The following is a 144,179-nucleotide window of genomic DNA, read 5'->3' on the forward strand; positions in this document are numbered from 1 at the left end:
TGCGAAAATCCTACTGAAGGAATACTTCCCTCGGTATGGAATGCCTAGAGTCGTGTGGTCAGATAATGGAAGTGAGTTTGTTGGAAGTGTGATGAAGAGTGTGTGTAAGGGCCTTGGAATTAATCAGAAATTCCATAGCGCCAATCATCCTCAGTCAGCAGGATTGGTTGAAGGGTACAATGGTACCCTTAAACTAAAATTAGCGAAGATTCAGGCTACGACTGGACTGTCTTGGCCCGACGCTTTGCCTCTGGCATTACTGTCAACTAGGGCGACTGTACACTCCCGAATAGGGCTTAGTCCCTATGAAATAGTGTTCGGCCGTCCTGCGAATGTGTGGGGGGTTCCTAGGCCAGGTATATTCGTTGATCTTGAGTATCCGATGTTGATTGACTACTTACATGACTTGACTGCTAAACTGAGGTTAATTCATCAACAGGTTTACGACGCCTTGCCGACGCAGACGGAGGGTCCAGGCCACCAGCTCCAGCCCGGTGATTGGGTAGTTACCCGTAACTTCTCACGCAAGAAGAATCTGGACCCCCGTTTTGTTGGACCTTACCAGGTACTCCTGGCCACGAGGACTGCCGTTCGTCTTGAGGGGCGGAAGAATTGGGTACATGCTACCAATTGTAAACGAGTCCCTATTCCTTTACCGGCAGACCCGTGGGTGAGGAAAGGCATTGCGTCAACAGAAACAGAAACATTGCCGGCGTTTGTACCTTTTAGCGACGCACAGCTTGTTGGTGAACACTCAGCGCAGCAGAAAGCCACTGTTGAAACATTGTCAGTAAAAGACTCAAGACCAAATCAACAAACTGATCAACAGGACGCTGCCTCTTCAACGGATCCTTTGTTTGACGAGCAGACACGCCCCGGGAAACATCGATATTCTTTGCGTTCTCGCATTAAGGACTAATAAAATTTCTTGCTTTGCTGAAATTGATACCTGCAATATCTTCGTTTCCCCTGATCAACCTTGAACATTTCGTATCATTGAAACTTGTTTGTATATATATTAAGCTTCTTCCTTGAATCTTTTTCCTCCCACAGCTGAATTATTGTGCTAAATAAATACATATTGTGTATTGAGGGCCGTAGGGCCGCGCGCGTACTTCCTTCTGGACAGTAGGTCTTGACGCTAGGTTAAAGGCCGTCGGTTCCTAGGAACTCCTGGGGATTGACCATTGCTGCACAGAACGAAGTGCGTCAAGAAACGTTGCGGACGGTCGTAGGGAAATGGCATTTTCGAAGCTGAACGATTTGGAAGGAGCTCAGGCATATAGAGTCAAACTGCAGAAACTCAGTCGTACTAAATGTTTTGTATTCCAATTGTTTGTATTGTTTTTAACTGCTTCTGCATTCTTGGCGGGTGGGGTGTATTACGCTACGTCTTACTTTTTACTTCCTACCCCTACTCCTACTCCTTACCCTAATCTTACTCTTACTGCTACTACTGCTTCTCCCCATTCCTTTCACATTTTACCGGAACACGAACAGGCTAGACGTGTGGAATTCCGCAACAATTCCTTTATCCAGCTCCTCCACCAGCATCAGTTAGTGGTTAACACTACTAATTGTTGGGTGTGTGGGTTGATGCCACATACTACCGGTAAGGGAATTCCATATCTGGTGCTACCGTATAGTTCCCAAGGGTCAGCTCGAGCATTCCAAACAATGCTTCGAAGCGCACTAGGTTTCCACCCCACTCCAGAACAACGTTCCCCCAAACCTGGTCCTACCTCGTACCAGTGGGTGCTATCGATAGCAATACAGGATTTGGAGGATGAGATCCATGATGCTTTTCTCATCCCTAAGGAAGAGGTACAAGCCTATAGGGTCCTGAGCAGAGGGGAATATAGTATGTTCGCTAATGAAAGGCAGCTTAAAAGCTCGTCTCCAATATGGGTCGTACCCCACACTGGTAATCTTTGTCTTGTGGGTCGTGGTTCGCAAGCCTCACTTGGAGTAAGTGCTTGCATTGAAAGTTACGTTCTGCCAATGTCCCCAACCCCTGTGTTTCTGGCTACCAAGGGTACGTACTTCATCTGTCATGATCGTGCATATACATGGTTGCCCTCAGACTTCATGGGCTCATGTTTTGTTGCAAATCTGTTGCCTCCGACGTTCACTGTAGATGCCGATTATCATAAGACTAGAGTTGTACGAGGCGTAATTAGCGAAGAGGATACTGCCGGTCAAGAGGCAGGAGACTTTTTCAAGGGTTTCCTCCCGTTTTGGGGACCTATGGTTAATAGTAGGAACCTGAGACATTTGACTCGAGTGGTAGAATCGACAGCTAATGTTACTGCCAGTGCCCTTGGTAATATCACCACAGAACTTCAGGCGGAGAGACTTATGACGTTACAAAACCGTATGGTTTTAGATGTCGTCTTGGCAGATCGCGGTGGGGTATGTAGAGTGATCCATTCGAGCTGTTGCATTTTCATACCCGATAATGCTCCTACTGTCTATGAAGCCATCTCGAAGTTGCATAAGATCTCCGAATCCATACACGTGGATGTAGGGGATTGGACGCTACTCGGTTGGTTTTGGGGCCTGATGTCGACTTGGGGTTGGAAGATTCTGATGATCATCGGGGTTGTGGTAGTGTTCCTGTTCACGTGTTGCCTTTGTGTGCAGTGTGGTCCTGCCTTATGTGGCCTCTGTGCTACAGCGTGTATGAGACAACCACCTGTTACCAAGGGGACTCGGTCGGACAAGGCTATGCTACAGCGACATCTTGATGGTCTGATGAATATCGAATATGATTCCGACTAGTGCTTGCCTACATGAGGGCAAAAGGAGCGTCTGAGGTTCCGTGACAATTGTAAGTGGTGTTTCCGACTTGCACGAATATGGTCGAGTCTAGTATCTATGAACCGCAAAAGACGAGTTTGGTAAGTGTGCGTAGTTTCGCTGTGCTAACTTAAACCGTTCGTTTGTTACGTGGGCTTTTTATCTGTACCCACGGGTTCCATCTTAGATACGGCATCCATTTTGTCTCTTGCCCTCAAGTAGTCAGCGAACGGACGCTGTCCGCTTCGCGACCCTGGGACTCCCAAGATATTTGCGGAAGACACATGTCCTTTGAAAGTGTCTTTATGACGAGGGGGTCGCTACTGTAAGGCAGGTGGCGCCGCTCGAGGCTCATCTTGCCGCACGGACTTATTGTCTCAGCCGTGCATCTCATTAGGCACGTTCCTTTGATGCCTGTATCTCGTGCTTCCCGACACCTCCCCTTTTACACCCTTTCCGATCTCCCCACTGTCTCCGTCTTCCTCTGCACCTGTCTTCGTTCCTGTTTTGATCTACTTGATTGCTGATTGGAATTTGCTAATGGTGGGAAGATGGGTTTTTACAGTTGGGAACCGCCAAATGTTTCCGCACTTATGTTCCGGACCTTGCATGTTTGAAAGCGACCAAAACGACCCCTCTGGGAGCTCGATGTGGGAACTGAGTTGTAAACCTTTGTGTTCAATGTTAGCCTATGGGTAAAAACTGTATAAAAGGAGCGATCCACATAACCAATTTGAAGCAGTCTCCCCGAACTACACTCGATGTACTTCCTGTGACTTCTGTGTTCCCTGCAGTAAATAAACCTTGACTCTTTGACGCCGAAGGAAGTGTCCCGTGTCTCTGTGACTTGTACGCCGGAACAGGTTACCCACGAAGGTTTCAGGTGTTGTGCCCTGGCACCGCTGGGTCCAAAAGAACCCAGTCCTTCAAGTTGCTGAGGCACTCCAGCCCCAGCTCTGGCATGACACCGGACAAAGGAAGGGGGTGTTACCACCCCCCTTCCTGGTCCCACCCATAGGAAGGACCTAGTGATAGTACAGCCCCCTTTAGCAGGATAAAGGTAGGAGCTGGTCCCATTCCAAATCAGATTAATCCTGAACTGAAATTCTGCAAGAAGAAACTCTGGACTTCGACATTCTGCCAAGAAGACTGAAGAATTCTCCCTTGTGGGCAAGGAGTGTCCACCCTGCACAAGCAGGCACCATCAGCATTCAGTGGCTTCACTTTGTCGTCTTCCCTCGAGGATCCAGACTTCAGAGCCCTACAAGACCCGGACTCCCAGACCTCTCCGACCTCTACCTACATCTGCAGCTCAGCTGAGATCCATGGGTGCGACGAGACACGTGGGACCGGCCATCTTGGAGATACTGCACTTCGCTTCCAGCACGACTTCTGAGGTATCCTCGACCAAGTGCTTTGGGGACTGAGAAGCCCCAGCCCCGAGCAGCTCCTGCACCGAAGACCAGCCCTCCAGCATCCACAAGATCTGCGTGGGGCCCTTCTGCCTGTTTGCTGCTTGACGCGTTGTCTGGTCACTTGCCGGCTGGCTAGTGGCCCCCTAGACGATGATCCACGACATCAACACTGCTGGTCTGGTTGCTCCAGACTGGCCCTTGCTTCCTTTCAAAAGAGAGGCATCCCGGATTCTCCTGGTCCGCACCAGACGTCTTTTCCACTCACCGCGTGGGTTGCCTTTTCCAAGGCCTGTTGACTCCAAATCCAGATCCGACACCGCCGACAGTGAGAGCCTGCGTGGTAAAGCTCGTGCCTCCATCCTGGTCGTCGAAGACACCACCTGGTCCACGTGGCTGCAGAGTCAAGCGTCCACTCTTCACCTGATCGCGACGACAGCCTCTGGTTCCATTCCTGGTTCCACTCCAGTCACTGGCTAGTGACTGTGAACATTGTCCCCTCTGCTTTCAGGTCCTCTTCTTCCTCGATCCACCCTTGGGTCGCACCGGACATCTTCCTCCTGGTCGCCTGCAGCATCTTTTCTTTCAGGCTCCGTAGACTTCAACGCCGGAACCTGACACGACTTCGCACCTATGCACCCACAGCCCGTGGGTGAGGTAACAGGAGCATTTTGGTGCTCAAGGGTAGATTGACTCTCCTAGTGTCCAGTTCCACAGTCGTTTTAGTCCTAACTAGTCAGGATTGTCCGTACTCACCTTTTTCTTGAACTGTACTGTCCATAGACGTTGTTACGCATCTCCCGTGTGAGTTCACACTCTGCACACGCATTCCGTGGGCCTCCTATTACTTACCTAAAGTTAGGATAGTGTAGTCCCAGCGATCCTACAGCCTCTGGACAGCTCCATTCCTTCAATCAACTTCCTTATACCATTTACTTAGTATATGGTCTGTTGCGCCCCTAGGGCAACATTGCAACTTGTGCAACTTAACGTATTTTTCTTAAGAGTCTTGTCATGTGCTTAGCCCTCTGATCTCATAAAGAGTTCAGAGGTGTTTGTTAGTTAATAAATATCTTGTTTATTTTCATTACTACCTGTGTGGTGTCCTTTCATTTGGTATTCAAGGGGTTATGTGTGGTAAAACAGCTGGCTTCACATGCCAAAAGAGTTTAGCCTAAGACTGCTTTGTCCATACTACCATTAGGATAGCTGGTCTATAAGGTTGACTTACAACCAATCACCATAAGGGTTGTTTGGACTGATACAAGGTGATCACTAGAACTAGTGAACATCATATATCAGGCCAACTTCTCACATTGGTGTGCAGCGGTTGGGATTTGAGCTTGTTGTTATTTTTGCCAAATATAATCTTGAGATATCATTGGAAAGATTACATAAGGTACCATAGGTACATATAACAAAGCGTAGAAATACTCTGAGTTCTACTGAACCAGCTGTTGTAGTAGAAAGGGAGTAGCACACCCTGACTACAACTCTTAGCAAGGGACCAGTAGGAAAACCCATAGTGTAGGTAAGTGCAACACTTACACCTCACTAGAAAGCATGTCTACCACAGGAGAGAACACAGTGACCCCCCTTGTGGTTAGTGACCCTCCACAGGTCGTTTCCAGATATGCAGCACTCAGCTTCCAGGGGATGAGACAATTGTGTACCTCCAGGCAACTGAAACAGGGTTCTAACCCTACCCTTCCTTTTCTGTTAGGTCTCTTAGAGACATATGATGCCAGAAGGGCTTCTAATGCATGCCCCTCTAATCCAGCAGATGGAAGCATAGCCCCAGTAGAAGATGACTCTAACCTCCCTGAGACTGAAGAAGTGGAAGAGGAGAATGGAGACTCATCTGATGGAGAGGTAGACAATGGTAAGGAGAGAGTCAGCCGACTTACCAGGGCCAACTTAAGCCTACATGAGAATGGAACTGGGGAGCCCGAGGCCCATCCTCAAGCAGGCCTAACCTTGGGAATAGACCAGTCATGTCTCAGTCCAGAGGCTCTAACAGATCTATTCACACCCATGTCTCTCAGGCATCTTTTCAGAGAGGGATGACATCCCCTCAGAGAAGAGAGCATGAAGCTAAGATGAGGGAAGTGCATCTGAGGATTGAGAGGGAAGAACTTTCCCTTGCCAAGGAGAAACTTGCCTTTGCCAGAGAGCAGAAATTGTGTGGGTTAGAACCCACTGGTGGCAGCATTATCCCTAGAGATAAAGACAGGAGTTTTGATAACAGAAACCTGAGTAAAATAGCGCCCCCCTTTAAGGTAGGGGATGACATCCACAAATGGATGACTGATTTGGAGAGAGCCTGCAAAGTACAGCAGGTACCCCAGAGTCAGTTGGCAGCTATATTGTGGCTCTCATTTGAAGGTAAAGAAAGAGACAAGCTCCTCGCTGTTAGAGATGAGGATGCTAATGATTACCAAGTCCGGAAAAATGCCTCGATTGATGGGTTTGGCTTAACAACTGAACAGTACAGGTTGATGTTCAGAGACACCCAGAAAACTCAAGCTCAGGATTAGACTGACTTTGTTGATTCTGCCACTAAGGCTTTGGAAGGCTGGCTACTGGGAAGTAAGGTTACTGACTTCACAGGATTGTATAATCTTATTATGAGAGAGCAAGTCTTAAATAATTGTCAGAACCAGTTATTACACCAGCACCTGGTAGAATCTGATCTGACCTCTCCACAAGAATTGGGTAAGAGGGCAGACAAAAGGGTCAGAACCAGGATTAGACCTAAGAACCAGGGTGGTGACCAAAAGAAAGAATCAACCAAGCCTCAAGAGAAGGGTGGGAATAAATCTTCAGATCAAACCACATCAGGGCCCCAAAAATACTCTGAAAAGGGTTGGTCCCAGAATCCTTCCAATACCCAAAAGAAACCTTATTGCCATACCTGCGAACAGGTAGGCCATTGGAAGACTGACAGCAGTTGCCCAAAGGCCAACAATAAGGAAAATATTCTTCCAGGTAATACTCCAGCACCTCCTGTTATTACTAGTAGTAATCCCCCAGGTGGTGGGAGTGCCCCCAAGAATTTGGTTGGGTATACTTTTAGAACTCAGGTGGACTCTGGCCTAACCAGGTCCCCTACTACAGATACTCTTGTCTGTGAGACTGGCATGGGGTTTGCCAACTTCACTGCTTATCCCAACACTTTGGACAAGTACAGACAGGAGCCCCTCACCAATGGTCTAAAAGTTGAGGCCTATAGAGACACAGGGGCTAGCATCACCATGGTGACTGAGAGCCTAGTCCCCTCAAGGCAACTTAGACCTGGAGCCACATACCAGGTGACCAACATTGATGGAGTACAGAGAGATCATCCCATGGCAGTGGTCAATCTCAGCTGGGGAGGTGTCACTGGTCCCAAGAGAGTGGCAGTGTCATCAAACTTGCCTGTAGATTGCCCACTGGGGAACAATTTAGAGATCTCAGCCTGGGCTGAGGTAGAGCAAGAAATCCATTTTAAAATGGTAAACCTCCATGGTAAGGTTAGTGGGGCAGTGATGGCCACAGCCCCAGTCCAAGATGTCCTCCCTGAACAGGTCAGGAGGGCTGTGCCAGTCACAGCCCAATCTCAGACAGATTCCCTCCCTGAACAGGTTAACAGGGCTGTGATGGTAACAGCCCATACCCAAACTGAGTCCTTTCCTGAAAAGGTTGGTGGGGTTGTGATGGCCACAGACCAAACTCAGACTGATAATAGTGTTGTGAAGCCTGAAACTATGGATCACTCCACTCAAACAGAGAGCATTGAGGAGGAAGAGAAATCTCCCTCCCACCAGATTTTAGGAAAGGATCAGCCTCCTCAGGGAACTGATCTTACCCCTTGTGAAGAAACTGTCACAGAGGTAGTCAGGCCTAGCCTGGCAGAACCCCTGATGTCAGTGGACCCTTCCAAGGTGAGACCCAGTCTGGAGCAGGTAACCTGCCCCTCTCTACCCTGCCTCAGTCAGCCCAGGGCTGTAGAGGTCAGGGAGGCCAGTGGTGGACCCCAAATGGCCCCCTGTCCAAAAGAACTCCCCAATCAGTAGATTAAGGGCACTGAAGCTAGCAGACCTAGCCAAGTGAAAATAAAACAGACTCCTGAGGGATCCCCCTTAAACTTAGTTAGGGACCTCCCACAGATGGGCACTGTTGGGCACAGCCAAACCTGGGACCTAAGGGCCCCAAACCTGACCGGTCCCTCCAGTAAGCCAAACAGAGGGACCCAGCCTCCAGCTTTAGGTAGCCAGAGGTTGACCCTGAGAGCACACTGAGTCCTGGAGAGAAAGGCATATATGGTGGATAGTGATTGGAGGAAGCTGAGCCCAACATTAGTGGAGTCTCACTTCAGTACTCCATCCCAACACCAGCCTTTTACTTTGCCAAAACACACCAGAGGTAGAGATTCCCTATGGTGGAGACCCTCAGATACCCTTAGGGTGAGGGATTGCTTAGTGGACCATGAGATAGGGGGTACCCATGCCAGTGCATGCACCTCCTCATATGGCCACTCAGGTAATATAGGCTTACCTGGTCAAGGATAGACTTATCTCCTTTCGTTTGGGGGGGTTGTGTAGGAAGGTGGATATCTGATTATAGTTACCCCCAACTTTTTTTGCCTAGTGTTTAGCTCGTTTTTGACTTAGTTGGCCTGAGATCCTGCTATCCAGGACCCCAGGCTTCCTGTTCTCTCTGTAAAATGGACTCCATGTACCTTAGGTACATATCTAATTGGATACTGGGTCACTTTATCAGTCCCTGTACAGTGTACCTTAGGTACCCAGGGCATAGGTGTGTAGTGTAGTTCCTATATTCCCAATAGGCTCTGCACATTGGAATAATATATTCAGCAGTGTAGACGTAGGACTGAGGTCAACAAGGTCTCTACTGACTATATTAGACTTAAGGTTTGCCAGCTAGCTCAGAGGTCACTAGAAACTTTCTCGAATAAACGAGGAGGAGTTTAACCTCCCTGGATAGACAAGAAGGGATTAGCTTCCGACAACAATATAACATGACAACTTTGCTCCCTCAGAATAAGAGTAAATCTCTAGAGTCATGTGAAAACAATAGACAGCTATTTCACTCAGTCAATTGTGCGTTCTTAGTTTCACCAGAGTGCAGAGAAGAGAGAGACAGGTGTTTTCAATAAAATGTATTATTTATTGAGCAGTCTTCCTTCTAATGCAAGAGAAATGAATTGCCACAATTGCAATACTTAATGTAAAGTAAAGTGCGTACAGTAAAAGGAGTATTATGAAATAATACTGTAAAAGCATTGATATGGTTTCTTAGCCGTAAGATACTTTAAAATGGATAAAATATATACATACATATATACATTGACTAACGTGCTCAACTGGTGCTTCTAAAATACGCCTACCCCGGTGTACCTGACCTAAGCCTAATACGTGGGAAGGAGTAAGTAAGTAGCAGTTTCAGTTAAGCTGGTTTTGCCAAGAATCTGATTCAAGAATTCTCTTTAAGGGTTTAGTCAGCACTGTACCTTGAAAATAGATTGTAGGAGGTCTGGTATCTCTTTCCTCAGGACTTGATATCTCAGCAACCCGCAAGGGTAGGCTGGAAACGCCGGAGCTGGATTTTCTCGGCAGGAGAAAAGACAGCGTCTTTCTCAGCTCGTCAAAGAGGAGGGGCAGTGTCCGTGGGCTCTCGCATCAGCTGGGCTCTCGGGCAGGTAGATAGCTGCTCTGCTCCAAAACCACCACCGTGTGTTTGCTTAAGGCAACGTTGGTATATTTATTATTTATACCTGAAAGGTGCTGAGTTTCACGTAAGGTTTGGACATAAGACGTCAATAAAGATGTCACTAAGAACTGGCCGTTCTTACAGTGCTCGCAGGAGTTCCATTACAAATCAAAACAAAGCAAATGGGGATTTCCCAGGTTGCTGGAGGTTTGGTGTGTCGAAAGAACTCGTGCTTTCTAGGAATCCAAGGAAGTAGCTTTTACCGTGCCTTGGACTGCAAGGGCTATTTACTTAAATATGGATCTGATTCTTATGCCATTATAGGGATATTATTGATTATAGCCGTACAAGGGCATAAAATAGCAATATTGATTCAGGTTCCTGGATAAAAACACAATACCTACTCCACGATCTACTGTCCATCATTACTAAAACTAAGCAATAGTAAACATTTAAAGGTGCATGTGTATTCCAATCCACCCCAAAATACATTTTTGCATTTGAAATGGTGTATGCGAAATACACGAAAGATTATTGGTACTGTACGTTTATCAAGCAGTGTAATCATTCAGTAAAAAAGGATGCATATATATTTAGCTGAACGATTTGAGAAAATTACACATGAAATGTCTCTTAATACAGAAAAGAAGGTCGAGACTATTTCATCACATATAAATACAATTGCTTGTAAGTGTGCTAGAGGCTGAGGTAATATTTTGTCTCTAGAATTTACTAAAAATAGAAGCTCTGTTCTTTAAGAATAGTTCTACTTTAAGCAGAGTACATGTGCCAGAAAAAAGGGTAAATATTTTGGAATTTTGAAAAAAAAAAATTTCGTTTTCAGGGGAGAAAATAGTTCCAAATGTTTTCAGTAGCTTTTGTTTATCAAAGCTGAAGGCCATATTCAGAGTTCAGGGGAACGCTGTGTGCCGGTTTGCTTAAAAAGTTATTCTTTCTGTTCAGGGGAGACATCATTTCAGACAGATGTGCAAAAAAGCAGTCTACAGCTTCAGGTGGTGGCCAGATGAAATGGGAACTCTCCCCTCCCCGGTGGAAAAAGTAAAAAATCTGGGCATACTGGTGGACGACTCTCTGTCCTTCAAACCCCAGATTAATGCACTATCCTCCTCCATGCACTACACCCTCAAAACTATCAGGAAAATTCTTCCGCATTTGGAGAAGGAGCACAGGAAAACTGTTGTTACTGGTCTAGTCCTTTCACGCTTGGACTATTGTAACAGCCTGATGTTAAACGCCCAGCAGAGCGTTCTTAATAAACTCCAGTTACTGCAAAATGCAGCTGCCCGCCTGATCACCGACACTCCCAAATTTGCATCGGTAGCTCAGGACTTGGTGAACCTTCATTGGTTACCAATTCGCAAGAGAATTGCTTTTACAGCGCTATGCATGGTCTTTAAGGCCCTACATGACATGGGTCCTAGATACATGAAACTGCTCTTCCGTTGGCATAAACCAGCAAGAACCCTGAGATCTGGGGAACTGGCACTGGTTACGGTCCCCAGAGTTAAAGGAGCACGCTGGGGAGGCAGGAGCTTCTCCCTCGGGGCGGCAGAGGCTTGGAACAAACTGCCACTCTTCCTTAGACAATCCTCGGACCTGATGGCCTTTAGGAAAGAGCTCAAGACCTGGCTCTTTACTCATTAATCCCTTAGCTACCCACTTACACTGGTTCAATTATGTTAGCGCCAGGACACCGCCGGGTAACAGAGCGCTCTACAAATGTAAAAAATAAATAAATAAATTAGTGATCGTTTACAATTGTTACCACTAAGAAATACATTCTGGTTCTTGTCACTATAACATGTGTGTGTGTAAGGTAATTTCCATGATGACTTAATGTAGCCTTTACACAACCTTTCATACTGGCCTGCTGGTATATACTCTTGGCAATTTTTAAATTGGAAAGTTGTTATCAGAATTGTGATTATTCCGTGTATTATCCATTCAATGACAGGTCTTTCTGACATTGTCAATGTAATCTCTCAAGTTTTTCAATGCTCAGAATCGTATAGTCTGCCCCTTTTTGTGCCAAACTGATTTGTTTATCAGTAAGGTTAAAGATAGAGAATAATGACGTTATGTTTATCAGACGCCATTGCACGTAGCTTGAACGCAGATTTTGCAACGTCCAGCCTAGCTGTACAATAGAACGTAATTGGGACTGACCGTGTTGTAACATTAGCAAGTCTTGATCTATTATATCGATAGCAGATGATACACTACTGTCCAGTGAATATATTCTGGAGGACAGAGTCATTAACCCATTGTCCACAACAGAAAGCGATTTTTCCAAATTAATACGATCAATTTCTTGTATTTTCTCTGCTGTCTCAATTTGAGTTACTTTCCAAGCTTTGTTGTACGCAGCGTATATACTGGCCGCTATGAAACGTTTTTGACGCTGTTTGTGTGGTCCCATTATGAAATCGTGCAAGTCAGCACCGTCTTTAAGTAAAGTCAAGTGTTGCTTAATTTCTGCAAGTGTGGAGCCATTCGAGGCAGAGTTTCCCTACACTGTATGTTGTTACTATCCCTGGATGTTGTCTCTGGGAGTATCTAGGGTCTGGTCTGGTAATTTTGAACCCCTGTATTTTGTTCAGGAATCTATCTTGACAGTTATTTGTGTCAGTTGGCCAGATTAACCACTTTTTCCAATCAGGATGTGTTCTGTTTTGGTGTAAAATATGGGATACGTCTATCTCAATATCTGTGGTCGTATTATCAGGTATTGGTTTTGGAATAGATGGTTTGTTTAGGTCTTTAATCTTAGCTAGGCCAAGACAAGTAGTCTGTTGAATGGTGTCATTCAAGAACATTATTTGTTCTGGGATCATGCAGGCTCGAAATAATGCTTCTAAACCTTGGACCTGCCATTCTTTTGTACCCCAGATGGTTTTTGTTTCAATGTTGTTTTTCCAGAAATCAAAACCAAATGTAATCATTTTTTCATAGAATGTTTCCGAATATATCAATTGAGTATTTGTCAACATAGTTTTTATCCCTGTTTTATCTAACAGTTTATAATAAAATGTTTCTGCATCATTTGTGTTAAACCCTGAGAAGTATGGGAATTTCTCATAAAATGTTTTCGAACTGCTTTTAGGTGGAGTTGCACAATGTTCCCATTGATTATACTTAAAAACATTTTTAGGTTGAGCAGATTTATGCAAATAGTGATATGCAAAGTGGTTATAGCAGTACATTTGTTCATAGTTCGATGAACCCTATAAATAATCATGTTCTGTAAATTTTGCTGACATTACTAAATCTAACATCATATTATTTATGCTTTCAAAGTCCCAATCATCAGAGAATGTACTTGGTTTTACAAAGTCACTTAATGAAACTTTGAATTGATGTGGATATTTTCAAGAGTTCAACCGGGCCATAGATTTTGTAATCCGTTTTGTCCCGAACTACCCCATCGGGTATTGGAATGGCTGTGACATTCACTGATGATAGTTCTCTTTTCTCGATGTGAGATGACTTGTGTGGCTTTAGGACCAAGTTGATATTCTGACTTGCTGTGTCCATTGTACTGTATTTTCCTTCAATTAATTTTCCCAAACAAAGTACCATGATGAGCCAAAGCAGGAGGAAAAGTACACCTAACACAATCCAAAATTCAATCCATGAAGAAATCAGATAGGTTTCTTTGAGTTGATGACAGAGTTCTGTTGCTTTGTCTTTAAAAGGTTTTGTTGCTGGTGTTTCTTCAGGTTCGCTTGGATCTTCAGAAAAGTTATCGAAATTGATGAAGTAGCCAGATGCAGTTCTGTCAATTGTTGGAATTGTTTTTTCAATTTTTCTTTCATTAGCATAGTCTGAGGCTACATCGTTGTAGACTGGTGTTTCTTGACGAACTGTTTCAATTTGGGTTTCAAGAGGCACAAGTTCCATGGCATTGTTGCATAGTCCTTTTTTATTCACTGCAGGTTTATCAAATGTGATTAGTCTCTCAGTTTGAACCTCTTGGATTGTAGCAAGTTTTGGAATTCTGCTAACTCTTGGGAGTCCACTGGGCCTACTACTTATTATTGGCCACATGATTGTGGTTTTACCAGGTCGATAGATACAACTCGGTTCTCCTTTTTACCAGCAAGGGGCGGGAGTACAACTGATCTTGTTCCGCTGACAGCTAAGACAGGTACTGCTTTTCTGTAAGAAGGCCCAAATTCCTTCTTCACCGCGATCTTCTCTCTGACCAGATCCCCAATCTTTGGAATCCAGACAGGCCTTGCTGGGACAGGTGGTTTATCTTCAGTGGCTGTTGGCTGCTGTTTTAACTTTATGTTGCTCAGGGCTTTTCTTGTTTCATTTAAGTCCTGTAAAACAGCCAAACGATCTTTGATGTCAAAGCATTTTTTCTTATCTTCTACCACTGAAGTCTGACTATCTAAATCCTGAATATACATTCTAGTTCCGAACAATAGTTTGTAAGGGCTGAAACCTTTTAGAGAATTTCTTGGCAGATTGTTGAGACTACGTTGGACACTTGTTAAATGTTGGACCCACCCATCCCCCGAACCTAATACCTTTGCCGTTATAGATTGCTTTATGTCTCGTTTTTTTTTTCTCCACAATCCCATTTCCCTCAGGATGGAAGGGACAAGAGTACCGCAATGCAATGCCCATGCTGGTCATGGCCTCCTTATAAGCTCAAGAGCTAAAAGCAGGACCCTATGTGCCGATAAAGACTCGCAAATCTTTTATAACAGTTCTGGCGTCAGCCAAGCGCTGGGGCCACATCCAAATGAATCTCGTGCAGGAATCCACTGCGACCATGATATATTTATAGTTACCATCCCTTTGTAAGGGACCACAGTGATCCAGGTAAACACATGCTAATGGTTTATCTGAGATTAGAAGGGGTGTCTGCGCAGGTCGTTTCACTGTTGATACTTTCATTCTTTGGCATATTTCGCATTCTAGAACATATTTCTTAGTTTGTATTCTCATGCGCGGCCACCAATATCTCTGTTTTAATGATATTGTGGCTGAAACACCAGCATGTGCAGAAGCGAGCCCTTCATGTGCAGCTATAATTAGTCCTAACCTGTGTTCCATGTTTGGAATTGCCCTATCCCCCACTCCAGGGATTCGAGCAAAGGGTACATTATTCGCATCAGTTATGTATGAGTACTTTACTGGAAAGCCTTTCGGGAGTGTTTTTCCGTCATCTTTTACTGACGCACTGACAGCTTGTAGTATGTCGCTGTCTATCTTTGTTTTTGACCGGGTGATACCAGCTACGGAAGCCATTTGCACAGCTGCCTTTGCGGCTTCTTCAGCCAATGAATTCCCTGCAACGTGAACGCCATCAGGTAGATGACTCAGTGTGTGCATCACGTGAGTCTTTTGTAGTTCTTTTTGTAAAATAACTACTTGTTCCCAAAGCATTTTATGCTTGATTGTGCCACTTTTTGCATCTTTGAACCCGTTTTCAACCCAATTCTGCAAGTATTCATTATAAGACTGAACGCAGTAATATGAATCGCACACTATAAGTGTGGGGAATTCGCGATCGGTATTTTCAAGCGCCATCTTAAATGCTAGTAGTTCAGCCCGCTGAGCTGTACAATCTCCTAGAGATTGCGTTTTAGTGACCAGTGGTCTAAATTTTCCTTTGTGCCAACGACCTTTAACAATCGCGCATGCAGCACTGTAAGCTTGTTTACGCCCAACTGCGGGTTGTGCTGATCCGTTTGTATATATTATACATCCGTAGGCCCTTATTTATGAACAGCTTGCGCCGAAGATGCGTCAAAAATAATGACGCATCTTCGGCGCACCGCATGCGCCATATTAATGAAGTGACGCATCTCCAGCGATGCGTCACTTTTACCTCACTGCGCTACAAAACCCACTGCGTCAGAATGCCCTGCGACGCGCAAATAATAATGTATGCAATGTGGGCGTAACCGCAGAAAAATTTGCGCAAAAGTGACGCATCCGCATTTACTAACTTTCCCGCTTTTGACGCATCCGCGACGGAAATGGCGCAGCGTTGCGGATGCGTCGGAATTGGTGCGCCTACAAAACGGACGCGCAGGAAATGACGCATCGGCACATAGCGAGAGGAGAGGAGAGAGGAGAGGAGGCCATTGAACTTTGCTGCAACCATACCCACACCATGGAGGTCGTTATGCTGAGAGTAGCTGCCAGACGGAGACAACTAGCTGCAGGAATACCACCACAACCCCCTGCACCACAAAATCCACCCCCACCCCCAAGGCAACGCCGCAGAAAGGAGCGGTTATTCCGTCCAAGGAGCGTCCTGAGAGGCATCAGGGATGAGGAGGTCATAACTCTATTCCGCCTGAAGAAGGAGATCATAGAACATCTACTGGGACTCATTGGACCAAGGCTAGAGGTAGGAAGCAACAGGCCTACAAACATACCGCCACAGGCAAAGCTCCTGGCTGTGTTGCACATGCTAGCGTCGGGCTCCTTTCAGACAACAGTCGCCAAACTGGCAGGAATATCCCAGCCAGCTTTTTCATCATTCCTGCCAACTGTCCTGGATGCCATCATCCATCTCACACCCCGCTACCTCCGTTTTCCCAACAATGCACAAGAGCAGATGGAGATAAGGCAAGGATTTTATGCCATAGCAGGCTTACCCCATGTGCTGGGTGCCATGGACTGTACGCATGTGCAATTAGTTCCTCCGGCAGCAACTGCACATTTGTACATCAATCGGAAACACACCTATTCAATTAATGTACAGGCCATCGTGGATCACCGTGGACTATTTACTAATGTGCTGGCAAAATACCCTGGCAGTGTCCATGATGCGTTCATCTTCAGGAACTGCATCATAAATGATCGTTTCAAGAATGGCCAGTATGGAAATGGACTACTTGTAGGTAAGCAAAAGAGTATGATACAATGCACCATCCATGCTACCATGCTGCTAATATTGCTGTAATGATGCATAAATGAGGTTCAGGATGTAATAATGTTGTACTAGCACACAGGTACCCATAGTACGGCCGGCGGGCCGTCAGCGGCCTGGCAAGCCTTCCACTGCGGTCCGGCAAGCCTTCCTGTGCGACCCGCGGACCTTGCAGACATGTACCTCTGTTAAATTTAAATTTATTCAAAAGTGTCTGCAAACACCACCGGTTGTTGATTTATGGGGGCCGGGTGATTTCAGGCATAGGGTGGAGATGCAGGGGCGCTAAGAAGAGATCAAAATCAACAAGGCCTCATTAACAATTAAATGGTCTTTCAAAGAGCCGTTAAATACTCCGCTGACTGGCGCCAAGGGGGCGTTGGCCTCACTGCTGGGGGTGCCATGATGTGACAAGTGTGGGACACAGACCCTACAAAGCAGCAAATTCTGAAAGAAAACTAGCTGGCTTGTACATTACAGGGGGGGAGGCTGTCTCTGGGCTGGTGACGGGGACGTGTAGACACAGTATGTGTGCACTACCCGAGAGACAGAAGGGGCAGAGACAGAAGGGGCAGAGACAGACAGGGGCAGAGACAGACAGGGGCAGGGGCAGACAGGGGCAGGGGCAGACAGGGGCAGGGGCAGACAGGGGCAGACAGGGGCAGAGTGTCAGAGACAGATAGAGGCAGAGGCAGATAGAGGGAGGGGCAGATAGGGGCAGAGTGTCAGAGACAGATAGTGTGAGAGACAGATAGGGGCAGGGCTAGAGAAAGGCAGAGACAGGGACAGACTGACAGAGGCAGAGACAGATAGGGGCAGAGACAGATAGGGGCAGAGACACATGGGGGCAGAGACACATGGGTGCAGAGAGATATTGGGGCAGAGACAGAAGGGGGCAGAGACAGATGGGGGCAGAGACAGATGGGGGCAGAGACAGATGGGGGCAGAGACAGATGGGGGCAGAGACATATGGGGCAGAGACAGAAGGGGGCAGAGACAGATGGGGGCAGAGACAGATGGGGGCAGAGACAGATGGGGGCAGAAACAGACATACATAGACAGATAGCGGCAGAGACAGACAGAGATAGACACAAGGACAGAGAGACAGAGGGAGGGGGAGGAGGGCCAGACAGAGACAGGCCCAGACACAGACAGGGACAGACAGAGAGAAGGAGACAGAGAGGAGGAGACAGAGCGAGACATAGAGGGAGGGAGACAGAAAGGGAAGGAGACAGAGAGAGACAGAGAGGGAGAGTGACAGAGAGGGAGGGAGACAGAGGGAGAGACACAGAGGGCGAGAGAGGGAGGGAGAGAGACAGACAGAGTGAGACAGATGGAGAGAGAGGAGGGAGGGAGACAGACAGACAGACAGACAGACAGGGTGGGAGAGAGGGAGAGAGAGGGAGGGAGACAGATAGACAGAGGGACACAGAGGGAGAGAGAGGGAGGGAGACATACAGAGGGAGAGAGAGGGAGGGAGACAGACAGACAGAGGGAGAGAGAGGAAGGGAAACAGACAGAGTGAGTGAGTGAGTGAGTGAGTGAGTGAGTGAGTGAGTGAGTGAGTGAGTGAGTGTGAGACAGTGAGTGTGAGAGATGTGTATGCCAGGTCTGGTCGCTCAGTAGACAAAGGCGTCTGTCGCTGCGGCCTGTGTCCAACCTCATGGTCAGTTTGTATTTGTGGCTCTAGCCCCGGCCACTCCCCCACTGACCCCGGCCCCACCACTGCGGCCCTCGGCCACAAGCCACACTGTAAATTTGGCCCCGATATAAAGTTTGTGAGTACCCATGTAATAGCATATACATAGACATTAATAGAAGGGCCATAATTAATGACGGTCATGCACTGCTGGTGCGTCAAAACTAAAATGGCAAAAGGTCACGCACCAGTGGTGCAAGTCCCTCATAAATGAGGCCCACGGTCATATAGAGGCATATAGGGAGTCAATGCATGTCCTTCCAAATTTGAGAAAATACAAAAGGATGTGGGTGGTGCACAACGGTAGTAAACGAAGTATGCAGAATCTTGTTCAGCTGAGGGTGCTCCCAAGGGTGGTGCTTCCGTCAAAGCAACAAAAGTGCAAGACAGGTAGTGTACACAAACCACTGCAAATACATTCCCTTGGCGAGGCACTCCGTACATGATCATGAAAATGATCCAAAGAAGTTGTAATCCAAGTTCTGTTTTTAATTCACAAGTATTCAAGTGAATGGGTTATCGATGATATCAACAGCATATCAATCCATAGCAAAAAAACATTTCTACAAGCCCCTTTGTCAAGGAGCGTTCATAGCAACGCGTAGCAAGGACTGCTACTTGGCTGTTCCAAGACCAGCATAACAGAACACCGGTCTTAGAACAGCCGAGTAACGGTCCTTGCAATGCGTGGATATGAACGCTCCATGACAAAGGGCCTCCTGGCCAAAATGCATAGGAGGACTTCATACTTATCTACTTTAAGAAATAAATTTATGTTATGGAATGATATGCTGTTAATATCAGTGGTTTGCCTACACTACCTGTCTCTTCCAAATATGTGTCCATTGCACAGCAGAACTATGTTGCAAAGGTGTCTTGCATGTGAGTCCCTGGGTGTGTTATCTGCAACATCCATGCCCAATGGACACTGACAAATGAAATATTACCCACAACATATGGCCTCTACTTTACCCCAACCATATCAAACTTTTCATTGTACCTTCTCATTTATTCTATTACAGCTGACCAGGGGTATGGCATTCAGCCGTGGGTGATGACACCGTATGGAAACCCACAGACACCACAGGAAGTTGCATACAATCAAGCACATAGCCGGACCAGGAACATTGTGGAAAGAACATTTGGCCTGCTCAAGGCCAGGTTTCGGCGCCTGGACAAGTCTGGTGGACGCATGCTCTATTCACCAGAGACAGTGTGCAAAATTATTTTGGCCTGTGCAATACTGCACAATATTTGTGTTCTCACACATGTTCCCTGGGACGATGATCCAGATTTGAATGCAGAAATGCCACAGGATGACCAGGAGGATGGCCATGGTCCTGTAAATCCAAGCACAGCAGCAGGCATCCGTAGACGTGCTCAGATAGTGCGCAATTTTTTTTAAGAATGTCACTAATAACATCCGCATCATGCATCTACATTTGTGTTTGCACAAATAAAAATACTTCACACAACCTTATGTACCTTGTGCATGATTATTTGACAATAATTCACACTGCAATTTGCATGACAATCTCATATGTGGAGTTCATACATTACACTTACTCTCATGTCTGGAGGCTGACATCAGACATACATCAGCCCACACATCCATTTACATTGTACTGCCTTGCAATTTCACCTGCAATGCGGACACTCACCAGTGTCTGGCCAACACAGCACCATAGTGCATGTGTCTCTGTGTGCAGGGTATGAATGCACATGTGTATGAAGGTGACCCTTCCTGTACAAAAGTATTCCTCCATGCAACACAGCAAACATACTGCAGGTAGGCAGGCCGCCCATTGCGCGTCAGCACACATGAAAAGCACATGAATCTCCCATATGTCATAGACACACCACCTTCACACCCTATTTGCTTGCTGTAGGGAAGTGCCGCAGGAATGCATGCAGTAATATTATACGCAAATACGTCATAAATTAGGTTGTAAATTCACAATTGTCAAAAACCAACATTTAGCATCCATATGTTGTGGTGCAGAAATTTAATAAAGCACTGGTGAAGAGGAGTCCACATAATGAAATCACACAGCAGGAAAAATAACAACAAAGTACTTGTATGTTGTAAAGTCATGATGAAAGTAAATAAGTAATATGTCAAAAATTACAATCATCATCATGTTACACAGTGGGTGTGCGTCAAAATCTGACCATCCATCAAAAAGTAGCCTTCAGTGCTCACACAAGTTTGCACAAATAAACAAATGTGGTAGGCACATAAATGAAGTTAGTGTATCATACTTCAGGACCTCATTCATGATTCAACACACAAAAGTGACGTTGGGTCTGCCTACCTCAGTATCTGACCCATGCATTCCTGACTCCACGCACATAAGTGACGATAGGTCTGACAACGTCAGAATCTGAGCCATGCATTCCTGACTCAAAGCAGAAAAGCAACGTTATCTGATGTAACCTTCTCATAGGTGAAATTTATAGAGTGCACAGAGAACATAGGCTTGCTGGCGTCATAAGACAGAGTGAGTGAGGAAGGAAGCGTGAGTGGCCGAGAGTTAGCACATGGAAGGGAAAAGGTGTGTTTGAAGCGATTACCACAAGTCCAGAAGGGAAGGGGAGGATTTGAAGGAGAGAGAAAGGAGATCCCAAAGCCCAGAAGGCAGATGACAAATTGTGCAACCACCAAAATTCTGGGTTTTAGTATTGGGAGTGACTACCAGATGACGGTGAGCTGATATGAGTGTTTGTGTTGTGCGGTGAGGGCAGATAAGATAATTGAGAAACGTGGAGCGGGACCAGTGGAGGGCTTAGAATGTGAGACAGGTCACCTTAAAAGATGCCCTCTGGTCTATTGTGAGCCAGTGAAGACTGTGGAGTAGAGGTTTGGCTGATTGCCATCTGGGTGTAATGTGAATTAGACGGGCTGCTTGAATCTGGACAACTTGGAGGCGGTGTGGCAGGGATCGTGGGAGACCGTACATGATGGACTCACAGAAGTCCAGGCGTGAGAGCACGAGTGAGAACACCACTTGGGTAAGTGCGGTGGGAGGGAGTAAGTGACTGACTGTAACGATCTTCCGGACCTGGTACATAGAGGAAGAAAGTAGCGCACCCACTTGTGGCCTGAGGGAGAGTTCAGCCTCAATGATGACTCCCAGACCCTTGACTGATTTTACCAGGGCTGGGGGGGAACCTAGCTCTGAGGGCAGAACTGAGGGCCACAGTGGCCATGACTGAGTCCACGGAGGAGGAGCTCTGTTTTAACGGGGTCAAGCTTCAATAGGTACTGGTACATCCATAATTGGATGTGGATCATGACAGCGTGGAACGTCTTAATGGCAGGAGGTGAATTGAGCGGGAGGATGATCTGTAAGTCGTCAGCGTAGTAATACACAATAAGGTCCCATTTCTGTACAGAATGGATCAGCGCCCAAAGGTATAGATTGAACAGGAGTGTTGAATGGGAGGAGCCCTGTGGGACTCCACAGGACGTGGGGGTATTTGTTTCACTATAGGGTCCCAGGCGGACCATTTCAGTCCTTCCAGTTAGGAAGGACTCGACACACTCAAGAGTGGTTCCCTGGATGCCTGCATGTTTTCCAAGGTGGAGAAGGATGTTATGGTCCACCGTGTTGAATGCGGACGACAGGTCCAGGAGTAAGAGGGCTTGGGGGGACCCTGCGTCCGCGTTGCCCCTGAGTGTGTACAAGAGTGGCAAGATAACTGCTTCTGTTGAGTGGGCAGGTCTGAAGCCGCCTTGATTGGGCTCCATGTGACAGGAGGATTCGATGTAGTGTGATAGACATCGGGTAACATGGTCCTACATTAATGTTGAGAAAGGAGGGAGATGGGAGACGTTAGGTCTGCATAAGTCTGAAACTGACCCATGCTTTGCTGACTCTAGGCACAAAAGTGACATAACACAAGGCCCAAAAGTGACTATGGTCAACATATGTCTTAGTCTGACTCAGCTGAATATTGAAACACACATTTTCTGCAGGCTAACATGGTTTGTCCCTGTTGAGACACTTCCATGCTAAGCGTAAACATGCATCTTTTGCCCACCATCAAAAAAACAGCAGCTAATATATGCAACAACATTGACAGATAAAAAAATGCAATGCCCCATTACTGAATATTGTGACACATGACAATAATGTTGCATGTAGTCAAAGTGGTCACACCTTGAGGAGAAAATATATCATCACTCAGCCATGCTTCAAATTTACAATGCCACGTAATAATGATTTGGTCACATGACAATAATGCGGCTTTGACGATAACTGCTCGCACCGTAAGGGGAAATAAGGAAGTAGCGTACCATGCAACAAATCAACGATGCAACATAATTACGTTTAATGCGCATGCCAATAGTGACGCTTCTACTACAACTGGTCGCACCTTCATGGTAAAATATGGCATCAGTCACCCATGCTTCAAATAACGATGCGACACAATAATGATTTGGTCGCATCACAATAATGACGCTCCCACGATAACAGGTCGCACCGTAATGGAAAATATGTCATCACTGTACCCTGCGTCTAATCAGCGATGCGACATAAATAGGTTTCAGTCGCCTGCCAATAGTGACGCTACTACTGCAACTGGTCGCACCTTCATGGTAAAATATGGCATCAGTCACCCATGCTTCAATTAACGATGCGACACAATAATGATTTGGTCGCATCACAATAATGACGATCCCACTATAACAGGTCGCACCGTAATGGAAAATATGTCATCACTGTACCCTGCGTCTTATCAGCGATGCAACATAAATAGGTTTCAGTCGCATGCCAATAGTGACGCTTCTACTGCAACTGGTCGCACCTTCATGGTAAAATATGGCATCAGTCACTCATGCTTCAAATAACGATGCGACACAATAATGCTTTGGCCGCATCACAATAATGACGCTCCCACGATAACAGGTCGCACCGTAATGGAAAATATGTCATCACTGTACCCTGCGTCTTATCAGCGATGCGACATAAATAGGTTTCAGTCGCATGCCAATAGTGACGCTTCTACTGCAACTGGTCGCACCTTCATGGTAAAATATGGCATCAGTCACCCATGCTTCAAATAACGATGCGACACAATAATGATTTGGTCGCATCACAATAATGACGCTCCCACGATAACAGGTCGCACCGTAATGGAAAATATGTCATCACTGTACCCTGCGTCTTATCAGCGATGCGACATAAATAGGTTTCAGTCGCATGCCAATAGTGACGCTTCTACTGCAACTGGTCGCACCTTCATGGTAAAATATGGCATCAGTCACCCATGCTTCAAATAACGATGCGACACAATAATGATTTGGTCGCATCACAATAATGACGCTCCCACGATAACAGGTCGCACCGTAATGGAAAATATGTCATCACTGTACCCTGCGTCTTATCAGCGATGCAACATAAATAGGTTTCAGTCGCATGCCAATAGTGACGCTTCTACTGCAACTGGTCGCACCTTCATGGTAAAATATGGCATCAGTCACTCATGCTTCAAATAACGATGCGACACAATAATGATTTGGTCGCATCACAATAATGACACTCCCACGATAACAGGTCGCACCGTAATGGAAAATATGTCATCACTGTACCCTGCGTCTTATCAGCGATGCGACATAAATAGGTTTCAGTCGCATGCCAATAGTGACGCTTCTACTGCAACTGGTCGCACCTTCATGGTAAAATATGGCATCAGTCACCCATGCTTCAAATAACGATGCGACACAATAATGATTTGGTCGCATCACAATAATGACGCTCCCACGATAACAGGTCGCACCGTAATGGAAAATATGTCATCACTGTACCCTGTATCTAATCAGCGATGCGACATAAATAGGTTTCAGTCGCATGCCAATAGTGACGGTTCTACTGCAATTGGTCGCACCTTCATGGTAAAATATGGCATCAGTCACCCATGCTTCAAATAACGATGCGACACAATAATGATTTGGTCGCATCACAATAATGACGCTCCCACGATAACAGGTCGCACCGTAAGGGAAAATGTATTATCAGTGTACCATGCTTAAAATAACGATGCAACATAAATCGGTTATATTCGCATGTCAAAAAATGACGCATTTGCGGAAACGAGTCGCATCGCAACAGGAAATGATGTACCCAGCCTCCCAGCCTGCCCTGCTCACAAACAGGAAGTTATATGATACTTTCACTTTCTATTTCACTCCTTTGTAGTCTCTGAGAGGTGTAGGAGTGTGTTTGGAAAGTGCTTGAGAGTTTTGTCCTGTCCTGCAGTTGTTTTACAGTGTGTGTCTTGGTAAGTGTGTCCAAATAGTGGCTGTAGTGTTGTGTATTGTCTAACTGTGTCTTGTGTGTCAAGGGGTGTCTGTCTGTTTAGGGGTTTTAATACTTTTTTCATAGGGGGATTACTGTTCTGTTTAGGGGTTGTTACATAGTTAGTAATAGGGGGAGTAGTGTACTGTTAAGTGGAGAAATTGTGTATTTTTTGGATTTCTGTGCCAGCAAAATTTTATTTGTGGCATTTACACAGCGTGGCTTGTGCTTTGTCACAATGCCACCCAGGTCTAGGAACCTAAGTGAGAAGGAGTATGGGGGGCTACTGTGGCTGATACTCCACTACCTCCCAAATATGATTGGGAGTGGAGGCAGGGTAGTGCAGGGTTACCCAACCCAAGAAAGGAAGCTCAGGTGGGAGAGGGTCCGGTACCAGATGTTGAGAATGTTTGGAGTGGACCGGACCCTCAGACAGTACAAACATTGGTGGGCAGATCTCATCAACCGTGAGCAGGATCTCCTGGACCACCTTGGCATTGAGGTTGATGGAACAATTGGTAAGTCAATATATATTTATTTCATGTATTAACAACGGTATCCTAAGGTAAAGCGAACCAAATGTCAAACCACAGGGGCCTCACTGATGATCCCCTTGTGCCCCTGTAAAGTCAGACATAGGGCCATATCTATCAACAAACCCTTTCTCAACAAATAAATGTAGGTTCTAATGTATTTGGTTTTTTTCTTCGCAAAATGGTATGTATAAAGAAAATTCACTACTTTGTAGGAATTCGATAATCTCCCATAGTTGCTACTTTGCATTGTCTAATTTGTAAGTAAGGGATCAATCAAAATTCATTCCCATGGCCCAGGAGGGACATAGGAATCACTTTTCAATAAATACTGTAATAGCAAATCAGCCATTGTGATTTCTCCAAAGGGTGCAGGTGTTTCTCAAAAAAACCCTGCTGGACCCATCAAAATGATGTGTGTGCATATGGTGCACATACATGCACTATGGCCATGTGTGTGCATCACCTGGCACCTTCAAAAATGTGCAATGGAGCATATTTCCGTAAAATAGCTACTTACCATCAAATACAGGTTGTTGTCAATTAGCTAAATCTGAAACATAATTTGATACACAAAAAAAATACATACATAGGGCTTCATTTATGAGGCCCCTTGCGCCATCGAAAATTCACTTTTCTTGAAGATCCGTGGCGCAGAAGCCTGCGTGGTATTTATCAGGCAGCAGTACGCCAGTTTAGGTGGCGTACTGCTGCCTGATAAATATCAGTCCCTTTAACGCAGTGTTCTGCGTTAAAGGGGCGTGCAATGGGTGTTGCTGGGGGCGTTCCCAGCAACAACCATGCCCTTTTGACACTGCCCCACATGTACCAGAAATCGTAACTCTGAAGCAGTGCCAAAAGCTTACGCCTCCCCAGGGGAGGCGTAAGGGAGGCGCAACAGGGAGAAATGTCATTATTTCTCCTCGTATTTCCTTTTTCCATGTGTGCTGCATTCTGCAGCACACATAGAAAGAGGAAAAGGCTCTTGTGCTTATTTTTGTACTGAAAAGTTTACCTTCCTGTACAAAAATGATCTTCCCCGCAACGCAGCCACCCTTGCACCATTGTGCAAGGGTGCCTGTGCTGGCGCAGGCAGCACATTGTGCACCGGCGCAGGGGAAAAGGACAGGAATGCGCCGTATCTAATAGATATGGCGCATTTCTGCCCTTTTCTTTTGCCATAGGGAAGCGCAGCAGGAAGGCCTGCTGCGCTTCCCTACGGCAAAAAGTCATAAATGAGGCCCATAGCACTTAACTAATAGCAAATTTGCAAGTACCAAAATGCTATGACAAATTGTGGTTTTCCAAAATTTTCAAATTCCGTAAATGCAAAATGTTTCATACATCCTAAGCCATGGAAGTAGTCAGTTTGAAATGCTCCAACGGCAAAATCCTGCAATTGTCAGACTTAGCAATTCACAAATGGCATGATACACATGGCCTCTACTGACGTAGTGGTAACGCACAAGCAAGATTGATCTTCACCATGCTGGACTATGCCGCTTATTGAGGCATAATCATGCATGATAAAGGTCAGCACTTTCAATGCATTGTTATGTGTCAAAAGGGCGTGCAATGGGTGTTCTTTGCCATCTTCACACCAACATCCATGGACCTTAGTCAATGCACCAGGGGCCTCTGTAATGAAGGCCTTCTGGCGCCGCAGCAACACTCATTAACATGTGTCAAAGTTACGCTCTGGCGGCGCAAGCCCTATGAAGATAAGGCCAGAGATGTACGAGTGTGAGGCAGCGCAAAAAGCACATGCCTGCCCTGGGGAGGTGTAAGTGAGGCGCCACAGGGAGTGAAGTTTAAATGTATCCATGTATGTCATATTTCCCTGTGTGCAGCTGCATTGTGCAGCACACAACAACACATGTGTATGCAGTTTGACCATTGACGTACAGGAAGGTATCCCATACGGTTTAAATACATTCTTCAAAGCACAATCACATACATCTACATGACAATAACATATTTTCTCAATGGACCAAGTGTGCAGATTTTTAGCAAATGCCATCTCAATGTGACACCACAAACAAGGGATCACATGTGTGTAATACATGCAGTGCAAGAGTGTGCTTCACATGTGAAGCAGTTAGCCATAGACTGTTGTCTGATTTACGTTGACTCATGGGACGCACGTAAGCCAATCTTGAGGATACAACTGACTCTCATGTAATGTCTGTACTGTGTGGAAATATGCTGCATACGCTGACATTCTGGTATATTGTCTTTCACTTGTAGGTGGGCCACCACCATACACAAGGGAAGAGGTGGAGTCCTTCAAGGATCCTAAGGCCACTGGTGAGTGTGAAATCATTACTATCTTTGTCTGTATGCTTACAATGTCTCCTCATGCATGACATGTATGCAGACAGTCGAAATGCATCATTCTTGCATGCATCCTGTTTACACATCACATGTGCATGGAAGTGTCAAGGACTCAATGGCACCATGTGGAAATGCATGAACACAAATATAAGGGTCACATGTATGAGGTGTTACAGTGTGCATGGAACACAGTAACACTTATTGTGCTGCTGTAAGTATACATCACACAAAAATAGACCACAATCAAACAATACATCTAGCCCTCCATAGAGCACCATACTCAGGTGTGAGGGTCTCAAGTCACCGAAGGGAGGGGGTGTGCTGCTACTCATGAAATAGTTAGGTCTTCAGTTATTAAATGAAGGTAAGATGGTCCTGGTCTGTCGTAGTTGTGCCCCAAGGGTGTTTCATGTCTTGGTGGCCAGGTAGGAGGGTGATCTACCTCCAGTGGTGGAGCAGTCAATCCTTGGTATGGTGGCTAGTGGGAGGCTGGTGGAGCAGAGGTGGCCGGTAGGATCAGAGAACAAGAGCCCCTTGAGGAGTCATTCTGGGCCCATGTCATGTATGTGTGTGTGTGTGTGTGTGTGTGAGGAGCCTCAACGTGATCCTTGTGTTGACGGTGATCCAGTGTTGGTCATTATGGCCTGTAGAAATGCTGCAGTGGTGACGGATGTCGTAGAAGAGTTGTGCCGATGCTTTCACTATGGGTAGTAGTTCTAAGTGAAGTCTGGCATTGATTCCTGTGTATGGGGCATTCCCCTTGTACAGTTGGGTGTTGATGAGGGCCTGGGTGACCGTCTCACACGTTCCCATGGTGATCCACCTGAATATCTATTGGAGCATGCGCAGGGTGAAAAATCAGAAGGATGACATGATGTCCACTTGTTTGTTAGTTGTGAGTGAGTAGACCTGGAAGAATCCCAAGTCGGGTGTATGGTCCGTGGGTGTTGTTGCAGTGACCATTGTTGTGGACCAATAGGCGGGGTCCCTGGCGCTAGTTGATTAGCCAAGGCTGATAACCTCTGTATTGTGTGCCTACAGTATCTGCTGACTGACCTTCTTCCATTCTGCAGTGGCTATCTTTCCTTCATGGTGGTTGTGTTTGGTTGTGGCTGGGTCTTGGGTGAGGCACAGTACCAGATAGGTGTCATTGGCATTGGATATTATGTTGTGGTGGTGTGTGCATGCAATGGTGGCAAGTGTGCTCATGGAGATGTCGAAGACTGTTGTGCTGAGCAAGGACCCTTGGGGTACGTGACAGTCAGTGTATTCATACCATGGCTACATGAGACATGCTCATTGTAGTACTACATAGATATTCCTCCTACAAGTTCGATTTCCTTGTGCCCCACGTGTGTCAGTACTTGCCATTGTTAGAGGGATGGAACAGTGCTTCAAGTCCATCATTAATTAGCACAACAATCATGCACTTACCTATGCTACTAAAAGGGTCACCGGCACAATTCCCTATTGACATCAGTAGTTGATATGGTATGATGTACATGTGCTTAAATGTCCATTGCATCAATGATCATGCATAGTCAATCCACATACCAGCCCTTAATGCTGTCTATATGTTGTCCCCTGTCAAGAAGCGTCTACCATGGAAGTGTTGTGCAGTGTGTGTTGCCTTGTGTGAAAACACACCACATATTTACTCCCAAGCAGCACCCCATGTACAAGAGTTACATGATAGGAGTCAGTCCCCAAATCTATTGCAGTGCACACCTGTGTTTCTCCTTCCAATACAATGCTAATGTGCCCGTGTTTTGTTTACATGGTGCTTTTCACATGTGTGTTGCCTTGTGCAGCATACAGGGCTGATGGTCCATATACCTTGCTTTGTATCTGCGTATGAAGTATCAAATTACAATGCCTAGAGAAAACTTGCCTGCACACAGATGCTCTTGCATCATGTTGAGAAGGAGCTTGCATATGTGAATGGGGGGCATTGGGTTCATGCCCAGGACAAATGCATTTGAATGTACCATCTCATATGTATTGATGCCTTACATGTCATCTACAGTGATTATCATCTTAGGTATTACGCAACATCACTTAGCATCCCTGTGTATGACAATCGATGATGATGACCCCATGCTTTGAAATAGATGCCCTGTTAACGATAGGCCCTTGCCAAAATGTTCTGAAGATCGCATAATGTGCATGTGTACAGGTATCAATGTGTAAGTGCAGACTGATGTGGATGTCATTGCTCCATTACAGACAACATGTCACAAGATGAGGAGAGGCATTATCGCATCCGTCTAGAAAGATACAGACACATACGCAATGTTGGTCGTGCATTCAGACAGATGGGACGCCGACATGATGCATTACGTGCTGAAGGAGCCTGGAGATCACCAACTCCCACTTCCCCATGCAACATGCGGAGCAGGAAGCAAAAGGGGAAAAGGTCACACATTGACTCAGGACCAGCAACTGGCTCACATGTAGATGTAGACCCCCAAATGGACAGTCAATCTGCAGGATCAGCAGGTTGTTCCACATCTGGACATGCCTCTAATCTGAGCCCAGTGACAAGCACTCATCCAAAATCAGGAACCAACATTGCACAGGCCCTTGGGACAATGACAGGTGGAGCTGCAGTAGCCCCACCTAAACAGGCTTGTGCGCAGGCAGATATAGACGGCGTGCTCCTGATGGCCAAGATTGACAAAATAGAGGCCAAAATGGAAAATTTTGAAAAGGGCCAAAAGGAGTTGACTTTAAAGGTTGCGGGCATGCAGCTGCAGCTGGCCACCCTGCTGTCCATGGTTGCCGACCTGAAGGCCACCATTGCTCAAATGGACGAGCAGGAATAAAGACATTGAAGAACTGTGGTTGTTGTTGATGACATGGTGTTGCACCTGTCAAGTTACGGACCTTGTTCTTGTTTAAATGTTTAAGTAGTCAGATAGTTTTTAGGATAGTTTTAGTACTTAGGAATAGTGTTAGGATAAGTGTTAAGTTATTAGGAGTGGGTGGGGGGTTGATGTATAGTGTATGTTAAATGTTTATAAAAATAAAAAAATATATATATATATATATATCCTTGTTTAGTTAGATAGGTTAATTAGTATGTGTTTAGATTAAGTGTATGTGTGCCTGATGTGTGATTGTTGAATAGGGGGTGGGGGGTCATCTGTGTGTTGTGTAGTATGTGTGAGGTAGGTATAGGATAAGTTAGACAAGATAAGTGTAGATGTTAGCGCCTTAGAATAGCTTAGTGTAGGATTTGATTTATAGTTTTGATAAGTGTAGTGTAGTTTAGCATAGATTTTATTTAGTGTGAACTTTTTTTGCAAATAAATCATATTTTTCTTTCACAATGACTCTGACTTGTAGGCATATGAAGTTGTGAAATAAGCTCTGGGTGAGCGTTATCCTTGCTGGACAAGGAATGTCAACAATGATCTCATATCTGAGATTACCATTACGTGTTGGCTATTCTAAGCCAGTTCTTCTTACACTATCACTAATTCATACAGGCCAATACTCACCCTTGAGGGACTTTAGCTAATGCGTCTCAGGTGAGCCCATGTGAACAACAATCATGTGTAAAGATTGTGGGACCTCTTTCATTAAGTTTCGCCATAGTGGAGCACAGCAGCCCTTCCAGTTGCGCTACCCTTTTGCAGGAGGGCGGGCAGGACCGTGCCATGTCTGCAAGATACAGCGCAGTCCTGTTGTTCTCACCATCACTGTTGTACAATGTCCTGTTCTTCGCTAACGCAGTCACCTTTGCACAATGGGGCAAGTGTGTCTGCCTTGCGGGGACCATCAGACTTGTACAGGAACGGACACCTCTCAGTTAATCAATCATCACAACGGGCTCTTCCTCTTACAATATGTACTGCATTGTGTGAAAAAGGTGAGACAAGTAGACTTCTTCATAATTCTCAACATTGAGCCTTCGTCAAGCCTGCCTTGGGTCAGTGTATTTCTGGACAGAGCTTACCATTTCATGTTCCTATTACATCTGGGCCAGTGTGAAAAGCAAATGGATGTTGTTGGCAAGGCACCCAGCAACACCCATTGCACGTGCCTGTAACGCAGAACAAGGCGTGTAAGGGTCAGATTTGATGCATGCTGCATTATCGCATGACCATGTGCCTTGGTGATGGATGATGACTATTAGGCAGGGTTAGGCGTCACACAACGTCACAACAAGTGAGGGTCAGATGGCACAATGGCCGTCATCAATTGGGCCACCTGGTATTGAGACTGTAGCTCAATGTTTGCAGTGTTTCACAATGCTCAGGGCCACTATGACCCACGTCTTTCCTGAAATTGGAAAAGAAAGCTGGTTCACAAGCTGGCTATGTAGATGCAGAGAAATGTGACCATGGCTAGGTCTGTATTCCAGACGTATGTCTTGTGGGACTCGAAGCAGATTCATTGGTGGAGGTTTGGTTGCCCAGGGTTGTGGCTGACTGTGTGTGTGTGTGAACTCCTTGAGTGTCAGTATATCTGTATGGGTGTGGATGCAGTTGTTATCCTGTATGTGCTGGCGGTAGTGGTATAATCATGGGAGCCACTGGGAACGTCTACCTACGGTTGTCTGGACATTAATCAATTTTGTCCGGAGGGTATTTTTGATACTGATATTGAGGGCATTAACATTGAACCGGATGATGATGATGGATGTGTGGCAGGTCTAATCAATGCATCAGTTGACAATAATTTTGATGCTCTTGCACAGTTTGCAGAGGGTGAAGTACTATGGTGAGGATACTACTATTATCCGTACTGACAGGGTGAGGGATGTGTTCTGTACAATGTATAGTTTGTGTTAGACATATGAGTGGTGAACTGTTTATCCAGCCCAGGGTACCCCCAGGTATAGTCCCATGTGGTAGTGGTTGTTGTGAGGGTGATGACCTCTTTTGACAACAAATGGAGATTTGTCCAGCTGAGGCACATACTTGTTGGCACATCTTGCATCCATTGTGGTTAGTTGTGTCCTGTGATGTTGTGTACCTTGGTGAGGGAGAGGCAGGGCTGGGTGTATTAGGCGTAGGGTACTATGCAGAGTCCATGTCCACTGATGTTCTCAGCAAGTGGGGCCATGTACACATAGTAGACAAAGGTACTGATGGACAGTCACTGAGGGACTCTGCATCAGTACTCTGTGTGTTGTACTATGAAATGTGTTATGCAGAATCATCTGCTCTGGTCTGCAAGGGAGGAGACAATCCAGTGTGGTGTATTACCTTGCCGCATGCCATAGTGGAGTGTGGCAGCTAGTGTGTTGTGGAACATTGTTTCTGGAAATGAAGCAATGTATATTGTCTATGGATTGGCAGTGTGACCGACTTTGAGGATTGTGTGGATTTTGCTGTGGCGTGTAGGAGGGACCTCTTGATGCTGTTTGTCATGGAGCAGGAGAGAGGACCAAGACAAGGAAACACAAGGAACAAGCACTCCCAAGGATGAACCTCCTACTCCACCTCCGGGTCAGGTACAAAAATAATCCTACGTCTTTCTCCGAAGGTTCCACCCTTATATACTCCACCCAGATCACAGGGTTTGTGGAACATGTAGTTTGTGATGACAACAATTGCTCGTGAAGGAAAATCCGACTCCTGACTGCAATGACTTGAAGTACAGTGGATTGTAGAAGAAAATGTAGTTTATTCAAAGTAACAACCCCAGGGAGATCCAAGGACCAACTCTCACAGTAACTGTTCATCTGTGTACTGCCCCCTGGATTCCACACTCTGGAATCCTGTGAGCACAGAGACCATAGAACATTACATCATTACAAAGATATAACACTGACAATATGTGCTTCTAACGCATTGTTCTGCGGAGGACTGGGAATTCTTCAGATTCATCTTCATCAGATGGGTTTGTCACAGCTGATGGTGTGACCAGTGGGGCAGTCGACACAGTAGGCATAGCCACTTCATGGACTGCAGATGTTGATGGTGTTGGACCTGCAACATGTTCGATGCCCATCAGGTACCGCATAAATGCATTCAGCATTATTTGCTGGCTCTCAAGCACAGCCGTCACATCTCGTTGATAGTCAGCCAATTTTGTGAGGTATGCATCCTGTTTGGCTGTCATTTGTTTGAGGGTGTCCTGTATTTCCTTCAGAGTGTTGGCCACTTCAGAGCTGGCACTTGTGGTGGGCATTTGTCTGTGCCTCTGCTGCATGACTTCGGAAATTTCAGTCATGGCGTCAAACAAAGTGCGTGGTGGTGCTTCAGTGGTGCTACCAGTTTCCGCACTGGCAGTATTTGAGGTTAGGCACCGGAGCACTCCCTCTAGGGTCCCTGCCATGCTCTCAATGCCCTTACGCACCTCCTGTGCCAACTGACTCTGCACATCCACTACACGCTGTTCAAATGTATTTAGTGTGTTTGGCGACTGGTGAGGCACAGATGTTGTGGGAGGTGGCATAGGAGTGCTTCCCTGTTGGCCAACCGGAGATCCCACTGGGCTGCTTTGCCTTCTTGTGGGTGGAGAGGGAGTTTGTAGTGATTGTATTATGTCCTGGATGATTTCTGGGCCCATACTTGTTACACTTTCACCACCCTCATTGTCCGTTTCAAACATGGCTTCCAGCTCCAGAGTAGGTGTACCATGGCCTGAAATCAAAAATAGATGTATGTTTATGATCATGTCTGACATGTGGTGTACAAATGCACAATTTAGAGTCATCTACCGTTTTTGACTTTGCTGTGTTTCAACATGTCAAAGTTCAAGCGACACATCATCACTCATGTGTACAAAAAGTGACATGGCATTAATCATTTGATGGATACGAACTTTACAAAAAAACATGGCACATGGGCAGACAGTGCTTGCACACTTGCAACATTCTACTTGAGTGCATGTCCTGATGCCTGTTTAGTTGGTGTGTATTGGGGACACATTCCAGCACAGTAGGAAGTGCATGTGGCATTTTGCACTCCATCACCAGGGACCCACACACACCATGAACAAACCTCCACGTGGAAATGAAGTCCCTCACCAACTGGATGAGGAGCAGCAGTGTGAAACTGTACTTGGAGATGACACAGGTCATCATGCTCGGACCCACACCCTGAGCCTGGGACAACTCCTGTCGGGCAACCACACTGGGAACAGCAACAACACTCACTGACCATACATGCAACTTACAATACTTCCAGTACTCCTCCCTCTCCATGTCTGAGCAGGTCAACGCCATCTTCCCCTCATGCTACAACTGCCTCCACATGCTATGCAGGATCCACAAGTGGATCCCCACCCCAGACAAAAATAACTGTGACACAGGCCCTGAGCACCAGCAGACTGGACTACTGCAACGCACTGTAGGCAGGATTCCCTGAAAAAGACCTACTACTACTGCAATACATCCAATGCACTTACGGCTCATTGATTGTCAACGTCCCCCACCGCAGCAACATCATCCCCCAAATGTGAGACCTACACTGGTTCCCCATCAGCAAGTGGATCAGCTTGAAGCTCCACAACCAGACACACTATGCACTCCATTAGGCCGGACCACCCTACATGTGCAGCAGACTCAGCTTCTACACCCCCACACGCCACGTCCACTCCACCAGCCTCCCCCTCACCGCTGTCCACCGCATCGTATGACCAACCTCCAGCAGCAGTTCCCTGTCCTACCTCACCGCCAAGACCTTGCACTCCCAGGCCATCTACGGCACACCCAGGACCTACTCCCATTCAGAGGACTCATCAAGACGTATCTCTTTGAGCGTTAGTGGCAGCCCCTTCCCATCAGAGTGGTAGATGCAACATGTGTTTTCACATGCTGAAGGAGTTGTTCCAAGGACACAGAATTCTGTATTCTCTGATTTTGATTACATGCAGCTGTGGTTGATGCAGACTGGGACGTACTGCATTCCTCACTGTTTTTCATGTGTTTAGTTGGTGTAGTCTTAGGTGTGAGAGAGTATGAGTAGTCTGTCATCAGCAATGGATACAATGTTGAGGCTGTATTTGGTTAGTAATGGTGCTGAGGCAGCCCTGTTGATGTTGACAGGGGTCAGACACATAGATGGTCCCTCTTGCATTCAGCATTGGAATAACGTGCATTTGAAGGCGAAGGTTGTCAGTCTGATCCTTGAACCTCTTGCTGGGGTGAGTGACCCAGTTAAGCAATGTTCCTTAGAATCCTGCATCATGTAGTGTGGCAAATCTGTGTGCTGTTAGTCTGTGTTGGAGCACACTCACAGCTCCTGGTCCCGGAGGGTGGAGATGTCACCTGTGACTGTGAATATGGTGATCTTGGTGCTGTTGTTGATATAATGAGGACAGGGCTGTAGTGATCCCACAGGTGGCTGTATCTCATGTTTGAGGGTGTGCATTGAGCTGTGACTGGTGTCCCGGTGGGTATGGTAGTATGGCTGTTGTGTTGTGAGAGGTGTGGGTGGTGCTGCCTGTGGCATCTCATGTGTACGGGAAAGTTATTGTATTGAAATTGTTGTTGTTTATGGTGAACTTTGTTGGACACTTATGACAGGTCTGTAGTGCCAGGGTGATGTCTGTGGCTTTGCAGCATAGGTTGTTGTATAAATGCAGGACCTTGACTAGTTGGCAGGACTTTCCATTATGTAGGATTGTTTATTTGTGGTTCTCCCTCATTGGGGCCATGTATGTGTTTTACATTTCAGGTGTCTTGGTGTTTATACAGTTCTTACCAAGGTATCTGCTGGTGCCTCTTGCTTCTTAGAGATCAGTGCTCTACCATGCCGTGTCCCTGTAGTGCTGTTTGTTAGGCTTGCAGAGGGTGGAGGTGTGGTATGCACATTTGTGTATCCAGGTGTGACTTTCACTTGCAGTAACGCTGGTGTAGGCTGTGTTTGAGACCAGGGTGGTGTTAGAGGTTTGTCAGCAGTGTAGGCATGTGCAATGTCTGTGGGTCATGTTTGGAAAGGCCTGTTGTCATTCTCAAATGTTTTCCATGTATGAGTGCATGGAGGCTGGCTGAGCTGCATCAGTGAATGACTGTATATCAGATGCTGCTGCAAATGATTGCATTTGAGACCCAGATGGGCACATTCAGACTTCCCATAGGCGTGGCTTCAGCACACCATGTACATCCGTCTGCTGTGGGCTTGCACAGCAGCTGACATTGAGTAGGCTAATTGTGACTTACAATATTCAGTGATGACCGAACACATGAACACAGGGGTGGTGGCCTTAGTGGTAGTTCATAGACCATATGTGGAGTGTGGGCTCAGATGAAAGAACTGAAATGACTTATTATGGAGACCCAAGGGATGAGTGACTGATGTGATAATGCTATGTGTCATCATGGCATGGGAGGGTGGGTAGGGGGCATCTTAGATGATGTGGCTCATGTGCATATTGCCAAGGTGACTCAGGTACCACCCATGATGACCAGAGCAGTAATACCCACTTCCATGTTTGGTATACAGGCTGCATTTCAGCCTCCATGGCAAACATGGCCAACATTCCAGCATGTATTGTCCCACTTACTATTACAAGTAACACCAGCACTTCACAGCATTGTGATTGACTCAGAGTAGTGAGCCTGGCTGGCTGATTCCTTTAACGTGACACAAAGGCAGGGTTACATAGGCTGCAGAGAACTGGGACACATCTTTGAGGCGTGACTTCCCTCAATGTGTTCCAGATTTACAAAACAAACTTGAAACTCAATACTTAACTTGATACATTTTTGGTGTTGATAGAATACACTTACTACTTTGGGCATTCACATAATGGACTTTGTACTTTTGGTATTCACAGGAGTTAGGATTTTGCCTTTACTCTATCTTAAGTCTGTCTTCAGAGACACTTTAGTCAAAATCGTTACTTCTGTGAATACCAAAAGTATTAAGTTCATTCTGTGAATGTGAAAAAGTAGTAACTGCATTCTGTGAATTACAATATAGTAGTAAGATTAGAATTGAGTCTTGAGTTCATTCTGTGAATGGGCCTCTATATGTTTTGCTGCACACACTCACACACACATCCCTGCAACCATGAGACATTGATTGTTCTGTCCTGCATTTGTTAACTCACAGCTCTCCCTCCACAATTGGCAATGTTTGACACTGTGCCCCCATGGACAACAGGTGTGACACTCTTGTACAAAAAGGCACATACATTATACCAAAACATGCCGTGTCATGACATTCCATTTCATTCATTGTTCATACTAGGCATGTTGCAACTGTAGAGTAGGTGTTTCACAGCGGAGACTTTAAATACACTGTTCAAAGTTCAGTGAGTACATGGATTGAGTTTCCTTGTCACCACACACCCAGACCTGAAGCATTAAATACCTTTATGAACAACCACAACACACACAATGGAGTCAGATTAGTGAGTGCTGCACACACCATTTTTCATAGCCAAAAATTATGTACACAGCATTGGTTCATAATCTGTGATGTTACCCCATATTTCTCATGATGTACACCTATCCAAATAATAGTTCAGACATATGTCCCCCATGACACAACCAATTGTTATTGTTTGACACATAAATGCACAACATTTTTATTACTCTTTAACATTTGTCAATATTTTTTTTTTAACATAGTGACACACATTACCACATGTAGTACTTATATCACAACATAATTGGGGTCACAAAGAAGTAGAATTTCGATATATTATTTTTGAACACATGCATTGCATAGTTGACATTGTGCAGCATACATTGAAATGGTCATCGCATGACACAACGGCTACCATACTGTACGCTGTTTGCATTTGACTGGCTCAGGTACACACTGTGAACAAAGGTTTATTCCTCTTGAACACTGCAAGAATACAATGTCAGGTACCTCCTCACCTTCAACCCTGTATGCCACCTCACCTGCCAGGACATAACTCTGCTACAAACATCACCATCACTGTCACTGACAACTTCTGTGTCACCTGCATGTGGCAGCACGACAATCATCAAAGAGGCATTGTTAACCCATACACTGGTACACTCAGAATGAGCAGGCACTCTAATGTGCCATGGTTGACCATGTACTACGACAACTACATTATCGTGACCAGGCCCATGGCCATACTCAGCAGCACACCTGTCCTTCACAACAACACAGGTACACAATGCTTGGCATGCGCCAACCCAGGCAGACTTGCACCATGTTGCAGGGGGTCCAGCTGTGCAGGGGATCAGTGTTTGTGTGCATGGAAGGGACACATTCGTGCATGATGCAGTCATGAAAAGATTTTTCACCTTTCTATGTGTCCACTTGAATGCAAAAGAGATATGTTGGTTTTATCATGGAGGGGAGATTAAGTTTTAATTCAGGTTGTGCATGCCTTACACAGACCCTGTGCATGCATATCTTTGTTGCGCAGCATGATAGTTACATTTTGACGTTCCTATTGTACATTGTCAATTGGACATAGATGTTTCTGGGTATACCCTTAGCAACAGCCCTGGAAGTGCGCTTTCTGACACTTTAATGTGGGAATGATGCAATGACATGATATGTTGTACTATGTTACATGGCTGTCTGTGGCCTATTATTGTGGGTGTGGCACATTGTGGCACCACTACATGAACAAAATAACATCCTGCCAGCACAGTGGTAGCAGTCCAAGTCATACAAGTGTGACACTCGGTCTGTTGCAGGATGTTGTGTGATTTTATTTTCAGGAGGGTAGTTATATCTTTGTACCTGCGTGTGGCACTTGTCAGGTGCAGCAGTGGGCTGGGACTTAACTTTGGACATATATGTTTACTTACACAGGGGTAGCTGTTTCCCAAATGTAACATGTGCATGTCCGTGGTACAATACTTTTTGTAGACCCTGCACAGTTCATGACATTGCATGATTTCTCTTTCCACAACACGTCAGTAATTGAACCAGCCACCTTACTTTATGCACAGCACAACATTACCTTATTTGCACATTTCCCCTTGTAGGGACTTACCCTGTGTGTCTTCCTGTGTCTCTTCCAGTTCCTCATGCAGTGCACTGTCCTGCCCTGGGATTCCAACAACCAACTCCTCTGGGATGACCGCTGCAACCCGCTCCTCAAGGTCATCCAGCTCTTCTTGTTGTGATGGGCTGCCTCCTCCTGTAAGCCCAGAGTCTTTCCGGTTTTTGGCCATTTTTTCTTTAGTGCGGCGCTTGATATCATTCCACCGTTTTTTTAGGTCAATGACTGTCCGCCTAGATTGGCCCACACTGTTCACCTTGGTCAATATGTCCTGCCAAATGGCCTCTTTTTTGGATAGTGGCAATTTGGAACTAGCAAACAGCTGGTGCTGGTGGTCTGTTACCTCACCTATCAGTGTATCGTTCTCCTCAGCACTGAAATTTGTTTTGCGCTTCCTCTTTCCAAGAGTTTCTCCCTGTGTTGCAGGTTGGGCATCCTGGCTGCCATGTGGAAGGTTTCCTTGGCTGCTGCTCTGTCCTTCAGGCTCCATGGTGGCAATTTTTTCCATTTGCGGGAGAATTAGGTGATAGATGCGCGTATTTTTGGCGTTTTCCGGATTCTGACGCAACGTAATAGTGACGCAGCGATGCGTACACTTGCGTCGTTCCGCAAATGCGACTTACGGCATTTTTCCCGCACTTGCGTGTCTTTTCGCTAGGTCAGGACGGCCGCGTCTGCGTCACTTTTCCCCGCCTTGCGCCTCCGCTTGCGGCATGGTGCGTCATTCCGTAGATATGACGCATCCGCGCCGCAAGTTTCTGACGCAGCGTGTCGTACGGAAAAGTGACGCATCCTTGCGTTTGCGCAAGGATGCGTCACTTTTCATAAATGAGGCCCGTAGTGTTCTAGAGGCAGGATTTCAGTTGGCAGAGGACATTCACATTCATATTGTAGAAATTCTTGTGTTTTTAGATTAGGATCAAATTCATATACTACGTCTGTTGCAGCAAGAGAATTAACCCATTGGATCCATCTCGGATGTAATGCTTTAGCATTTGGAATGCTTGCTTTTGTTACCGCTTCTAGTGCTGGTATCGGTGTAACGATTATTATTCGTTTACCTTGTGCTAGGGCCCTTTCTTTTGCTACAGCAGTCTGAACCGCAGTTAGAAATTTTTCAGTTGAACTGAACTTCATTTCAGCTTTTGTGTACAAATGTGATTTGTAAGCTATTGGTACCGTTTCTCCCTCATTAGAGGTCAGGTACATGAATCCGCATCTTCCTGGGATACCTCTGATTACAAGGTTGCGTGTATTGTCGCGAGTTTCTAATTTTGTTTTAGCTAACATGTCTGTTTGCAATGATCTCAAAATTTCTGTGTGTTTCTGAGTCCAATTGATTGGTTTAAAATCAGGTTTTATTAATTCATAGAGAGGTTTAACCCTCTCTGCATAATTTAGAATGTAAGTTCTTCCGAAATTCAGGAAACCTAGTATTGATTGTAAGTTCTTCAGCGTTTTTGGTGCTTGGAGTTCAGCGCACTTCTCTAAGAAGTTGTCTGCTAGGCTTTTGCCTTCACTTGATAATTCATATCCTAAAAACAGGACAGTTAGATGGGCAATTCGTGACTTTTTAAAGTTGAATTTGTAACCCTCTGCTGCGAACCCAAGTATTATGGTGTTCACTCTTTTCAAGTGAGTATCCAGGTCATCATCTGTGAGATAGATGTCATCGACATAAGATAATGCCTCATTATCATATATTTGTAGTAACTCTGTTACTCTTGCTGAGAATAATCCTGGGCTATTCTTGAATCCCTGTGGGAGTCAACAGAAATTTTCCTGTGACCCCATTATTGAGAAAGCAGTTAAATACCTGCTTTCTGGTGCACAATTTTGACAAAAGAATCCATTAGAAATGTCTAATGTTGTTTTGTACTTTTTGCGAATGATGTTATTCATTAGTGCCGCACTGTGCGAATTTTGTACCGCAAATGTCTTGCAACATGAGTTAAGGTGTCTGTAGTCCAAGACTAGACGATATGAATCGTCTGGTTTGGAGACAGGAAACAAAGGATTGTTCATTTGAGAGGTGCATGTTTCAATCACCCCTTGGTATTCAAGTTGATCTAAGATCTCCCTGACCTGTTTTTTAGCTTCTTGCTTAATTGGGTAATGTCTTTGTGCAGTTGGTTGATATTTTAACTGGATTTTGTGAGGAGGGGAGTCCTCATCCCATCCTACATGATTGTTATATAATGCAGGAGCTTGAGCTACTGCCCATTTTCTTGCATATGTGTATTTTCTATGAATTGGAATATGATTTGAGAAGGCAGGCATAATCATTTCTTCACCATGAGGGCACTCCTTGACAAACTCTGGTGGCCAGTCTTTCTCAGTTAATAGGATGTCATAGCCTTTTGAAAGGTTATCCCAAAACAGACCCCTTACCTTCCTAGTCTTATCTCCCTCTATAAGCAATGTTATTTCGTATATTTTATGAGGTTCGCTAACTCTGGTATCTGCAGTTTCCACCTGAATGTATTCATTCGTGTCCACTGTCTCCAGATGATTCATCAGGATCTTGCGAGCTATGGTCACTTCTGCTGCGCTGTCTAGCATTGTCTGTGCCCACTCTCCGTTTTTCAGCTGTGTCCTCAGTATCCTCGGCATGTTTGATTATTTTAATACTTGCTACCTTCTTTCTTGGAAATTGTAATTTTTTACTTTGAGCAGGTTCCTTGTCTTTGGACTTGACGTGCTCTTCCCTGTGTTCTGACCGTCCTCTTCTTTCCGATTTCTGCGAGGAAGTCTTAAAAGATCGAGAGGGACGTGTATCAATATCTTGATATCTATCAGGCTTTATCAAATTATCCCTATTTCTAAGGTTGTATCTTTTTTCGGAGGGCTCCCTTTGGGGAGACTTGTGTTATCGGTTCGGAGATCTTTCTCTCCGCTGAGGAGACCTTCCTCTGGACTGGAATCTTTTTTCTTTGGGAGTGGATTGTTTATTTCCATCCCAGCTCTTTTTTGGAGTGTTTAGATTATTTTTAATAAATATCTTTTCAGGATTTTCAAGTAGTTGGGGTTTTACCGGTTCCCCACCCAAACTATCTCTACCTAGTTCTTCATAGGATTTTTCTATGATTCTGGCGAGTTTAATTGGTTGGTCTGCTATATCTGTTTCTTTCAATTTTTGGAGGTAAGTTATATCCTCCATTGCTAATTGAACTAACTCTCTATATGCCTTTGTTAATTCTTTTATTTTAACTAAGAGTTTTTCGCTTGCATTTTATCAATGTCTGGATGTGGTGTGTAGCTGGCTAGAACCGGTCACGTTGCTCCTGGTCTACCTAGTGGACCGAGCCTGGTGATGTGATCATTATGCTTTAGGGCGCCTTTAAACCAGAGCAGATGCTCTTGGTAATTTAGTGGGATTTCAACATCCTCGAAAGGAGTGTATTCATCCGGAGGTTCCTCTATTTTGTAATAGTGGAATTCGTGTGTTACAGCATTTGCTGCTGGAAAGTTTATCCATGAATAGAACACCTCTGTCTGCCGATATTCGTGTGCCTCTATCACGAATATGACTATACCACCTCGTGGTGTCAGGCCATTTTCTATAACTTTTAGAGTTATAGTTCTTCTTAGATTGACCGGAATGAGTATTGCATTCGGTTCTGCATTTAGGAGACTCGCGTCCTCCTCTAGGAGTTGAGCTGCTAGTTTTACTCGCTCCTTTTTGTCATCACTTTCTGTCATTTTACTGACTGAAAGTTTTTCTGTTGCAGAATTACTTTCAAGGAGACAAAGATTAGGTGCACAATATTTTGGAACATTGTATCCTTCAACGTTGACTAAACCAAAACTCTACATAGGAATCTCTTCCTACTAAGTTCTGGCGGATTTTAACCTTTCACCCACTCCAGGCGTCTATTGGAGTATTTACAGGAAAAAGGGTCTGTGTGAAAAAGCACGACTGAGTTACTCTAACGTCTTGCGTTAGTTTTATCGCCTTACCAAACATTGGGCGCCATGTAGTGTAGTTCCTATATTCTCAATAGGCTCTGTGCATTGGAATAATATATTCAGCCGTGTAGACGTAGGACTGAGGTCGACTAGGTCTCTACTGACTATATTAGACTTAAGGTTTGCCAGCTAGCTCAGAGGTCACTAGAAACTTTCTCGAATAAACGAGGAGGAGTTTAACCTTCCTGGATAGACAAGAAGGGATTAGCTTCCGACAACCATATAACATGACAACTTTGCTCCCTCAGAATAAGAGTAAATCTCTAGAGTCGTGTGAAAACAATAGACAGCTATTTCACTCAGTCAATTGTGCGTTCTTAGTTTCACAAGAGTGCAGAGAAGAGAGAGACTGGCATTTTCAGTAAAAGGTATTATTTATTGAGCAGTCTTCCTTCTCATGCAAGAGAAATGAATTGCCACAATTGCAATACTTAATGTAAAGTAAAGTACGTACAGTAAAAGGAGTATTATGAAATAATACTGTAAAAGCATTGATATGGTTTCTCAGCCATAAGATACTTTAAAATGGATAAAATATATACATACATATATGCATTTACTAACGTGCTCAACTGGTGCTTCTAAAATAGGCCTGACCTAAGCCTAATACGTGGGAAGGAGTAAGTAAGTAGCAGTTTAAGTTAAGTTGGTTTTGCCAAGAATCTGATTCAAGAATTCTCTTTAGGGGTTTAGTCAGCACTGTACCTTGGAAATAGAATGTAGGAGGTCTGGTATCTCTTTCCTCAGGACTTGATATCCCAGCAACCCGCAAGGGTAGGCTGGAAACACCGGAGCTGGATTTTCTCGGCAGGAGAAAAGACAGCGTCTTTCTCAGCGCGTCAAAGAGGAGGGGCAGAGTCCGTGGGCTCTCGCATCAGCTGGGCTCTTGGGCAAGTAGATAGCTGCTCTGCTCCAAAACCACCACTGTGTGTTTGCTTAAGGCAACATTGGTATATTTATACCTGAAAGGTGCCGAGTTTGACGTAAGGTTTGGACATAAGACGCCAATAATGATGTCACTAAGAACTGGTCGTTCTTACAGTGCTCGCAGGAGTTCTATTACAAATCAAAACAAAGCAAATGGGGATTTCCCAGATTGCTGGAGGTTTGGTGTGTCGAAAGAACTCGTTGTGCTTTCTAGGAATCCAAGGAAGTAGATTTTGCCGTGCCTTGGACTGCAAGGGCTATTTACTTAAATATGGATCTGATTCTTATGCCATTATAGGGATATTATTGATTATAGCCGTACAAGGGCATAAAATAGCAATATTGATTCAGGTTCCTAGATAAAAACACAATTGGTGCACTCAGGGCCTACCAGGGGCTGCAGCATGTATTATGCCACCCCTGGCTGGCCATCCAAATCTGACACAACTGGCTGATCAATCAGCTGGGGCAAGGTGGTGTAATCACCCTTTGCTTTAGATATAGTATACCTATATCTAAACCTAAAGTGGACACATATACTCCTATAAGTCACTCCTATGGCAGGCCTTAACAATCCTGGAGGCAGAGTGCTTGGAATTAAGTGAGATAGTGCTCTGGCATGAGCTGAGCCTGTCTACAGCTTTCGGAACCAAGTTCTTTAGCTGTTTCCATGATAACGCTATACCATATACTCTTAAGTGCATTATAACCTCGCGGTTATTGCTAACTTTGGCATAGCATCATCAAAACATGTCGAGTAAGGTGTCATACGAATTGTAATACTACCCCCTCGCCAATTCTGGTGACGGGGGTAGCATTCCACCCTTCTAGAGGGACATGACATGTACCTAACTGTGAACCCTGGTTAAAGTTAACTCGAGCCTCAGCATCACAAAATGGATGCTGCCACCGCAGACACAAGTCTGACCTCCTGCTGCTGGGAGTCCTTCCAGCGACGGAGGCTTGGACAAAGGGTTTATTGCCTTGGGAGGTGCTAGCAACACCCCAGACAGGATTTTGTGTATTAGGTAGGACCGGGCTGAAAGGAATGAGACATGCCTGGGGCACACAAGGTGCCCTCTGCATACACCGGTTCAAACCAGTTGCTGGGGCACTCCAGCCCCAGCTCTGGCACGACACCGGACAAAGGATAGGGGGTGTAACCACCCCCCTTCCTGGTCCCACCCATAGGAGGGACCTAGTGATAGTACAGCCCCCCTTTAGCAGGATAAAGGTAGGAGCTGGTCCCATTCCAAATCAGATTAATCCTGAACTGAAATTCTGCAAGAAGAACTCTGGACTTCGACATTCTGCTAAGAAGACTGAAGAAATCTCCCTTGTGGGCAAGGAGTGTCCACCCTGCACAAGCAGGCACCATCAGCGTCCAGCGGCTTCACTTTGTTGTCTTCCCTTGAGGATCCAGGCTTCAGAGCCCAACGAGACCCAGATTCCCATACCTCTCCGACCTCTACCTACATCTGCAGCTCAGCTGAGATCCGTGGGTGCGACGAGACACGTGGGACCGGCCATCTTGGAGAAGCTGCACTTTGCTTCCAGCACGACTTCTGAGGTATCCTTGACCAAGTGCTTTGGGGACTGAGAAGCCCCAGCCCCGAGCAGCTCCTGCACCGAAGACCAGCCCTCCAGCATCCACGAGATCTGCATGGGGCCCTTCTGCCTGTTTGCTGCTCGATGCATTGTCTGGTCACTTGCCAGCTGGCTAGTGGCCTCCTAGACAACGATCCATGACATCAACACCACTGGTCTGGTTGCTCCAGACTGGCCCTTGCTTCCTTCCAAAAGAGAGGCATCCCGGACCCTCCTGGTTTGCACCAGATGTCTTTTCCACTCAATGCAAGGGTTGCCTTTGCCTAGGCCTGTTGACTCCAAATCCGGATCCGACACTGCCAACAGCGAGAGCCTGCATGGGACAGCTTGTGCCTCCACCCTGGTCATTAAAGACACCACCTGGTCCACGTGGCTGCAGAGTCAAGCGTCCACTCTTCACCTGATCGCGACGACAGCCTCTGGTTCCATTCCTGGTTCCACTCCAGTCACTGGATAGTGACTGTGAACATTGTCCCCTCTGCTTTCAGGTCCTCTTCTTCCGCGATCCACCCTTGGGTCACACCGGACATCTTCCTCCTGGTCGCCTGCAGCATCTTTGCTTTCAGGCTCCATAGACTTCAACGCCGGAACCTGACACGACTTTGCACCTATGCACCGCAGCCCGTGGGTGAGGTAACAATAGCATTTCGGTGCTCAAGGGTAGATTGACTCTCCTAGTGTCCAGTTCCACAGTCGTTTTAGTCCTAACTAGTCAGGATTGTCCATACTCACCTTTTTCTTGAACTGAACTGTCCATAGACGTTGTTACGCATCTCGTGTGTGAGTTCACACTCTGCACACGCGTTCTGTGGGCCTCCTATTACTTACCTAAAGTTAGGATAGTGTAGTCCCAGCCATCCTACAGCCTCTGGACAGCTCCATTCCTTCAATCGACTTCCTTATACCATTTACTTAGTATATGGTTTGTTGCGCCCCTAGGGCAACATTGTAACTTGTGCAACCTAACGTATTTTTCTTTAGAGTCTTGTCATGTGCTTAGCCCTCTGATCTCATTGGTAGTCAAGGGGTTATGTGTGGTAAAACAGCTGGCTTCACATGCCCTGGGTCCAGGAAGGAAGTCGAACTACCACGCGATACGGTTTCAGGGAGGAGGATGTTAGACCTTCTAGACTTTATCAAGAGTCTACCCGGATGAAATATCTGACCTTCACCTCATCCTCCTCCAATATTTCCAGAGTCACAACTGTAATAGTAAGGCTCTCTAATAAATTGCATCTATTCTAAAGACCATTTGGACATGCACCGTCATTGAGAAAATCCCTCTTCGTGTATGCACATCCTCTAAATAACCTTGCCCTGAAGAAGTCCTATGAGGACGAAACGCATTGGCTGCAAGCAATTGTGTTTAGATTGTACACCTGTTCTGTTTTTTGGAATAAAGAAAATCACAACCAAAAGAAACTTACGCCTGTGACTATTGTTATTAGATATCTAAATTTATGTGGTGCACCTTTGCTTTTTTATACTAATTAGCTAAGCTCCTAATTGAACCTACACTGTGACAGTGGGTGTGAATCAGCGTGCACACATCTTGCCCACAGAAACCATCTAGAGCTTGCGTCTTTTTTTTTTTTTCATAAAAATAACTTGGAGAAATTTGTGTTAGGTGCTGTAATTGGGAAGTTTCCACTGTCTTTCTAGTTGTTTAAAAATTGTCACATGCCAAAAGAGTTTAGCCTAAGGCTGCTTTGTCCATGCTACCATTAGGATAGCTGGTCTATAAGGTTGACTTACAACCAATCACCATAAGGGTTGTTTGGGCTGATACAAGGTGATCACTAGAACTAGTCAACATCATATATCAGGCCAACTTCTCACACCACCTGTTCAAAGGGGGTACTGACTATAGGGAAAGGTTGGAGAGAAGCCTTGTGCTTCCTTCCACTTTTCCCACTTGCCTGGCAAGTTTGACAAGTTCTACGATGAGTATCTGAACTCTTCCACATCTGGGGCCTATACAAGTGGCAGACAAACCTTTCAAAGGTCTTGTTCTGCCCCATATGTCCAGCTAAAGAAACGTCATGAGCCAAACCCAGTAGGAAGGCTCTAAAGCGCTGGGGTACCACCACAGATGGGCTGACCCAGGCCCAGCAACCTTAGGCTCGCTATACAGGAGACTGTTCTCCCAGTAGATCCAATGTGATCCAGACTCATCACCTGCTGCCTGGTTTGTGGCTTGTTGCCTCAAACCCACAAGAAAAGGGCACCACTTCTGCTCTTAACAAAATTCCTACCTGGAGGGACCCCCTTCTTGCTGCCAATGGGTCAGCTCAGGTAGGTTTCCCAGTTCAGAAACTTGGTCCCCTGTAGATTCCAAGGCATCCCCCTCAAGGTCTGCCTCCTCCTGGACCATGGGAACAATGAGGGCTGGTTTCCCATGCCCACTACCACTTCTCTTTAAGGCAGGTCCCTGGGCTATACTTTTAGGCTCAAGGGGCTATTGAACTCCCTTATCTGCCATAGACCGAGTGGTCACACATGCCCACTCAGGCAGACCGAACATCTCTAAATGAACCTTCTTCTCCACCTTAACCCAAGGGGAGCTTTCCAAATCACTGCCCAACAGACAATCAACGGGCATGGCTGGCCTCACAGCTACTTGAAGAGTACCAGAGATCTCCCCACTCAAAGGGAACTTGAGCCACTTTGTAATGACTCTCTGTGTTGTCAGTGGCAACAACTGGGAAGAATGCATTGGGGAACACCTGCTCTTCAGACACCAAGTGACACCTGACAGCTATCACACTGGCTCCGGTGTGTCTCAGAGCCTCCACTCTATAGCCATTGATGGTCACCCACTGCCTGTATTTTTTAGTGTTATCAGGCAGCTGAGTTTTTGGGACCATCTCAAAGTCTCCTAATGAGACAAGGGACATTTCTGCGGGACCCCACCCACCTTGGGCACCCATCTCCTCCCCACCCAGGGCTACACTGGCCATCTGATGGGATGGTGCATAGGGTGGCACATACTGACCCTTTTGGGGACACTGGGGATCATACCACCAGTGTCCCACCTGCTTATACTGAAAGCAGGTAACAGGCCCCCTATTAACAGGTTTACCTGTCAGGGATCCTGGCTTCTTCTCAGAGGGAGGCTGGGATCCCTTACCTTGGTTCCCTGGGGAATTACTTTGGGGCCCTTTCTGGAACTCCCTCTGTTTACCCTTGTCCCCCCCACTCTTCAGGTGGGGACCCTGCCTACCTTTGGCAGAGTCTCCCAAAAGACCCTTGTGGACCCTGGTACTGACCCAGTGGTTTGCCTCCTCAGGAAGCTTCCTAGGATTTGTCAACTTGCTATCAATAAGGTGCTGACGTAACTCTGGAAAACAATTAGCAGACAAGTGCTCCCTAGCAATCAAATCATAGAGCGCTTAAAAATTATCCACATTGCTACCCCTCACCCAACCATCCATAGCTCTGCAAAAGAAAGATACATATTCTACCGAAGTGATTCCCTCCAGCTTCTTATAATTCCTGAACCTCTGTCTAAATAGAGTTCCGAGGTCAAACCATATCTTGTCATCAGTGCTTCCTTCATGTGGGCATAAGACATCCTATTCTCACTGGGTAGGTCTAACAAAGTGTCCCTACCTTTAGTTAAAAAGCAGCCCCACAACCCCACTCCCTTATTCTTCTCAGGGACCCGGTGGGCGAACATCGCTATCTCATAGGCTGTAAACCACTGCCCAATATCTTCACTTTTGTGGAAATTTTTGATGACATCCTTGGAAATACGTACCCTGCCTTCAGAAGGCACATATGGTGTGCTGCCACTAGAGGGATTGATTTATAAGCCCTTGGCCTTGATTTCTAACTCCCCCAAAATCCTCTCATGTTTCATTCTCATTCTCTCTCTCTCCAAGGACAATCTGTTATTCTCTGTTTCCCTCTGACTCTCCATCTTAAGCTTAGTCAACTCCAGCTTGTGTGCCCTATTTCTCTCCCTGTCTTCCAGCTCTTTGGGGGACAGGTCTTTGGAAGCGATGTAAATGTAAATGTATAGGCATTTATATAGCGCACTACTTACCCGTAGGGTCCCAAGGCGCTTCGACCGCTGCGAAACCCTTCCTGGCTTCCCTGAGAGATGGTCCCTTAATGGGTATCTCCAGGGTGAGACCAGGCATCCCCGGCGGTCTGGTGGGGCCGTTAGTGAAGATGAGGCAAGCTAATGCCCAGAGTTGCCGAGTGTGATCGCTGATCAGAGTGGGCACCGAGGCGAGAGAATTATCGAGTCCGCTGACCCTGGTCCAGAAACCTGCCGCGCCAGGAATCGAACCCTGGTCCCGGGCCGTCCTCTGCTCTCGGGTCTGCCGCCTCTAACCGGTGAGCCACACTACTTCACTCGATACTGATGCCAGGTGGAGAAAGTGCCCCTCCCTAGCCGAAAACAAAGGCCTCTCTATGATTTGATTTGATAAAAATTTATAATGCGCAAAACAATAACCCGCAGGTATCAAGGCGCCTAACAATAACATCACAAAGAAGGACACATGCATCCTTACACATAGGCTTGCAGGAAGAGGCGAGTTTTAAGGGCACTTCGGAATTTGGGTAGGGACCTGAGATCCACAGGGAGATCATTCCACCATTTAGGGGCCAGGGTGGAGAAGGCCCTGCCACCCCACTTGGCTCTTCGTATGCGGGGGACTGTCAGGAGCAGTTTCCTGGAGGAGCGCAAGTCCCTTCCAGGAGTGTAATGAGAGATGATGGAACCAACTCCCGTGTCGCTGTTCTTTGCAATGGCTCTATAGGTCATGCATAGGACTTTAAACAGTACTCGGTGCTCTACCGGTAGCCAATGCAGCGCTTTCCTGGCCAACGTGGCCGAGGAGCGTCTGGGAACATCCAGAACAAATCTGGCTGCGGCATTCTGGACTACCTGCAAGCGCTGCAGCAGGCTCCTGTTTAGCCCCGCATACAGCGCATTACAGTAGTCCAGTCGTGAGCCAATAAGTGCGACAGCTATTTGCTTTCTGGATTGCTGAGAGAGATATTTCCTGATTCTTCGCAGGGCGTGGATTAAGCCCCAACAGGTGGAGATGGTTCTACTAACCTGTCTGCCCATATCCAGGGCAGGGTCTATCATCACCCCAAGATTCTTAGCAGATGTCGTGGGGGAGGGGCACACTCCTAGCGAGTCAGGCCACCAGCTGGCTGACCAGATGTTCTCTTTCCCTCCAAACACCATCACCTCAGTCTTCTCCCCATTCAGTTTGAGTGAATTCTGGATCATCCACTGACCAACCGCCTCCATGCAAGATCTAAAGTTGGAGGCAGTTGGTACATCTGAATGGGAAAGAGAGACGAGGATTTGAGTGTCATCTGCATAAGAAACTACCTCCATCCCGAAAGTTCTAATTAATCTGGCTAGTGGGGTCACGTAGATGTTAAATAGGGTCGGACTAAGAGCCGACCCTTGCGGGACCCCACACAGCACTGGTCTGGATGGAGATAGGAACTCCCCCAGCTTGACTCTTTGTTCCCTTCCGTCAAGGAAGGAGGTCAGTAGATCTAGAGCTGCGTCCTTCACCCCCACTTCCCTCAAACGAGATGTAAGTACTGAGGGGGAGAGGGTATCAAAGGCCGCAGTTAGGTCTAACAGGACCAGGAGGGTGGTCTGGCCCCCATCCACTTTCGTGCGGATCTTATCAAGCACGATAGTGAGGGCCGACTCAGTGCTGTGTTCCCTCCTGAATCCGTGCTGGGAAAAGTCCAGACAGCCCGAGCCTTCCACAAAGGCAGCGAGATGCATGTTTAGATGTGCCTCAAGCATCTTCGCAGGGGCTGGGAACAGTGAGATCGGACGGAAGTTTTTTAGGACCTCCGGATCAAGGGAGGCCTTCTTTAGCAGGGGTTTCACTACTGCACTCTTCCACTCCGAGGGGAAGACACCGTCTCTCATAGCTAGATTCATGATTTCTAGCAGAGGCGGTAGAAAGGTTTCCCTACACTGCTTAATGATTTTCAGTGGGCAGATATCTAGGGGGGAGCCAGATTTGGTCTTATTAAGCAAGATCTCCAGATCTTGTAAGACCAGCGGGGGAAAGGAGTCCAGGGTGCTCAATGGGGAGATATCTGTGGTGGTCATGTTCATCTCAACCCGAGCAGGGGGCCCACTGATATATGCTCTTTGTTTCTCAAGAGCCAGGTAGAAGTCCTGTATTTTGGTGTGAAAGAAGGAAGCAATTTTATCACATAGATCTTGCGAGGGTACAATAGGGTCAACGATCCTGAAGAGCTCCTTCGGCGAGGAGAGCGAGGTTGTCATGGCCACAAAATGATCTTGTTTGGCCTGCGCAATCTCAGCCTTGTATTTCCTGACCAGGAGTTTGTGAGCTTCCTTGTTCTTGAGGTCCCAGCCTGAGTGCCAGAGCCTCTCCATCCTCCTCACTTCTTGCCTGAGGAGTCTGAGGGATTCAGAAAACCATGGGGCAGATGGTCTTTTTCTGGCTCGGCGGCGGGTCTGTACTGGGGCCAGTTCATTCAAGGCCTCAGTAGTAACCTGTTCAAAATGACCAACCGCGGTCTGAACACTGTCCAAGCCAGTGGTAGAAAGGCTGACAGCCCATTTGCATCCCTAACTGGCTCCACCACAAGATATGGGGCATTTCTTGCTTCTACGCAGGCCCTCAGCTCCTTTTGGTAGTCATCCTTTTTAGAAATGCCTGGTGTAGCAACTTTCAATTTCCTGCAGAGATACTTGAGCTTTTTCAAAGTGTAGGGTTCCAACCTCTCTTCCTCAAAATCAAGATCCATAGATGCAACAGATGCTGGTTTACTCATGGTGGTAAGAATTGGGAGTTTTCAGGAAAAAATAACAGTCCAAGGAAAAAGATTCTATCAAAAAAATATGTGGTCGTGTTTGGTCTGCACTCACTAGTAGTGTACACCAATCACTGTATATGAAACACAAATGCAAAGTCCAAATCCTCACCGCTGACCACCAATGTTAGATCTGCGTGTTTCTGGTTGGCAATGGTATTCACCTTTGTCCAAATAGGGACCCTTACTTCTAAGTCAGGATAAGGGATTACACTCCTAAATAATCCCTGCTCACTCCCTTGGTAGTGTTAAAATCTAGTTTGCGACATCAACATTATCAGCGCCATCTTGTCCCTTTTTAGGCTCATTCGTGCTCGTAAGTGGCAGCCATTTTGAATGCCATGCCCTCTCTGCCCACTGCCGATAGCCAGCGCGTCTCTCTCTCTCTCCTAACCCCGCAAGCATCCCCCGCACGCTGACAGCCCCAGCTGTCACATGCTTGGGCCATAAAACTCTCTTCAGCACAACCCTGCCTCGGAACCACATCCTGTTCCCAACTCAACATCTCCCTCAATCCCTTTCATGATCCTGTATCTTTTGATAAACCCCCTTTTCCTCTGTGCCCGATTGTCCTGCTCGTTCCCAGGCCACCACCTGGCCCTGCGGATGCTGTTTATTGCCCCCATACAGTAGGAAGCTTCCCCCATCAAAGGATCCACAACTGATCAAAGCCCCCACCCCATGAAATCCGATCAACCACATGCATTCCGGGAATCGGCGGAATGCCCAGCTGCGCGACAATCATCACCTGTTGTGACCGGGGTGGGGACTTCTACTGTAAATGTGTGTGGGAACGGGCTTGAAGCGGGGATTCCGAGGGTGTCTTTCCATACATCAAAGTGTTGACGATGATGTGTTTCATGTAATAAAGCCATAAACCTGTGTATAAGAGGCCAGGCCTCAGAGATGCTGTTAGAGCACCTCGAGAAGATACCCTGTTGTCTGATTTGATGTGTTCTGCTCCGTCGGAATAAACTCCTGTTTCCTGCCTTCCAGTCTCCAGCGCCTGCCTCTTTGTTTGATAGATTCGAGTGGTATGAGAGGCGGTTAGCGCCGGGCAATACTTAAAAGGTTCTTGGTCGGCATCGGCCCATACCCTTTTTCTACAATTGGCGTCCCAAACGTGGGGCCCATCAGTGACACGTGGATCCAGTGGGAGAGGTCCTGACGACAGAGTGAACGACTGCAACGATCGGGAGAGCTCCTGTCCGATAGACCCTCGTCTGACAGCCGATCATCCGAACTTCACCTGTTCCGAGCAGACCTCTCTCGAGTGATCTACGGTCCTGACTGGGAACCATCAGGAGTGCCGCGACAGTCACTGAGAATAGAGGATGATCGGGCGCTGGATGCGGAAGACAAGAAACTGTCCATGCGGTCCGTGTAAGGTCGTGTAACACAACAAATTGCGAAATGATTGTTTGATTGTTTGGAAAATACTAGTATTACTCTTCGATTGTTGGTTCTTTTTGGAGATATTCTCTGTCTGCAAACGGGGAAGAAGAGAAAGATTCTCTCTTCCTTTGCAGATAGTGAAGGGTAGGTAACGCGGACTTTTGTCCCCCGTTGTAACCCGTCGTGCCTATTTCTCTCCCCCACTGATTAATTGATTGCCCGAACAATTGATTGTTCGAGGTTTTGTCCTTTTGAGATATTCTCTGTCTACAAACGAGGAAGAATAGAAATATTCTCTCTTCCTTTGCAGATAGTGAGGGGTAGGTAACGCGGACTTTTGTCCCCCGTTGTAACCCGTCGTGCCTATTCTTTCTCCCCACTGATTGATTGATTGTCCGAACATTGACTGTTCGAAGTTTGGTTCTTTGAGATATTCTCTGTTTGCAAATAACGTAGAATAGAAATATTCTGTCTAGTCTTTGCAAGTAGTGAAGGATAGGAAGTGCGTACCTTTGTCCCCCGTTGTAATCTGTCATGCCTATCTTCTCTCCACTGATTGGTAGTTGGTTCAGCCCGGACCGCTTATTAGAGATGAACCATCCAGCTCCACTGGAAGGCACCCCTAATAAGGACATGTTCATGAAGCATGGATTATTCGCCATAGCCTATAGCAAATTATGGCATAAATATATACGAGAAAGGATCAGGAGAGTCAGTGGCCACTGATAGGATCCTTCGATGAGGATAAAATAAGTGCGCTGGAAACAGCCCTTCGTAACAATAAGACAACGCTCACTATGCTTGATAGTCTCGGCATGTGGCGCAAAGAAACAGAACAACGTAAAAAGAGAAACGAAATCAGATTAGAGAAAGAGCTTTGAAAAGCAGCTCACCTAGCTGCCAGAAAATTAGAGGAAGAGATAAAGGAGAGAGAGGAAGCCAAACGGAAGCAAGAGTCCGAAACATCGAGTCAGTGTCCTGTTAGAACACCCTCTACGCTCTACCCTGAGTTATCCTCGAAACAGTGAGCCAACGATGATCTTTTATTAGGCCCTCCAATCATCTACATGCCCCCTCTATATGCCCCTTCCCAGCCCTCAGTACAGCACCTGCCACCCCCAAGCACAGACGAGAGTAGTACCAGGGCCTCGGTCCTCATGGCCTCCGCGCAGCCGAACCCCTTGTACTCGATACAGCATGAGCAGCAGGATTAGACGACCCTGAGGCCCGAAAGACAGATTCCACGAGAATGAACAGGTTGAGCAAAGATGAGCGAGCAAGGATCGACAAGGTAGTAAAGACACTAGTAGGACGGAAGGAGAGTGAGGAGTACATCATGGATATGTTCAACTCATATGCTGGGATCCACAGACGGCTCTTTGTTGTACGATTATGTTACCATGCCCTAAATGCTTATGAGGACCGATACCGAGACAAAGGTCCTGAGAGCCTAACAACTTTGTATAGAAAGGTCGATATCGGGGATAAGGGCGAGTGTGACGTGACGGACCTCCTTGCGCGTACGCTTTAGGTTTCCCGCCACCTCACTGAACAAGGGTTGGAAGGTAAACCTACGACCCCTGTAGCGACCGAGCCACGAATAGAACAAGCTAGCACCATGATGCCTATAAGGGAGGCTGCTCCCTACTGGGTTCCCCCACGAGGTCAGGGAACACACGATGATGTTAACCATCAAGATACAAAGGGGAGAGTAGTGTATAACTGGGTCTACCAACCATGGGATCGGCAAGATATTCTGACGTTCCGAAAATCCCTGCCCGATTTACGGAAGAACCCCACTGCCTTCTATACTGAACTAGGTACAGCCTTAGGTTTGACGATTATGACCCTAGCTGACATCGACTTGTTTTTCGGGTTATGTCTGCCAGCTGATGTGTGGAAGCAAATCCGGAAAGTCGACCACCTTGAGCTGTTCGGACATACCTGGTCACAACTCGATGGCACAGATAGACAACGAGAGCCTGGACAGAAACCGTTGAAATCCATTTTAGAACTCCCAGACAAAATTGTGCAGAAACTGAAAACCCTGATCCCAGAAAAGAAAGTGGACTGGTCGATAGTAACGGCCTGTCGCCAGAAACCCCAGAAAGACGTATCAGAAAACGTCTCCTGGTTTGAAACGGTGCTCTCCGATTACAGCGGCCAGGACATGACCACTGCAACCGGACACCATCTGTTTGTCCAGAACTATGTCAAAGGTCTGTCACAGGAAGTCTCTCAGAAACTGCAGGCTAGCGAAAGTAGTTGGGCAGCCTCCAAACCTGCGGCTATCCTCCAGATGGCCCAGTATTATGAGCATCAGAAAAATGAAAACGATAGAGCAACTGAGAAAAAGAAAAAGGACTTAAAAGAGAGGGTGATGATCACACAGTTGCACGGGGTGACTATAGGATGAGAGTAGTACAAGGGAAATTACCAGTCAAATGCTCCTAGAAATCCACCCCCTAAAGACCGTACACCTGCACCCTATGTTGGACGTAAAGATATTGGTGAGGACCAGTGTGCATTTTGCAAGGGATTGGGCCATTGGAAGTCCCAGTGTCCAGTCCTGTTGGAGATGAATAAGAATAGGGACCCCAGAGACGTAGCGGGTGGACCAAGAAATAGAGGACAGGGACGAGGGTCCACAAATGACACAAATAATGACAGATCAGGCAGACCGAACATATTTGACCGTCCCCAACATAATCAGTATCAACAGTCTGACTGCGACGACGCCCACGACTTCGCATAGGACTGCCAAGGGCAAGGGAGGGATCCAATCGAGCTCTATGTTGACCAGCAAGGTCCTTATGTCACCGCTAAGGTCCTGGGTACGAAGTCTCCATTCCTGGTAGACACTGGTGCAACACGTAGTGCGTTATCTAAACGACTGATTCCAAGGGAACCCTTGTCTGGCTCACTTGTAACATCGATAGGTTTCGATGGAACGCCCTCCACTAACCCCTTGTCCACACCGATCTCCTTTGACTTAGAAAATAACATCACTGACACGACGTTTTTGCTTTCCTCCAATACCCCTGACGCCATTATGGGACTTGACTTGCTGAAACATTTCCGAGCTACGATTAGGTGTTCGCAAGATGGAGTTCGGGTCTTTCTGTACGATAACCTGGCTCTGCTCAGACTTTGTCCTTCCCGACGCATGTTTTCCGTCTCTGACTCGTCTCTACTTGACACTCTGCCTCCATATCTGTGGGCCAAAACTGACTCGGACGTAGTACGCATGATGATCGACCCAGTGCACATAACTGTTCGATAGGACGCAATACTCCCAAAACCTCCACAATATCGGATATCGCCCGAGGGCGAGAAGGCATTGGTAAAGATTATTTTGTCCCTGATAGATGCAGGAGTGGTAGAGGAAGTAGTTAGCAATGTTTGCAACAGCCCTATCCTACCCATCATAAAGAAGCAAGGAGAGGGAGATGAGAAAGCGTACCGCTTCATCATCGACCTACGAGAGGTCAACAAAGTAGTTGTACCTCAGTACCCCGTAGTCTCAGACATCACCACTATTTTGACTCTGATTCCTTCCACTGCTACCACCTTCACTGTCATTGATCTCAAGAACGCCTTCTTCTCTATCCCCATCCACCCAGATAGCTGATACCTCTTTGGCTTCACCCTAAAAGCCAGCTCGTATAGATTCTGTCGAGCACCCCAAGGCTACACTGAAAGTCCCAGCATCTACAGCCAAGCCCTCAAAAGACAACTGGACGCAGTCCTGTTACCCGATGGAGTGGTGTTGATACAATACGTTGATGATATCCTTTTGGCGGCCGACACCACTCCACTTGCAGTCACAGCCACAATCCAACTCCTGCACTTCCTTGCGGAAAATGGCCACAAGGTCTCCAAAAAGAAGTTGCAATTCTGCCAACCCCAGGTCACTTACCTAGGCCACCTCTTGTCCAAAGACGGAAGGAAACTTACCCTCGACCGAATTCAGACCATTCTAGAGACCCCTGTCCCTAAGACCCAGAAACAAGTCCGCTCCCTGCTAGGCCTCACTTCCTTCTGCCGACAGTGGTTGCCAAATTTCAGCCTCATTGTGAAACCACTGCCTTCTCTGCTAGCTAAAGATGTCCCCTTCCCACTCCTTTGGACCCCTAAATGCCAATCCTCCTTCATAGAACTAAGAGATGCCCTCTGCTCGACCCCTGTCCTAGGAACCCCCGATTACACAAATCCCTTCTCCCTCTACACTCACGAAAGGGAGGGATGCGCTTTGTCTGTCTTGACCCAGTCCATTGGCCCAAAGCAACGTCCATGCGCTTACTTCTCTGCCACTCTTAACCCCGTAGCCAGAGCTTTGCCTGCCTGCCTTTGAGCTGTAGCTGCCGCTGCTATCTCTATCCGGCAAAGTGAGGGGATCGTGCTCTTGAACTCCCTGAACCAGACTAAGACGCAACACCTGACTAGTGCACGACTGACTGGGTACGAACTGACTCTGCTTGTACCCCACATCACCCTGAAAAGATGCACCACACTGAACCCGGCGACTTTGTTACCCCTACCAGAGAACGATCCCAATGTGTCCCCTGTACATGACTGTGTGACCCTCACGGACGAACAGACTAGGAGTAGGGTCGACCTCAGAGACACAGCCTTCCCAGACCCTGACGGAGAACTGTGGGTGGACGGCTCTTGCATCAAACTCCCCGATGGCACCACCTCAGCTGCTTATGCAGTTACCACAGCCCAGACCGTAGTAGAGACAGCCCGCATCACACAACGATCTGCACAGGCAGCAGAACTGATTGCCCTCACACGAGCATGTATCCTAGCAGCAGGAACCACAGCAAACATTTACACCGACAGCCAGTTTTGGGCTCCTATGGAAGGAGAGGGAATTCCTGACCTCCCACGGCACCCCCATCTTACACAGAGATCTAGTCTCCACCCTAACTGAAGCAGTTCTTCTTCCCAAACAACTTGCAGTAATAAAATGCCAAGCACACAAAAAGGTGACAGACATCATTGGGCAGGGGAATGCACTGGCTGACATCACTGCCCGAACCACAGCCGAGAATAGGACAACGACACACATGTATGTGACCAGGTCACAAGCAGAAAAATGGACGGACGCTAGGGAAACTATTAGGGACATCCAAATGGCCAGCTCACAACACAAACTGACTGAATGGGCACGGTGGGATTGAAAGACGATGAAGGCTGCTGGCGGACAAAAGACATGAACAAATGGTTGCTACCCAATCCATACCTGATCCCCATACTGACCATGACACACTCCCCTGCACACATAGGATCTTCCCCTATGACCGAGCTTGTCTCCAAAGTTTGGCACAATGACAAGATCGCAGACTCCGCTACACGTCTGGTCCAACAATGTCTGATATGCCTGCAACACAACCCTGGGAAAGGAACTGTAGTACCCCGGGGACGGTTTGGGGTTCTAAATCATCCGTTTGAAGTCCTGCAGATGGACTACATCCAGCTGGAAAGATGCCAAGGTCTGAAGTGTGTACTTGTTGTCGTGTGCGCATTTAGCAAGTGGGTGGAAGCCTATCCAACCCGCGACAACACTGCCATTGCCACTGCAAAAGTACTACTGAAAGAATTCTTCCCTCGTTATGGCCTTTGTCAAATTTTGTGGAGCGACAATGGTCCCCACTTCGTAGCCGAAGTTATCCAACTCATCTTGAAGGGGTTGGGTGTAAAACAAAAGTTCCACGCAGTCTTCCACCCTCAATCCGCTGGACTAGTTGAGCGACATAATTAGGCATGAGCGGGAAATCCGTTACGCTCGCGGATTTTGCGGATTTTTCGGAAATCCGCAATCTGCGAATTTTGCGGATTTCCCGCAAAATCCGCAAAAAAAATATCCGCGAGCGTAACAGGTTCAAAAGTTGAACCCCCACTCATGCAACTATTTTACAATGGCGCCAGCAAGCTGCCAGCGCCGTTGTAAAATAGTTACAAAGTTAGCTTGCACAGGAACCACTAGATAAAACGAAGCAGGTGCTGCTTTATTTTATCTAAGTGCTTCCTGTGCAAGCTAACTTTGTAACTATTTTACAACGGCGCTGGCAGCTTGCTGGCGCCATTGTAAAATAGTTACAGGCAGCTCACTCAAGGGACCCCTGCGCCCTTCGGGGCGATTGCATAGTAACACACACATGGTCCCTCGAACTAGTTGATGCTCAAATTCAGTGACTCATTCATTAGCCCAAAAACAATCGTGAGCGTCTTCGAGGCTGGACAGGTGTGCCTCTTCCCAAATCTACTGTGGAAAATCAGCTGTGATGCTGGGTAGAGGCCTTTGCATCCTTGACTTTCATGAGCGCAATCCCCGTGCTGTTCTGTGACCAGGAGCTTCTTTCTCTTCATATATGTGTTCGCACGGGTTGCTGCAAGTTCGCACGCGTTTTGTACAATTTCGCAATTTGCGAAATTGTACAAAACCCTCGCGAACTTGCAGAAACCCGTGCAAACATTAAAAAAAAAAATCTGCGCGGATTCGCGGATTTTGCGGATTTTGGCAATCCGCAAATCCGCAAATTCGCGGATTGCCAATCCGCAAAATCCGCTCATACCTAGACATAATGCCACACTGAAACTCAAACTGGCTAAGATAGTGGCTACCACAGGACTTAAATGGCCAGGCGCTCTCCCACTGGCATTTCTATCAATGCGTTCCACCCCCACCAAACACCATTTGACACCTTACGAGGACGTTTTTGGCCGGCCCATGAGCGTCTGGTCTGCACCGAAACCGACTTCCATTCACGACGTCCCGGACGTCCTAATGTCTGATTACTTGTACAACCTGACTAAGACACTGTCTGTTATCCATCAACAGGTGCTGCCTGCCATTCCTGATGCTTTCAGGGGCCCCGGACACGACATCCAACCCAGTGACTTTGTCCTGATACGCAATTTCCAGCGTGCAAAGAGTCTGGAACCTCGGTGGACGGGCCCCTTGCAAGTCCTGATCACCACCCGAACAGCTCTTCGAGTGGAGGGTAAGCGCAACTGGCTGCATGCACACCACTGTAAGAAGATCTCCTCGACCCTGACGACGACCAAAGACGTGAACACCCAAGAAGAGCTCCTGAACAAAGATCAACCATCCCTGAACTGTTACCCTGATAAAGAGACACTTGAACTGACAGAATTTCCCGATCCCACTGTGCCATCCAGAGAAGGGTATAACCTGCGACGAAAGGAGGGAGCTTGGGCTAAGCAGACCACTGACTAAGTCATAATTCTCAGAACGGTGGCCTAACACTACCAAGGCTGCCAGGAGAGAAGCCAGACGAGGTTTGTGGTTCTGCCCGCTACCGAGCCCCTTGAAGATGATGGAAGCGCCCGACATGAAGATGATGGAAGCCCCCGGCACGAAGATGATGGAAGCAACCGGATATCCTAAGATTCGCTACAGAAACCCAAAGACTGACAAATTCCACAGTTCAAAGACTATTGCACTATTTATCGCTCTTCTCCTTTGCCTCCTCCTCATGACCACCCTCTGGATTGTGGAAGAGAGCGCACCAGCTCATAAGACATTCCTGACCACTGCACAGCCTACCACAATGAAAGAACATTACCTTTCACCCCAACTCTGAGAAAGGCGTAAGGAGTTTTGGAACAACTCCTTCGTGCAACTGCTGCACCAGCTCAATCTTGCCACCAATGCCACCAACTGCTGGATCTGTGGGTTGCTACCCCACGCCACTGGACATTCTATACCCTTCATCCCTTCACCCTTCTCAGTTCACGGCTCCTGCCTTGCTTGGCTGATCCTCTTGCAAGAAAGCTACAGGGATAATGCCACTTCCAGCAGATCTATGACACATTTCTTTCATGGGGTTTGGCAGAACAAAACGAAGAAAACTGCTGCACACTTTTGCCCCCTGACATCCAACGACTCTATCCACATGGACATCCCCGTCAAAGAACGGATTGAAATGCAGGTGTTCAACAACCCGACCAGACCCACCTTCTCCTACCACCGGAAACGAACATCTGCCACCCTGACCGTGGCCCTATCCGTCATCAACGTCACAGGCCTTATGTGTATCGAAGGGCTTGGGACACAGCTGGTAGGCCACAGCGCTTGCCGCATCACCAGAACTTTGGACTCAACTGATCCACCCTCTTTTGTCACTTCTCTGAATATGTACTTTGTTTGTGGTACAAAGGCTTACACCTGGCTCCCCAAAGGCTGGGGGGGCACCTGTTACATTGCCTTCATCCTTCCTCCGACCTATGTGGCTCCAGCGAATCATCACCGACAAAAACGAGCGAAAGACATTGAGCAAGCCGACTCCACCGGAGCACAGTTCCTCGACGCAATGAAGGGACTTGTTCCACTCTGGGGTCCGATGGCGAACAGCCCTGCCATCTGACATTTGACCCAGGCAGTTGAAACGACAATGAACATTACAGCTGGCATCCTTGTGAACAATACAGCCGAGCTTCAAGCGGTCCGCCTGGTTGCTCTCCAGAACAGCCTTGTTCTAGATGTGGTTCTAGCGGATCTTGGAGGAGCATGCCGTATCATTGGGTCCAGCTGTTGCACCTATATACCGGACAATTCACCCTCAGTGTACAAAGCCATTGAACACCTCCACAGACTTTCCTCAGAAGTTCACCAGGAACAAGAAGAATGGTCGCTTGGTGGTTGGTTCTGGAGTACTGTGAAGAACTGGGGGTGGAGGTTATTTATGATCATACTGATACCGATTGTCCTGATATGTGGATTCTGCCTGGGCATCCAATGCCTACCGCCTCTGTGTTCACTATGTGCAAATTGCATCTGCCCTAAGACTCTGGACTTCGAAAAAGAACGCATCAGAGCATTGTACGATGTCGAGGTTAGGAACATGATGAGGATAGAGATTGATTAGACAAGCTGGCTAGATATGTTGAAAAGGGAGGACTGTTAAAATCTAGTTTGCGCCATCAACATTATCGGCGCCATCTTGTCCCTTTTTAGGCTCATTCGTGCGCGTAAGTGGCAGCCATTTTGAATGCCATGGCCTCTCTGCCCACTGCCGATAGCCAGCACATCTCTCTCTCTCTCCTAACCCCGCAAGCATCCCCCGCATGCTGTCAGCCCCCGCTCTCACATGCTTGGGCCATAAAACTCTCTTCAGCGCAACCCTGCCTCAGAACCACATCCTGTTCCCAACTCAACACCTCCCTCCATCTTTTTCATGATCCTGTATCTTTTGATAAACCCCCTTTTCCTCTGTGCCCGATTGTCCTGCTCATTCCCAGACCACCACCTGGCCCTGCGGATGCTGTTTATTGCCCCCATACAGTAGGAAGCTTCCCCCATCAAAGGATCCACAACTGATCAAAGCCCCCACCCCATGAGATCCGATCAACCACATGCATTCCGGGAATCGGCGGAATGCCCAGCTGCGCGACAATCATTACCTGTTGTGACCTGGGTGGGGACTTCTACTGTAAATGTGTGTGGGAACGGGCTTGAAGCGGGGATTCCGGGGATGTCTTTCCGTACATCAAAGTGTTGACGATGATGTGTTTCATGTAATAAAGCCATAAACCTGTGTATAAGAGGCCAGGCCTCAGTGATGCGGTTAGAGCACCTGGAGAAGATTCCCTGTTGTCTGATTTGATGTGTTCTACTCCGTCGGAATAAACTCCTGTTTCCTGCCTTCCAGTCTCCAGCGCCTGCCTCTTTGTTTGATAGATTCGAGTGGTATATGAGGCGGTTAGCGCCGGGCTATATTAAAAGGTTCTTGGTCGGCATCGGCCCTACCCTTTTTCTACAGGTAGCTTGGCTCGAGCAGACAGACTTATCTCAGAGGCAGTGTGTTAAGCCTTTGTGAATATACACAGCAATACAGTGAATACACTACAGTTGGACACAACACAGGTTTTATAAAAATAAGTATTCTTTATATAGACATAACACAAGACCACAAATGACAAAAATCCACAATACTATACTTAAAGATGACTTAAAGACCCGGAGGCCTACGGTAACATCCACACGGACCCGTGTGAGCCGCTCCATTTCCTAAGTGGGAGATCTACCCATCTCCACTTTCACCTCGAGGCGTTGTCGATCACCGCGCATGCTTTTTGACCCCTCTCGCACATTGTGTTTTGAGCCCTGATGAGTCACAGCCTTTTCACGCTGTGACGAAACACGTGTCGGCTTCATCTCATTTTGTTTACTACTTGCTACTTGAGTGTACTGAACATTCATTTCACGATTAAATTCTACAATCTTTACCAGACGAATTGTGTTTATCCTTTCGTTAACGTTGCTCAAATTTTGGTCTCAACAACTCGAATCTTACGTGTGCACAGGATTTCTGTTCATGATAAAAGATGCTTGGGTCAAGTTGATGATAAATGCGGCTAAGTACTCAACAAAGTATCTGGATGCATATGCAAAGTGAACAAAAGGCTTGCAAAAGGGGAGATGCGTCGGTTCCGTGATCCGGGAAAAAGAGTGCTTGTGCCTTAATGCTTGCGCAGAGTAGGAGATGCGTCGTGATCCTTACCGGTGCGGGGTAGATTTGTAGATTCTCACCCAGCGGGCCCATTGCGATGCGCAAGATGGCGCCTTGATGCGATGCGATGATCCGGTTGCGATGCGAGAAGATGGCGCCCTTGATGCGACGATGCGATGATGATGCGTAGGCGCCCTGGCAGCCTTGCGACGACTCTGTACTTTTGGAGCCGTGACAGGCCCTGTGACACGCTTCTCAGGTGATTCGATGGCAACTCTCTTGATGGCGTCGCGCTTCTCTGGTGATGCAACTGCAGTCTGCTTCGACGAAGACACGCTTCCAGGGAGATGCGGCGAAGGCTCACTTCTCCGGCGATGCGACAATTTCAGCTGCAGCGGTGACACGCTTCCTCTCGGTGCGTCGCGCTTCTAGCTTCCAGCGACACGCAAATGTCTGTAGATAGAATTCCCAGCAAGGAAATTCAGATGGGAGCTGGAGATTAAGTCTTTTGTCCCTGAGACTTCAGCAGGAGGCAAGCACAGTTCAAGCCCTTGGAGAATATTCTGTTGATAATGAAAGTCCTTAAAAAGTTCCTTCTCCTTTCCTTGGCAATGAAGCAACCACTGCAGACCAACCCAGCAAACAGCACACTGGCAGAGGGGCAGTCAAACTCCTGCAGCTTCCTTGGTTCTTCTCCTTGGCAAAAGGTGTTTTGTTCCCAGAAGTGATCTAAAGTTCTTGGGACTGGGTCCCAAAATGTATACCCCAAAATCCTTTGTTCTCTGAAGGCAGAGAGGCCTCTGCCTAGTCCAAACCAGATCCTGAGCACTTTGTTTACTTGACTCCTTCCTTCCTTTCACTGTGCAGGGCAAAGACATCAGACGGCCCCACAGGAGGTGGAGCCAACACAGGGGAGGGAAGGTACAGCTCTGGAGCACTTTGTTGACATGACTCCTTCTCTCCTTTCACAGTGCAGGGCAGAGACAACAGACACGCCACAGGAGGTGGAGCCAGCATTGTAGAGGGAAGGCCCAGCCCTATTCAGGTCCCAGATGCAACTCCTCCCTCACATCTAGATTCAGATCTCTCTATTCACCACTGGGCTGCCCCAGCCTGTCTCCTGGAATCCCCCAGCCCTGTCACTCACAACTCCAGACAAGGAATACACAACCTAGCAGAGGCAGGCCTGGATAGTTAGGCAAGAAAATACCTAGGGCCCGATTCACAGAATGAACTTAAGACTCAATCCTAAACTTACTACTATTTTGGTATTCACAGAATGCACTTACTACTTTTGGCATTCACACAATGAACTTACTACTTTTGGTATTCCCAGAAGTTAGGATTTTGTCTTAAGTTTGTCTTAAGACAAACTTAAGACAGACTTAAGACAGACTTAAGACAGACTTAAGACAAAATCCTAACTTCTGTGAATACCAAAAGTAGTAAGTTCATTCTGTGAATGCCAAAAGTAGTAAGTGCATTCTGTGAATACCAAAATAGTAGTAAGTTTAGGATTGAGTCTTAAGTTCATTCTGTGAATCGGGCCCCTACTTTCTAAAAGTGGTATTTTCAAACACAGAATGTTAAAAACAACTTTACTAAAAGATGTATTTTATCATTCTGAGTTCAGGCATACTAAATTCGAATTTCTACCATGTTCCCTGATTCAGTTAGGATTATAAGAATGTAATAATCTAATTGCCCATTCTAGCCTCTGGAGAACAGCTAGCCTTGCAATAGTGAAAAACGAAAATGGATGTAATTCACTATTAGGACCTGCTACACACACCAGAGCATGTCCTACCTTATACTTACAATGCACCCTGCCCATGGGCCTACCATAGGGGGGTCTTATATGAAGCAAAGGGAAGGTTTAGGGACTGGCAAGTGGGTGCACTTGCCATGTCGACATGGCAGTCACAGACTGCACACAGGCCTTGCAATGGCAGGCCTAAGACACACTTTACAAGCTGCTTCTGTGGGTGGCACATCCAGTGCTGCGAACCCACCAGCAGCATTTGTTTTACAAGCTCAGGGCACACATGGTGCACTGTACTAGGGTATGACAAGTAAATCAAATAACCCAATCATGGAATCACTAATTAGTACATCAATCAATTTAACATAGGGAGAACTTGCACTGTGGCACTGAATAGCAGTGGCACAGTGCCCAAAACATATAACCAGCAAAAACACATCAAAAACAGAGGAGGCAATCCGACAAAATGGAAGGGAGACTCACGCCAATGATGCCAGGTCTAACACGAACCATTATAGTGTTCTTTTTAGGCCAGAGGATTCCAAACCTTTTCTGATCAATGCACGCGAGCCATCATTACGAGCGTGCCAGAATTTGGTACGAGTTCCAGTGGACTGCTGTCCCTGCACCAAATTCCAACATATTCAGGTGTTCTACTCGATGTGGAGGATACCTATATTGACCCAGTGGCACAATCTCTTTTCCATGTACTTCTTCCCCATTCCAGACAGTGATATTTTCCACCTGCTCACAGTAGGTTGAAAGTCTCAGATGGAAGGCAGGGGGTGATGTGGCGGGGGTGGGGGGGTGGAGCTGGTGATCGGGCTAGGGGAGCATTGGCTCCTCCCACTGTACCTGTTTTTGGGATTGAATGGGGTAGGGCTGTGCTCCAGCCTGCACCCCCTATTCTCCTGCAGCAAGACACAGAGGGTGGGGTGTCACCCAGGCTGGGGTATTACGTCTGCACTTTGAAGAACTCTAATAATTGTAGCTGGAGGAATTCCGCCCGGAGTTATTGATTCTGCTGAAATTCCAAAAACTCTTCATGGTCATACAGTGGGCAGTGTGTTGTGCAAACCTATTGCCTTGTTTGGATAAGCCACATTCAACCACTGGATGGAGATATTGTCAATCAAATTTTGCGCCTACCCAGATGAGTATTTTAGTCTTTTTGACACGGCACTTGCTCTTTGGATGTTTTCTTCCACCTCCCAGGTGGTTCCACCTGAATACCTGAGTGGCATTCTGCTGCCCTGTCTAGTACGGGTAAGAGCGTGGGGCGATGGGTCTTGGTGGGAGGAGGGGGGGGGGGTTTACAACAGACGACAACGAGGGAAAATTAAATAAAAAAAATAATTTTCCTCGTCATTGTCTGTCAAAATCCTCCCCACCCGGCCCCACCGCTCTTACCTCCTTGAGCCACGGCCGGAATTCTGTATCTTAAATATCGAAATGAAATTATTTTAAAAGTTTTGTTTCACTGAAAGACAAAATGATTCCATTTACAGTTAAATTAAATGCAGCGCTCTGGATGTCAAAAGGTCATTCCTCTAATGTTTCTTATTAGATGAATAATCCTTTGGCTCCCCTAGCAATCACATTCAGCCACCGGCTGAGTAAAGTTCAGCACACCATCAGCTTCTCCGCTCCCCCCTCTGGGCTGCTGCTTATATTCAAATGCATCGCACACGCAACTTTGGCAAACCTAACAGGTCCTGCTTATAATAGAAAATGCAAGCCAGGCTTATTTGCTTTGCCAGTGCTTGTTTCAGTTGTGGGTATTGCATTGTAGTGTAGCACTTGCATCGCACTTTCTACCCCTATATGGTGTACTGAAGCACCTACGCAGATGGATAGCAAGCTACGCCAGCTAGGGGGGTGTTTGTAAGGCTGTGATTTTGTTTTGAGCCTTGTGGGAAGGGTTTCATGTTGTGCATGATGGCCATAAGCTGCACTACTCGTGGTAAGGGATGCAGTGTGTGGCGGCGTACTGAATGAGGGTGTGTAAGCTATAGATGATCGAATTGTAACACATAGAGGCAGTTACACAGCACTAGCCTGGCCACAAGGGCACTGGGATGATCAGTGTTTGTACACCGAAAAGGAGTGGGTGATCAGAAAAGGCCCAGTAATCCATAAGGCTAAATGTGTCCGGTAGAGTTGGTGTTGAATGAGTAAATGGATCTCAAGAGAGCAGAGCTGACATAGGTGATGTGAGCAATGCCGTGTACTTTTTAAATTGCAAAAACAACAGGTGATGGACCGAATGTGGATCAATGTCACACATTCAACCCAGTCAAGAGATCTGGGTCATAATCCATCGTTTTTTTGCACTCCACACCACCCCGGGTTAGACAATGGCGATATGCAAATCAGCTCTGACCCTGTGCCCCATGGGAACAGTCCAGTCCGAACTACAAAAGCCATGTCCTTCCCAGAACGGAATCAAGCATCCGAGGACCGGACCGGTTTCGAGGTAACACCTCTCATCAGCCCGGCTAGCTTGACTCCAGTGGTTTGGAGTGCCTGGGACCCACGTCTGGGCATCCCCAGTACACTTATAGCGGTAATTGCAAAAACAACAGGTGATGGACCGAATGTGGATCAATGTCACACATTCAACCCAGTCAAGAGATCTGGGTCATAATCCATCGTTTTTTTGCACTCCACACCACCCCGGGTTAGACAATGGCGATATGCAAATCAGCTCTGACCCTGTGCCCCATGGGAACAGTCCAGTCCGAACTACAAAAGCCATGTCCTTCCCAGAACGGAATCAGGCATCCGAGGACCGGACCGGTTTCGAGGTAACACCTCTCATCAGCCCGGCTAGCTTGACTCCAGTGGTGTGGAGTGCCTGGGACCCACGTCTGGGCATCCCCAGTACACTTATAGCGGTAATTGCAAAAACAACAGGAGATGGACCGAATGTGGATCAATGTCACACATTCAACCCAGTCAAGAGATCTGGGTCATAATCCATCGTTTTTTTGCACTCCACACCACCCCGGGTTAGACAATGGCGATATGCAAATCAGCTCTGACCCTGTGCCCCATGGGAACATTCCACTCCGAACTACAAAAGCCATGTCCTTCCCAGAACGGAATCAAGCATCCGAGGACCGGACCGGTTTCGAGGTAACACCTCTCATCAGCCCGGCTAGCTTGACTCCAGTGGTGTGGAGTGCCTGGGACCCACGTCTGGGCATCCCCAGTACACTTATAGCGGTAATTACAAAAACAACAGGTGAAGGACCGAATGTGGATCAATGTCACACATTCAACCCAGTCAAGAGATCTGGGTCATAATCCATCGTTTTTTTGCACTCCACACCACCCCGGGTTAGACAATGGCGATATGCAAATCAGCTCTGACCCTGTGCCCCATGGGAACATTCCAGTTCGAACTACAAAAGCCATGTCCTTCCCAGAACGGAATCAAGCATCCGAGGACCGGACCGGTTTCGAGGTAACACCTCTCAGTGGTGTGGAGTGCCTGGGACCCACGTCTGGGCATCCCCAGTACACTTATAGCGGTAATTACAAAAACAACAGGTGATGGACCGAATGTGGATCAATGTCACACATTCAACCCAGTCAAATGGATGGATAGCAAGCTACGCCAGCTAGGGGGGTGTTTGTAAGGCTGTGATTTTGTTTTGAGCCTTGTGGGAAGGGTTTCATGTTGTGCATGATGGCCATAAGCTGCACTACTCGTGGTAAGGGATGCAGTGTGTGGCGGCGTACTGAATGAGGGTGTGTAAGCTATAGATGATCGAATTGTAACACATAGAGGCAGTTACACAGCACTAGCCTGGCCACAAGGGCACTGGGATGATCAGTGTTTGTACACCGAAAAGGAGTGGGTGATCAGAAAAGGCCCAGTAATCCATAAGGCTAAATGTGTCCGGTAGAGTTGGTGTTGAATGAGTAAATGGATCTCAAGAGAGCAGAGCTGACATAGGTGATGTGAGCAATGCCGTGTACTTTTTTAAGGCAGGACCCACCCCAATGAACAAGTAAGTACGTGGAAAAGCAACCCGGCCTGACAACCTGAGCAGAAACTTCACAATCCTTAAAAGGCCTACATTCCACCCAAACCTCTCTCAATCTTGCCAAGTCTCCCAAAGGCCAACCTGCATACATTCTTTTAGTTTCCTTTTTAAAAGATTGCGTCCTGCCTGGCAGTTTTGGTGGCCATTAACTAGTCATCCATATTTTTCAATAACTTGTAAACATGTAAGGTGGCAACACAGAACAGCTTCCTCCAACAAATATATTACTGTAGAAGAATTTTTCATATTCATACACCTGGCTAGACCCAGAACGCTTTGGAGCTGAACGACAAACGACACAATGAGATCTGTTAGCCAAGAGTACACAGAGTGAAGAAGTGTTCCCGTAAACCTTGTGATTTTACTCAGGAAATGTTTCGAGTTGTTTTGTGCCTTTCTTTCTGCTTGACTGTAAATTTTAGATGCGACGCGAAAAATGCACTGAATACACCATTTTGAGCTGTCAGAAAAAGAATAACGTACTAGCAGAAACTACTTCAGACGAGCTCTGCTAAAATCCATGTATGTGCAGAGGCTTGACTGCTGCCATACCGTGAATTTAAAAAAGTCTGTGTCTGGTCTGGGGCACATAACCCTCTTGGGCAAAATGTTGTGTTCTGCATACGTCTTTTTCTGGACTGGGGACACAGCAGCCCAATCCTATATAGTGCTTGTATGTCTGTTTTGAGTTTGGGTGATGATAAATGTGTCAGGGATAGTGAGCAAAGCAGCCCCACAGGCCACGGTATTGTGCTCAGGTATGGATGAATCTCTTTTCAGGTCGGTGACCAGGACCACATTTCTGGCCAAAGCTGGTTTTGGGTTTGGAGAAAATGAATATAGTGTTATTGGGGTCAGGCCTGAACAACAGATGGGGCACTCATCATATAGACATCATGCGTAGAGGGCACACTGCTTTTGTATTACAAATGTATAAACCAGACTTCTCCAAAGAGCAGCTTGTGAGCTACTGGTAGCTGTTCTATTACATGTAAGTAGGTCGCCTGTGTACAGCTGAGCATGCTAAATAAGAAACTTTTATTAATTGGTTAGATTAATATATGTATCCCAAAATTGCAAGGTGTGCCTGTGGGCTTTGGGTCTGGGCGGACCGGAATAACAGGCGTGGAGGCCGTATATAGTGAGCTATGTCTTTAGCTGTTTTTATTAACACAGACAGATATAGAGTTTGTAGACGTAGAGGAACCAAAGGATTGGAGAGGGAAGGTCCTGGAAGGCAGTCGTCAGTGAGGAGTGATCCGCGATGAGCTGGCGTGGTACGTCTTCTTCTTCCCGACTTGGGGATCCGGTGGCCCTCGGAGTTAAAGAGAGACAAAAGAGGGCGGGTTAGTCCTCGACGTTGAGTACTGACCGATGACACCAACACCCGGTTTGTGATGGGATAGAGGAGAGAGTGAGGAGGGGTCGGAAGGGTCGAAGACGGAAGGGAATACAAGCGGGACAGGAACAGGGTGAAAGTAGTGAGGGGTCCGGTGGCGGAATTCTCTATGTACAGTGGTTCGGGAAGTGCGCGTATATACAGTGCTCCTAGGAGTGCTATACAGTGAGGGGATGGCTTATATACACTATGATACAAGTCGACCTGCAGTTCAGGAGACAGGGTACTCACATGCCCCGCCGCAACTCTTCTCCGAGTTGCGGCCGCTCTGCAGCCACCTCCTGGGGACTCCACCAGTCCTCGCTCCAGATCTCTTCCTCCTCGCCTCCGGTCTTCGCTTCTCCTTGGTCTCCGCTATCTCCGTCCACCGCCTCCAGTTCTTGGGATGCTGTCTCCTGCCACGAGTCCGCCGTCAAGAACTCTGCTCCTTCTCCGCGGCGTCCTTTTCCGTGTTCCGGTCCGGGATCGTAGGCGGGACTTCCGGGGTCGGCGACAGGTACTTCCGGGTTGCCGTCACTCGTACTCGATTCCTGCATGGAAAGAGAAAGGGGAGTATGCCGGGTTGCCGGGGACGCGGTGGGACCATCATCGGAGCCCAGAGAATCGGTACTGAGCCATCGCCCAATAGAGGTAGGGGAAGGGTCCGTTCCACAGTGCCTTTGCAATGAAAATGTGTGTTTTGCAAAACTCATAAGCTGACGTTTGGAGAAAAATGGATTTTCAAATATATTTAAAGCTTATATTTGAGTGTTGAACATGCAATATTACTATTATTAACCTGGTGACTGGGGCATTGAAACTATTACTCCCCAATATTACCCATGCCCCGGGATTCCAAATTGAAAAAAACTTTTTCCCCTGAGTTTTTTATTGCACAAACTTGACCCGAAGGTATCAGAGCGCTTTACATGAGCATTAGTTGCACAAAGATACATTCATTTTCGTTAGGCACGGGGAGATTAAGTGATTTGCCCAGAATCACAAGTCGTTGAGCATCATTGCCAAGACTCAAACCCGGTTCCCCAGATTTGAGGTCGACCGTCCTAGTCGTTATACTAATTCCTCTCTCCTTTTCACATTAGTGCTTGCAACTCTGCATGATGCACTGAGCTGGTAATCTTGTATGGGGTGGCCACTATACATAATCTTATTTTACGTGGTCATTATTACAACACGAATAATAGCAGTAGCTCAAGATCACTTTCATTGAACATAAGCAGCTTATGTTACAGAAAAGGTTGGATACCCCTGGTCTAAACACTTTTTATATGTTGTATATGTATTCATACTTCGCCCCTGCTGCTCAGCCAGTGTGAATGTGCTGTGTGGAATGTTGCAGTGGTGATGATGGATGGAATGTTTTGTACCTGTGAGTTTAGGTGTGACAGTTGGAGTATGGAGTGAGCAGCAGGCTCCTAGTGGGGCTACTCTACATGGATTTACCAACCTGCAACTAAGAGTAAATAAACCTTCTTAAACTACAGTTTGGCAACTTGAACTTCAACTACACACTTTCTCTTACATAAGCAGTTGAAGTTTATCTTGAAATATTGCATTTTCCCCTCTAAATGTTTAGGGCCACAACTAGGTGCTGCCTTAGTGTGTTTTTGTCAGATTATAAAATCTCCTTTTTGCTGGGGAATGCCTCTTCAAAGGATTGTCACACAAATATTGAATCCACCCATGTTGGTGACTTGTTGGCACTGGAATTTTAATAATTTTGCTGATCTAATTTAGTTATTTGTTATCAGACCTGCGCAGTCCTAAAACTATTCTCCACTCCCTGATTGTACAAGAAAAAAAAAGGAATGGTTGAACAGTGAGGGCAGAAAACAGGCGCTGCTGAAGGAGTCCCTCGCTCAATACCGTGAGAAAAAAAAATGAGGACTCAAGTTTCCGGATTTCTTTGCCCGCAGGCATGTTTGATCACAGTCTTAACTTTCAGTGTGTTTTTTTGTTCTTGCTCATAAGGCTTGAGAACGCTGCAATCATCGTGTCTGCTCTGGTCACAGCAAGAGTCAAAGAGTGAAATATTTCTGTAACTCGCCATTAACTTAACTTCGCTGTCTGTAAGTATTAAGATAAGAAAGCATAACCAGAGAAGCAAGCACTGACAAAGGCAATGGTTCTGGATACATTTGACCAACCTTTGTTCACCCAACAGGCCCAACAGGAGCAGTCGCAGAGTGAGCGTTCAGACCGTCAGCAACAGTGCAAGGCAACCCTTAAGCAAACAACAGCATACACACCTCGCATGCATCTGCAAGCTTCACTTGATTCAGTTCTGGTACAAACTGTCTTATGAAGCAAGTTATTCTCAGGCACAGATGCTACTGCAAGCTTGAAGCTTTGTACAAGACAGCAGCAGTGCAGACACTTCTTACTAAATAGTACATGGTGCAGTATCGGCAATATCAGAGCAAGCTGCCCTCTGAAAAATTGAATAAAAGTATCAATGGGCATGCACATCTGGGCTCGAAACAATATGACTGCAGTCTGTCACAATGATAGAGAAGGAGTGCAACACGTTAGAATTATCGAAAAAATATGCTGAGGTACACTTCTGCGCAATTATTGTGGGCCAGCAAATGGGAATAAAGGCTTACACCCTGTCACCAGGGGCAGCCATTGATGCTTTAGGTGTAAGCTACTACTTTATATCAAAAACAAGGTGATGGGTGGAATGCTTGGATTAATCCCAGCTACTGGCAGTTACTCAGGCCGCATCTCAGCCAATCATTTTTCAACCACATTGCCATTTCAGGTTGGACCCAGCAATATGCAAATTGGTCTTGTCCCTACTCCAATAGGAACAGTCCAGCGTGAACTGCCAGGCCTGGTCCTCCCTGAACCAGAACACACACAGCCTAGGACTGATTAAGACCTTATTAGGGCTCATCAGACAGGTACAGCATGGTTCCAGTGTCACAATGAGCATGGGACCCATGTCTGGGCATACTGGGCACACTTAGGGCAGCAAACAACAAGGTGATGGATGACATGCTTGAATTAATCTAGGCCAATGGTAATTGCTTGGAGCCGCATCCCAATCCAGCATGGTTCGCCCACCATGCCACCTCAGTTTGGATCCAGCAATATGACAATTAGTCTTCACAGTGCTCCAATAGGAACAGTGCAGCCAGTACTGCCTGGCCGGGTCTTGCTTGCACCAGAATACAGGTTCAAGCAACACCAATTCATAACATTCACAAAAAATTAATTGATCAATATTTAGATAGCAATGAAAAAACAGTGCAGAAATGAAAAGGAAAATATAGAGTGACCCATATACAATAATTTATTTTTTTAAACTTTGACAAATTATGACAAATGTATTCTTTTTTATAAATGTGAGAAGTTGGCCTGATATATAGTGCTCACTATTCTAGTGATCACTGTGTATCATACCAAACGACCCTTATTGATGATTGGTTGTAAGTCAACCTTATAGACCAGCTATCCTAGTAGCGTGGACAAAAGCAGTCTTTAGGCTAAACTCTAGAGGGCGTGTTAAGCCAGCTGTTTTACCATCACATATACCCCTTGAACACCAAGTGAAAGGACACCACACAAGTTGTTATGAAAAATAAAGTATATTTATTTATAACAAGTCTACCCTGAACTCTTTATGAGTCAGGGAGCTAAGCACAATACAAAACTCTTACGAAAATACTTCAAGTTGCACAATTTACACAAATGCCCGAGGGGCACAACAAACCATATACTCTAAAAGGGGAATGCGAAATACTAGCAGGTAAGTAACAAGATCCAGAGGCTTCAAGATCGCTAGGACAACACTACTGAACCCTAAGGTTAGGAGCAGGAGGCCTAGGGAGATCGGGTGCAGAGTGTGCACTCTCACGCGGGATGCGGGACAAAGTCTATGAAGGCTAGTATTTCTAAAGTTACTGTTTTCGGACGAATCCGACTAGGTAGACTTAAAACGAAAAAGGATCTGGACACTTGGATAGTGAACCTGCGTTGGAGCACCGAAATGCTTGGGTTACCTAGCCCAGGGGCTGTGGCTGCATAGGGTTCAAAAGACGTCGGAAATCCTCGTTGTAGTCTATGGAGCCTGAAAGAAGAAGTTGCTGGCAGGCGACCAGTGAAGATGTTCGGAGTGATCCAAGCCTGGATCGGTGATGGAGACGACCTGAAAGCAGAGGGGACTCAGTTCTTAATCACTAGCCAGTGATGGTGTGGGCACCAGGATGGCACCGGATGAGGTCACCGCGATCAGGTGAGTGGGCGACGCTGGACTCTGCAGTCACACGGGCCAGGAGGCGTTGTCGGCGAGCAGGCTGGAGGTGCGAGCTGCCCCACGAGGGTGTCTGCTGTCGGCGATGCTGGAACCAGGATTGGAGCAACAAACCTTGGCAAAGGCAAGCCCACGCAGTGGAGTCAAGATGGCGTCTGGAGGGGACCAGGAGGGTCCGGGTGCTCCTCTTTTGGAAGGGAGCAAGGGCCAGTCTGGAGCAACCAGACCAGCAGTGAAATCATTGTGGTACGTCGTCAGGAGGGCCACTAGCCAACGGGCAAGTGACCGGACAACGCGGTAAGCAGCAAAGAGCAGAAGGGCCCCACGCAGATCTCGTGGATGCTGGGGGGCTGGACTTCGGTGCTGGAGCTGCTCTGGGTTGGGGCTTCTCAAACCCCAGTGCACTCACTCGAGGATCCCTCAGCGGTCATTCTGGTAAAGCGTCGTGCAGGTTTTGAAGATGGTCGGTCCCTCAGGTCTCGTCACACCCACGAATCTCAGCTGGGCTGATGATGCAGGTAGAGGTCAGAGATGTCAGGGAATCCGGGTCTCGTCGAGCTGGTCAGTCTTGATCTGGAGGATGGACATGCAGCAAACCGCGATGCTTAGGCGGTGCCTGTGGGTGCAGGGTGGCTACTCCTTAGCCACAAGGGAGAGTCCTCAGAGAAAGTCAAGAGTTCCTTTCGTGAAAAGTAGTTCAAGATTCAAGATTATCTAATTTGGGAAGGGGGCCTGCTCCTACCTTTATCCTAAGAAAAGGGGCTGGCACGCGACTAGGTCCTGCCCATGGGTGGGACCAGGAGGGGGGTGGTTACACCCCTCTCCTTTGTCCGGACTTTCCCCAGCTCAGGGGCTGGGGTGCCCCTGGAACTGGTTTGAGCCGGCATATGCACAGTGAGCACCGGGGTGCCACTTGCAGTCAACTTCCTCTCAGCCCTGCCTACCTGGGATACACAAAACCCTGTCTGGGATGGTGCTAGCACCGCCCCTGACAGGAAACCCTTTGTCCGTGCTCTCTTTGCTGGAAGGACTCCCAGCAGCAGGAGGTCAGACTTGTGTCTGTGGTGGCAGCATCCATTTTGTGATGCTGAGGCTCGAGTTAACTTGAACCGGGGTTCACAGTTACATACATGTCGTGTCCCTCTAGAAGGGTGGAATGCTAACCCTGTTGCCAGAATTGGCGAGGGGTTAGTATTCCAATTCGTATGACACCTTACTCGACATGTTTTGATAAAGCGATACCAAAGTTGGCAAATAACCGCGAGGATTATAATGCACTTAAGAGTATATGGTACGCGTTATCATGGAACAGCAATTAGGACTTGATTCCGCAAGCTGCAAATGGGCTCAGCTCATGCCAGAGCACCATCTCACATAATTCCAAGCACTCTGCCTTCAGGATTGTTAATGCCTGCCATAGGAGTGACTGATAGGAATACATGTGTCCATTTTAGGGTTAGATATAGGGATACTATATCTAAAGCAAAGGGTGATTACGCCACCTTGCCCCAGCTGTCGTGCAGCCAGTTGTGTCAGATTTGGATGGCCAGCCAGGGGTGGCATAATACATGCTGCAGCCCCTGGTAGGCCCTGGGTACACCTATGCCCTGGATACCTAAGGTACACTGTACAGGGGCTGATAAGGGGACTCAGTATCCAATTAGATATGTACCTAAAGTACATGGAATCCATTTTACAGAGAGAGCAGTGGGCCTGGGGTCCTGAATAGCAGGGCCCCAGGTCAACTAAGTCGAAAAACCAGCAAAACACCAGGCAAAAAAGTTGGGGGCAACCATAGTCAGATATCCACCTTCCTACAATAAATATTAAAATCGATGAAACAATGACGCTCAATACAGTGTGCTGGTACAAAGACAATATGTAATCCAGTCCAAACAGGTGGCAGACAGAAAATACATGTCACAAAAAGGGAACAACATAGAGCAAAATAATGTGTCCTTCATTAGTTTTATGGCCACAATGCGTCAACGGCGTTTCGACCTCTTTAGAATTACACGGTCATCATCAGGACTAGAATTCAATTGAGCGTCCAAGGATTCTATTCGGCTTTACATTGCAACCTGCTGTTTTACTTGCATAGGTCAGCATACATATCATACATTTCGTTAAAACATAGATTGGGCAGGCATAATAATGAGCCAACCTGAAATCTTAGGAAATTTCAAGAGGGCTGCATCCATCCATATAACTTAGCAGATCATGCCCCGTCAATGGTGACTCAATCACCAAAATACTTCAGTGCCGCATTGGGCGGAAATCGACTGTGACAGCCCAAGCTGAAACCTTAGGTTTTGGTGATTGAGTCACCCTTGACTGGGCATGGGTGACTCTAATTAGGGCGGCTCATACTTACGCCTGCCCAATCTATGTTTTAATGAAATTTATGATTTGTATGCTGACCTATGCAAGTAAAACAGCAGGTTGCATTGTTAATCTGAATTGGCATTGGCGCCCACCACAATGTCAGGAATGCAGGATGCGCCCGCCACTGTGGCAGGCGCATCCTAAAGGCCCCCATGGGACTCCCGCCCTTATGGCGGGTGGTGCAATTTCACGATAGGCTGGTGGGCGGACAAAGTCGGCCCGCCATCCTAATGTGCCCCTTAGTATCCACTGAAGGAGGTGCAGCTATCATCTCCTATATGGGAGCAGCAGTTTGCAAAAGCAGATTACATGTATTAGTGACTCATCACCCGCTGCTGCACAATCTACAAGAGTCTGTTGTTATCCTTTTATCTTCATCGGTACTAGGGAGCTTTGAGTGGGATCAGGCCAAATCTTAATTTCATTTGGTTTGTTTTCATAACCTTGGTCAGTGCTTAGGATATGCAGATTGGCAGTGCTCCTGGATCGCATAAATTGGGATCCCAGCTACAGTGGGGCTTTCCTTTCATGTATTGCATGTCTCGATCCTGTGATATCATTTTTGCTTGCTTAACAAGGAGTTTTGCTGTGTGTCCGCCTGGAAGGTCGATGGCCCATATGTCTTCCACATCTACATCTTTCAGTGAGCTATCCAGGTACCCTTGCCAGTTTGATACACTCCCATTTATTGCTTGCCAGAGGATATGGTTTAATGTGCCAGAGGGTGACTGTTTTAGTTTCACTCTAAGATGGTCACCATAGATTCATTAGAAAGCCGCTTTGTTCTCCCATTGCAGCTACGTGCCCATGTCCGACACTAGGTGCTTCTTCATTAGTTTGGCTCTTTATGATTGATATTCACTCCTTTACAATGGTACTAAGAAGGCCAACATAGTTCATTTGGGGATTATTTGTAAGCTCAGCTTTGAAAAACAAATCACTTTTACTTGTTAATTTCATCTATACTAAGATGGCTGCCACAGATTTATAAAATAAACCACTTGTTCGTCTGTTGTGGCTGCATGCCCAAATCCAACACTGGGTGTTTCTCATTAATTTGGCTTTTAAAAAAAACTCTCTACTTCATAATTTCTTTATGAGGGCTAACATAAATATATCAGGAAAGTGATATGTTTTCACGCTTTGGGTCCCACTTTGTCCCCTCAAAAAATATGGTTGGCCCACTCCAAAGTTCTAGTCTTTTTTTGACAGATGCACATAAAAACTGAAGCATTTTGGTATGCTCTGTTTCACTTGGAATACATGCAGGAGACACCACACATACTGATTCTATCTACTAGGGTAAGAATATTACACCTTGTTTTGTGGCAACTGCTGACTCTTTTAAGAGCAGTACAATTATTAGTTTTTAAATTATACCTAGGCTTTCCTGTTTTCAGTTTCTATTTTTGGTAAATTCTGGTGAGGTTCTTTCAGTACCTTAAAAAAACAGTGTTTATCAGTGGTTACACATTTTTGTGCCATTAAAAAGTACAGAAACAGTATTTTTCCGGTGTTTATGGAATTTAAATTTCATTTTAATTATTGCTTGCCTTCTGCACTGATAGTGCATGTGTATAGGTATCGTGTGCACAGGATATATGAGGTCCAAATACATTTTTACTGCACCAGAATTGACTACAAAGTCAATAGCATTCTTCATTATCTCTGAAGATTGTAAAGAGGCTTTCAGCATACCGTCTAACAAGTGACAAGAATCTCTTTCAGGGAAGCACTTCAGCTCAGGTATTGATTTTTACAGGCCATCATACAACTTTTTCATATACGTAGCTGAATTACTGCAAATACAAACAAAGTGACTCCAATCTTTATTGAACTTGGTAGGAACTTTTTTCAGCAGCATTCCATGTGACACTGCGTTCCATGTTTACCAAACATCTGCTGTTTTCACCACTGTCTCAGATGCTTGGTGACAACATTCTTTTCACATATGCCTGTTACTACATCTTGCATTGAATGTTTAAAACCTGGGGGGTTTGGCAATTCAATTACAAGCAATACTAACTCACTAGAAAAGGGGGCTGATGTATCAAAGGATTTCACCCATCCTCTGTCTGTGGGTAAATATGATGATAAATATTAGGAACTATTCTTATGAAACCAGCCAAATTACCTATCAGTGAAATCAAATATAGCCAAAATATCAAGTATGATTTTGATATGTTCTGATTCACTACAGTTTATAAAATAACTAAATAAGAACAGTGCATCTTTAGATCAAAGACCACAAAACTGAAACAAGCATTTACAATGTAATGGTCTCGCCTTTGCAAAAGTTAGAGCTATTGGCATTGTAAATGACAACATTTTTATTTATTTGTTGGTTTTGAAAACAGATAAATAAATGGCATTCTCATTTACAATGCCAATATCTTAATCTCTCGCAAATGCGATACCTATTGCATTTGCACCCACACACACACACAGAGCAACACACAGAGCCACATGCACCCACCCACACACACACAGAGCCACACACACAGACAGAACCCCACACACACAGGACAGAACCCCACACACACAGACAGAACCCCCCCACACACACAGACAGAACCACACACACACACAGACAGAACCTCACACACACACAGAGAGAACCACACACACACACACACACAGACAGAACCACACACACAGACAGAACCACACACAGACAGAACCACACAGAACCACACACACACACACAGAGCCCCACACACACAGAGCCACACACACACAGAGCCACACACACACAGAGCCACACACACACAGAGCCAGGCTGCGTCATGTCAGAGTACGGGCCAGGGTCTTTGAGTCAATCAACTCTGAGAGACAGCTGGGGACCCCAGCCTACACTCCACTGTGCTCCCCAAAAGGACAGTGGCCACCTTGTGATAACAGAGCATAGCACTCTAAACCAGGTCCCGCCTCGACCCTATTAGAACCCACATCAACAAACTGGGCTTAATTTGTATACAAAAAAAAATACAGTTGCCCAAAATGTTTGTTAGGAGGCTGCAACTAATTCCCTCCCAGTTCGCAATGCCTGCTTCCTTAAAAAAATAATTTCCCACTTCTCCCCACTGGCACCACTCAATTCTGTATACAGAGTGTCAAAGCTAGATTGCAGCCAGCAGACAAAACCAGCAGGCCAGCTTCCCACACAGTGTGAGTGTGTGTGTTTGGGGGGTGCGCAGGGGGCGGCTAGGGAGAGTTAGACAAATGTTCCCATGGCACTTTCCATATTTTAAAAGTTGTTCAACTCCTTCTTAAAGTTTCCCATAGACAAGTAATTACAGTAGGCACACCTGACAATAACTCTGTATGCTCTGCAAAGAGGCCAAGGATTGAATGGGCACTATGGAGAATCTTTATGGCACGGTGACTTTCGCTAATAGACACTCGCACTGCCTTCCCTCATTCTAAACTACAGAGCTCTTAGGCATGCTATCATTACCACTCAGCCACCTCTGGAACTCACTCCGAAACCTAAAGGCGGCTCTGTTTGCAGTATGTACTGTACAAGATTTATATGTTAAACTAAAAACAAAACTGCAGAAATACATCATCTGGGAAAAGAAATCACTCTCAGGAAATAGGAGTCCACATACCATGCATTTTGCAGTAAAGCGTGAAAGTTTCACCGACTTGAATGAACATAAGGGTTGTTGCACATATTGTTGAGAAAGAAATCATTTTCTTTCCTTTGAAACATAAGGGCTTTTAAGAAAGGCCCACTTTCAAAGTTTATTTTTAATTTAAAAACTGTTGGTGCTAACCACCACCATCCCCCATAAAGCTGTCTCACACACTTTCACACTCACATATTCTCTCTCTCTCTCTCTTTGTCACTCACTCCTCTGTCACTTTATCCCTGATTGCAATGACAGGCAGCCCAATACGTTTTAATAAATAAGGCAGCACAAGTTTCTCACTATTTACAAAATACTAGTGTGCAGTCAAAAAGCATTGTTAAGCATCAAAAGAGTTGTCCTCCCCTACAATAGGAACCAAAGAGCCGGGTCCAACGAGGGGGGGAGGGGGGGCAGGCGGGAAAGCACAACAAACGAGGGGGGGCAGGAGAGGAAGCACAACCAACGAGGGGGTCAGGAGAGCAAGCACAACCAACGAGGGGGGGGTCAGGAGAACAAGCACAAACCAACGAGGGGGGGGTCAGGAGAGCAAGCACAACCAACAAGGGGGGAGTCAGGAGAGCAAGCACAACCAACAAGGGGGGGTAGGAGAGCAAGCACACCCAACGAGGAGGAGCAGGAGAGCAAGCACAACCAAACCACCGAGGGGGGGCAGGAGAGCAAGCACAACCAACGAGGGGGGGTCAGGAGAACAAGCACAACCAACAAGGGGGGCCAGGAGAGCAAGCACAACCAACGAGGGGGGGCAGGAGAGCAAGCACAACAAACGAGGGAGGGTCAGGAGAGCAAGCACAACCAACGGGGGAGGGGGGAGGAGCAAGCACAACTAACGAAGGGGGTAAGCAGTGCAAGCACAATCAACGAGGGGGGGCAGGAGAGCAAGCACAACCAACAAGGGGGGGCAGGAGAGCAAGCACAACCAACGAGGGGGGTCAGGAGAGCAGGCACCACCAATGAGGGGGGTCAGGAGAACAAGCAAAACAAACAAGGGGGGGTCAGGAGAGCAAGCGCAACCAACGAGGGGGGGCAGGAGAGCCAACACAACCAACAGGCAGCCCAATACATTTTAATAAATAAGGCAGCACAAGTTTCTCACTATTTACAAAATACTAGTGTGCAGTCAAAAAGCATTGTTTAGCATCAAAAGAGTCGTCCTCCCCTACAATAGGAACCAATGAGCAGGGTCCAATGAGGTGGGGAGGCAGGCAGGAAAGCACAACAAACGAGGGGGGGCAGGAGAGCAAGCATAACCAACGAAGGGGGTCAGGAGAGCAAGTACAACCAACGAGTGGGGGGGTCAGGAGAACAAGCACAACCAACGAGGGGGAGGGTCAGGAGAGCAAGCACAACCAACAAGGGGGGGCAGGAGAGCAAGCACAACCAACTGGGGGGGGGCAGGAGAGCAAGTACAACCAACGAGCGGGGCCTGAGAGCAAGCACAACCAATGAGGGGGGGCAGGAGAGCAAGCACAACCAACGAGGGGGGCAGGGGAGCAAGCACAACCAACGAGGGGAAGGCAGGAGAGCAAGCACAACCAACGAGGGGGGGTCAGGAGAACAAGCGCAACCAACGAGGCGGGGCAGGAGAGCGAGCACAACCAACGAGGGGGGGTCAGGAGAGCAAGCACAACCAATGAGGGGGGTCAGGAGAGAAGGCACAACCAACGAGGGGGGTCAGGAGAACAAGCACAACTAACGAGGGGGGGCAGGAGAGCAAGCACAACAAATGAGGGGGGTCAGGAGAGCAAGCACAACCAACTAGGGGGGACAGGAGAGCAAGCACAACCAACAAGAGGGGGCAGGAGAGCAAGCACAACCAATGAGGGGGGGGGTTAGGAGAGCAAGCATAACCATAGAGGGGAGGCAGGAGAACAAGCACAACCAACCAGGGGGGGGGTCAGGAGAGCAAGCACCACCAACGAGGGGGTAAGGAGAGCAAGCACAACCAACGAGGGGGGCAGGAGAGCAAGCACAACCAACGAGGGGGGGCAGGAGAGCAAGCACAACCAACGAGGGGGGCAGAAGAGCAAGCTTAACCAACGAGGGGGGGCAGGAGAGCAAGCACAACCAATGAGGGGGGCAGGAGAGCAAGCACAACAAATGAGGGGGGTCAGGAGAGCAAGCACAACCAATGAGGGGGGTCAAGAGAGCACGCACAACTAACAAGGGGGGTCAGGAGAGCAAGCACAACCAACAAGGGGGGCAGGAGAGCAAGCACAACAAACGAGGGGGGGGAGGAGAGCAAGCACAACCCACGAGGGGGGCAGGAGAGCAAGCACAACCAACAAGGAGGGGTTAGGAGAACAAGCATAACCATAGAGGGGGGGCAGGAGAGCAAGCACAACCAACGAGGGGGGTCATGAGAGCAAGCACAATCAACGAGGGGGTAAGGAGAGCAAGCACAACCAACGAGGGGGGGCAGGAGAGCAAGCACAACCAACGAGGGGGGTCGGGAGAGCAAGCACAACCAACTAGGGGGGCAGGAGAGCAAGCTTAACCAACGAGGGGGGCAGGAGAGCAAGCACAACCAATGATGGGGTCAGGAGAGCAAGCACAACCAATGAGGGGGGTCAGGAGAGCAAACACAACTAACGAGGGGGGCCAGGAGAGCAATCAAAACCAACGAAGCGGGCCAGGAGAGCAAGCACAACCAACGAGGGGGGCAGGAGAGCAAGCGCAACCAACGAGGGGGGCAGGAGGGCAAGCACAACCAACGAGGGGGGTAGGAGAGCAAGCACAACCAACAAGGGGGTAAGGAGAGCAAGCATAACCAACGAGGGAGGGCAGGAGAGCAAGCACAACCAATGAGGGGGGCAGGAGAGTTAGCACTCAACAAGGGGGCACGGGTTGGAGGGAGAGCTTACCTGTGTCATCCAAGCTGCGGGCCGCGACCAGGAGAGACTCCACATGACCATTTTTCTCTGAGGCAAAGCAGAAATGCCTCGGAGAAACGACCCGTGATTTTCAGATTCAGAGTCGTTGTTTTCTTTCTCTCCTCTTCCCATTAGCTGGAATGTAAAATTCCAGCCAATGGGAAGAGGAGAGAAAGAAAGTAAAAAACACACCCCCGAATCCCAAAAAGACGGCTCTTAAATGGAGTGACGCCCCTCTCCTCCAATGGCTGGTCTCCGTTTAGTAAGCCAGCCAATAGAGAAGAGGGGCGGGTTTAAGCCCTTTACTGAAAAACATAAGATCTCCCCTGCAAGACTGCGCAAGCGCAGCCTTCACAGACGGAGACCTAAAAAGCAGAAGGAAGAAGAGACAATGATATAGTGACATCCTTAAAAACAAAACTCAAGCAGAGTAATGTTAGCCTAGTCTTTTTTGATGCTACCTTGTATAACAAAGTTACATTGTATTGTCTCCTTCAGGAAGAAATAAAAATAACTTTTTCACTCATCTTTTCCTTTCTTTAAATGACTCTTAGTTTGCGGTTGCAAAGGTGTTTTTTCAGTGTTTATATGTTTACACCGGTGATGGGTGCGCTCTGATGCCCACGGGTCTAGCAAGCGCTATGTAAAACTCAATAAATATGCATGGCTATTTTCCTTTCAGTGGGGTCTTTTCATTTATAGGTTTAAACGTAAGACCAGATAGCCTAATTATACCATTATATGCATTATTTTTTAGCCTGATAAAGACGCTGATTCAGTTGTCTTGAAAACTATTTGCAAGGTGTAGGTGAGCTCCCTCCTTTGACTCTAACTTTGGTTTATGGTCGTAGAATAATTTTGGGACACTCTATTTTTTGGCTTACAGATTCGTCCAAATCCCTCATTTTTGTTGGCCTTAAATATTGTTTGTCATTAAGAAGTACGTTTATTTGATGTTCTAGGGATTTTATTTACTTTTATAGGATTTACAAGGGTGCACTTCAGCACTGTCCGCTTCTTTTCAAGTCCTCCTTCTCCCCCTTCCCTCGTTTTTAGTTTTTGGTGGTAGCACTTGTTGCTTCCCAATGTGAACATGGTGATGTTTAGTTTGGATTCTGGTGCATACTACTATTTTTAACCTTATGCATTTGTTTGTATACATTTTAGCTCTTATTAGGTCCTCATTACAAATTCCTGTAATTTGATTGTCCTGAGGATGGTCTTGCTGACTTTTTATATTGAGACCAAAACAATGATCATAAGTCCATCTCTATCAAATGACAACTACTGGATCCATAAAATTTTTATTTATTTATTTATTTTAGGAATTTATTAAGTGGCCAGCTACCCCAAACTGGGGTGTCCCGACGCTGATGCAGATCGCTGATGAGAGGTGCAGAGGGACGATCTAGGGGTTGGTGAACAACCAGGTCTTTAAAGCAAGTCGAAAGATGGGTTCAGACTTAGAGGAACGGAAAGAGAGAGGCAGGGTTTTCCAAATTTTGGAGGTAATGACAGCAAAGGCTCTGCCACCCATTCTGGTCTTGCGAAAATGGGGGGTGGCAAGGAGACGCAGATTGTTGGATCTGAGGGTCCGACTATGTTGATAGTGTTTAAGTCTGTCTCTCAAGTATACAGGGCCTTGCCCCGACGAGCTCAGAAGGCCATTATGTGAGCCTTGAATTCAACACGTTTAGTCACTGGTAGCCAGTTAAGCTTCCTCAAGTGGTGGGGGATTGAGTGGCGGAAAGGGATTTTACATATCACTCTGGCCACAGCATTTTGTATAATCTGCAGGCGCCTAATCAGGTAGGCAGGTGCCCCAAGGTAGAGACTCTTGGGGTAATCCAGATGAGATGTGCGGGACTTCAGAGGAAGGAAGTGAAGGAATTTACGCAATATGCGAAGCTTCCTAAAACAGGAGGAGGACACCTGTCTAATTTGTCAAAGTCAAAAAGGCTTTATTTCGATAAAAAGTTATCATAAAAGCTTCACATGAAATACACGATTACATTTAAAACAAAAGCAAGGTAAACAATGTTTTTTTAAAAAGAATCGTTTCATGGGTTGTTTAAAAGAGAATTAAACAACTGATTTAAGCCGTTTAGCTCTGATGGACCAAGCCCATGATAAAAATTTGGCAAGGGCACAAACATAAGTAGTACGACTGTCGGACATTAGTATGCGTATTGCGTCCGGATGAGACCTAGTGCCCAGCTGGCGGCATAAGTGTTTGAGCCATATCCTCCTGGGTAGGGCATACTCTCCACATTCAAACATGAAATGCGCCACTGTCTCTGGTCTGTCTAGGCATACTGGGCAAAACTCTGTAGTTTGTGCAGGGGGTTTCCATCGTGAAGAGAAAGCATGCAAAGGAAGAGTTCCTACTCTAAATTTAAAATAAAGGGCCCTATCAAAAGGGTTTTCAATAACATCTAAATATAGTTCCCGTTTTGGTAAATCCTTAAACTTCAGAAAGTCTTCAGTGAGTCTGCCCAGAGAAGTGTTGGTGTTCCGTTGTAGCGAGATCCAGTTCCAGTAAAGTTTCTTGAGGGTTGCCTTTGGGGGAGAAGATCTATTTACCCACGCATCATTTAGGCCCAAGATGAGAAGCAGTGTTTTCATGTCTCTCAGCCATTTAATTTTATGCCACCCTGGTAGTGACATGATTTCCGAGAGACCTTGCGCATATTTGCAAAGTTTGTGCACTCGCCACAGGCGCGCCCATAGTAAAAGTGGGCGGAGTTTTGCTAATTCGTCGATGGGGCGACATCCAAGGTCCAACATTAGTGGAACCATTGGAGTACCCTGAGGGAGTGACATAATCGCTCTGCAAAATTTCTTCTCAGATCTTGGCAAGTCATTAGTGATGGATGAACCCCATAGCTCCGCCCCATAGAGAGCAGAACTAACCCCTTTGGCTGAGTAAATTTCGAGGACAACAGCTATCGGTCTAATTGCACAGGAGCGTTGTTCTTTCAAAAGGGCTCCTGTTATCCTCTTGTGGGTTAGTAACATTTTGTCAAGATGTGGGGTCCATTGCATTTTGTGAGATAAACGAATGCCAAGATAGTCAAAAACTTCTACCTCTCCAAAGGTTCTGCATTCAGGGTAGGGGAGCGTACTGGCTTTTTTGGTAGATTCAGCACAAGGTATTTTGTCTTACCCGTATTGATTACCAGGCCCCGTTTAGAACAAAAGGATTGGAAGTTGTTCAAAAGCCTTTGAAGGCCTGTTGGAGTTTTTGATATTAAAAGCGTATCATCCGCGAAGAGGAGGGTAGGTATACGTTCGCCAGCCAGGGATGGTTCGTCTGAATGATGTTCCCGAAGATGCTCAACCACCCCATTGTCTAATTTGAGTTTTGCAGGACAGTTTATTGTCAAACCAGAAGCCGAGGTTCCTAGCCGAGTCAACAGGCTTGGGGGAGGATTCATTTCAGGCGGCCACCACAGCGCTGGGTGGAGGCAGGATTTTTTCATTAAGGAAGAGTACCTCGGTTTTATCTGAGTTAAGTTTCAGAGTGTTAAGTGACATCCACGCCGAGATGTTACTCAGGCAGCATCTAAAGTTAGAGAATGCAGCTTCGGAATGTTCTTCAAAAGAAATACCAGTTGGGTGTCGTCAGCGTAGGAACTCACCCTCACCCCACAGGTTTCTATCAGTACCGCAAGGGGTGATAGATAGATGTTAAAAAGGAGAGGACTTAGGGCAGAGCCTAGGGGAACCCAGCATAGCAGGGGTTTCTCGTCAGAGATGAAAGGATGTAGAAAAACTCGTTGAGTCCGTGTTCCCAGGTAGGAATGGATCCAGGACAAAGGCGTGCCCTGAATACCCATGTTGCATAATCTATCCAAAAGGATAGAATTTTGAACTGCGTCGAATGCTGCGGACAGGTCAAGTAGCACTAACATTGCTGCTTTGCCTGAATAGACACTCTCACGGATACTCTCAGAGACTTCAAGAAGGGTGGTCTCAGTACTGCATCCGGATCTAAAGCCGGACTCAGAGTCATGGAAATGATGACAGGATTCCAGATGGTTAGAGAGCTGTTCCTGAACGATTTTTTCAATAATTTTCGCTGGCCCCAGAAGGAGGGAAATAGGTCTGTAATTTTTTTAGAACAGTATGGCCGGCATCAGCTTTTTTGTCTTTGTAAAAATTTTATTTTCCAAAGCAGTAAATACAAAGATATGACATTTTCCACTCCCACCGCTACCACACCCACCCCCGCAACTGCAAAATTACTAGGTTTCAAGGACACGAAGATATGTTCCATTAAGAAAAAAAGATTTGGTTCTTAGTCACCAGGGAGAATAAAGAAAAAAAGAAGAACCTACCCAAAAAAAAGAGAAGAAATGTCAAGGATAAAGGAGATTGAAGATAGGTAAGCGCAGTCAGCAAGAAGGAAACAAGGTCCAGCTTTTGGCTGATCATGAGCTGGACCTTTCAAGCAGGGCGCCCCTTGAATGATGGAAGACTAATTATCCGTTTGAACCAGATTGTTCCAGCCAGGAAGTAAGAGGTTCCCAGATGTCTAGCCCCTTCTTTTGCCCTTATCAGCCTTTTTTTAGCATATATAGCCTTCTCAAGGTAGTAGGTCGCAACTAGCCTAGCCAGCCATTGAGAGAAGGGAGGGGGGTCTGCCTCTATCCATGCGGAAGCAATACAAATCCTTCACACAGTCATAGCAACAAAAATAAGTGCTCCACCTTTCTTCCTGCTCACCTCCTCCTGGGTCCCCAACACGATGGTAATGGGAGTCAATACTATGGCCTGAGAGATAACCCTCCCCAAAAAGTCCTGTACCGGGGTAAGTTTTGGGTAGGTGGCAGACATATGTATTGCGCCAGCCCCATACTCCGAACACCTAGGGCACAGCGTCCCCTTGCCAGCTCCCCATTTGGAAATTTTACTGGGGCTAATGTATTAAAAGAAGATGGTTTTAAAGTGTTGCGCCTGCAGTTTAGCTGACAGCAAGTCTCTTTGGGAAAGTTCCAGTGAGTTATAGAACATGCTATGTGGGGCCTCCAGTTTTGTAAGCCACTTGTCTGCTATTTTGGGTAGGTCATCTGGGGTTTGGGTATTTAATGCTGAGTATATAAGTCCTATCCGAGGGGGTCACTGTGGCCCATAGTATTTCGATGAATTCAATTTCTGAGAACCCAGCGGGTCCCCCAGCCTTTCGAGAAAGAAAGTCGCGTATGGTAAGATATTTAAAGGCATCTTGGTTTTTTATTCCAAATGTGTTTTGTAGTTCTGTGAAGGATTTAACTCCTTCGCTGGAGATTAGGTCTCCTAGTTTTGTGATGCCAGCTTTTTACCAATCTAGTAGATATGCCCTACCGAAGATAGCATGTTTCAGAAAGACAAGGGAACCCAGAAGGTATGCCATAGAGACCTTGGGCAGTGTCATGTTTCAAAAAACAGTGGTCTCTACTCGTGGACACAATGGTATACTAAACTGATAATCACACACCTGATAAGTGTTATGTCTTTTGTCCAGCCGGACAAGGAATTTATTTAACAATTCTCTTAATAAAACAGAATGAGTACATTAATAACAAGTGGTCACAGCCGTGACCCAAAACATTCAGACAAAACAACAAACACAATGGTTAAAGGAGCAACGCACAAATATGTCTGTGTACTTGTAGTCAGTGTTACAGCCAAAGATTGTTATAAACACACCATTGCATTTCACAATATTTTAAATGTCATATTATATAAGGGGGTTTTTTGGTCGACGACGTTTGGATGCCTTAAGTTAGATGAGGAGCATCATCATCAGGACAAGATTATAGTCATTGTTGTTTTTAAATATTACACTGCCTTTTAACGCAATTGCGTATTACAATAGGCAATGCATCGGGTCAGCGAATACCGCAAACAATGGAGGAATCGGTACTGCCTTGTCCAGCGAGGAGAGTCGTCTGGATCGGGAGCGTAATAGCTCGATATGCAGAAGTCAACGGCGCTGTGGCAGATAGTGGGGTCTCATAGTGGGATCCCTCTCTAGGTCCTCACTGGCACTCACCTTGCTCTTGGTGATGCGGTGTCTCGCTAGCTTCACAAAGGCGAAGTTGCCCTTACCCAGCATGCGCTCGATGTCGTAGAAGGCCACCCACACCAGGGTGCACTGGGGGTGCCCCGGGGGCTCGGCCATGACCATGCTGGGGCCGGGAAGCAGCGGAGGCGGCACCGGGGTGCGGGAGCACAGGGAAGCGGCGCAAGCAGCTCTGGCTCTGGCAGCAGAGCTCAGCCTCGGCCGGGGGGCGGGGCAGCCACACCTACCTTGCCTCCTGCTACCTGTGAACATGCACGTGCATTTTAGTGTTGCGCGCTATTCCCATCGGGTTTGCAGTTGTACTTCCGGCTCAGTCCCGTTGCCCTGCTGGGAGTTGTAGTCATCAAGCGGCATTGGTAGATTCCTTTGTGAGGGCCGCTGGGCCCGGTTGACCAGTGGAAAAGCAACCTGAGTATTCCAAGTAGCAAAAGAGACTGAGCAACCAGGGGCCCCAAACAACGTTAATCTACAAATAGCCTGCCGAGACCTACACCCAACATGGCCGCCTATAATTGATCTGTGCGGTCTAGCTTTAAAAAGTCTTTGGTGACGCAATCCAGAGAACCCAAGCAAGACCCTGGAAGATTGCTATTTGGTGCTGACTCAATACGACCAGGAGTCAGGGGTTCCATATGATGCTTTAACTGCAATTGTCTTATGTAGTATCTCGTACTACACGCATCTAGCAATGTATAAGCCCCAGTTTAATTTCTAGAACTGGAACTCGCTTTGACCCGTGTTTCCTGCTTCTCTTGTTAAGGGCTATGATGATGCCTTCGGGCCTTTTCGCGCTATGTACATGTGCAAACAAATAACAATTGTAAAGAATAGTGTACCTTTCAGGCTTACTGTGAAGGATGCAAAGTGTCTTGAATCATTTTACATGGTCGAACACTTGCGGGTTTGCTAGAGGCATGTCCGAGGCGGGTAAAGGCGCTAAATGGGCGAGAACGACCTCTTTCTACCCAATATCTTCAGTGGCAGTTCTGGATTTTTTAATGGACGAGCAATGCACATTATATAAAGTATTTGTACGTCTATTGTAAAATGTGGGATGGTTTTAAACGACTCAAAATGCAATGCATGGCAGACCTGGTGTCAGAAGCAGTACCTGAATTGTCCTGGTTTCCGTGGGAGCAAGTGACCAAGGCTTCTATGATGAATTTTTCCAAATTCCCAATCACCCCTGCACCCGGATTGCTCCAAGCCCAGGAATGGAAGGGATAGGGGAAGTGGATAACAAACAACAAAGAGAGGCTTCCACACTGGTGTCTTCGTCACTACCTCTGGGATGAGTAGCTGGTGAACACCTGAAACAGTTAACAGATCATTACTAACGTTCAAACCTTTTTTGGGAAGAATCTACTCTCTCTCTCTCACTCTGTCAGCTCACTTCTCTTATACCTGACTCTATGTGGAAATAGCTGCTCTCTTGCAGAGCCCGATAGGAAGTTCTTAATGGAAGATTAGAGGACTCTTGTTGTTGTTAGTGTCTATCAGGCTGTTGATTGAGTAGAGGTGGTAGACAACAGTATTACCATATGCATACAATATATACTCTCGTTTACTTGTAGAATTACGTAGATATTGGACAGTAGATGAATTTCTATACTCCACGGCACAGGTACTCTAGAAAGGCTGAATCACTGAAGAGTCTTTTCTGAAGCTCAAATTCGACTTTTCAAATATTCAGTTCAACTTGACACAGAGCTACTCTTCCTGACAATGAAGACTCAGTCTCTGAAATAACTCAATATAGCGCTGGACTGAAATTGCGCCACAAGAAGTCTTTGAGGAAAAAATATTCTTACCGCTATGGTGCTGAGGAGATGCAGAAGAATTACTTGCCAACAGGAATTGTCCACTGAAGCATGCCGCTTTCATGAATTGAGCCGACTCCGCCGAACACTGGAAAAGCGGAGCTGCGGCAGATTTCAGAATGCAGGAAACAGTCTGGAATGGAAGCGAGATAAGCTTCCTAAGCCCGGAGCTAAAGTCTCAAGAGTTTCTGACTGGAATTGGGCAAAAAACTTGGAATTACGTAGTGACTTGACGGGAGCCTAAATCAGGGCGTCGAACTGCCGGAAACGAACAGTTGAAGTGCGCCACATAGAACGCGCGGGATAAGGAAATGGCGGACTGAATTGGAAAGACTAGAACGCTAACCCTACCACTCGATGGCACAATCAGGAAGCGCTAACTAACCCTCCCTCTGACTGCGGACATGAACTAATTTCTGGATGGAGCCCCAAATTGGAAATTGCTGCAATGCGTTAAATCTTCTTTTGACCGTAGGGACTGAAAGAGGTCTCTTGACGGAACCTGGCATGGACCTGACAGTACCCCCCACCAAAGCCCCCTCCCTGGGCTTCAGAGGATGAGTCTTATGGAACTCTGTGACCAATCGGGGAGCATGAACATTGCTGCTGGGTTCCCACGACCTTTCCTCAGGACCATAACCCTTCCAGTCCACTAAATAAAAGATTTTCCCTCTTTTCAACTTAGAGTCTAAGATTCTTTTGACCTCAAATTCTTCTGAACTCTGCACTTGGATTGGAGCTGGAGGTACGACACATCTGAAATTAGGAGGGTTTCTTTTAATCAACGAGACATGAAAAGTTGGGTGGATCTTCAGGGACTTTGGGAGCGCTACCTTAACACTCACCGGATTCACCATTCAAACCACAGGGTAAGGACTCACAAACCTGGGTTGGAACTTCCGATTCCCCCTCAATCACATGTGTCGAGTGGAAATCCAAACCTTTTCCCCTGACTCATACATAGGACTTATTCTTCTCTTCTTATCTGCCTGCACCTTGTATGCACCTTTTGCCTTCTTGAGATTAGGAGAGGCTACCTGATAGGATCTTTGCAACTCTTGTATCACCTCCCCTGCTGCAGGGACCTCCATTTCCACCCGCCTAAGCATGGGCGGAAAATCCGTTCCGCTCGCGGATTTTGCGGATTTTCGGTAAATTCGCAATCCGCGAACGCTTGCGAATTTACCAAAAATCCGCAAATTCGCATGCAGCGGATTTTTTTTTCTTGGTGATACAATTTTGCGGCGTGCGGTGTAAGTTCGCAATTGCGAACATGTAGGTGCGGCGGGCAGCAACAATCTCGCACTCGCGAAATTACAAAAATTGCAATTCTGCATAAGAAATCTACTAGCAAGCAGCATAGACCTTCTGAAAATGATGATTTTTATCAGAATAACTCCTCAGGTTGACGTTTGCCTGCACTTTTTGGGATTTTGAGGCCTTTTGATTTTCTTTGGATAACTTTTGGATTAGAAATCAACTTTCTCATATAAGCTTGTTTGGGACATTACAGTTGCTGTAATGCTGTTCTGCAGAAAAACAAGTTTTGCAATAGTGAAAGCATTCAGCAGGTTCAAAAGTTCAAACTCATCATTAGTAACCATTCCCTGTAGTGCTTCCTGATAAGGGCCCCTCCAGAGTTCAGTTGCTAGTTGCAACAATTGTATGACCCTGCTCTGACCCTCACAGCAGGCTCATAGAATAGCTACAAGTAGGCCACAAAGGTCCTGGAAAAAAAATTGCACTGCAACAGAAAGCAAATTACAGATAAGGAAGCAGGTGCCAGACTGGAATTTTAAAACAGTGACACATTAATAAATCAACCCCAAATTAATTCATGTCAGTTGAAGCAGGCAGGTGTGCTTGCTTTTTCCCCCCATAATCTACAGTGATGATGAACCAGAGGGTGGCATTGATGTACCAGAGGGTAGCATGGGTGAAACAGAGGGTGGCAGGGGTGAAACAGAGGGTGCTGGGAATCTGTGATGATGAACCAGACGTAGAAACAACATAATCGTGACCGTTGCGAGCCGACATGTAAGTTCGCAATTGCGAACTGGTACAAAACCCTCGCGAACTGGCAGAAATCCTTGCGAACACAAAAAAAAATCTGCAAATTCGCGAGAATTCGCGGATTTTGTGGATTGCGAGTTCGCAAATTCGCAAAATTCGCAAACGCCAGATTCGCAAAATTCGCCCATGCTTACACCCGCCCCACCAGCATATTGGGATGACGACCAGAGTTCAAAAAGAATGGAGAAAAGCCTGTAGCGGAATGGACTGCATTATTGTAAGCAAACTCTGCAGTGCTTAACAAAGAAGGCCATTCCCCTTCCTGGTCCATCAAATATATCCAGAGATATTGTTCTAAATCCTGGTTCACTCTTTCCGTCTGTCCATCCGTTTCTGGGTGGAAACTGGTAGACAAACGAGAGTCGACTCCTAAACCCTTAAGGAAGGACTTCCAAAACCGACAAAGAAATTGGGGTCCACGATCTGAAATAACCACTTTAGGGACCCCATGCAGTTTGACAATGTTTTCAATGAATAGTGTGGCTAACTGAGATGCAGTGGGGAGTGCCTTCAGAGGGACGAAATGGCTCATTTTAGTAAACTGATCCACCACCACCCAAATCACTGAATACCCCTGACTAGTAGGCAGATCTACAATGAAATCCATGGAGATTGTGTGCCAGGGGGATGGGGCTACAGGTAAAGGCATTAAAAGACCCTGCGGGGATTGTCTCAAACTCTTGCCCTTAACACATGGTTCACAAGTGGCGATGTACTGCCTCACCTGAGCGTCCATGCCTGGCCAGAAGAAGATTCTCTTGATCAACTCCAAAGTCTTCTTGGCTCCTCTATGGCCTGCTAAGGGATGGTCATGGAATTGCTGAATGACTTCATTTCGCAACTTATCACTGGGAACAGACATCTTTTCTTGCAAGAATGGTTTCCCATCTCTTACAATTCGATCTGGACCTTCCAATTCCCAATTTGATAATTCTGTTTTAGCGAATTCTTCTCTAATCTGATTCTCCAATTTATCTTCAACTGCAATTGCCACAATCTTTTCTTCAGGAATGATAAATCCCTCCACCTTGGCTTCGACTTCTTCTCCCATACTCAAACGTGAAAGGGCGTCAGCTTTTCCATTAGAGGATCCTGGCTTATAGGTCAAGACAAAATCATAGTCTGCAAAAAAGAGTGACCAACGCAGCTGCCTTGGAGTTAACGTGCGAGCTGGTTTTAAGAATTGCAAATTCCGATGATCTGTAAAGACTGTGATCACATGTTTCGCTCCCAACAAGTAGTGTCTCCACACTTTGAAGGCCTCTTTTACCGCCAAGAGTTCTTTATCTGCAATGGAGTAGTTGATCTCAGCAGGGGATAGTTTACGAGAATGATAGGCCACTGGATGAAGTTGACCCATGTCCTTCTGACGTTGGGACAGAATTCCTCCTATCGCCAAATTGGATGCGTCAGCTTCGATGAAGAATGGTTCTTTCAAATTGGGGTGTTGCAGAACAGGAGCTGTAACAAAAGCTTTCTTTAACTGTTGAAAAGCCTCCTCTGATTCACGTTCCCAAATGAATCATACGTTCTTTTTAAGAAGACGGGTAATTGGGCTCACTTTTTCAGAGAAATTCGGAATGAAACGCCGATAAAAATTGGCGAATCCCAAAAAGCTCTGTATTTCCTTCACAGACCTTGGCGCAGGCCAAGACTTGATCGCCTGTAACTTGGAATCATCCATGGATACTCCTTCCGGAGACAAAATGAAGCCCAAAAATTCCACACTGGAGGAATGAAAGACACACTTTTCCAGCTTGACGAACATATGATTCTCCAGCAGCCGTTCCAGAATAGCTCGTACATGGCCAACGTGTTCCTCTCGACTGTTTGAATAGATGAGTATATCATCAATGTAAACCACCGCAAAGCGGTCCAAGAACTCTCGAAGCACGTAGTTCACAAAATGCTGGAAGGCTGCTGGGGCGTTACAAAGCCCAAAGGGCATCACTTGGTATTCGAACAACCCAAACCTTGTTCGGAATGCAGTTTTCCACTCTTCACCCTCAGCCATGCGCACCAAATGATATGCCCCACGTAAATCTAACTTGGTATACGCACAAGCATCCTTGACCTGATCGAGAAGTTCAGAGATGAGGGGTAGTGGATAACGATTTCTTTTTGTAGCTAATTTCAAGGCTCGATAATCAATGCAGGTTCTCAAAGTCCCATCCTTCTTTGGGATGAAGAATAGGGGCGAAGACACAGGAGATTGTGAGGGTCGGATGAAACGGTTGGCTAAATTTTGTTCTATATAGCCCTTCAAATGGATGTTCTCGGGCTCTGATAAGGCGTAGATTCGACTGCATGGCAGAGAAACCCCCGGCTCCAATTCAATCCGACAATCATACTCTCGATGAGGTGGTAATTTTCGAGCTTCTTTCTCATTAAAAACTTCCTTCAGGTCTTGATATTCTTCTGGAATCTCTGGAGCCTCCAAAGCACAAATCATCTGAACTTGAGTAGCCAAATTCAATGACAAGGTGGAGCTGGAAGTCTCAGGTATAGATTGAAAACAATGCTCAAGACAGAAATCCGAACTCATTTCTACTGAACGTCGAGACCAATCAATCCGGGGGTTATGCTCGTTAAGCCAAGGCAAACCCAGTATGAGCTGAAACTGAGGAGCATCTATGAGGTTGAATCGAGTGTAACTCCGATGTTCTCCTGGGCCCACTACGGTTATCAGTTCAGTATCATAGGCTATAGGCCCCGAAGACAAATTGGTGCCATCCACCGCTCGAACTGGTTCTGGTCTTAACTTTTTTTCAAATTGAATTCCGAAAGATTTGGCAAACTGGATGTCACAGAAATTCCTGGTAGCCCCCGAATCAACCATCACGGAAACTTCCTCCATATGAGTTTTTCCAAACACAATTTTACTAGTCAAAATCCAATGCGGGGCTGCTGACTGCGGGGTATTTGCTTAAAACTGTGGCTTTGGAGTTGTCTTTTCACTCGCTCCCACCAGTGCAACTCCGTCTACTGGTGGAGCCGGTCTTTTACCCACGTGCTGGTCTTTGGTTTCTTCGGACATTCCTTGACAAAATGGCCCGACTGACCACAATACATACACAGCTGGCCTTGACTTCTCTTTTCTCTTTCCTCCTTGGTAAGAGGACCTCGAATTGTTCCCACCTGCATGGGTTCTTCATTAGAATGACTTTGGCCTTCTAGGTTCTTAGCCAACTCCGACCTGGCCCGATCAAATCGTGGTGGGAGAGTACGAACGTCCCTCCGACGTTCACTTCGTCTTTCTGCTTGCCGCTGGTCAATCTGCAACACTAAATCAATAAGTTCAGATACATCGGTTGGTCTTTTGGGAATCTGGGCCAATCCATCCTTCAACTCATCCTTTAAACCTCTGTAAAAAATGGCCGCCCTCTTAGATTCGGGCCAGCTGGTTTCAACTATTAATTTGTTAAATTGTGCTAAATAGGCCACCAAGTCTCGATTTCCTTGCTTCAGCTCAAGAAGTTCATTGTCTGTGGTCTGTGAAACGTTTCTTCGATCAAAGATTCGCAAGAATTCTGCCTTGAATTCTTCAAATTTATACAACACGGGATCGTTGCAAGCCACCAAGGGCAATGACCACGCTGCTGCATCTCCGCTCAGGTAGGACAGCACAAACGCCACTTTACACTGATCCTCCTTAAACAAAATGGGCTTACAAAGGAAATGTAACGAACACTGCGTAAGGAAAATTTGGGCCTTATGGGGATCTCCTTGAAATCTCTCGGGGGGGCGATGGGATTGTAGGGGACCTAGCGTGCACTACCTGTGTGGTTAACTCTGTAGAGGAAGAGGAAGAAGGAGAGGCACCAAAAGCGGATGACTTAATACTCCCAAAATTTGGACGAGGACTCTCAGAAAGCTCTTCTATTCTCTGACGCAAATAACTAGCCTCCTGATTGGATTTCCTAACTTCCTCCCTGGTTTCGCTCAACTGTTTCTGTAATCCCTCTAACACCGAAGCCAAGGCTTTGACATCCAACCCTTCTGCCATCTCGCCCAGATGGAAGGTAATTAAGGCACTTCAATCTGTCAGAAGCAGTACCTGAATTGTCCTGGTTTCCGTGGGAGCGAGTGACCAAGGCTTCTATGATGAATTTTTCCAAATTCCCAATCACCCCTGCACCCGGATTGCTCCAAGCCCAGGAATGGAAGGGAAAGGGGAAGTGGATAACAAACAACAAAGAGAGGCTTCCACACTGGTGTCTTCGTCACTACCTCTGGGATGAGTAGCTGGTGAACACCTGAAACAGTTAACAGATCATTACTAACGTTCAAACCTTTTTTGGGAAGGATCTACTCTCTCTCTCTCACTCTCTCAGCTCACTTCTCTTATACCTGACTCTATGTGGAAATTGCTGCTGTCTTGCAGAGCCCGATAGGAAGTTCTTAATGGAAGATTAGAGGACTCTTGTTGTTGTTAGTGTCTATCAGGCTGTTGATTGAGTAGAGGTGGTAGACAACAGTATTACCGTATGCATATAATATATACTCTCGTTTACTTGTAGAATTACGTAGATGCTGGACAGTAGATGAATTTCTATACTCCACGGCACAGGTACTCTAGAAAGGCTGAATCACTGAAGAGTCTTTTCTGAAGCTCAAATTCGACTTTTCAAATATTCAGTTCAACTTGACACAGAGCTACTCTTCCTGACAATGAAGACTCAGTCTCTGAAATAACTCAATATAGCGCTGGACTGAAATTGCGCCACAAGAAGTCTTTGAGGAAAAAATATTCTTTCCGCTATGGTGCTGAGGAGATGCGGAAGAATTACTTGCCAACAGGAATTGTCCACTGAGCCCCAAATTGGAAATTGCTGCAATGCGTTAAATCTTTTTTTGACCGTAGGGACTGAAAGAGGTCTCTTGACGGAACCTGGCATGGACCTGACACCTGGCTTACGATGTTACACATGCATTGGGTCCTTAATAAGAACAAATGTAACTGAAGTGGGTCTAAAGCACCACAACTACTTCCTCTTTTGTAATCGGATGTAAAATTCCACAGCTGTCTTAGCGCAAATATTTCCAAAAGTTTTGTAATCGGAGATTGCGATGTTAGCGACTGTTTCCAGTCGCTAACATCTTGGCACACCCACTTTGCATGTCATTAGAGATAATTATCGCTGACATGCAAAGTGGGCCCCTAAATGCCCGCTATCACCTACAAGCTGTCGCTAACTGGTGTTAGAGACAGCTTGGTAATAGGGCGATGAAATTATCGCCGCATTAGCGGGAAAAAGTCCTGCTAGTGTGGCGATAATGGCCCTTGGTAATATGCCCTGTGGTCTTTTCAGTTTGGGGGCCCGTTGTGGGCCCCCAGGGTGTCAGGGGTTGGGGGTGCACATGGGGGTACCTATGGTACCCTCTGCATTTGCATGCACATAGCGGCAGGCACCGCGTGGTGCCTGCCGCTTTGTGCATGCAAATGCAGTGTATGTATTTTTAGCATTGCGGTGGGTGCTGCTTCAAGCAACACCCGCCGCATTGTTAAAAATTACAGGATGTGACCACCAGGGTGGCGGTCAAATCCTAATTCGCACGGAGGGACCGCCGCTGCCCCTGCGGACGATCCCTCCACCTCTGGGGTGGCGGACGGATGCAGGTCCGTCCGCCATCATAATGACCCCCATAATGTTAAGTATTTGATAATATAAATAACTAATAATTACTACTATAAATAAACTGTAGTACATCTAAACAATAGTTAGTTTAGACCTCAGTATTATAGGGCGGCCCCCTTACACACTGCCCACTCCAAACTGCCCCCTCACACTCTTCCCACTCACACTCAGCCCACTCACACACTGCCCCCTCACACACTGCCCCCTCACACTCTGCCCACTCACACTCTGCCCACTCACAGTCTGCCCACTCACACTCTGCCCACTCACACACTGCCCACTCACACACTGCCCCTCACACACTGCGCACTCACACATTGCTCACTCACAGTAATGTAGTCCACACATATTGCACCCTCACACACACTGCCCCCTCACACATTGCGCACTCACACTACTTTTGGCCACAGACACTGCACCCTCACACCCCGCATCCTTGCACACCTTGCACCCTCACACACTCTCATTACACTGTGCCCTCACACACTTCCCCTCACACACTGCCCCCTCACACACTACCCCCTCACACACTGCCCCTCACACACTGCCCACACACACAGACCACTCACTCATAGACCACTCACACACAGCCCCCCACACACTACCCCTCACACACTGCCCCCTCACACACTGACCCCTCACACACTGACCCCTCACACACTGACACCTCACACAGACCCCTCACACACTGCGCACTCACACATTACTCACTCACACTACTTAAGGGCACACACACTGCACAATCACACCCCTCACACACTGCCCCCTCACACATTGCTCACTCACACTACTTTAGGGCACACACACAGCACAATCACACCCCGCACCCTCACACACTGCCCCCTCACACATTAGCCCCACTCGTCACCACAACATCATCACTCAGCGCCACCACAGCATCAATCTGTGCAACCATTCAACAACAACTGGTTCAAATATGTTCTCTCAATGTTTCAAGCTTTATTACAAATGTCACAAAAAAATGTTAATATTTCACTTCTGTTCTTGGATTTTCGTCACAATAAAATACACTGAACATAATCTTCACAAACGTTATTTACAAAAGTTTAAGCTTTTGCCATTATAAATTACAATAACTTTAATTTAAGTATTAATTACTTTAAAAAAATAAAAACCATTGTTATTTGTAATATTATTTCATCTAACTCACGTAAATACAACACATATTGCATTACAAATGCTATGGGTGTCACATTTGCGAAAGGTATAACTATTGGCATTTTTAATGACAAAGCTATTAATTTCGCTATTTTCAAAACCAACACATAAATAAAAAATGTGTCAGTTATAATACCAATAGCTCAAACTTTCCTAATGCGAGACCTATTTCATTGCAAATGTTTGTTGATCTTCTTTTGCCAACTTTCTTACTACCTTTATTAGTCTGTTTGCCAATACTGTTGCAACGATTTCACAATCACGGTTCAATAAAGAAACCGGAAAAAAGGATTCACACCTAATTAGAGGTTTGTTTGGTTCAAGAATGACAGTAATAGTTGCTTCCACCGAAGTAGGTGGTCATTCTTGCCCTTGCATCACAATACTATTAAAAGTACTAACCAGAACAGAATCAACTAATTAGCCAAACTTTTATAGAGTTAGTGTAGGCTGGTCCTGCACCCTTTCCCTTCTTTATTTTAATAATTACTACCGATATTTCTTCCTCTATAATGTCTTATTCTAATTCTTATTGCCCTGAGAGAACAGTATCTTGACTTGGAGAGTCAACCTGCTGAGTCCCGCACATGCCTGCTCATTATACGGGGCTTGATAAAAGTGCTGAAATTATTCTTCAGTTTTTTCTTTCTCACTAGTTACTGCTCAATCTAGAGGACTGTATATGGACGTAACAAGATTTCTAAAATGTTATGTTTTAACCTTCCATGCCAAGTTCTTCTCACTTTTCATATATTTCTTGTGTTAAGAGAGAACTGCTCTTTAGTTTACAAGTGTTTAGGTCAGCTTTAATTCTCTCGTGTTCTTTGACAAAGCATGGCTCATGCTCTTGCATCTTCAACCTCTCCATTAACTCTGTCAGTCTACGTTCTTCTGCACTCTCCATATTTTTCACCATTTAGCAATCACCTCCTGAAGAAATGCCGAAGCTATATTTATTGAAGAAATACCCTGATTTATTTCTAAAAAAAACTTGGTATTAGACTGCAATTCCTCCCTTCTCCTTTCCATAGTAAAGCTACTTATGGAGTGGTCAAACCCAAATTTTAGATTCTCACTACAGCATGGTCTGAGGAAAATGAAGGTATATATCGTATTGTGTTTATTTGCTCAGATGAGTTATGATCAAACAGCCAATAGTCTAGACAAGATCTATAGCTATACTTCTTGCTATAAAATGAATGCACTCTCTGCTGTCCAGCTCTCTCTTGCCAGAGATCTGACAGGCCCACGTCTTCCAAAATATTTTATCAACAACGTGGGCGAGTGGTTGAATGTTCGAAAGTTGTATTCAGTAAGGTGTTATTTCTTCTCCTGCACCCCAAAACAATTGGGGCACTACACTCAATAGAAGATATGCAGAGAAATATATCGAATGAGATAAAAATTGACCGCGTAGCCTTGGCATGGGTAGAAGACACTCTCAGGCAATTTCTAGACACACCCATAACTCTTGAAGCGGTCACTGCAGTAATATCCAGGATTCCTACATACAAGACACCAGGAAGGGATGGATTCCCTGTGGAGTTCTGTAAGGCATATGCCCCACTACTGGCCCCTCGACTCCTGCAGATATCCAATGAAGCACTAAAACTAGAAGAAATTCTCCGCCCTCACATAGTCCATAAGTATCACTCTTGTAAAGCCTGGCAAGTCACCCGCACCGTCCAGCTCCTACAAAATGATCTCACTCCTTAACACAGATGCAAAGATTCTAGTCAAACTCCTGGCAAACAAGATATTATTGTTGCTTCCCAACCCGATCCTTTTAGACAGGGTTTATCCCTGGGAAGCACTGCACACAGTCTCAGAAAACTATTTGCCCTAATCACCAAATAAATCCAGAACGGGATGTGATGGCAGTATTCTTAAATGCCATGAAAGTTTCCATTCCTTAGAGTGGTGATATCTTTTTGCAGCACTAACCTGTATGGGCCTACCCACGAACTTCACAAATCTGGTTCAACTCCTAAACTTACGTCTCACCACTTGAATATGATTAAATGTACTGCTCTCTGACTCCATACCCATTGCTAGAGGCACTCGCCAAAGTTGTCCGTTATTCCCATACTATATACCCCGTCGTCAGAACCCCTAGCATTTGATATTCGGCAGCTACATGAACACAGAGTCCTTGCCTTTTCCCACCGGAATCTCATAGTATGCTTATATGTGGAAAGCATTCCCTTAACCTATGTAATCCAGCCAAACACCTTAGCCTGGTTATTAGGAAGTGTACACTATTAAAAACAGTTTCTTCATCACTCAGCTTTAATTCGACATTATATGTGATAAAAGCACAACTACAAAAGAGATTTTTTAGAATGTTATAGTAAAATAATAAAATATTCATATATGTGCAAATAAAAGTAGGACATCGCCTCATCACAGTACAAGAAAACAGAATACATTTAATAAAAAGCAGCATATTGTATAAATACATAAAAGATTAAAATGATGATCGCTGACCTTTGCATAAAAATAGGATACTGATTTCACATTGTAGGCGGTGCAAAATCCTCACTAACACAAAATCAAACATGATGATTTTGGTTAAATATCAAAACAAAATCCTTACTATTGCACTACGGGAGACAACATTTTAGACCTTATAATCCACATCCAGCTTAGGAATTTAGCAACAGGAATTGCATATCGTGGGGAAGGATTTGTGCATAGTATTTTCAACATTGAGCGCCTAAATTCTTGCTGATCTGCAAGACCCAATTCTTGTGTGGGCTACATAGGCTGGACGGACAAACAACACATGAGAATAGGTTTCAATGTAGTCTATACAATGGGGGCAATTGTTATCAGTAGATGAGGACCATTTAGAAGTCAGTAATTTTAATGGAAGAAAGCCCACGCGACATTGGCAATAAAGTTTCTGATCTATTTGTATCCCAATAAGGCTCAAAGATTGGATCTCCCTGTCATTGTGGTGCTCTCACATGTTCTAACCGTATTATGGGAGACCATTCACCAGTCTCATTCCTTCATTAGTTTTTAGTGGGGAACTTTGTGCAATGTGGGTTTTCCCATAGGTTCAGTATTGCCATATTTGACAAAATATCTTTGGTGTCACTAGCCAGCCAATTTTTAAGTAGTGAACAACCTCGAATACATCTCTGAGGGCATAAGAGTAGGTAGCCAGCTCGGGATAAACCATATTCTACACCAGTATAAAATAGGGCGTAATCTGGCAATGTCTGCTAGCAGTTTTCTTCCTAAATCGTTAAGCAAGGGCATCGCTGAAGTGAATTGCGGTAGTCTGGTTATCATTTTTCTTTTTCTTTAGGAGTTTTATATAGCCGAACTAGACACGAGACATCGGGTATCAGAGCGCTTTACATGAGCACCAGTTTCATTACAGAAGGACACATTCATCTTTGTTAGGCTCGGGGAGATTAAGTGATTTGCTCAGAATCACATGATGTTGAACGTCTCTGCCGAGACTCAAACCCAGTTCCCCAACTTCCATGATGACCGCTCTAGCCATAAGGCTACATCCTCTGAGTAACCTATTCTCTGCTGTGGCAAGTGGGGACCTCCAGAGTTTCGACCCATATAAGACCGAGTTTACCACTTCTGCATTGTAATTCTGCAATACCAGACTGACCGGCTTTGTCACAGAGGTTTTAAGTTCATTGTTTAATATACCAGCTAGCTATTGATGTTTCAATGCCATAATTTTGATGTGTGGCCTCCAACTCATTCTCTTTTCCAATATGATTCCTAGGTATGTAAAGGAGCCTACCTGTTCAAGGGGCTTCCCTTCTAAATCAATTTTACCCTTGAATGATCTATACTTGTGAAAAACCATAAATGTAGTTTTGGTTGTATTCATTTTTAGCCCTCGGATACTACAGAAGTCTTCGAATTTAGCTAACACACCCTGCAACCCACTAGGAGTTTTTGAAATAATAAGCGTGTCGTCAGCAAACATGAAGATCAAAATCTTTAGGCCTGCTAATGCCGGGGCATCTGCGGGGAGTGCAGATAAAAATTGGGAGACTGCATTAATAAATAAATAAAATAATGTGGGTCGATTGCACACCCTTGTAGTACTCCCTTATCTACCAGGAAAGGATGAGTTGCGTTACCCTGTGAGCCCCAGCAAATTTGCGCAAAATTGTTTTCATGTAGTCGAACAATAAGAGATAACAGATCCATGGGCATTCCCATCTCCAGTAGAACCAACCATAGTTTTATATGTGAGATTAAGTCAAAGGCTGATTTAAGATCTACAAAAGCAGCATAGATGCTCCCCTTGCCTATCACAACAGTCCGCCAGAAATTATTAAAAAACTGAAAACTTGGTCAATTGTGCTGACGTGTGCTCAAAAGCCCGCCTGTAAAGTTGTTAAAATGTAATTAGTGTCTATCTTTTTCTGAACCTTTATTAGGAATAGGTGGGCTACCATCTTTCGAATAGAGTCTATAAGGCTTATAGGCATATCATTTTGTGGCAGAGAAATCGGTATGCTCTCCGCACCCCTCCAGGATTCAGGAATCGGGGCACAGCGGGCAATAGCATTTGCTAACAACATATTGCACCTGGCCCACTTTGCCTTGTTGTATCAAAAGACATCAGCCGGGATGCTGTCAATAACCTGGTGCTCTCCCCCAGTTATTGTACTAAGAGCAACTCTTACTTCTGCTAAATCACAACTTTTATGCTCATCGTTGTTGGCATATTGTTTTGCAAAATGTTTAACCCAAGCCTCAGGAGATACATAATTTTGCAGAAGTTAAGAAAGACCACCCCTGCCCCATTTTACTAATTTCCAAAACTGTTGGAGATCATTAGTTACGAATGCCGATTTGAGGTCTAGCCATCTATTTTCATCCCACTTTTCTATAGCACTGACCTGCGCTATCTTATACTGTTTCTTCGCTTTTTTAATACTGCTCGATTTTGTTGATCTGATGGCCTCCACTAAGAGCCTGCATGATTGTTTACATTTTTTGAGAAACCAATGATACTGTGCCTTAGCCAGATTGGCTTTAGCGCTATGAGGTCTAAGAAAGTAAGTTTGTATTTTATCAAAAGTTTTATTGTGAAGAATTCTTATGATATCATGCGACTTTACAGTGGGCGGTAGCGCATCTATTTCTACAGACGCATGCTCAACATACCTTGTAATGTTAAACAATATGTTGGGTTTTTTAATTATCTTTGACCATTTAACTCGTTGCCTATCATTGGAGGTTAGCAGATCTAAAGTAACGGTCAGAACGGGGGGGGGGATTTATTGGCTTCTTTGGTTTCTCAAATTCAAAAGTTATGCACAATGGATTATGGTCGCTCAGAAATCTCTCTATTATAGCCATATCATTAAGGACTGAAACTGTAAACAGTTTCAGGTGTTTCAATTAATTGTAACACATCTGCATTCTTCCAACTAATATGCGCCACTCAGATCCAAGAGCTAGATTTTCCCTTTCCTGGACCTCAACATCTGTAAAATCCATGGGGGTGGGGATCAACAAGGACAGATATACAGTTTCTTTGGAAAATTATGGGGTGGCATGACACAAACAAACAAGTGAATTCATCGCTGGAAACAGTTGCATTTATTATTAGCAGGTAGGATTGTCCGTATGAAAATGATTATCAAAGGATGCACTAACGCAAAGCACAGGCCGCACGCTCCCCTTCGACTGGCACGTATATCTTCTACACTTACATTGCAGAACCCGCAACAACAAAGCCAAGGCTAGATTTTTAGATATGGGAAAGGCAGTGGCGAAAAGATTAATCACGAAACGATGGGAGGACCCCGGTCCACCACACATAATAAAGTGGAGACACTCCATGCTCAACTGGCCAGGGCAGAGAGCACAGCACTCAGTGGGAAGACACACCTGGGATCCGGAAGTTTCCCCTTGCGACCAGCTGGGGCACAATTCTAACAGCATTGACCTGCGTACAAGAGAGTAATCCCTCCTCGCGAAGCCTAACACAGGGCGAACCTTCAGAACACTCATCATAGAAGAGGGCACACAGCGGTAAGCAATGGAGCAGAAGTTGAGCAAAAGACGTTAACGCACTAAGTACAGCACTGACTGTATCCTGAACCCATGCAGTGGCCGCTGTCAGTAAAACAACAGTAGGCACCACCGCCAACGCAATTATCATTCAATGATCTTGGGCACCATTCCTTGCTCCCATTAGGTTTTATTTTGTCACAGTTTCAATTATTCACTATCCTCTACAGTTAAGGGACACAGCGTTCCCAGAATGCACACAACACCATTGTGAAACATAGTGCACAATAGCGAAATCAGTGATAAGGCCACAAACACACACCGAAGGCATAGCGCATGGTGCCGAGCGAGACGGATAAGCTGTCCAACAAAGAAATGCAACATGTCACGGAAATCTAAACATTCTGCTTGGTACAACTGGATATAAATGGCATATTTACAGTATTGCCCCTTGCTATTGTTAGAAATTGTAGTATGCGGTAATACCATGACAAACACATGCCATATGTGTACCTAACATGCAGCATTCTCCTAGTATACGTACTGGTGGTAAGCCTGGAATGCTCAAGCCGGACTGTTACTAGTGACCAATTAGCTCAGAAAATGTGATTGCTTCCTTAGATGCAGAACGGATAACGTGCCCCACGCACCAGTCATACCAAAATCATGCTATGTACTGATTGTAACCGTGATTATCCCTACTTAAATCTTTATTCGCGTGTAATGTAACATAACAAAATCTAAAAAAAATATTATTTTAAAAAAATGAAAATTATTTTTAAACCCAATCCACTTTACCTCTTCTACTGTATTTCGATACCCGTAAATAAACAGATTTTCAAAACGCTCAAGTCACATATGACTACTCTGGCTTGGGAGGGGAAGCAACCTCAAGTCATTTGGGAGACACTGACTTTGCCCTGTGACAGAGAGGGACTACCTGCATCAAATTTTAAACTTTTATTGTGCCCAGGCGCTCTTTGCGCATTACTGGCTACAACTACCCCAGTGCGTACATTCAGCAAAGGGACATGACGCAGTGCACCCTAGCACACTGAATGCATTAATAGGGTAAATTCCACGTTGGCATCGATCTCAGTTCAATTCAGTGCCAAAGAATTCAGTTGGCCTAGCAAGGGCTTCGCAGACCATTAGCATGTCCAATACGTTACACCTTGGTACAAACCATAAATAATTTCCCGGTAATACTAGAGAAACCAGCACTCCAAAGATTGCACAAATGAGGGAACCCACTCAATGGGTGATCTCTATCTGAACAACCAATGTTCTAGTACTTCTCTTACCGTTACATCTCTGAACTCACAGAGATTGTGAAAAGTCCATGCGTCTTATGAAGGACAAGTGTAGGGAATGTGACATGCCTATTTGTAGTAAGTAGCTGGTGGTCCTTTTTGGCGCACACTGTCCTAAATATATTACAAAAGCATGGTGTGGTGTGATAACACACAGTCATTTACAGGCAACACATTCTCCATTGAAATGACCACAACAGTTCCAAAGACATGCAGCTTTACTGATAAAACTATTTAGTGTACAAATAATAACATATGGAAATCAGGTTTCAGCTTATGCGTGTGATTTGTGCATCACCAAGTGTCTTGATTAGACAACTGATTGGACTATTCAGTTTACTTATATATTCCTAGTGTGTGGCACCACATGTAAGAAGGGACTGGAAATGCAATTTTACTAGTGGGCTTCAGTTCTCATCGAGCCACCCACTAAAGTAACCGTATAAAGCATGTCTCCAGGCTTGCCTCTGCAGAGTTTGTGCGTGGTTTTAAACTGCCATTTCGACCTGGCAAAATAAACTTTTGCAAGTCCTAAAACTTCAGTAATAATACTTACAAGTCACCTCTAAGGTAGGCCGTGTAGGCTCGTAGGGCAGGGGGCATGGTATTTAAAAAGCAGGTCATTTGCCCTTAGGTTTTACATGTCCTGACAGTGAACAAGTCCCCAAAGTTATTTTTCACTTAGGCAAGCCTACCTCTGCCATAGACTAACTCTGGGTTACCTTATTACACTTAATAAGTGATAACGTCAGATCAGGAGCAGATAAAGAAATGCTTCTTGTACTTCCCTGAAATGCAATTTAAATCCTCTTTAATGGTCAAGTCAGATTTAGCATAACTGTTATGAAAATGCCACTTTAAATAGGTTGCAATGTTTCTGCCCAAACCAAACGTGCCTTTCTTCCAGTGCCCAGGATGAAATGATTGTTAATGGCTCTCCTGTAGTGTGATGTTTATTTCTTCTAAACAGGGGACAAAAGGGCCTTCAGAGTGGGGTATAGTGTTCCTCTCCAGTGCAGGATGCCCTGGAAGGGAGTACTCAGTCCTTCCAGATCTTTAAAGGGAAGCCAGGGTGCTGTATTTAGCCCCTTCCTGATTTCTGAAGATGCCTCCCTGACGCTGGTAAATGCAGCTCACACCTGGGTATGCCTGCTCTTTATCATCTTAGGCAGATTGAGCCAAACCTAGGGGAAGGACGCCCATGAATCAGTGTAAAAAGAGGGTTCCCCCACAAACAGGCTGGCACTGGATATAAAAGTTCCACCCTCATCCCTTCTGATCAGAAGACTTATGGACCCACGGATGCCCTGCTGTCTCCAGACTTCATGAAAAAGGGGCCTGCTTGCCTTGAACTGCCTTGAACCCAGGATCCTAGAAGTGACTCCAAGAGTGAGTTGGCTATCCTTCTGTTTGAACTGCAAGGGACGCAACAAACTTCCAGAGGCCTTCCCTTTAACTGTCCAGCTGCCCAGCACCATTCGGACCCTGCTGCTCTTCTCTGCCTCACCCTCCAATGGGAGCCCCTCCCCAAGTCCTGACTCCTCAGATGGTGTCAAAGTGTACTCCTCCAATCTAAGAATTGCAAGTACTGGAATGCAGGTGAAATTCCAGATGTTCTGGGCTCTTCAAGTCAAAAGAGAACCATCCCCTGCCTCCTCATGAATTTGAGCAGAATTCACTGAGGCTGATACTGAATCTGCAATCAACTGCCAACGCAACCTTCCTGGCAACAGACTCTGAACGTCGCGGCACAGTGCAATTGGCATCAGCAAAGACAATTCATCACCAAAAAAAGAGAGGGGGGTCCAAGGAGATTTAGAGACCTGCAAGGGTTATCGCCCCAATCTATGCATTTACCACAGTCAAGAAACACTGAGCTCTACAAAACAATATTCAACTGTCAAAACAATGACCTAGCCATAAAGGGATATCCCTTTAAAAGGAGGAATTCCCTCACCCACCAAAGATGGCATGCTTCATCACTGGGATTCTCCTCGTGCTGTGATGCCTAGTCACAGCAGGGTCTACAACCCCCTCTCTGAAAGGGAGGAGCTCAGGGATTTTTTTTGTGTAAAGGAGGGTATACTGACTACTGTAGTGATGAGATCAAGGTAATAGTGGTAGCAGAGCAAATATAACATGATAAGAAAACTAACTCCAGAGTATGTAATAACCCTTTATTTTGGCAACCCTGGGCCAGCATTAAAAAGAGTGTATTCGCGGGAAAAACATATACCTGCAGTTAGTGTCAAAATATGGTCAACATGTTTCAGTCTAGTCAGAAATTGACATTCCCTAACAAGCGCTTGTACAGGCTTCGTAGTGATAGGGAAGGATTAAATAATGATGGGGCATATTATCAAGGGGGTTTATCTCCGCTTTTTTGACTTTAAAAGCCAAGAAAGCGGAGATAAAATTATCTCCCTATTACCTAGCTGTTGCAAACACCAGTTAGCGACAGCTAGTAGGAGAAAACGACCATCTTGGCCTCCACTTTGCATGTCAGTGATATTTAGCACTAATGACATGCAAAGTGGGCGTGCCAAGATGTTAGCGACTGAAAACAGTCGCTAACATGGCTATCTCCTATTACCAACTTTTGGAGATATTCGCGCTAAGCGTGAATATCTCCAAAAGCTAACACCTGCCCTGAGCAGTTCTTACCCATGTTATCCAATGGGAGGTGGATAACATGGCTAAGAGCATTAGCTCAGTAATGCATGAATATCGCTGACTCTTCAGCGATATTCATGCATTGCGGCGATTTTTATCGCATTTGCGATAAACCTTGGTAATACCAAGGTTTATTTGCGGTAAAAATCGCCGCAGCTCAGCGGTACATTTTTGTCTCTAACCAAGCAATAGCGATAATTATCGCTATTGCTTGGTAATATGCCCCGATATTCCTTAGTCCTCATCCTCTGATGTGGGTCAGTTTACTGCAAGGACCCACCAACAGACACTGGGCTAGGATTAAGGTTTACTTTGCCACAGCATATATCCTAATCATGATGGAGGCTTCCCTTTTTCTTCTTTCCACTTAAAAGCCCCTGTGATGCATATTTAGCGAGCTAAACTTTCCATCGGTTTAGTGGTTTATTATATGCAATGCAGTTTACTATAAAGACACACTAGCTGACACTGGGCTACAATTGGTGTTCACCTTGGCACAGAACAGCCATAAAATCATCATGGCTCTCTCCTTCACTTGAAAGCCTCGCTATGAGCCATTAAAGTTTTTTTTTTGCCTGTTTTCTAACAGCTAAACTTTCCACCTGTTTAGCATTTTACAATATTCTTCCTGAACATGACTACCATGGGCGTTTTTCTCCATACATGCTTATACATATCAGTAATAATAGGTAACTGTGCCTACAAGAGATTTCATTTCGAGTACTCAGTTATTTTTTTTGTTTTTTTTGTTTTTTTTTTTAAGTTTGATTTATTGAGAAATAAAGGGAAAAGGAAGGGAAGGGGGAGGAAAGAGAAGAATTACAATAAGCAGGTGGTAGAAATAAACATTAAAGTAAAAACTTCATAAAAATAGGCATTACAAGCATGAAAAGCGTGAACATATCATAGAGGCGGGTATACATGAAGCAAAAATACAATATATATGAATACAATAATAACAATAATCAAATACAAGTAGGAATAAACAATGACGGAGGAAGTCATGAGGGTTTGCGGACTTCAATTGTGTCTGGAGCAGGAGAAGTAGGAACTGAAGTAGTAGGAGAGAGATATGTTACCAAGGGGAGCCAAAGTAGGTCACGTTTAATAGCTAAGGAGATGGGAGAGACATAATTAGTATCTAAACGATGATTAAAACAAATTGCATTCCACCAGGATTGATAGGTAACATTTGTAGCTTGTTTCCAATTAGAGGTAATGATATGAAAAGCTATAGCCAGAAAGAGGTCAAGTAAAGGGTAATGGTTGGAGGGACGGGGAAGGTCTGGTGAGAGGGAACCAAGAAAAACTAGTAGAGGTGAGAAGGAGGTCTGGAATTGAAAAATCTTTTGAATTTGCTTCCAGACCAACTGCCAGAACTGGGAAATAGGAGGGCAATCAAACAACATATGTTTGAGGTCAGCAGAGGGAAATGAACAAGACCAACAGGAGGAGGGAGTGTCTGTGGAGAACGGGATAGGGCGAGAGGGGTAAATAAAATCCTATGGTAAATAAAAATAAAGTCTGGGTGGTATTAGCAGCCCTGGAGGTCTTATGGATTTTAGTCCAAATTTTGACCCAAAAAGGGACCGGCCATGTCTGAGAAAAGTCCAGCTCCCAAGCAAGTTCAGTACGAGATTTTGATCTATCATTGATAAGGCGAAAAGAATGATATAAGGCGGAAGCAGAAGGAGTCGAGTCCAATAAAAGGGAAGTGGGTCCGTAATCTGCCGGAATTTTGTTAGAGGGTGGGAGATCTTGAAGGTAAGAAATTAAGACTGGATAAAGGGTGTTGTACTGAGTTCAGGCAGAAATGGGCAATGAGAAAAGAGATTGCAGGTGTTGAAATGAAAGAGGTGTACCATGAGACACTAATTGAGAAATCCAGGAAAGACCACGAGAGTGCCAAGTTTTCCAATATATGGTACGATTTCGTATTTTAAGAAGAGCATTATTCCAAATCGGTTGTTCATGAAGAGAGAGAAGAGATAAATAAGAGGACGAGATGTAGGGGAAAAGGAGATTACGAGAGTAGGAAAGAATAGGCGAGCGAAGACGAGTTGAGGAGGATGTAAAAGATAAGAATTCTCGAAAGGTAAATGGGGAAATGAAAGCAGATTCCATGCTTAACCATACAGGAGGATGATGTGGCAGATCAGATGATAACCAGCGAATCGTTTGTTTCAGGGAAAAAGCGCGATGATACAGTCTGAAATCAGGAAAACGGACTCCAGAGTTGGCTTTGTCTTTACGTAAGGAAGTAAGGGCTATTCTGGATCGTTTACCGTTCCAGAGGAATTTCAGCAGTAGAGAGTCAATTTTCTTAAAAAAAGAGAGAGGAATACGTATAGGGAGCATGGAAATAGTGTAACGAAGTAGAGGAGATAACATCATTTTTATAGAATTGAGGCGTCCCCACCAGGATAAAAAGAGCGGGTGCCAACGAGTGATAGCTGTATCCATTTTCTTATACACATAATCAAAGTTTAACTTGAGAGTATCAGATAACAAAGGAGCAAACCAAACCCCTAAGTATTTAATTTTGGATGTTTGCCACGAGAAACCTGTAGAAGAGAAATAATGTTTCTGACAAAGAGGATTTAAAGGTAGAATTTCACATTTATCAGCGTTTAGACGATAGCCGGAGACTACAGAAAAAGAAGAAACCTGATGAAGAAAAGAGGGAATGGAAGTAGCAGGGTCATAGCAATAGAAAAGAATATCGTCAGCATAAACCGAGAGTTTGACTTGTTGGGAACCAAAAGGAAAGCCAGAAATAGTGTCATCTAAGCAGATTTTTGTAAGGAAGGGTTCTAAAGCTAAAATAGAAAGTAGGGGAAAAAGTAGGGAGCCTTGTCTAACTCCTCTGTGGAGAAATATTCCGAAGACAATCCATTAACAAAAATAGAAGCTTGAGGGTTAGAATAAAGCAAGGAGATAACAGAAATGAATTTAGGAGGAATACCAATCCAACGTAAAGCCTGAAACATGAAATCCCAGCCAATACGATCGAAAGCCTTCTCAGCATCTAGGGAAATAGCTGCAAAAGGAAGAGTGAGTGAAGAAGATTTACTAAGTACGTTAAGAAAAACTCGGGAATTATCTGAGGAGAGACGGCCTTTGACGAAACCAGATTGTTCTGGTCCAATGATGTCCGGTAAAAGAGAATCCATACGTAAGGCCAGTATCTTTGCTAAAATTTTATAATCAGTATTAACTAAGGAGATTGGTCTATAGTTTTTACAAAGGGAATGGTCTTTATCATCCTTTGGATCGAGTACTCAGTTATACTAGTTCAAAAAATTACTCTTTGGTTAAGTCCCACTTGGTGACTAACCTTTGGAAAATTCAAAACATCAATTCACTCATTTACATCATAGTTAATATGTAATGAACAATTTTAAAAATGGGTGTGTGTTTCTGAATTTTTTGCTCGTTTAACCCCTTGCATGCGCAGCAAATTTTCGCGCTGTGTGGGCAATTTACATGGTGGGCAAATTCGGACGGCCCCCAACCGTCATCAGCACACGCCCACTGCGACGCATGACGCCCGGGGCTGTCACGAGTATGCAAGGGGGTAATGTGGGTAAACAGAAAGGGATACAAAATGTGATGGCGAGAACACAATGACAGAGACAAGGGCATCATATACAAAAGTCATAACCTTCAAATCATTAGTGTGGGCATCTATTTCAAACTGATAAACACAGAAAAAGAATCTGAACAACCAGAAAACAATTCCTGGAAGAGTAAAACACTGAAGAAAAAGGAAGAGCTTGTTGACGTTTTGGTCTTGATGGCATGTGAGTAAGTTAGACACCTTCAGGACGGTGAAAGGAGAATTACAATTGACCCATAGGGCTTGTCAAGCATGCATCAAGAACCAGACGAATAGTTATATTTTGTTAATATTTCCAGGTCGCATACACCAGAATGGAAAGATATTCAATATGCTTGGTTGATGTACAAGATGACAATTAAATTCTAGCAAAAGCAATCCAGCCGGATTTGCTTCATTGTGACACTCGCTTGAGTCAAGTGGCATGTACGGGACACTGCTCCTCTAGAGTTCCGCTGTCTCAACCTCGGAATGTTGTACTATGCCCTCAGCCAGGAATGGTACAACATTTCTCCTTTAAATTAATGCACTCAATCACTTCCACTGCGTGTGCAACGTGGCCATACTAAACTACCACAACCATTTGGGGTCGTGTGGCTGCAACGCAATGCAGGCACGCTGAAGCTGACTGAAACACACTAGTTCTGGCTTAAGACAGTGCCAGACCAGTATTCATATGGCAGCCACATCCTGGGGCATTTCCTCCTCCCGCTGTGACTTAAACGACATCGGACTCCTTCACATCAGTTACAACGCACACATCTCTAATTTTTCCGGCGTTAGTGTCCTCATTCTGTCTAATTTTCTGAGGGTTCCTTCTTATTTAAATATGGGTGGGCTGGCTTCCCAAGGTCACTTTCTAGGCAGACACCCCCCAGTCTTATGATTGATTGATCAAAGTAGTGTTGCTTATGGGCGTCTGTTTTTCTATAATGAACATTACAACTATTTTTATGGCAGCTTTTTGAAAAAGAAAATGAAATTGATCTCCCTGTTTAACAGGAATATACTAGCCCTCTAGCCTAAAATGAGTCTGCTTATTTTGGGCTCCCAGATAGGTGCAAATGGGAATACATGGTATGAGTATGCTTATCTGTAAATTGACAAAGTCAGCAGACTGCTTGAACTTGCCTCTCTCAAGGGTAGTGCCCTTATTGTGATAGGTAAGGTTCCCCCACTGTTTCTCTTTCTCTTTTTCTGCTAAACAAAGCTCCTTTTTGTGCACTAGGCCAACTCTTGGTTTGTGTGTGTAGATTGAGGTTACCTGCCTGTCTAAGTTCTCTTTGTTTGGCCTACTCTATGTAGAGAAGCCCTAGAAGGCCATTGGGTGCTGTATTTCTTCATAATGTGTCCCTTCCTTGAATTGAGGGTGGCGAGTCCCCCTCAGCCACATGCCAGATTGAAGTGGGGCATGTTCCCCGACATCAGTGAGTAAGCATCATTTTTGCAAACTCTTGTGCCAAGATTTGGCCTTTTGTTGTGTTTTAACATTTTCTATAAATCCAATAATTAAATTCAATCTACATGGTAGACATGGCACAGTGAGTTTCTTCCACCTGCTGTCCTTGACTGGTCAGCTTCAGAGTGGAGCTAGTGCAGTTGTCTCATGCTTTAACTAGCCATTTTAAAACATCAAATGTTTTAATAATTGATTAATCATTTCTTCTCATGTATGTATTTCGTTAGGTACCACCAGCAAATCCACCAATCTAGGATGAATGCACAGGATTGCAGGCTAGTTTTGTATATTTGATTTTTTATATTTCTTTTCACTATTGATTTAATATATACACACATTTAACAGCAGCACTATCAAGTTGTGTTAGACAGGGACCTGGAGGGTCGGCCGAGTACAGGGGAGAGGCCTCCGGTGAGGACCGTCTCCGGCGATCGTACAGACAAGTAACTTCCCCCCCACAGATGGACACCACACAAGGATAAGATCTGCACACTTTATATAGGATTCTTGAGGCAAGATTATCAACGATACAGTGGGGGCAGGACACGAGGATCCTCCCAATTCTAGTCTCTGTGGGGTAAGGGGTAGCGGGACAGTCTTGGGTACTGGTCCGGTACAATGGCGGCCAGAAGGATCTCTCAATCCTCGAGCTCGGAGGTCTGAAGGTCGGGCAGCGGCAGAGCCAGCAGGCTAGGATGAAAAGTCTCGGCAAGGAGGGCCGTGGCAGCGCCAGCAGGCTAGGACGATGGTTCTCGGTACGGAGGGCCGCGGCAGCGCCAGCAGGCTACGATGATGTCTTCTTTGCAGAGGGGCCGTGGCAGCGCCAGCAGGCAAGAGCGATGGTTCACAAGGATGGGCCGCGGCAGCGCCAGCAGGTCCCGACGAAGATGCACGTTGTAGAGGGCCGCGGCAGCGCCAGCAGGCAAGAGCGATGGTTCACAAGCATGGGCCGCGGCAGCGCCAGCAGGTCCCGATGAAGATGCATGTTGTAGGGGGCCGCGGCAGCGCCAGCAGGCAAGAGCGATGGTTCACAAGGATGGGCCGCGGCAGCGCCAGCAGGTCCAGACGAAGATGCACGTTGCAGAGGGCCGCGGCAGCGCCAGCAGGCTTCAGAGATGGTTCACAAGGCAGGGCTGCGGCAGCGCCAGCAGTCCGTCAGGGATGAGTTCTTCAAGGTGTCTCTCGACTCCAGGATACAACTGCCTTCCTGCTCTGGAGCTGCCCCAGTTATAGGTCTGGTCTCCTTTGATGTCCGGACCCTCGCGCTTGGAGGTCGGGAGGTCCTGGATGAGGGAGTCCAGACACCCAGCAGGGGGGTGGAGCCAGCGCCCGGGGAGGCTGGGGGCGATCGGCACCTGGTGGGGGAGAGCCAGCGACACTCCTTTCTCCCATTGACCTGCCAAGTGGTCTCTTCACCTCCTGGGTGGATGGTGGTGCCTCGATGTCGGGGCCTGGCCAGGCCCAGGGTTGGGGTCGAGCTGAGGCCACGCGGCCTCGTGGTGCAGTGTCCAAGATGGCGGCTGGGCCGGGGCAATGGTGCTGACGAAGGCCCGGGCCAGTCGAGGCTGAGGTGTTCGGGAGAAGGCGTCCCGTTGGGGACGGGTTGCGGGTTGCCTCGGTGGGTTGCTGGGATGGTTCTTTCCGGGGACACAGGGAGAGCTGGCATCCGAGTCCTCTCATGCGGGGAGGGAGCGGGCCTTTCACGAGGACGATGCTCCACAGTGAAGTCCATCCCCTGCAAGGAGATGGACCATCGCAACAGTTTTGGGTTCTCCCCCCGCATTTGCATCAACCATTGCAGGGGTCTGTGGTCTGTCTGCACCCTGAAATGGGTACCGAAGAGGTAGGGCAGAGTTTCTTGAGGGCCCATACCACTGCGAAGGCCTCCCACTCGATGGTGCTCCAGCGCTGTTCTTGAGCTAGCAGGCGTCGGCTGATGAAGGCCACTGGCTGGTCGACTCCCTCGGCGTTGAGTTGAGAGAGGACTGCCCCAATGCCATGATCTGAGGCGTCTGTCTGGACTATGAATTCCCGGCTGAAGACGGGGGCCTGGAGCACGGGGGCGGTGCACATGGCGGCCTTCAACTTCTCGAAGGCCGTTTGACAGTCCGAAGTCCAGTTGACGGTTTTGGGGTTTTTCTTGGATGTGAGTTCTGTGAGGGGCCCCACAATGCTGCCATGGTCCTTTACAAACCGCCGGTAGTATCCGGTGAGCCCTAGGAAGGCCCGGACCTCGGTTTGGGTGACAGGTGGTTGCCAGGACTGGATGGCAGCAATCTTGAGCTGAAGGGGGGCCACCAGACCGCTCCCCACTTGGTGTCCGAGGTAGGTCACGGACCCCTGGCCAATCTGACATTTGCTGGCTTTGATGGTGAGGCCGGCCTGCTGGAGGGTGTTCAGGACTTCTCGGAGGTGGTGAAGGTGGTCCGCCCAGTGGCGACTGTACACAGCGATATCGTCCAGGTAGGCGGCTCTGAATTCTTCGAGGCCCGCCAGTACCTGGTTCACGAGTCGTTGGAAGGTAGCTGGAGCATTTTTCATGCCGAATGGCATCACTTTGAAGTGGTAGTGGCCATCCGGGGTAGAGAAGGCGGATCGTTCTTGGGCCCTGGGGGTGAGGCCGATTTGCTAGTAGCCCGCTGTTAGATCGAAGATGCTCAGGTAGCGGGCAGCCCCCATACGGTCAACCAGCTCATCCGCCCGGGGGATGGGGTGAGCGTCGGTTCTGGTAACAGCGTTCAGGCCCCGATAGTCTACGCAGAACCGGAGCTCGGGGGCAACGCCCGGGGCGGCAGCCTTGGGGACTAGTACGACTGGGCTGGCCCAGGGGCTGTCGGAGGGCTCGATCACTCCTAGGGCCAGCATCTTAGTGACTTTGTTCTGGATGCAGGTGCGCACCCGATCTGGCACTCGGTACGCCCTGTGTCGAATAGGTGGACTATCCCCAGTGTCCACATCGTGAAGGCACCAGGGGGTGACCCCGGGGGTGAGGGAGAACAGACTCGCGAATTGTAGCAGGAGAGCCCGACAGTCTTGGCGTTGTTCTGGGGACAAGGCATCGGAGAGTCTGACCCTTTCCACTGAGCCATCTTTTTCACGGGTCCTCAGTAGGTCAGGGAGGGGCTCGGAGTCTTCTTCCGTCCCACTATCTGTTGCCATCAGTAGGCTGAGCTCCGAACGTACGAAGTGGGGTTTGAGTCTGTTGGCATGGAGGACTCGCAGGGGGTTCCGGGAGGACTCCATGTCTATTAGGTAGGTGACAGGACCCTTGCGCTTTATCACTTTGAAGGGTCCTGTCCATTTGTCCTGCAGGGCACAGGGTTCGACTGGAGACATCACCCACACTTGCTGGCCTGGTTCGAACTCGATGGAGGAGGCATGCTGATCATACCATTTCTTCATGTCCTCCTGACTGGCCTCAAGGTTGGCTTTGGCGAGTTCCCTGAATCGCCGGGTCTGGTTGCGGAGGGTCAGGAGATACTTATAGACGTCTGGAGGGGTCTTCTGGGGGGCCATCTCCCATCCTTCTTTGACCTGGCTGAGGGGGCCCCGGACGGGGTGTCCGTACAGGAGCTCAAAGGGACTGAAGCCGAGGGATTTCTGGGGAACTTCTCGATAGGCGAAGAGGAGGCATGGGAGCAGCACGTCCCATTGGCGACGTAGGGGTTCTTCCAGGCCCATGATCATTCCCTTGAGAGTGCGGTTAAACCGCTCGACCAGTCCATTTCCTTGCGGGTGATAAGGGGTCGTGAACCGGTAGGTGACCCGCACTGTTGCCAGAGAGACCTCATGTACTTTGAGATAAAGTTCGTGCCCCTGTCGCTGACGACTTCCCGGGGGAAGCCCACTCGAGAGAAGATCCCCATCAGGGCTCCGCCTACCACGGGTGCTGTCACGGTCCGAAGAGTAATTGCCTCAGGATAGCGGGTGGCGTGGTCCACCAGGACTAGGATGAACAGGTGCCCCTGGGCAGTTCGGGGGTCGAGGGGCCCCACAATGTCTATTCCGACCCGTTCGAACGGGGCGGTACCGACGGGAAAGGGTTGCAAGGGTGCTTTGATCTTTCGGCCGCTCTTCCCGCTGGCCTGGCAGGGAGGGCAGGCCCGGCAGTGGTTGGAGACATCATTACGCATTTTGGGCCAGTAGAAGTGAGTCACCAGGCGGTTGTAGGTTTTGTCTTGCCCCAGGTGCCCAACAAGGGGGACATTGTGTGCTAAGTTCAAAAGGAAGTCTCTGAAGTGGAGGGGCACCACCAGCACCCGACTGGCCCCTAGCTCAGCAATTCTTTGCTCACTGTAGAGCAGGTTGTTGTCCCAATAAATCCAGTGGGCCCCTGTGGTGTCTCCTGCGCTCTGGGCGAGGGCTTGCTGCCGGAGTCCCTCGAGGGAGGGACAGGTCCTCTGCTCTTGTCGGAACTGCTCCTGGGTAGGACCACCCTCTTGCCGCCACTGGGCCAGTTCGGGAAGGTCCTGGAGTTGAACGGGCCCTTTGTCGGTTTGCTCTGGGGGATTGGTGCTTAGGGCGGCTCCCTCCGGGACGATCGGGGGAGGAGGTTCTGGCCATTCTGGTTCTTCGGGACTGGAGATGGCGCGGGCGGCCATGGACCGGGTCGTTATGCAGGCCCATTCAGGGTGGCCCAACATCCCCAGGTGCTCTCTTCTTTCGACGGCTGCCCAGGGGGAACTTTCGAGGTCGTTCCCCAGGAGGCAGTCCACTGGGGCATCATCGCGGACAGTCACCTTCAGCATTCCGGACACTCCTCCCCACTCGAAGGGGACGCAGGCCATCCGACACAGGCTTTCTGAGTTGTCGGCTGACCGGACGGGGCAAAGGACGTTCGGCAAGATCTGCTCCGGGGTCACCAGATGACAGCGGACTGCCATCACACTGGCCCCGGTGTCACGTAGGGCTTCAGCCTGGCGCCCGTTAATGTTGACCCACTGGCTGTATTTCCGCGTATTGGCGGGTAGGGGAGCCCGCGGAATCATGTCTCTTTCCCCTAGGCAGACCAGGGACATGGCGGCTGGTTCCCACTCGGGCTGGTCGGCCTCGTACTCCTCAGCATCTTCTGGGGTTTGCTCTCCTCCCAGGGCGGCGGCAGTGACCTGGCGGGGCATAGTGTTCTGGTTCTTCGGGCAATTAGGGTCGTTGGCGTAGTGGCCGGGTCGCTGGCATCGGTGGCAAGTAACGTTTGCTCGGAACCCTGGACGCATCGGGGGGATTCCCCTGCCGGCCGGGGGCGGGGCGCTGCTGGCGGGAGCCACCGGGACAGCGTCTCTGCCCCGACCCTGGCCTCCTCCTCCCCCTCTGGGGCGATGGGGTCCTTGGTTGGTTCTGTTTGGTTCGCTGGGGCCCTTTCGGGCAACTCGGGTGCTTTCCCATCGGTCAGCTTCGGCGGCGAGTTACCGAGGTTCAGTTAGTTTACTGTCGAGGAGGTGCTGCCTGAGCTCGACGAAGCAGTTGTTAGAGAGGTGCTCCCACACAATAAGGTCAAAGAGTTGCTCGTACGTGGTCACCTTGCTGCCCTTGATCCACCCTTCGAACGCTCTGCTGAAGAAGTTCACGTACTCCACCCAAGTTGTACCCGGGATCCGTTTGCAGTCGCGGAACCGCTGGCGGTACATCTCGGGCGTGAGTCCGTATCGAGTGAGGAGGGCGGCTTTCATGTGGTGGTAGGAGGTCATCTGGTGGTCCGGGAGTTACAGCAGGGCGTCTCGCCCTTCGTTGACGAACCTCCCCCATAACCCGGCTCCCCAGTCGCTTCGGGGAATCCGGTGGGAGGTCATGGCTACCTCATAGGCTTTGAACCATTGCTGGATGTCGTTCCGGAAATACTCTCTGACGACATCCTTGGGGATGTGGACTTTCGGGTCGGTAGTGGCAGGAGTGTTCGGGCGCTCGGGCACCCCGAGATCTTTATTCTGTTTCCGAAGCTCTATTTCTTTTAGGTTGCGCTCATGTTCGTAGGCTAGCTTTTTCTCTTCTAACTCTCTCTGTCTTTGTTTTTCTTCCCGCTCTTCTCGGAGCCGCAAGTGTTCCAATGTTATTTTTTGTTCCGCCAACTTCAGTTCTCCATCCAACCGAAGTCGAGCCAGCTCCAATTCATGGAGCCTGCTTTTTTCCCGTTCCCGTATCTCCTCTGGGGAGAGACCCGATCTTCTTTCTTCCGTCGGAGTGGGGTTCGTTTCCGGTTCCTCGAGGCTTTGGTTTTGGGGTACTGCCGTACCCGTCTCTGCCCAAGATTCCAGGGCCTGTTTGAAGTCTTCTTTCGTGCTCAGTCCTGTGGTAGCAATGCCTTGTTCTATGCAGAACTGCTTTAGTTCTCTGTGGTTATACTCTTCTAATTTCTCCATCTGTAATTTCTCTGTGGTTCCGCTCTCTTTTGTGGTCATTGTGGTTGTGTCGTGGGGTGAGTTACTCTCTGTACGATTACGCGTTGGTTCGGATCGTGCCACTGGCCACCAATGTTAGACGGGGACCTGGAGGGTCGGCCCAGTACAGGGGGAGAGGCCTCCGGTGAGGACCGTCTCCGGCGATCGTACAGACAAGTAACTTCCCCCCACAGATGGACACCACACAAGGATAAGATCTGCACACTTTATATAGGATTCTTGAGGCAAGGTTATCAACGATACAGTGGGGGCAGGACACGAGGATCCTCCCAATTCTAGTCTCTGTGGGGTAAGGGGTAGCGGGACAGTCTTGGGTACCGGTCCGGTACAATGGCGGCCAGAAGGAGCTCTCAATCCTCGAGCTCGGAGGTCTGAAGGTCAGGCCGCGGCACCGCCAGCAGGCTAGGATGAAAAGTCTCGGCAAGGAGGGCCGCGGCAGCGCCAGCAGGCTAGGACGATGGTTCTCGGTACGGAGGGCCGCGGCAGCGCCAGCAGGCTACGATGATGTCTTCTTTGCAGAGGGGCCGCGGCAGCGCCAGCAGGCAAGAGCGATGGTTCACAAGGATGGGCCGCGGCAGCGCCAGCAGGTCCCGACGAAGATGCACGTTGTAGAGGGCCGCGGCAGCGCCAGCAGGCAAGAGCGATGGTGCACAAGGATGGGCCGCGGCAGCGCCAGCAGGTCCCGACGAAGATGCACGTTGTAGAGGGCCGCGGCAGCGCCAGCAGGCAAGAGCGATGGTTCACAAGTATGGGCCGCGGCAACGCCAGCAGGTCCAGACGAAGATGCACGTTGCAGAGGGCCGCGGCAGCGCCAGCAGGCTTCAGAGATGGTTCACAAGGCAGGGCTGCGGCAGCGCCAGCAGTCCGTCAGGGATTGTTCTTCAAGGTGTCTCTCGACTCCAGGATACAACTGCCTTCCTGCTCTGGAGCTGCCCCAGTTATAGGTCTGGTCTCCTTTGATGTCCGGACCCTCGCGCCTGGAGGTCGGGAGGTCCGGGATGAGGGAGTCCAGACACCCAGCAGGGGGGTGAAGCCAGCGCCCGGGGAGGCTGGGGGTGATCGGCACCTGGTGGGGGAGAGCCATCGACACTCCTTTCTCCCATTGACCTGCCAAGTGGTCTCTTCACCTCCTGGGTGGATGGTGGTGCCTCGATGTCGGGGCCTGGCCAGGCCCAGGGTTGGGGTCGAGCTGAGGCCACGCGGCCTCGTGGTGCAGTGTCCAAGATGGCGGCTGGGCCGGGGCAATGGTGCTGACGAAGGCCCGGGCCAGTCGAGGCTGGGGTGTTCGGGAGCAGGCGTCCCGTTGGGGACGGGTTGCGGGTTGCCTCGGTGGGTTGCTGGGATGGTTCTTTCCGGGGACACAGGGAGAGCCGGCGTCCGAGTCCTCTCATGCGGGGAGCGAGCAGGCCTTTCACGAGGCCTGTCCAACAAGTTGTTTCTGAAGAAAGCCACTGCCCCTCTATGTGAGGGTGACTGGGCAGAAACAAGTCAACCACATTTTGACACTGACTGGGGATATATGTTTTTCCCGCTAGTGCCCTGTTTTTAATACCAGCCCAGGGATGCACAAATAAAGGGTTATTGCGTACTCTGGAGCTTGTTTTACTATCACTTTTCATTTGCTCAGCTACCCCGACTACTTGACTTCATGTCTGTGGTAGTTAGTATACCCTCCTTTACACACAAAAAATCCCTGATCTCCTCCCTCTCAAAGAGGGGGTTGTAGCCTGTACTGTGACGAGGCATCACAACACGAAGAGAATCTCAATGATGGAGCATGCCACCTTTGGTGGGTGAGGGATTTTATCCTTTTAAGGCTAGGTCTTTGTTTTGACAGTTGAGTATTGTTTATAGACCCAAGGGTTTTTTGATTGTGGTACATCAGCAAATACCACCCAAAGCCTCTGACCAATGCAATACACTGGCCAGCGACTAGCTCTTAACACCAACATCGACCTCCTCAAAGTCTTACACAACGCAAATCTACGACTGAGGCTCCTCTCATAGAACTATACTAAGTTAGAAGGTAAACTTTACACTGAAGCGAACCTGACCCCTGATTCCGACCACTACTCCATCTGGGTAAGCCTGGACTTTTGATTTTGACTTGGTCCAGCGTGACCAGAAAATCATGACCGTCACTTTGTGCTTCCTGGTGCTATTTTTACTAATTATTATATATTTGCAGTTTTGGTGTAATTTTATTCATTACAATTTACTGTATTTTCTAAATTGGTTTGGAATTTTTCTTGGGTTGCATTTTCACTGTATTACTGTTTGAGGAATACACATTACTTTACACATTGCCTCCTAGATAAGCCTGACTGATCAGGTTTAGTCAGTGAGTTTTGGGGTTCTGCCTGACAAGGATTGTGTTCAGTCCTCTAAACTACCAACCAATTTTTCGTACAATCCTATTAAAATATTTGCCTTCATCACACTTCAAAATTACAAAAAAAGTATTTTGTTTTTGCTTTCCTAATTGCTAATATGTTTTGAAATGTATGTACAGTTAATTTTTAGGTATTTAAATTTTTTTGCGTGTTAGAAACAAATACATTCTAAAGCCATTCCTTTCTCACCAGCAAGATTGTCGCATAGTATATTTTATAAAATTCTCTCACTTTGTAGTCAGAGACAGAAAAGTAAACACCAATTTCCCTGTTAAAAGAAAAAGCAGCAATTTGTACGAAGACACAACTTGACATTTGACCTCTGCCTTTGAACACACAGCAAATGTGACAAGATGGAAACAAAATTTAAAGGCACTTTTATTGCTCCTTCACCTTCTGAACTCCATCATGAATAATTTGAGGGTGCTACAGCACCCCTACTTTCATTGCCTATGGGCTAAAACTGTGGGTTAGTGCCCACTCGGCACCTTTCAAACTCATATTTAGCACCTATCCCAAACTGTTCTGGCTCAAGATTGGATGCCTGAAAGCATTTTGTGATATAAACTGGACAAGACAGTGGAACCCAAACAGAGGATCGCACCTATCCAGTGGTCCCGCAAACGCTCACTCCTTCTAATCGCATTGTGGTATTTCCTGGTTAGCAGCACTGATTGCAGGGTTCTTAAGGGTTTATTTACCCTTGGCCCATACGTTTCAGAAGCCTTGGGAGTGGATCTATTGCAACCATCCATCAATCTCTTTCTCTTTTTCTCTTTCACAATCTGAAAAATATGAGTACTTTTTTATTTGATAGGGATACAGCTTTCAAATTGTGCTGAAAATAATAAAGAAGCCTCTCGCTAGATGGGGAAATCAATTTCTCCCACTCTGATTGGATCTCCGACGTGAAGAAGTCCAATGTTTTGGACAACATGTGTCGGTTGTTTGCTGAATTCACAGTTTTAATATGAATATGATTGAATAATAAAATAAGATTTGAACACATCGTGAATTTATTGGTCAGTCTGACTTTGTGATATTTTATATTTAAATATTGTATGGTACACCTCCCTACTTTGTTTGAATTTGTATAGTCCGTTTTGAGATACTTGAGTTTTTTATATCATTCTATGGGACTGAAGTCATTGATGTTTGGGCATAGCTATTCCTGAGCATAAGGATCTACTTTGCTATAGGTGCAGTCTGAATGGAGGGAGATAAAAACTGGCCTCCAGCTGGATTTCTATAACATCGGAATTGCTTGATAAATTATCTGTGCTACAGAAAAATGTAAATGTCTGTCAACTGTTGTCTGTACTCCCTTTTTAGGTATGCATTGTCCTCGCAAGACATATAGCTAGCTTACAGTTTAGAGTCTACCAATTTCTTATCACTGGCTGGATTCAGTCATTTGCTTGCAAAGACATGGTTCCCTCAGGTCGCTTCACAGCCCAGTGCTTCAGGGCTAAAGTGCTCCTCTCAATCTGGAGCAGCCCAGAAACACATGCAGCGCTTCATTAGGCGCTAGAAGCCCCAAGTTCAAGGTTTCAGGGCCAAGGCTGGGCCCAGGCAGGCCCGCTCACAGGACCTTCCAGCAGGGAGGCAGTCACAAGGAATGCACAACATTTCCATGGGATTACAGCCTCAATATTTATACACCCTTTTCTTTGTCTCCCCTGGCACAGGGCTTGGGGGAACCAGCCTGAGCTGTTCCTCGGGGGTTTTGGAGCACTCTGTTCACAGGGCTCCTCTTCCCTATTGTCAGGTGGGGGCTCGTCATCAGGCACACCACAGGAAGGCAGAGCCAGAATTCACCAAGGCAGGCGCAGACCTATTCAGGGTCAGGGGACTACTCCTCCCACTACCTCAAATGCAGATCTCCCATTCAGCCTAGCTCCCTGGAGCCACACAACTCACCAGCCCCTGTCACTCCAAAGCCAGACATGCAATCCACATCAGGCAGGCAGACAAATAGCCCACAGAAATGCCAATTTCTAGAAGTGACATTTCTAAAATGGTGATAATAAATCTGTGCACACCATTGTGCAGCATCTATTATTACTATTCCAACCATACCAAACGACCATGTTGCTCCTCTCATACCAGGAATTGCCACTGAAACACTTCTCAGGGAATCCCCAATGCATTCCTATGAGAGGGCAGCCTCACAGCAGTGAAAAACCAAAATGGTGGTTTGTCACTAGGAGGACATGTCACGCACTTAAGGTACATGTCCGACCTTCTACCTACAATACATCCTGCCCATAGAGCTAGCAAGAGCCTACCTTAGGGGTGACTGACATGTAGTAAAAGGGGGTCACAGACACGGCATAAACTTTAGGTGCCACGTCACAGCGGCAGTAACACTGTGCACACAGGCCCTGCAATGGCAGAGGCCTGAGACATGTTTGAAAGGCTACTTTGGCGGGTGGTGCAATCAGCGCTGCAAGCCCAGCAGTAGCATTTAATTTACCAGCCCGGGTATATGAGATACCACTTTACAAAGGACTGACAGGTAAATTAAAAATGCCAAACAGGTGCAGACCAATATTACCATATTTACCACAGAGAGCACACTCACTTTACACTGGACAGCAGTTCTAAAGTGCCCATAGTCCTAAAACCACCAACACCCTGTCAGAGAAAAAGCTAGGACGAAGGCAAAAAGTTTCTGAGATGACCCTACAAAAAGGGCCAAGTCCAACAGCGGCAATAAGAGAATGGGCAGGGGAGGAAGAAAACAGTGGCAAAGACAACAAATACCTGTAGATACAACAAATAACAAAGGAATCAGGTAAAAGCAAAATAAAATGACACAAAATCAAAGCAATACGACGAGAAGAGAACAGGCAGTAGGGGAGGTAAAAGCAGCGGTGGAGACAACAAATGACAGCAAAACCAACAAAGAACAAAAGAATTAGGCGAAGGGGGTGTGGCTAGCCAGCCACGATGGCGGTCGGCTGCTGCTAGAGCTCCGGGTCTGCCTGGGGGTTTTCTCCTGAAAGAGAGCAGCTGCAAGAGTCCTAACTGCAGCGGAAGTGAGAGGAATATCATCGGATCCCTGAGGCAATCCTACAACCCGCTGGCGTGCAGAATAAGATCCGAATATGCTGACGGAGGAGGTTCGGGCCTGACGCCAGGCCTGCAGGACGAAGCCGGGAGCTGTGGCATGCGCGGAGCTTGAGACGGCTGGGGCACGCGGAACCGGAAATGACCTGGCCTGCACTCCAGAGAATTTGGGACGACTCTTCGCTTGACCGGAGGCCTGACAAGAGACACCTCCCTGCAGCAACACAGAACTCAGAGGGGAGAGAGATCCGGATCAAACGGCGGTGGCGGAGAGTGACGAACCCGGATAGTTGATCCTGTTGGGGCCCGCCGCAGAGGCTGAGCCCGGCCTGGGCCTGCGGAGGCCTTGTGACGGAGGAGTGCCGGATCACCACCCGGGGAAGCACGGAGGTAGGCGGCTGAGGAGGGGGAAACACGAAACATTCTGGAGACCCCCCCGTGGGGCGGCACATATAGAGTGGCACTGGGGAGCGAGTGACGTGGGGGAGAAGATTGTGTGTGAAACCCCCCCCACACACAGATACAGCCCGGGCCCCACCAGAGGGACAGAGTAACACGGCCACTGAGACCCTGGCCGGATACGGAGGCGGGAATTGATGGCGAAGGAGAGCACGTTGAGCTGCTTGGTTTTCTCCCTGGCTGCTCCCTACTGACCTGGGGGGAGCTGCTACAAACGGAATATCTGCTTGGGGTGTGGAATGGTGAGCCTGGAGTGGCGCCGTGAGGAGGGAGTGATTGTCTGCCAGAGCCGGACTGGGCTCTCGAGGCCCTGAACCTTGCAACCCACGACTCTGTAGACATTAGACATAGCGGCCCTGAGCTTTGAGAGTGTGGAACCCAGAGGAGAGGGCCATCCGACGGGGGTGTGCGGGGACTCAGGGAGAGGCTGATGAGGCTCAGAAGGATTGCTGACATACGCCGCTGTGGAGGTTGTGGGGGCTGTACCCCCCATTACAGTCTTCTGGGGTGCTGACCACCCCCCCCCCCCCCGCCTCGGTCCGCTGGGCTCTGCGAGCTACCGCGGAAGGCATTCGTTCGGAGGCGTTGGAGGACGAACTCCTCAGGTTGGATCTTTCCCCCAAGATAGGGCTCTCTCCGCACTGCCCCACCTTATGAAGTGCGGCTTAGGCACATCTGAGGAACATCATGGTGCGCAAGGGTGCGAAAGTGACGGAGGGATTGGGAGACCCTGAGGCCATGTGCACCATGGTGGGTGCCGGAGATGAGCGGGTTCTACCAGGTGCCTCTGGGCTGGCCACAACGGCGAACAGCAGGGTGTGCGGGGACTCAGGGAGAGGCTGATGAGGCTCAGAAGGATTGCTGACATACGCCGCTGTGGAGGTTGTGGGGGCTGTACCCCCCATTACAGTCTTCTGGGGTGCTGACCACCCCCCCCCCCCTGCCTCGGTCCGCTGGGCTCTGCGAGCTACCGCGGAAGGCATTCGTTCGGAGGCGTTGGAGGACGAACTCCTCAGGTTGGATCTTTCCCCCAAGATAGGGCTCTCTCCGCACTGCCCCACCTTATGAAGTACGGCTTAGGCACATCTGAGGAACATCATGGTGCGCAAGGGTGCGAAAGTGACGGAGGGATTGGGAGACCCTGAGGCCATGTGCACCATGGTGGGTGCCGGAGATGAGCGGGTTCTACCAGGTGCCTCTGGGCTGGCCACAACGGCGAACAGCAGGCGGACAAACTGGACTTAACCCTGAAAGAAATAAGGGATTCTAGATCGGCGATGAAACAACAGGTGGGGTCCCTTACCACTAACTTATCATTGCTGAAGGCAGACCACAGTAAACTGGCGGATAAGGTGAAAGACCAGGGACTCGCTATTACCGAACTCACACCGACGGTGGCGGATCATTCCACCTCTATCCAGCAACTGCAGCAGCAGGTCACCTCCCTCATTTGTAGTGTAGTTCCTAATTTCCCAATAGGCTCTGCGCATTGGAATAACATAAACAGCAGTGTAGACGTAGGACTGAGGTCATCTAGGTCTCTACTGACTATGTTAAACTTAATTTAGGTTTGCCAGCTAGCTCAGAGGTCACTAGAAACATTCTTGAATGAACAGGGAGGAGTGAACTTCCATGATTAGACAAGAAGGGATTCAGTTTCTGACAACCGCAAAAACATGACAACTTTGCTCCCTCAGAATAAAGAGTGTATCTCTAGAGTCGTGTGAAAACAAAAGGCAGCTATTTCACTCAGTCAATCATGCATACTTAGTTTCACCAGAGTGCAGAGAAATAGAGAGACGGGCGTTTTCAATAAAAGGTGTTAGTTATTGAGCAGTCTTCTTTCTCATGCAAGAGAAATGAATTGCCACAATTGCAATACTTATCATAAAGTAAAGTGCATACAGTAAAAGCAGTATTATGAAATAATACTGCAAAAGCATTGATATGGTTTCTTATCCATATGGTACTTTAAAATGGATAAAAGATATACATACATAAAAACATTGACTAACGTACTCAACTGGTGCTTTTAACTACACCTTCCCCGGTGTACCTGACCTAAGCCTAAAACTTGGGAAGGAGTAAGTAAGTAGCAGTTTAAGTTAAGTTAGTTAAGATTGTTTTGCCAAGAATCTGCATCAAGAATTCTCTTAAGGGTTTAGTCAGCTCCGTACCTTGGTAATAGAATGTGGGAGGTCTGGTATCTCTTTCTTCAGGACTCGACGCCAGCAACCCGCAAGGGTTGCTGGAAACACCGGAGCTGGATTTTCTCGGCTGGAGAAAAAGACAGCATCTCTCTCAGTGCGTCAAAACGGGAGGGGCGGCTTCCGTGGTTCTCGCATCAGCTGGGCTCTCTGGCAAGTAGATAGCCGCTCTGCTCCAAACCACTATGTGTTTGCTTAAGGCAACTGTTGGTATATTTATACCTGAAAGGTGCTGAGTTTGATGTAAGGTTGGACATAAGACGTCACTAAGAACTAACAGTTCTTTCTGGACTCCAGGAGTTCTTGTTCAAATCAAAACAAAAGCAGGGGGGGATTTCCCGGACTGCTGGAGGCTTGGTTTGTTTAAAGAACGCGTTGTGCTTTCTAGGAGTCGATGGGAATAGCCGTGCTGTGCTTTGGACTGCATGGGCTATTACTGAATATGGATATGATTCTTATGCCTTTTTAAGGATATTATTGATTATAACCACATAAGGGCATGAATCGGGAATATTGAATTAGGGTCCTAGATAGAAACACAACACCCACTCCACGGATTAATGTCCATCATTACTAAAAAACTAAGCAATAGTAAACATATAACGATGCATGTGTGTTTTCCAACCCACCCCAAAATACATATTTCGCATTTGAAATGGTATATGGTAAATACACGAAAATGAGTGTTGGTACTTACGTTTTTCAAGCAGTGTCATCATTCAGTTAAATGCATATATATATCAGCTGAATGAATTGCGAAAATTACACATGAAATGGCTCTGAATACAGAAAAGAAGGTCGAGACCATTCCATCACATATTTATACAAAATGCTGTATATGTGCTAGAGGCTGAGGTAAAATATTGTCTCTAGTATCTAAAAAAGTAGAAGCTCTGTTCTCTAAGAATAGTTCTACTTTAAGCAGAGTACCATGTGCCAAAAAAAAATTATATTTTGGAAAACGGACAAAAATAATTTCGCTTTCAGGGGAAAAAATAGTTCCAAGTATTTTCGGTAGCTTTGTTTATCAAAACTGAAGGCCGAATTCAGAGTTCAGGGAACGCTGTGTGCTTGTTAACATTTTTCATTCTCATTGCTCAGGGGAGAACATCATTTCAGACAGACTCGAAAAAAATTGGTCTACAACATCAGGTGAAAGTTCGACCAAGTTTGAAAATTTTGCAACTGTGCAGTTCTCTGCGTGATTGCTATCATCAATGTTAGGATCAGCAATGCTCACAGAAGGTTGTACCTGTTTGGTGCTGCTTTCCTCTCGTACCTCACCGCCACCTACTCGTAGTGGTGAAGTCTCAACGAATGCCGTCATCAGAATAGGTAGCCGCTGGGGACAACACGATGCATGAGTCGTTACAGGACCTAGCAAAGTATCGATATCCATTGGTACTGCTGATGGTAGTGTAAGACAGACGTCCAACATGCATTCTTCTCCGCATAGCAGACATCGAAGCAGAGGTAAGATGCAATCCTGCCAGATCGGTCTTAATGAAAGAAACCAGGTTGTACTCAGATCTCTTAGCCAGGCCAATCCGAGGACTTTAGTGATACGGTCTCGGTATCGTATTGCTAGGATCGTTTCTTCCATCATTGCTGGAGTTTTGTCTGTGTATTGGCTTGCCATATCGGAGCAGAAGGAACAAAAATAAAATTCCTGCCACGAGTCCCATGATTAAGGGTAGACCGCCAAAGACAGAATGGACAAAATTCGGGAAGATGCCCAGAACTGTTTCAAAGGGTGCTAACAGTCCCGAAAAAACTGTCTTAAATACATGTGCGATGCCACTGGTATCAGACATGTTTAAGATTTGGCTTAATATTTCTATGAAATGCACGAGGCAATTTGTCGATAAAAGGGAATGTATCTCTGCCGATGTCCTTGCCACTTGCAGATCATACGTTTCTTTGGATGACTTTAAAGGCACAGTTGTCTGTAAAATAATAGACTTCATTCTGCTTAAAGTATCAATTCGAATAGAAGAGATATTCAAGGAAGGCCATAACGCAGCACCCATATCTGGATTGCTGTGTGGATACAATACTTGCATAGAGCAAACAACCCTGGAAGTTACGGTCATGAGATAGGCTTTTCCTGGCATCATGCCACAACAGCTGAGGTCACTTATTAAAACGTAACTGCAGTTAGAAAGTTGTCGAAAAAATGTCTCTATCTGTTTTTCAGGCATGCCATGCAGGTGACATGAAAGGTTATTTAAAGACCCTTCGCAGGCTTCATGCAAACTAATACCTTGACCTAGAAGTGTACCGCTTAGTGATTTTTTACAATTGTTACCACTAAGGAATACCTCCTTTTTCCCTTCACTATAACATCTGTGTGTATGAGTTAAACTCCAGGTTGATTTGATGTATTCTTTACTCAACCTTTCATACTGGCCCGCAGGTATATACTCTTGGCAGTATTTAAACTGGAAAGTTGTTATCGGAATTGGAATTGTTCCGTCTATTATCCATTCAATGACAGGTCTCGCTGACATAGTCAATGGTAATCTCTCAAGTTTTTCAATGCTCAGAATCGTATAGTCTGCTCCGTTTTGTGCCAAACTGATTTGTTTATCAGTAAGGTAAAGGTACCGAATAATGACGTTGTGTTGATTAAACGCCATGGTACATATCCTGAACGCAGATTTTGCAACGTCTAACCAAGCTGTACAATAGAACGTAATTGAGACTGACCATGTTGTAACATTAGTAAGTCCTGCTCTATTATATCAAAAGCAGATGATACAATGCTGTCCAGTGAATATATTCTGGAGGACAGAGTCATTAACCCATTGTCCACTACAGAAAGTGATTTTTCCAAATTTATACGATCAATTTCTCGTATTTTTTCTGCTGTTTCAATTTGCATTACTTTCCAAGCTTCATTGTACGCAGCGTATATATCGGCTGCTATGAAACGTTTTTGACGCTGTTTGCGTGGTCCCAATATGAAACCACGCAAGTCAGCACCGTCTTTAAGTAAAGTCAAGTGTTGCTTAATTTCAGCCAGTGTGGATTTCTTTAACCACTCAAGGCATAGTTTCCCTACACTGTATGTTGTAACTATCCTTGGATGTTGTCTCTGGGAGTATCTTGGGTCTGGCCTGGTCATTTTGAACCCCTGTGTTTTGTTCAGGAATCTATCTTGACAGTTATTTGTGTCTGTTGGCCAGATCAACCACTTTTTCCAATTAGGATGTGTTCCTCGAATCCAGCAAATCCCTCGACCCCTCACAGACCGGCTTCCGAGCCAAACACAGCACCGAAACAGCCCTCATCGCTGCTACAGACGACATCCGAACGCTACTGGACAACGGAGAAACAGTTGCCCTCATCCTACTTGACCTCTCCGCCGCCTTCGACACAGTCTGCCATAGCACCCTCATACAACGACTCAACAATGTCGGAATACAAGGAAAAGCTTTGGACTGGATCATCTCGTTCCTCGCCGGAAGAACCCAGAGAGTCTGCCTCCCCCCATTCAAATCAGAGGCCACCGAAGTCATCTGCGGCGTACCACAAGGATCATCACTCAGTCCCACCCTCGTCAACGTTTACATGAGTCCCCTCGCATCCATCGTGCGACAACACAACCTCAACATCATCTCCTACGCAGACGACACCCAGCTGATCCTCTCCCTCACCAAAGACCCAAACACCACCAAAACCAATCTACACGAAGGAATGAAAGAAGTAGCCAAATGGATGAAAAACAGCTGTTTAAAACTAAACTCAGACAAAACAGAAGTCCTCATCTTAGGACCATCCCCCTCTGCCTGGGACAACTCATGGTGGCCACCGACCCTGGGCACAGCACCCATACCTACAGATCACGCATGCAACCTAGGCTTTATCCTAGACTCCTCCCTCTCGATGACCAGACAAGTTAACGCCGTCTCATCTTCATGCTTCAACATCCTACGCATGCTCAAAAAAATCTTCAGTTGGATCCCCACCGAAACAAGAAAGACAGTCACCCATGCACTGGTCACTAGCCGACTGGATTATGGAAATACCCTCTACGCCGGAACCACAGCCAAACTACAGAAAAAACTTCAACGCATTCAAAACGCCTCAGCCAGACTCATTCTGGACATCCCCCGTCAAGCTCACATTTCCGGTCACCTGAAAGACCTCCACTAGCTCCCCGTCAATGAGAGAATATCGTTCCGTCTCATCACCCACGCACACAAAGCCCTCTACGACCTAGGACCCGAATGCCTCAACACACGACTGTCCTTCTACACACCCGCCCGACAACTACGATCATCCAATCAAGCCCTCGCCGCAATCCCGCGCATCCATAGATCCACCATGGGAGGAAGATCCTTCTCCTACTTAGCGGCCAAAACGTGGAATTCTCTCCCCACTCACCTCCGCCTTACACAGAACCACCTCTCCTTCAGAAAACAGCTAAAAACCTGGCTTTTCAATAAGTAATTCACCCACCCTCCCTCAAGCGCCTTGAGACCCTCTGGCTGAGTAGTGCGCTATACAAATACTGGAACTTGAACTTGAACTTGTGTTAAATATGGGATACGTCTATCTCCACATCTGTATTGCTATCACTATCAGTTATGGGTTTCGGAATAGACGGTGTATTTAAATCTTTTATCTTAGCTAGGCCAAGACAAGTAGTTTGTTGAATTGTGTCATTCAAGAATATCATTTGTTCTCGGATCATGCAGGCCCTAAATAATGCTTCTAGGCCTTGTACTTGCCAATCTTTGGTACCCCAGATCGTTTTTGTTTGAATGGTGTTTTTCCAAAATTCTAAACCAAATGTAGACATTTTGTCATAAAACTTTTCGGAATAAATCAATTTAGTATTTGTCAACATTGTTTTCATTCCTGTCCTAAATAACATTTTAAAATAGAACGTTTCTGGATCACTGTTATTAAAGCCTGAGAAGTACTGGAATTTCTCCTAAAATGTTTTCGAGCTGCTTTTTGGCGGAGTTGGACAGTGTTCCCATTGGTTATAAGATAAAACATTTCTAGGCTGAACAGTTTTATGCAAATAGTGATCACCATAATGATTATAACAGTATAACTCTTCATAATTCGATTAACCCTGTAAGTAATCATGTTCTGTAAATTTGGCTGGCATTACTAAATCTGACATCATATTATTAATGTTTTCAAAATCCCAATCATCAGAGAAGGTACTTGGTGTCACAAAGTCACTTAATGAAACCTTGAACTGGTGTGGATATTTCAAGAGCTCCGCCGGGCCAAAAATGTCATAATCAGTTCTGTCCCATGCTACCCCACCGGGTATTGGATTGGCTGAGATGTTTACTGATGACAGTTCTCTTTTCACGATGTGGGAGGATGTGTGAGGTTTTAGGACCAAGTTGATGTCCTGACTTGCTGTGTCCATTGTACTATATTTTCCATCTATGAATTTTCCCAAACATAGAACCATGATGAGCCAAAGCAGGAGAGTAAGTACACCTAACACAATCCAAAATTCAATCCATGGTGAAATCAGATATGTGTCTTTTAGTTGGTGAAAAAGTTCAATTACTTTGTCTTTGAAAGTTTTTGTTGCAGGCGTTTCTTCATGCTTGCTTGGATCTTCAAAAAAGTCGTCAAAGTTGATGAAGTAGCCAGGTGCAGTTCTGTCAATTGTTGGAATTATTTCCGGATTTTCATTTGCTTTTGCATTTTTATTGGTTTCATTAGCATAGTCAGAGGCTAAATCATTGTAGACAGGTGTTTCTTGACGAACTGTTGCAATTTGTGTTTCAAGAGGCACAAGTTCCATGGCATTATTGCATAGTCCTTTGTTATTCACTGCAGGTTTATCAAATGTGATTAGTCTCTCAGTATGAGCCTCTTGGATTGTAGCAAATTTTGGTATTCTGCTATTTCTAGGGAGTCCACTGGAACTACTACTTATTATTGGCCACATGATTGTGGTTTTCCCAGGTTGATGGATACAACTCTGTTCTCCTTTTTTCCAGCAAGGGGCGGTAGTACAACTGATCTTGTTCCGTTGACAGCTAAGACAGGTACTGCTTTTCTGTAAGAAGGCCCAAATCCTTCTTCACCGTGATCTTCTCTCTGATCATATCCCCAATCTTTGGAATCCAGACAGGTCTTGCTGGGACAGGTGTTTTTTCTTCAGTGGCTGTCGGCTGTTGTTTCAACTTTATGTTACTCAGATTTTTTCTTGTTTCATTTAAATCCTGTAAAACAGCCAAACGGTCTTTGATATCAAAAGGATTTTTCTTCTACCAGTGAAGTGTGACAATCAAGATCCTGAATGTGCATTCTAGTACCGAACAATAGTTCGTATGGAGTGAGACCTTTTAGAGAATTTCTTGGCAGATTATTATGACTACGTTGGACACTTGTTAAATGTTTGACCCACCCAACACCCGAACCTAATACCCTCGCTGTTATAGATTGCTTTATGTCCCAGTTTTTTCTTTCCACTACCGCATTTCCCTCAGTATGGAAGGGAGAAGAGTACCGCAATGCAATGCCCATGCTGTTCATGGCCTCTTTGTAAGCTCGAGAGCTAAACGCAGGACCCTGATCAGAATGTAGCATGCCAATTGCGTATGTGCCGATAAAGACTCGCAAATCTTTTATAACAGTTCTGGCATCAGCCGAGCGCTGAGGTCTACATTTTAAGTGAAGTTAATCTTAATAATTATGGGGACGCATTTCTCCAGCTGGATTTCTGCGCTATAGATAGCCTGATGCTCTCTAATAGTGGTATCTGGGCTGTTGTCTGGTCCGGTTCACAACTGCGATCTCTGTTGCAGTCCTCACAATTTCTTGCAAAATAGTAGATATCTACGCTCATTCCCGGCCACCAGTACTTTGATTGTAATTCTATAAGAGATTTTAGGATCTCTTGGTGCCTCAGACCCAATCCCATGTGTGCGTCTTCAATCAAGAAAACTCTCCGCTTCGTGTTTGGAATTACTCTATCCCCCACTCCAGGGATTCGAGCAAACGGAACGGAGTTTGCATGAATAATGTATGTATTATTGAGTGGATAGTTGAGAGGTAATGCCGCATAGTCGCCTTTTAATGAGGCTTTTACTGCCAGCATGGTTTCTCCATCTGTTTGTTTTTCTGAATGCTTTTCAGTGGCTACGGAAGCCGGTTGAACCGCTTCCGCTGTGGCTGTGTTAGCCAATGAGTCCAATTGATTGGCTTGAAATCTGGTTTTATCAAATCATAGAGAGGTTTAACCCTCTCTGCATAATTTAGAATGTAAGTTCTTCCGAAATTCAGAAAACCTAGTATTGATTGTAATTTCTTCAGCGTTTTTGGTGCTTGGAGTACAGCACATTTCTCTAAGAAATTGTCAGCTTCACTTGATAGTTCATATCCTAAAAACAGGACAGTTAGATGGGCAATTCGTGACTTCTTAAAGTTGAATTTGTAACCCTCTGATGCGAACCCAAGTATTATGGTGTTCACTCTTTTTAAGTGAGTCTCCAGGTCATCATCTGTGAGATAGATGTCATCGACATATGATAATGCCTTATCATCATATATTTGTAGTAACTCTGTTACCCTTGCTGAGAATAATCCTGGGCTGTTCTTGAATCCCTGTGGGAGTCGGCAAAATTGTTTTTGCGATCCCATTATTGAGAAAGCAGTCAAATACCTGCTTTCAGGTGCAATGTTTTGACAGAAGAATCCATTAGAGATATCTAATATCGTTTTATATTTTTTGCGCACAGTGTTATTCATTAGTGCTGCACTATGTGAGTTTTGTACTGCAAATATTTTACAACAGGAGTTAAGGTGTCTGTAGTCCAAAACTAGACAATATGAATCGTCTGGCTTGGAGACAGGAAACAAAGGATTGTTCATTGGTGAGGTGCATGTTTCAATCACCCCTTGGTATTCAAGTTGATCTAAGATCTCCCTGACTTGCTTTTTAAGCTTCTTGTTTAACTGGGTACTGCCTTTGTGCAGTGGGCTGATTTTTTAATTGGATTTTGTGGTGAGGAGAGTCATCATCCCATCCTACATGATTTTTGTATAAAGCAGGAGCTTGGGCCACTGCCCATTTTCTTGCCAATTTGTATTTTTTATGAATCGGAATATGATTTGAGAAGGCAGGCATAATCATTTCTTCAAAACACAACCAATGTCACTGGGTCTAAACAACAAAAAAGTGGTACTACTAGAGAGATGTTAGTGAACTTTCATATAAAGAATTGAAAGACTTCGTAGGCACCTTGTGATCCCTAACAGGGTACCCATCAGTCACCACTCGGAACCTCCCTTCATCATTTGGGATTCCTGTATTGCCATGTGTTAGGTGCAGCAAGGGTTCACAATAGAGGTAAGATGTAAACACCTCTGATGAACCTAATGCTGTCCTATATGGTAGGAGTATCACAGGCTATTTATTAGCTGGAAAGAAGAGAGGGTGACTGATATGCAGTGAAAGTGAAAAAAGTGCTAGGTGAAACTAAAATTGGGTGAGGGAGCAGAAAATACCTTTATTCTGTGCTTTGCTCGCTCCTCCAATGTTAAAAAGCAGTGAAGGTAAATTAAACAGATATTTACCCAGATGTAATGGTCAACATGTTTCTGCAAATCTGGGGACTACAGAGTCCATTGCATTCATCAGGACCTTAGTAAAAGCTACTGCAAAAAATTAGTGAAAAGTGTACTTAAAGGAAAATGTGACTACATATATCAATCTGCGACATGAACAAAGATCACCTGGATCCCTAGGTATCGTCTGATTTCGCAGTCGATGTTTGTCACTAGTAGAAAAAGACACCAACATCAAAAAGAATGACCACATTAGTTTATAAACAGTTAAGATGTGTTTAGGACATGTATAACCACAAGTGATATTGTTATCAAAAAACACATTGGTTTTAAAGTTTTAGCCACATGAAGATGCTGTAAATTCTTACATGGGAGAATATGTACTTCATCTTACCATTATGATCGAAGTAAAAGGCTGCACCTCGCCTGGCAACGGCTCAGGATACGAGGGAAGCACCGCTCTATAAGGAGGAAGCAAGGAACAAACAATGTCATCGCCTCCTTAGTTTGTCTGAAAATGGATACGCACCGGCACACGACAGAAGAGCAAGGCCGATACACATTAAGTGTTGTTACAAAGATAGTTGTCTGATTCAGATAGTCTGAGTCCGTATGTGCACCTCACGCTGCTTGGAAGCAATGTGTGAGAAGATGCCGGTACAGCGCAACACTCATCATTGTTTCACCCACCGGCGATGTTTAAATGCAATAAATGGTATTTACAGCGGCACGCAATAGCGAGTAAAAATACTCAGCGTTTGATAGTAATGCAGGGGGATGTCGCAAATAGAGCAGCAGCTCTGTATTGGATATAAAAGAAACCAAGTCCGCTGTGAAGATAACGAGTAGAAAGTTTAGCGTCTGAAAATGGAGAAAAGAAACGCCGGTTACTCGAATTGCTTACCTCTCCATCGGTACTTCGCCGCCTTCCTCTGAACCGATGGGGAGGCAACGAAGCACAGCGGAGGCTGCGGTTAAAAGCCTGTCTACGATTGGTCCATGTCCGGTCAGGTGACCCTGGCGGACCAATCTCTGGGCTCAGGGTGCTCAGGATTGAAATGAGAACTAACACAGGCCCTGATTGGTTGGCGGAGAGTCACATGGTCTGGATTTCTGTATACACTAACCGTATTCATTGGTCAGGCACCGGTTGGTTACCATGGGACTCCTACTTGTTTATGTTGTCAGAAACAAGTGAGACCGTGAATATAGGCTGATCAAGGAGACGTGGAAACAGTGATCCTAGCAAAGTCTCTTGGTATAATTTACCAGACATATGAAGTATGTACAGATATGTTCAGCATGTCGTGTGTTTGTTATACGGAAACCCAATATTGTCGTCTCACTGAGCGACGCGTAAGGAACGTGCATGGATGTACTCAGAGGTGTAATGAAAAATTGATATACGGAATCCCAATATTGTCGTCTCACTAAGTGACGCGTAAAGAGCGTGCATGGATGTACTCAGAGGTGTATTGAGAAATTGATATGCGTCAGTGTCACTAGTTGTATCAAAAGAAGAGCCATAGGCTACTCAGATATGCATAGTATTGGGTAGTCCTTCCAATGTCGATTTGTGCTATCACTCATAACTTATATTGATGGCTGAGATGACAGAGTTAGAGAATAGACCAAGGAATCTCATCATTGAGTCCGCCTTGACTTGTGCCTAACTTGAATACCCATTTTTGTTCCTTGCGCATGAGGAAGTTGGTGTGATCAGTTACATGCGGAGGAATGTAGGGCTGTTCAAGGACAGTCCACACAAAGGCAGTAGGATCGTGTTGTTTCTCTATGAAATGATTCGTCAACTTGGTGGCTTATTTTTTCCGGCGAATAGTACTCTTATGTTCGGAGATGCGAATCTTTACTTTCCGAGTAGTCATTCCGACATACTTAAGACCGCAAGGACAGGTAATTAAGTAAATTAGATTCTCACTGTTGCAGTTCGTAAATTTTGTTTGTCTCCATGGTCTATTGGTGCCGATGTCGACCTCAATAGATTTGACTGTTTGGGGGCAAGCTTGGCATGATCCACACGGAAGGTGACCTGTTACAGGTGGTAGGTTCCAGATGGTTCCAAGAGCCCTAGGCGTTGTATTGCGTGGTCTTGTATGTACAATGCGGTCTCTCAAGTTTGTACCCCTCTTAAAAGAAAACAATGGTTTCTCAATAGTTTCTTGTCCTGAATTGAGCATTGACCAATGTTTTTTTATTATTTTCTGGATGTCATTCGATAAGGTACCAAACGTGGTGACGCATGTGAGTCTGTTCAATGTAGTTTTGGCCACTGGTGGTTCAAGGAGAGCCAGTCTGTTGTTATTGCTGGCTCGTTTCATTGATCTCCGTACCAATTTTGATGGATATTTTCTGCTTATCAATTGTTGTTGTAAGGCTCTAGAATGTGTCATATAGCCTTCTTTAGTAGAACAATTCCTCTGTATTCTTAAAAATTGTCCATAAGGCAGATTCTCTTTAAGAGATCTAGGATGGTGGCTATCAAAGCAAAGTAAAGAGTTTTCTGCCATCGGTTTTTTGTAAAGTTCTGATTGCAGGCTTTCAGGGGTGGAAAAAATCTTTAGGTCCAGGAATGCAATGGCGGTTTTACTCACTTCCACGGTGAATCGCAGGAAATTGTTCCTGCTATTTAGCCAGTGTTGGAATGTCATAAGATCTTCATGCGTTCCTCTCCAGATTACCAGTATATCATCGATATACCGCTTCCATATTATTATGGAAGTGATATATGGATTGGTGTCATTCAAGATATATTCCTGTTCAAAGTGGTGTACATAAAGGTTTGCCAGGCTGGGGGCGAAAACGGAATGGTTGAAGAAGCACTGACAGAAGGCTGGGTTACTTGACAAGAAGCTGCCTTTCTATGCATGGAACATCCGGTGATGCCTTATTTTTACTGCCTCCCAAAGGTGCATAAAGAGCAGAGGCCTCCACCTGGCCGGCCAATGATCTCGGGCATTGGATCCACTTTGGAACCACTCTCCACCTTTGTGGATCAGTTTTTTATGCCCCATGGTACTAGAAATGCCCACCTATCTCAGAGACACAACGGACGTGTTACGCCTCCTTCCAGAGATTGAATTCAATGTAGACACTGACCATCTAGTTTCATTCGACGTGGAGTCGTTATACACATCTATACCCCAAGATGAGACTCTGGAAGTCATTTCTTCTCTCTTGAGGGCAAGGGATCTGAACAGCATAACACCTGTTAGTTTCATCATGGACTGTGCGACTATAGCTATGAAAAGAAACTTCTTCAGATTCGAAGAAACAGTGTATCTACAAACGTCTGGTACCAGTATGGGGAGCGTTTTTGCCCCCAGCCTGGCAAACCTTTACGTACACCACTTTGAACAGGAATATATCTTGAATGACACCAATCCATATATCACTTCCATAATAATATGGAAGCGGTATATCGATGATATACTGGTGATCTGGAGAGGAACGCATGAAGATCTTATGACATTCCATCACTGGCTAAATAGCAGGAACAATTTCCTGCGATTCACCGTGGAAGTGAGTAAAACCGCCATTGCATTCCTGGACCAAAAGATTTTTTCCACCCCTGAAGGCCTGCAATCAGAACTTTACAAAAAACCGATGGCAAAAAACTCTTTACTTTGCTTTGATAGCCACCATCCTAGATCTCTTAAAGAGAATCTGCCTTATGGACAATTTTTAAGAATACAGAGGAATTGTTCTACTAAAGAAGACTATATGACACATTCTAGAGCCTTACAACAACAATTGATAAGCAGAAAATATCCATCAAAATTGGTACGGAGATCAATGAAACGAGCCAGCAATAACAACAGACTGGCTCTGCTTGAACCACCAGTGGCCAAAACTACATTGAACAGACTCACATGCGTCACCATGTTTTGTACCTTATCGAATGACATCCAGAAAATAATAAAAAAACATTGGTCAATACTCAATTCAGGACAAGAAACTATTGAGAAACCATTGTTTTCTTTTAAGAGGGGTCCAAACTTGAGAGACC

The sequence above is a fragment of the Lissotriton vulgaris genome, chromosome 3_1, assembly GCF_964263255.1.
Source record: "Lissotriton vulgaris chromosome 3_1, aLisVul1.2, whole genome shotgun sequence".
NCBI classification, from domain to species: domain Eukaryota; kingdom Metazoa; phylum Chordata; class Amphibia; order Caudata; family Salamandridae; genus Lissotriton; species Lissotriton vulgaris.